Raw genomic sequence first — 144,179 nt, forward strand, 5'->3', positions numbered from 1 at the left:
TGTTGCATTCTCTCTCCTTTCTGCATGTTGTTATCTTATCTGCCATCATTATGGCTGCCAACAGCACTAAGCTTTGGATGGAAAACTCTCATGTGGGGACACAGTAACTTCCACTTGTTAGTGAGACTTCTGGAGTTGCTTACTTTGATGAACCAAAGCACTTCTCTTGGCTTATGTGTTTCTTCTAGGGAACAGCTTAAAGAAATAACTAGCCAGGCTGGTAGTTCAGGAGAGAGAGAAACTGGACCTTTACTGTTACCAAAAAATGCCTAGTATTTGTTTTGACCAACAATGAATAGTTTTCTCTGTGGACACAAGTCCTTTATAAAATGAAAGCTATAAAAACAACAACAAAAAAATGATCTTTAAGCAACAAGAAGCATGCACAAATGGTGTTAATTTTAACCTGGTTAGGTTTTTTTTTTCTTCCCCCATTACTGCATTGATCTCAACAGCTGTAGGTACTTAAACTCTCTTTCCGGAATCCTCACACTGTACATGATGCACAAGAGAAGAAGTAGGGACAATTATTACCAGTTTTTCACAGAGCCCGGGGAGCCACTCAGGAGGCTAGACATTCTTCTTTCTGCCACATTACCTTCGCACTCACCAATTGCAACCACTTCTCATAAAATAGCACAGTAATAATCATTAAGAAAAATGGAATTTTTATATATAAGAACAAAGAGAAAAGAAATGGTAAGAGAAAGAAGGGAAAGAAAGTTAAGCATGTCTTTTTAAGTGAAGGGTGTCTCAAATGATATATAATGAAAGGTCTTTGTGGATTTGATTGGGTGTGTGTGAGCATTTATAGCACCTGTGCCTGTGGGGAGGCCCCACCAGCAGCCAAATGGTAATACTGGTGTGTAATTAGAGAGCACTTAACTACATTCAGCCATGGTTTGTTTCTCTGATAATTTCCACTTTCATTGTTCAAGAGGCTGTGGACACTGTAGAAGCTGAGGTTCAAGTACCTGCAGCTGTTGAGATAAATGAATGTTGTAGCTGATTTTAAAAGTTTCCAGTAGGAATGCTGCTCAAGAGGAAAGTTTGATGCAAGTACAATTAAAATATTCTACTTACCTTTTCAAAACCATAACATCCTAAAACCATAAATGAATCATTCTTTATTCCTCCTCTTCATTTCACAAGCTGGCTGAGTTCCTTTTCTCCCCACCCAGTCGACCTGGTCCTCCTTGCGTGCTATTAAATTCTCAGTGTGGGAAAAGCTACTTTGATTTTCTATTCAGCTCCACAGACATAGCCCTTATATTGTCTGCACTTGTGATATACAACAGATTCAGACATTTTAAAATATGTTAACCTGTTTATATGAAAAAATAAAAATGGTTCAAAAGGACAAATTCTTGCTAAATCTAAACAAATCAGCTTATATTTTCTTGCATTTCTCTCCAACCAAAGCCTCTGAGTACATTATTTATTTGTGTGTAAGTCTCTTAAAGTTTGGAGCATTAGAAAACAGAAAGGTAACAAAGAACAAAAATTAATGTAATTCCATTTTCAGCACAATGGAATGTATCTTGTCTTCTGTTTTCTAAAGATACTTTGTTTCACCAACAAAAATAAAGGGTTTATTTAGAAACAATGCTGCTTGATTAATTATTATTACTGATTTCATCTTCCTGTATTTTACAAATAGCCTATTCAAAACAATATAAAAATTAAGAACCTTTATTAAATTATCACAATACGAAATGTAACTATATCCTCAAATTTTTAGTAGTTTTAGCAAGCACTTATTTGTTTCAAGCTATGGGTTACATTTCTAAATTGGTCACTAGCAGCCTGCTTACGTTTGGCTGCAGTGTATACTTTTTCTCTTCCTTTGTGTGTGTGTATGCATGTATTTAGAGAGACAGATGATGTGGATAGATAGGGAGATAGATACAGATGATAGAAAGAACAATAATAAAGTAAATGGGGTAAAATATCAATAGGTAAATCTGGGTAAAGGTGAACTATTTTTAGTTTTGCATTTTTTTAAGTCCAAATTATTTCCAAATAAGAAGTTTTAGAACATTCATGAGGTTATTTATACACAACCAAGAGTCCAACCTCAACCTCTGCCCCTTGCTCTTTCTCTCCACACATATCCTGAGCTCCACTCAAACCAAATTATATGTAATTTCGTCAAAAAAAAGTACCCTCTAGTCTACCTGGGAAACTGTAACACACTATTCAAAACAACACCTGAGGTCATCTCCCCTGAAAAGCCTTCCCTGAAAAGATCTCTGCATGCAAATTAAGTACTTTCTTCACTGAAAGAAACTGTATTTTGTGTGACCTTAGGCATATTACTTAACTTCTGTGTGGCTCCGTTTATTTATTTATAATGTAAAGATGACAGCACCCATTCATAGGGGTATTGTAAAGATTAAAGGGTAACTCATGTATAGTTCTTAAAACTGCCTGAGGAATAGTAGGTGCTCCATGATGCTAGTTATTATAGTGGTGCAGTTGGTGGGATGATGATAAGTATTACAGTATCAGAAAAGTAGGAGTAGGAGGCATCCTGGTTTAGAAACTCACTATTTTCAGAGGAATGAATGGATGATGAGGGAGCACATTATTATAATATTGCAGGGAAGAAGTGATGAAGGAGTCATCCACAGGGCGACAAGGAGGAGGGAAGGAGACAGTGAATTTGAAAAGCCTTCATGAAGATCTGTATCCAGTGGTAATCCCTTGACTGTGGGGTGAGGGAAGGGATAAGAGCTATTATGTCATCATCTTAGCATGTTCAAAAAGCTGTATTTTAGGCAGTATTTCTGGGATATGGTAGCACTGTGGCCACTGGTACTATCCCCATCAGGCAATATGGATCAGCCTCTGCCTTCAAATACCTTCTCGGTGTTTTATGCAAAACGTTTGTTTAAAAGTTTACTATTTATATACATGAAGTGTATGTATACATATATACACTTCATATATATAAAATATTTATATAATAAAATTTTCAATGAGTCATATAAGCAAGGGTGGGGCAAGAAAAACAAAAAGGAAATTATAACAGCCTAAGCTTCATTATTTTTAATATTAATTTGCTCATAATCTAATATGGCTTTGTATAGAAAAAGAAAAAGTGATATGATCCTGGCTGAAAAGCTGGTTTAATCAGACAAGTGAACTGATTTTCCATATTAACATTATAAATAAATAAATAAATGCAAGGATACAACTATATTGCCTCTTAATAGTATTTTATTTAAAAGTTCACAATTAGAGCACTTGTAGTAACAAAAGTTTTAAAGTGACACAGGCTGTCCTGCAGGGAAGACTTCACTTCCATGCAGAAGGAATGGGGACCTTGGACTTCACATGTGTGACTTTCCTAGAATAGGGCAGGACTCACCAGATCAACAGAATCCATAACCTGAAGGGCATGTGTAACTCCCGGTGACTCCAAAGTTGACAGGGGTGGGGAAGATGCAGTGGGGGGCAGATGGCGTGAATCTGAAGACTTCAGTTGGCTCAGGTTAAAATCCAAAGGAAAACAAGAACAAAACTCCCTCAGCGGTATCTACCACCTGCTGACACACCCTAAAACACACAACTGCAAGCCAGTGTCCTTTAAGGAAACCTGTACTTTAAAGACCTCTGCCACTTCTCAAATTCCATACTGTGGAAGAGAATAATGATACCCCTGGGTGAGCCAGATAAGGGAGAGTAATCATCAACAAGACAAACTCCATGATGGAAGGCTTCATAAATTAAATCCGTATTTCATTTCAACAAATGTGCATAGTATTCTGCCTTGTTAAAGTGTCCTGAGTGTGGCAGATGCTATTCATGAACAATGAAAATGGTGTCTTCAATGTCTATATAGCAAGAGTTCAGAAGATAGAGCAGCAGCTTTTTCTATCTTGATCATCATTAATCAGCACCATAAAATGTTAGCTGCAAATAAGCATGTGGGAAAGCTTAGGCCACCGAAAAAAAAGGCATAAGTAAATAGATGAATTCTCATGAAGAACAAGTTACTAAGGAAGGAATCTTTAAGTTTTTAAAAAGTGACAATTTAATTGTGAAAGAAAAGAATCTTAGGACCTAACTAAGTAAATGAAAATAACATTTGGTATCAATATTTGTCTCTGGCAAAGAAAGTTAGGAATCAGTTCCTTCAGATAAACATGTCTTCGGTTGATCTAGGAAGGGAGCTGGGCATCTACTTCTCTAGGCCACTTTTCCAGCACTGTACTGCCTGTAGTGGAAAAGACTCTTGGAGTCCACATCGCGGGATTTCTGCACAGCTTCGGCAAAAACCTTGGTCACCTGAAAATGTAAGGGTAGGAATCTTAGCAACCCACATGATAGGAAAGTGAATGCTTAATAATAGGAGTACAACATTACAGTTTCTGCTTCCAAATTCCAAAAGGGCATGGGATAAAGATACAAAAATCTTTATGTCAGGGGCCTTTCTCCTGCATCTCAGACCTCACTATGAGTAAGCTTATCCCCATGCCACACTGGCCAGCATGGGAGTTAAAACTGACTCAAGGGTAAAAATATGATGGGCAGGAAGTTCATGAGTCTCAAAGAAGACTTCTTCTCCCTGCGATAAATGGGGTGGGTCATAACTGAACAAGCCTCACGCAATCATTTTCTATGAACTGGACAAGGGTTTGCACTATATCTGCATCTTCAATTATCATTAATGTGCTGGTGTTATGGTGAGTTTCATTTAGATACCAGTGGAATAAAAGTTTCTATCTTTATTCCATGCCCCACCACACTTTTTATTTAAGGGATAATTATATGGGTAATGAGAGAAAGAGTCATGGCTACCCGGGGCTTCTGGTTATCTCAGTGGCTTGGTTACCAACTGTCTCGGCCATGACCTACCATCACAGCACCATGACTTTAGGTTTTATTTGGAAATTCTCCTACATTTGACTGTTATAAAAGGGGAGAAGAGAGATGTTCATATATGGATGAATGCTTATAAGAGAGCTACAGAAATAAAAACCCTCATGCAACCTAAGTTTGAGGAAAAGAACATACCTGGAAATTAGTGAGGAGAGCAATTCCACTGTCAACTGCTGTTCTCCGAATCACATAATTATCATGGACAAACTTAGTGTTGTTATTGGGGAGATTAATCACCAGGTCAATGCTGCCGTCTCTAATCAATCTGGAAGAATAAACAATATAAGTAAAAACTTGAAGGTGACAATATATATTTTAAAATAAGTTTTTAAAATACCGACATAAATTACTCTCTTGGCCATTCAAGTCAATGCCATATGGACTTGACTGTCACCTGCCCTCTATGCCTACATAGATGTTCAAATTACATTCATCAGGGGATTATAATTTTTTATTGTGTTCTTGAAAGAATTCTGGCAAAAGTCTAACAGAAAGTTTGTTTCCTATTTAAAAAGCTATCTATCCATAGTAAGAATTAGTAATGTGGTAGATATTTATTTACTTCAAGGAGGTATTCCTGCAGCACTGAAGGCCACTTCAGCCCCTCACTCCCACTCCCAGGCTAACCTTACCTCACTGCCTGCTTCCCAGTGCCTCTTGGCTGATGGTATGATAATTCAAGTCACCTAATTTTTTAATTAAACCATTCCATATTCTGTTGCTGGGCTGTTACACACACTGGGAGACATTTAAATGTCAAAAGCATGAAGTGGTGCTAATTATTGTTTTACAAAGCCCTAAGCAAGGGGCAATACCATCATCAGAAGTCTACTTAGGCCTGAACAATTTGCCCTTCTTTTATTAACTTACAATGATTTATAAGTTACCTTCTAAAGAGCCCTAACAAATATTATATTGCATAGTATTTTTATGACTTGGCCATTCAGTAGGCTATAATCTCCTGGTACATCTGAGGATTATCCCCTATGTACCTATGCAACATAGTTCTGTAAGCGTTGATGCAGTGGTATTCCTGAAGGCTCACACAGCATGCTGAAATAATAATGTCTTACAAAATCTAGTGATGCTACATGCAGCCTAAGGCATAATAACCAATGATCAAAGAACAGCGAATTAGGTAATTCAATGGATAAGATTATCATAGCACTTACCATAGATGCCTGCACATAGCAAGGGCTCAATAAGGGGACTGATTCACTGACACACAACCTCAGGGAAATACAGCTGGTCAGTCTTATACTTGAATATGCATATATGCACAATAGAAGTTTGATGTAAAGTATAAAGCATTGCATTACATTCTTCATGCCCATGACTTCATCAGTGAGATTCTGGCATCCATCAAGAAAAGAACCCTTACCAGAAATATTTTGAAAGATGCTACGTTTCACCATGTACACATATGGAATTACATGTAATATAATCATAGCAAAATTCATGAGAATGAAACTTTATTGTCATCTACAAATTTACTCATTTTAAATTGGCTAAGAGGACTTTGAAAAAACTTGCAATAAAGTGTTCATATCATGTCATACTAGTTCCCAAAGTTCACCCCCTATCTATTTTGTTGTCTCAAAAAATTCTGCCCAGTTCTTACTTTCTGATGGATGAAAGGCTGGGATTCTGTCCTTCCTGAGACGGCCATGCCACTGGAGTGGCAGGGACATTGTTGGCATTGAGCCAGTCTGACGTGGCTTCCGTGGCAAAGAGCTGCGTTTAAAATGGAAAAGTCAGTTATTCTATCACAGGGAAGGCTCTCATGGAGCAGAGAAGCCTACTTGGACACACATGTCATTTAAAACAGGAAGCAGAACAAATTGGTGAATACGAGAAGCAGTAAGATGTCATGAATAGAGATCTGGACTCATGGTCCAGAGTCATGGGAGCTTTACATTTTTAAAATACTTGCAGTGAAGAAAAATTTAATAACCTCAGTTGTAATTGCTTTGTAGAGGAAAAATACAAAGAAATATTCATGGCTGGAAATCCACTGTTATCAGATCAACAAAGCCCCATGACCACTGGCCCACCCTGAGCCTTGGGAGTCACTTTGTTTTACACATCCAGGCCTTGTGGGCAGGTATTAATGACAAAGAAGTTTTTCCTGTAATAGTAATAGCTGGAAACTATAACTATGTATGGAAACAAGAAAAAGAAAAACAGAAGATACATGGAAGTATGTTGAAATTTTGTCCCAATTCTGTGTAAGCTAAACTTTATAAGTTTTTAGCTGGCAAGTTCTATTGAGTTCATGGTAATTTTGTTAAAACTGAAAATTAGTCCTCTAATTGTTTTATTCCATCAATGTTTTGAAACTATTAAGTTAGTTATACCTTTCAGATTGAAAGGACATATTTTGAGCTATTTCATTCTCTCAGATTTTTTAATATTCTCTTTTGTGGGTAGATTTCAATGCTGACAGAGAACAACTTGGAAAAAAATTAATATCACGTACCTTGAAACCTTCATTGTGTAATTGTTCAGCCACACCAAGGAATTTTGGACGGAATGATTGCTGAAATTGAAAGAAATTAACAAAATTCACTTTGTAGATACACATGCTCTTTATTTGGTTATACAAAATAGGTCATTCTCTCACGCCACCATAAGACATAATGCCACATGTTAATGGGAGCTTTGTATTCCAAGACAAGTCTTATCTTTTAACCTCCTGTAATGATTATGAATTCTTATTTTCCAGTATAAAAGAAATTCCATCCACATTTCTCTCTGCTATCTTAACCTTTCTCCTTACCTTCAAATTCTGCACTCTCTATTTAACCCATTTAGGTTCTATCTGTAGGTTTAGGGCCATCCCAGTTCTGCACAGACACTTTCCCTGCTCAGGGAGGATTTATAGACACCAGGAGCTCAACACAAAGTCAGCCTTTCTGGATATGGTCCGTTCTATTGCTGTATTCTGACTGTGCACCGCCCTTCAGTAACTAGGCCCTGTCCTAGGAGCACATGCACAGCTCTCTGCAACAAGTCAATCATTTGGAACTTGGTTTTGCATTTATTCTAAAGCAAAGAGTAAAAGGAATGGGCTCTGGAATCACTAAACTACATGTCAAATGCTGACTTTCTCATTCATTCATAGTGTGTGCTTAGAAAAGTTAATGTCTTTGAGCCTCTGTTTATTTATTTTTAAAACAGCATGAGGATAATAGTGTATCTGATTCTTGGGGACTCCATGATTAACTGTGTGACCTTGAGCAACTTACCTAACCCCTCTGTGATGCCCTTGCCTCACCTATTAAATGGGAGTAGTAACAGGATCCACTTCAAGGACTATTGTGAGAATCCAAAGAGCCGATTTGGAAGCAAGCACTATGGAAGTGTTAGTACAGTAACTTAGCAGTTACTTGCCCACTAAGAGATATGACATAATAATTGTTATTATTAAAATAATTGCTCATTCAACCTCCCAGACACTGGATTCCTGCACCCCAGTTCCAACCTTGGGTTCCTCTAAGGGTTGTCATACAACACAAACCAACTTCCTCCTCACGTATATTTCCAGATAGGCTTCCCTAATGTTCCATCTCACTGTTTAGATATTTTCTTAGAGCCCATCATTGTGACCTTTGTAAAGCCTCAACTGGAACTAGTTTCTAGGTCCTGCATTCCCTAAACTCCTTCCCATTGCCATCAGGGTTCCCCAGTTCTGAATACACTTCCTCCCTGTGACCAAAAGCCAGTATTTGCAAGACAGTGGTTAAGGTGAAAGAAAGCAAAGCTAAGTAGCTTACCCAAAGATTAACCCCTGACCCTGACCTCACTAACCTGGGTGTCTAAGTAACTGAACTAAACAGAATATGAAAATCATAGAAAATTAAAAATATATCCATTTGGCTTTAAGTGAGAACATTTTGACTGTTTTCCCTCATAAAAGCTTTGTAAACAGCTGATATAATCTGATTACTTTAGTAAATGTTTTGTAATCTATTTAGTTATGGTTGAAAAAAATCATGGATATGATGTTATCTCATATTTCAGAAAAACTAAGAATTGTGATAATGAAACACATCAAGATTCTTGTACAATTTTGATAATGTTCAACTCATAAAACCTCCTACTATTTACTTGCAGAGGCTTTCTCAGAACAGATCTAAATTCTAGGAAAAGACCCCAAAGAGTATGTTCACATATAAATTTATTTCAGATTCTGGCCCTCTCAATCCCAGAATGCAATTTTATGAGAGGGAAGTATTGGTGAATAGAAAAGATAAATGCAACTGGATGAATCTCAGCTAAGGCAGGCTCAGGGGTTATTCATGACAATATTCTAGAACATGAACTGCAATCATGCCCAGATAGTAGCTTTCCATTCCCACTTAGGACCAAACAGGAAGAAATGGGCTTAAATGCAAGAAACTCAGGGCTGGACATAAAAAGCAAAATAAGTAAATATAAAATCAGAGAGTAATTCAGTGACTTTAAGGCAATTTAATGAGGTATGTGGCAGTCTCTTTAAGAACAGGTTAGGAAGAACAGGGCAATTGTTTGTTCAATGATTGTTCAAGTTTGATTCTGCTTAGGAAGCAAGGGACTGAATTAGATGGCATTTTGTTTTCTACATGTTTTAAGATTCCTTGGTCTACAAAAAAATATACATGAAATATTCAATGAACTTCCAAATTCTGTCACATCCACCTAATATGTAACAGTGCATTGTGACCTTCTGTTAAACCTAGAACGGACAGGTGAGCACCAAAGCACATTAGAAGACTCAACATAAAGGTATCCAACAATACTTATGGATAAATTGATACATTAATCATGTACTGAATGAAATATTCTCAATTTTTTAAATTTTCCCCTAGCAAAAAACACCGATAATATATGGCCATGTGATAACAATGATCAACCGGTTTTCTAAAATATCATTTCATAAGTACAGTAGTTTGCAAAATGTGGTCCCCTGGGGAATCTGCATCACCTGGGAATTTGTTCAAAATATGAAAATTTGAGTCCCACCCCAGCTCTATGGAGCCAGGGATTCTGGGAATGGACGCCAGCAATCTGTATTAGCAAACCTTCTGGGTGACTCTGATGCACACTTAAGTTTAGGAATAGGAAGGAATAGGGAAGAGAAGGGCCATCCTTCCTCATTTTGCAATTTAAGGTGAAGATGCATTAACCTTGGCCAAAGTCACAATGAAAAATGTTGAGGGAGGAGTACTAGAATGTAATTTTTTTTCTTTGCCATTTTAAAGTAAAGTAAGTCAGTAAGTCCTCTAAGACCTGCAGACACCAGTCAGAACCTCATTATGGAGCTGCTGCAGTGCTGTCCCCCAGGTGGAAAAGATAACTATCCTACACGACAGTATTGGCAGTTCCCAACCAGGGAACCACTCTGCCTTCTGGTCTGGGGTGTTGGCTTTCATAGCCACATTATAAACTTCTGTCAAACGTGTATTGAACACTTGTGACACATAAAACATCCTCTCTACAAAAGGAAATTACAGCTGTCAGCTTGCATCTGAGTAGCCCCAGATTTAATAGCCAATTGAAAATACCTGGGTAAGAAACCATTTGTTACTAAAGGTGAAAAGTACAAGCTGATGTATTTCCTGGAAAATATTTATAAGAAAGAAAGTCCTTTAAAAATGAATATACATATATTCAGGTTATATATATATATATATGTACATATATATATATATATATGTCTTCCAATTATCATTTTCACATGACTCTAACTTCTGGCTGCAGAACAGAAAGCCACATTAACCTTGTGCGATGCCTGCGGACTCCACAGGGAAGTCAGGATTGACAACTCCATGGTTGTTCCTAATGATTCCGTATTGAAAATAAAAGGTTATTCATGTCACTTGGAGTTGTCTTTTTCAAATAAAATGCTTGCTTTGTGTTTCTGAGCAAAGCTGAGGCGCAGATGTCAGGATGGCCTCGCCACTCCACAAACATCACTGAATAGCCCAATCAGAGGGGAAGAAACAGCAAGTGCTCTTGATCTACTCCAGAGTAAATAATTTTTTGTTAAGGGTGTTCCAGAAAACTTCACAACAAGGCAGACTGTCTTCTCAGAGCAACTAAAAATAAGTCCTGATGGGATGAAAGGAGGCTGGAAATATTGTAAGAAAATCAAAGATGATTTTGTTGCCATATAAATGTGCACTATGGTTTTCCTATATTAGGATCTATGCCTACGGAAAACATCTTGGAAGAGACAGGATGCACGTCATAGTTAAGATGACAAGGATCCTTTGACAAAATCTAAATCTTGGTTTTTTGTTTCCAAAGTCCTATTTACACAAAATTAATGGTATGACTATTTCAAAGTTCCCAGGTAATTTGACCCATAGGATTCAACTTTGGGAGAACAGAAACAGAGGATCTGTGTGTGAAAAGGAGTAGGGTGGGAAAGAGAAGAGAAATAAAAAGTTAGGAAAACAGCAGTATAGTGAATGATTGTGTGTGCGTACACACACACACACATGAAATCTGTTTACCAAATGTTGAAAAGTAGCTGATACTTGCTAGTAATAACTTACTATTAAAATATGTGTTAAACTACTAACAATAAGAAAAAAATGTTGCCTGGCTCAGTCACTTGTCCCTCTCCTGGGAAAAATTTCTCCTTTTCCCCCATTTTCTCTTGCAGCCTATTGTGAAAAATTAGTGAGTTAAGGTATCTTCTATTGAATCTTTCTAATCATAGCAGACAGATGGGGAGATGAAGAGAAATGAAGACCTTTACCTCCAGTAAACAGCATAGATAGTGACCATCCTCCCCATTTACACATAAAGGGGTAATAAAGCAAATTATTGCAACAGTGCCAGCTACCACGCTCTTCTGTGAGTCTACACATCAGGCTAGATGAATGTTTATCTTACGATTCAAAACACAATTTGGTTGTTCTTTCTTGGAACTTCAATACATAACTAACTGGCTTCCCTTGTATTTGCTGGCCCTAAACCATTTACGTATTAGCAATACCATTTTAGGTTCTTTTCAGTTCTGACTTTATATATTCGAATGAGTTTATATGACTTCTTCTGACAAATGGAACCATGTTAAATGAAATAATTTTAAAAAGGCACAATGTATCCTGAAATAGGGAACCCTAATTACCCTATCCACAGCTGCTTACAAATCTTGGGTAAAAAGTTGAGATTAAATTTGGTTCCATCCTAGCTAAGAAGATGCACAAAGAGTTTTATAGATATTAACTCTCTAGTTAGTATACTCTTCATATTGTTCAGTTAAAATTATACTAAATCTTTTTAAAAATCACTATGAATAGAAATCTTCCATGTTGTAATGGAGAGACTCTGCACATTAACTGTTGATGATAGCAGCTCTTCCTTGCCTCCCATGTAAAGTAGGTCAGAAAATGAGTCCTGTCTCTGGAGGCTTAGAGTCCTGCTGATCAACTTTACAACCACTGCAGATATTAAATACAACTTTATTAAATATTTCTTTAAATATACTTTTTAAACTTTGTAATGAAAACACACATATTTAAATCCCTAATGATATGCATTCACGCATGCACAGGGAAAAAGTTCTTTGCGATAACTCTATAGTTGCTAGAACCCTGATTTCTTTAAAGAAGAATATATTGAAAATTGAAAGGTAGAATTTCAATGGACAGAACCTCATGGCTTTAAAAAAACGTATTTTTCCCTACAAAACCCTTTTTTTTTTCTACAAAGCAAAAATTCTGTTCACTGATGCCAAAGTCACACAAATACTTCACAGGGATCAAATTAATTTTTGCTTCACATTTCCCTGCAGCACTGGAACCAAACAAGGCACAATTTTATACATCACTGCCTTCCTAAACTGGTATTTTAAAATGTTAGCAATAATATGATTAGTTGTGAAGATGAGATCTAAGGGCATGGTCTCCTCTGAATGCCCCCAGGTCTCACATTAAACTTTAAGCCATAACTGGAAGTTGGGCAAATATTCTTCTGCTTGTGACTTTATAATACTTAATACCCATTTATAGCACGATGAGTCTTTCATATGGCGTGATGCGTCTCTAAACTGCCATTAAGCTTCGCAATTGCAAGTCATCTTGTTAGCCTCTGCTCTGACTGTGCGCCATCGCCCTTCTGGTACCTTTATAAAGCAAAATCCCAAGTTGCTCTTTGCAGAAAGTTCTCCAAGGCCACTACCCATCCAGTCCCCAGAGTCTAATTTGCTGATATTAAGATACCCTAATGAGATGGCATCTATAATAATCACCCACTGGTTTTAGAATACCTGGTACTGTTTTAATTATATTTTTATTGATTTTTATGTAACCACGCAGGGTGTGAGCTTATTAAAAGTACAGCAGGGGTGATGTAAAAGATCATCTATTGTTTTTTTAGGATCTGAGAATTTTACTAATCTCAAATGAAAGTGAATGACCAGTTGGGAAGCATCTAGTCTCTTTCAGGAAACTTAGAAAAAGAACAGTTTGTACATTCCTACAATAATTTTCTCAAGCAGTAATAGAAGTTTCCTGACTACCATTTTGCCCTAAGATTTACATTTAACTTGCAATAATAAACCAATAGTGCCCTTTCATTGTATAAAGACATTCACTTAGAATTATTTCACCCTACTTTGACCAAATAATAATATTTCAAGAACCTCCACAGTATGTGCTATGTTGACTTCCTTGAACACATTAAGTTACTGCCTCTAAAGAGCTTTTAATTAATTGCAGAGTGTCAGGTTGAGAAAATTTTTCAAGTAATTCCTATGTCTTCTTCAACTCTGAATCTCTAATTTTTGGACACAACCCCTAACTTACGGTGGTTTGACTTTTCTTTTCTTTACAAAAATGGTGCAAAAGCAATAATTCAGTAGAAACCATACTTCAAATTTTGAATTTGGGTCTTTTCATAGGCTACCCATATGTGGTCCAATACTCTCTCAATATGCTGGGCTGGAGCCCAAGCCCAGCTCCCAGTCAGCCATGCAATCATGCATGTAAACAACCAATTCTGTACACATACAATCATTCTGCTTTTCACTTTCAGTACAGTACTCAGTAAAGTACATGAGATACTCAACACTTTGTTATAAAATAGGCTTTGTATTAGATGATTTTGCCTGACTGTAGGTTAATGTAAGAACACATTTAAGATAAGCTAGGCCAAGCTATGCTATTTGGTAGGCTAGGTATACTAAATGCATTTTTGACTTATTGATATTTTCAACTCAGGATGATATTTATTGGGAACCCCATCATAAGTCAAGGGAGATCTGTAGCAGAAACTTGAAATGTGAATGAATGAATGAATGAATGTAAGAAAAGAAGAAACAGAGGTGAGGAGGAGATAATATGGCTTCAGTTTGGGGATATGTTGAGTCTGAGACATTCAGGTAGAGGTATCCAGCAGATTGTTGGATCCATGGAATGGCTGAGAATGAAAATTTAAAGGTGATAATTATAGATAGGAGAGTGGATACTGCAGACAGATGAGCCGGCAAAGGGGAAAGTCAAGAAGTAGAGACAGACATAGAGAGAGAGAAAGGAGAGATGAGCTAATCTTACGGAAAGCCTATGCTCAGGGGCTGAGGAAGAACTAAGAGCAAAACTGTAGAAAAGATGTAGCAAAGAATAAAAGAGAATCCTTTTTAAGGCACCTAAAACCCCCTTTCAGAACAAATGCCCATTCACTCAAGACTTTTGCTTTTTGTCATTTTTTTATTTATTCAGTTACTTGTATTGGCTGCTACGGTGGAAAAAGGCAAAAGTCAGAGAATATAGAGAACAATGTCCATTCTTTCTGTAAGTTGTGGTTTTCTTTAGTGGAATTTAGATCTCCCTTCTTCTACACCACGAACAAGATGCTTTCCCCTAGCCACTCCCAGCTCACATCCATGGGCATACACACAACCACATACTACTTACCTGGATTCCAATCAGGATACCTTTCTTTGGTAACTTAAATCCTGTGGAAAGCATCGCCTTTAGGAAAGCTGTATGAATGCCTTCACCAAAGCAAGCCACCTGTTTAAGGTAAATGAAAAAAGAAAAGAAAAGGAAGCAAATAATAGCTGACCACCTTTACCAACAAGCAAATACAAATGGAAAGCCCTTTACTCAGAGACTCCTTTACTAGATTTTTCCTGAGTTGCCCAAAGACCACACAATCTGAATCTAGGAATTAAAAGGCTGGCCAGGGAAGGTGTATCTTATGTTTTTTAATTAAGCATAATGAATGAATAAGCACTTCTTTCTCTATCCAACAACACTCCATGGAGCAACATCACTGGATTCTACTGTGAGTAATTTTGATACAAATAACAGCTTCTGGTCCATAATGTGGTGAGTTACCATATGTTAATATGACTTAATGTTTAAATAACAGTCCATGTCCTGTCTGCTATGCAGCAGTCCATGAATTCATGGGTCAGTAGCACAAATGCATTAACTGCTGATCAGTTGGTTATAAGTCATGGCATTCAGCTCAGGAGAAAGCCTTCTGAGAAATTCAATAAATGAATGAAAATCTCAAAGGAGCTTGTTCTTTTTTTATCATTTTCATAAAATGAACCATAATACCCTGCTACTAATCCTGAATACTGCAGCCATATGTAGGAAGCAATTTCAAATTACCAGATGATGGTAGGACATACAGAAGCTTCATGTAGGGTAATGTGCTACAACACAACTAAGACAAATGGCCACCATAACTATAGAATGAGTGGTATATTTGAGCATGATGGAAGTAGATTCTGCCATGCACATCATCATTTGGCACAGTTGCAGGGCTACCATTACAGTAAATAACACTGATGGCTAAATTCATTCTTTAGGCAAATGACTCCTTACTGTGAAAGGAAAGTTCTCATGACTATGAACTTCAGTCGACCACCAGCACATGCTGCTTTTCACTCCAGAGTGAATATTTTCTTTAACCAACTTAAGTAACATCAGCCTAAGTTAATGGGGCCCAAATTCTACTAAAAGGACCTGGACAATCCCATTATAGGTGCAGATACAACACATAAGAGATTTTAGTAGTTTTCTACAAAAAACTGGGGAGTAGTCAGATATTCAAATAAAGGTTAGCACTAACAACCCTGCCCCACTACTAGGAAAATAAAATGTCCCTTACCTAGATTAGGGGCGAAGGGTTCATTCAGTCTCACAACAAACCATCTCAACATTGATGTCTCTGTGAAGCCTGAGATCTCACTAAGCTAGAATTATTATTCTTATTTCAGTCATAAAATAACCTTGTAGCATCACACTTAGTGACACTTGGAAATATGGCTCTAATAATGGAAGAAGAATTATCTCTCTTTATACTTCTGAAATAGATACAACAAAGGGGGAGCTGAGTTTCTAATCCTTTCATATTTCAACAATTCCAATAATATATGTCTGGAGGCAGAATGGACCTAGGCACTGATAACAGATTTGCCACACTAGAGGAAACAGCATGGAGGAAAACATCTCTTCCTGATTTGAACCCCAGAATGACTGAAAACAGCCTTACTGAGTGACCAGGGGATGAAGAACAACCCAAAGAGCGCCTCCTCAAACAGCCAAGAAAAGCAATGTAGGTCACTTGTTTTAAATTAGATTTTCCCACCTATTAAATTAAAAGCAGCAGCAAAGGGGCTAAGAGAAGGCAATCATCTGTCCAAATACAAACAAGATAGCCATTTATTCCTCACTGCCTGCATTCCTGTCTCACTTGGCTTCTCATCACAGATCTTGCTCGTAACCAGGCAACCGCATCAAACATCACACATTTATTGCAATTAAATATTTTCCCCTTTCATGTTTTCCTTAATACCAAGAGGAAACAATGATGCCTCACAGTCTGATGTGCACTGATGAGACTCTGAAGGTTGTATCTAGTAAGTCTGTCAAGGGCTAGGTGATTCATAAAATGTCCTGACACTGACATGTAGGGAACTTTCTAGAATCTGACAGCTCTCTACAAGAAACACATTTTACATTCTTAAAGAAAATGTCAGCTTACATGAGGCCCAAAACAAGTGAAGAGGGACATCCAGTGGCCAGTCCCATTATAGTTTTTGATAATCCCCAGGAGGTTAAATTTGTTTTGAAAATGATTCTGGTATTTTGCATATACCCGCAGATTCTCTGATATTTAGGCCCATGATCTTTCTAATGCTGTGCATTCATTTTACCTATTTCTAGTAAAAATCCAATGATCTAAATATTGGCAAGAGGGGAAGGAGAGGTGCTGTTATAGAGAGACCTGAGAATCTTAGAATAAAAGATAGATGCAAAAGATATTTACTTGGACCTCTAGAGAAATACTTGAAAGATATTCTCTATGGATAATGTGGAAATGAATTAGGGATACATATATTGTATTGACATATTGAAGTTTCCATAAGTGGGAATTCAGACGGGTCCACAAAAATAAAAGATTTTTCTTTAGTTTGAAATTTGTAAGCCCTGTCACACTTACTCAGAGAAAGAAAGAAATTTGTGTCCCCCTTACCACTTACTAACTCTAATATATTCAGATCATAAAACCACAGATTTCAAAGTAGTTTTAATGGAAGTGTCCATGACTCATTAACTAGTTACCTCTCCAGTGGAGGCCATCTCACATCGTAGAATTGGGTCAGCATCCCTCAACCGGGGCCAGGAAAACATTGGAGCCTGTCAGAAATAACAGTGAGGAAAAATATGTGAGAGAAAAATAATAAAAGGAGTAAGAGAGGATAAATATATTTAGCGAATCATCCCTCACAGGATTCATTTAGGCTATGGTAAATCCATAAAAAATATCTTTGGTCCAAGCATCTGACTTGAAAAATAGCTTTAAAACTCTGTTCCAAGAATTTTGTGAGCTCTTGGCCAAAAGCTTGGGTTAAATAACCACAATTTCTGTAAATAGGGCCCCTGTGACCAGCCTAGGCCAGTGTTTCTAATCTGGCCTACAACATATTCTTACTGGAGAGATTTCAAACGAAGTCTGTTGGGCATTGGTCTCTGCAGAAACAGAGTTCAAACACATTTTTTTCTTGGTAGGCTTTTGAAACATTACTCTTCTTGTTTTGATCACTTGTACTTATAACAAGCTACCTTGCCAGAAATGGCTGTCTGTGGGCTGACTTCTGAGACATTCAACTGTTGTTGACACCTCTTAAAGAGCTTTGAAAATCATTCTGCATAGAGACACTTTTGCCCAGAACTTTTATATAAACTAGAAAATAGATAGGAGTGCTTTTCTTCATTTATGTTATCAGTGCAATTCACAAAGAACCAAATTCTCATCTCTTGCACAGATCCGTTTGCCTAGTCTAGACTCCTCCCCTTGATCCTGGCCCCTCCCAAGTTATCACAGGAACTCTAGCTTGGAGTTACTTCACTGGGTCATCTTATGCAATGTATTATATATTCCTCTCTCCAGTGTGTCTATACCATCATCTATTGATATCCACCCACCACACCAGAGTTATATTAAGATTGACTATGAATAAGTAATTTGAAAAAAATTAAGTCAAGATTCACATACAATGATAACTAGGAAAGAAGTAAACTGGAAAATGCAGTGCATTTTGAAAAATGAATGTCTACCCATCAATATTGTTTTTAGCTGTAAATTGTTTCATACACACACACACACACATATATATATATATGTGCATGCATATGGGTATATACTCCTGGGTCTATGAATAAAGAAACATGAATTTCAAATCATATAGAAAATCTCCAGTGGAAAGATATTTTTCAGAGCCTTCTATTTTTTGGTCTCAAACAAAAAAATCCTATTATATATATTCCCACTGAAAGCTTTAACAATTTATGTTGTGTCATAATTTCCAGGAATGAGATGCCACCCTTCCCCAACATAAAGAGTGGCATTCCATTGCAATGCACTGTAAAATCTAAGGCACCCTAATTATTAACTTAAGTAAGATTAATAAATATTTCTTTTTTGTTTATACTTCAACTTAAAGCTTCCATTGTAGAAGTCAGAAGTCAGTCTCACCTCTAACATAATTACTTGAGGTCACCAGAACACATAGGAATGGAAATATTTTGAAGGTATCCAAAATATGAAAATGTCACATAAATATATTATGCTGTATAAATTAATTTCATTGTCTGCTTCATCTAAAAAATTCAAATATATTTACGCAATATCTCACCAGTCCTCATGCCTGTCCAGTGAAATAGTTAAATAATTATAAATACTTTGTGTATAGGCATTACTGAGGTAGATAGAGGAGCACAATGGTTTTATTAGTAAGGTATTATTATAAATAAATAAATATATATATATATATATTAGACATTAGTGAACAAACCTTAAATTTTCCTGGTCACTCTTGATAAAAGTGCCATCAGTTTCATTACCCTCATGACACCACTATGAATAGCAACTGTTATCTCAACTTTTCAAGTGGAAAAATTGTGTCAGTGAAGAAAATAGGAACTAAGCAGAGATGGCTAAGGTACTAAGAATTTAACCAACACCACATGGTAACAGTGTTAGAAGATTCATGCTTTCCTGAAGTCTCAGCACAATTCAGAAGGGGCACAGTCAATCCTTATCCTAACAAAGCATGCCCAGAATTGCTGTTTACCAACTAAACTGACACCATCATGCATCAGCTGTACAAACATAGTTTCTAATTCACTCAGCTAGTGTTTGAAGTTATGTAATTCTAAATGATTTCTTAAACATTTTTGAAATGCACAGTTCACATAAAGTTGCCTCAAGTGCAACTGCACTGCATTATGCAAAAGAAACATCAGAAATCCCTAGTCCAGAACTTAAGTTGGATGGTTCATAAAATATTGAATTATTTTTTATGAAAAAGTGTTTTTGAATCTCCTTGGAACTTAAAAAATGAGGAAAAGTTTTGGAAATTGTACCTTAATTGCAACATAGTCAGCAGGAATTATGGGATGCTCCAGTGTTGGGAGAGGTTTCTCATCAATATTCTCTCCAATCATCACTTTGGTGGCCACATCAATGAAGTCTACTCCAAGTGTCTTGGAAACAAAGGGGAAGGATCGAGAGGCTCTCAGATTACACTCAATCACCTGGAGAGATAACAAAATTCAAAAGAAGAGAGAGGATGGTGAGAGCCAATGACAGCATATCAGTATTCTCCCCGCCATTTGGGTTCTAGCTGCTCTTGACTGGGGACCAGCTCTTGTTTTGCCAGCCTCTCCTTTTCTCTTCATTGCTTGCTCTTTGGCTAACTGGTTTCTTTTCACTCAGTATCTTTGAATTCTGACTTTCTTCCATCCATTTTCCACAATTCCATCCCTACATGCTGCTGACAAATTCATTTGAATGCAGACCTCAGATAGTACGACGTCCCTACTGAAAACCTCCACTGACTCATCAAGGTGAAGGCTAGTCCTTGAAGGGCTTCTATCCCCTTGCCTCAATATATCCCTCTTTGTCAACTTATACCACTTTCCTGGCCCCAATCTTTGCAAGTTTACCTGCCAGTATTTCCCTAGAAAAATGATCTTGCTAAACTCAATTAGTCACTGTCTCCTAAAATGTGTAGAATTTTTGCATAGATGTTCTATGTGTAATGTTCTCTCTACCTTCCTTTACTTGTCAAAATCCCAGCCAATCTTTAAAATCCAGATAAAAATACAAAATCTTCCTTGAAACCTTTTATGATCCACCCAAAACCAGGCATATCACCCTCAAATACCACGCACACATTTGCTTGCATGTGCTGACACACACATACACACACACATACACGTACACTAGAAAATACAGTCTCTCTGTTCTGTGACTCAAATTCCATTTTTTCGTACATTTCTTCTAGCAGCTATTATACTCTAACCTATAATATTATTACCTACAAATTCATCTTTTTCCCAGTCCTCATTAAACTGAAGAACAAAGAGAGCAGAAACTGGGCTTTATACATCCGTGTAGCCAACATGACTTTGCTGAGCAGGTGCTGAATCAATATTGGTTCCTGACTGGTTAACTTAACAGACTAAGTTAATTAAGACTAACCTAGCTGGTTTCACATTTTCAGTTTTTTTTGGCAAATAGTATCTAAGACAAATTTCTCTTCTGGGCAAGTTGTGAAGCAAAATTTGAGAGCATGTAATTTATAACTAATCTACACATTCAGATGACTTTATGATGGTCACTGTATCCATCTATACTATACTGGAGGAAGCAGACAGTGATCTTCTTTCTGGCAGAACAGAGGGGTTTACAAAGCTGTGACTGACACATCAGTACCACTAAGAGCCTGTGCTTTCAAACAAGGCAGGATTGTATGCTGTACAACATCCCACACTCAGACACACACAGCTGCCGGGGTCTCAGTTGCTCTGTGACTGTGTCCACGGAGAAGATTACCAGAGGGACACAAACTACCGTGACCTAGCACAGCGGTGGTGTCCTCTCAAGCACCTTGGCTTTTCTTACCAGGACATCATTTCCTTTGACAAGAAATTGGACGTTGAATGGGCCAGAGATGGCAAAAGCCTTTGCAATCTTTCGGGTAGCATCTTTCACCTAGATCAAAAAAATGTAAGTTGGTCAAAGGATGGTAGTACAGCATGGAGAATATAGTCAACGATTCTGTAACATCTTCCTACATTGATAGACAGTGACCACACTAGAGGGTGTGAAGATTTAATAATATGTGTAAAGGTTGAACCACTGTGTTGTATATTTGAAACCAACATAAGATTGTATATCAATGATACTTCAATTTAAAAAAAAAGACAATGATGTAGTGTTAAAGAGCTTACCATGGTTTTTAAAAAAGGTAAAGCACCTTAAATTTACATTTCTTTAATTTCTCTTTACTGAGCTACACCTTCACTAATAACAAGAGCAACAACAACAGCAATAATAGTAGAAGCCACTGTTTGGCTTCTGTTAACAGAATAATAATATATACTAAATAGTCACAACAAGATAGCAGGAAAAAGAACAAATAATTTCACAGAATTCTGTTTCTGCCAAATCCCCCTATCCACCTACAATTACACAACCTGGTTTTACTTTGAGGGCTAAACAGAATCCTTTCAGTGTAGTTGCTTCAGCACCAGAAACTACAGTCCAGACTCTGTCAATCTAATGACCTACCTGCTGAGAAGTGCAGGACCTGAAATTACATGGTACCGGAAAGAGACCAGAGGAAATCTCTCTTATGTGCTCTTCTGTTGCCCTGGAACTTAACAGGGTAGATATTATGGCCTAGGTGTTTCCTTGCAGGGAGGCTCTGCATGTCATATACAGGATTTTCCCATATCCAAACCAGAGCCAGAAGGTTCCCATGCAAAAAGGGAGCACTGACTACAGGAAGCAAGTGCCCCCCATTCATTACTCTTACTAGAGTGGTTCAGCAACTTAGTTACAAAACGAAGTCGAGTCCATGACACACTGAGCTCTGAGAGATTTGGAAAAATCTGAGCTTTTGAGGTCATTTATCCTGACATGAGAAACTGAAGCACTTTGGAAATCCAGGGATGTTGTTCTTTTATGCTGCTGGTGTTATAAAGCACCTTGCTACCTTCACATTCTAGAACAAGGTAAGGCCTTCAGCACCAGCCCAATGTACAGCTAGCCAGGTAGACCTGCCTACATTCTGATGGCAGGATTGCTGGAACAGCTCACTGAAAAGGCCAAGCCTGCCTTAAAATACCTGAGGACTAAAGGAACATCCACAAGAGGTATGTTGAGAGGGTAGTCTCTGAGAACACACCTAGCAATGCACATTGGGTACTGAGGCAGGATCATCACTCTTGGGAAGGTCTTTGAAACTGGTTCCAAAAGAGGGTTGAAGGAGACATAAGAGAGCGTGCTGGTTTGAGGCGAGGGAGGACAGTGAGAGCATCGGCTCCAAGGGCTCCCGCAGGACCGCTACGAACTCACTTCTAACAGGGAAACACTGCGTTACATGCTGCTCACCTGTCAGTGGCTCTCAGACATGAGGAGCACCTGTTGAAGTGGTTCACCAAATGTGGTCCCCAGACCAGAAGTAAGAGCATCACTTGCGCACTTGTTAAAAACCAAATTCTGGGGCCCTGCTCAGAACTACAGAATCAGAAACCGGGGATGGGGCCCAGCAATCTGTATTCAACAAGTTCCCAGGGGGCTGTGATGCACACTAACGTGAGAGGGCCACCACACTAGCTAGCACACAACTGCACAGGCTCCAAAAGGCAGCACAGGAAAATGTTATCTTTAAAATATGCAGCTGACTCAGAGCAAGAAAGTTTCCCTCGTAATTAAATTTTACCTGGGGCATATCTGACATTGCTACATAGTTGAAATTATTTTTATCTCTGTCTTTTCCCCTTCCACTTTTATTTATAAATGATGACCTTTTCAATGGCTCCTTGGCTGATGGTTTGAGTAGGCAGCATCAGAGTAGCGTCTCCCGAGTGGACACCTGCATCTTCCACGTGTTCAGAGATGGCGTGGGAGATAACCTGGCCAAAAGAAGATCAGGAAGAGTTGTCAGGTACCTACTTCAGTGAGGCTACTGCCTCACCACCCCCTTCATTCTAACAGATGCTTTGAGCTCTAACCAGGTCCTTCGCTCAGTCCCTGCTGAAAGGAGCAGAAATCAAACATTTCTTTCCAAGCCTCCCTGTGCAGTAACAGATCGCCCCAGGGGCAGCTGAGGGTGGCTGAGAGATTACGTCCCTCTTCCACTGATTCGAAGGGTTTTAAGTAATAGGAAACAAGGACAACTAAACCACCTCATATTGACTTTTAAGAACAGACAGGAAACTAAAGCATTTGGGAGGCACTGGGGATATCATTATTCTTTCCTTCCAGGTTAAGTTTTAGATACTAGAAAAGAAAAGATGGCAGAGGTGAATATCTAGCAAGGTAAATGTCATCACTTAAGTGGACCAGAAAGAAGACTTAAGATCTAAAGCTCAAGGGACCCTTAAATTGCAATCTGAGAGAGGAGGGAAGTGAGAGGAAAATGCTGGTGTCCTCTTTTAGAGGTAATGAAACTAAGGCAATAGAAGAACAAATAACCCAAGGACATGTGACCACTATGTGGCTGAGTCAGGATTTTGAACCCTTATCAGCCAGACTCCAAAGTTTACGGTCTCAATCACTATAACTTGAATGTTAATAATATGTGTGTCTGTGGGAAATGACAAAGCTGAGAGTTGGGGAGAATAATTGGATGACTGTAAAAGAAATAAATTACAGAGAAGATTTGTTAATCAGATTTATAGATGACTTAGAGCAGAGTGACAATTGAGTCTCAGTAATCCTGCTGTCACTTAGGAGCTCTGTGACCTGGGCAGGGTAGTTAACATAAGTACGTGGTTTCTGATAAGATGGGAGTAAGAATGATATCTGTCTCATAGAATGTTTGTAGGGATAAAATAGAACACATAATACAATGTCTGGCATGATATTTAGTGCATAATAAGCACTTACATTTTTTATAGTGTCTAGAAAGGGGGAGGTAATAGTTCCAATGAGTTCTGAAAAAATCATACTATATCTGAAGTACTATGTCCATTTCTGAGTGTGACTGTTTAAAATTATGTGAATAAGCTGGAATACTTCCAAAAGAAGGAGACCAGGATGATAAACAATGGATGATGCCTGAGAGCAGCTTAGGGCAAGAATATATTCTAGCAAGTTGGAGCCAAATCAGGCCCACAGACCAGCATTACTTTACCAGCACCATATCTGAAAAACAAGAATGTCTCTAAGCCAGTCTTGGATTCTCCACTTCCACATGGGTATGATCCCATTCATCCTATTTTATATCTCAGTCTCAAAAACTTACAATGTTGAAAGGGGAAAAGATTAAACATATGCTCTACAACTTTAGAGTCCAGGGGGGTCAGAGATGAAAGTTCTAGGGAGGCAGACTTTAATTTAAGAGAAGGAATATAAGAGATTCAAAAGAAGAAATAGATTGTGTGTGTGTGTGTGTGTGTGTGCATGTGTATAAAATCTTACAACTTTTCATATTCTGTATCACCAAATAGTTAAACAGAAAACAGCAGACCACTTTACAGGGGTGCTGTGAAGAAAATTCTCATCCTTGGTGAGTGGGGGGTTAAAACAAATGATTTCTAAGGATATTAAATTCAAAATTATATGATTCTGCGATAATAAGTCATCATTACTATATATATATATCTTTAAACAACCTTACATTCTGCTGTTAATCTTGAAGACAAAAAAAATGACATACAAAGAAGATTTAGTATCTGCAAAGTCGATGAAGGCCAGCTTTTTATCTTTCCTTATAGCAAATAAAGTGACATGGACTCCCCATGCATAACTTCCCATATTTCAAGATAAATCATAAATGCCTTATTAGTACAACTAGTAAACTAAAGGGAAGCCTTCTTCACATTTCCATTCCTCCCTAAAGTCAGAGGCATTCATTGTATTAGCAGTACAAGATGTGATATGGTGAGCCAATTTTATATTATTTCCCTTATCCACCTTTCTCTGTTTAGTTCTGTCTTTATTAACCCAATAAAAAGGGGGAGGCTGGGAAATCAAGAGAGAAGAAAAATAAGGGACTCAATTAGGAACATCAGAAAGAAAAGTATTGGATGTTTTTATAATACCCATTGAAACATAAAAGCAAACCCACAGACAAAAGAAAATGAGAGAGAAAATCTATTCAAAAAGAATGGTGAGTGCAGGATGATAATTAATTTTGAATATCATCAAAGAGATGTTCTAACAGTATGAAACACAGGCGGCACAATACCCATGACACGACTGAATTGTCAGTGAATTTGAAATTTTTTTTTGGCTGAGCAGCTTGTCCTCCATTATTAGATACCTGTTTGGTAGAAATCATGAACTCTCATCCGTGTTTTGTTTCAAAGTTACCAGGAAAAATCAATGCGATGGGAAGCAGGAGTAGGAGAAATGAAGATAAAGTACTTACTCTTCCATCTTTGCCGACAGCATCCATTTCTACTTCCCGGGCCCCCTCAATAAATTTCGTCAGCACCACTGGGTGTTCCTGTCGCCAAGGAAAACATGAGGGCAGAAGCTTTAGTGAAATTTGGTGTAGAGTGCCAAGTAAATCACGTACCTTAAGTAAATACCAGGGCAAAACTTGCAAAAAAGCCCTTAATGCTAAACGCACTACACAAACTCATTAGCCAGTCTGCTTTGTAAGAACAAAGTCATTCTCTGCTAACAGTGAGGCAGGGGGTCTTTCACTGAATGCTCAGTGAATTGAATACGAGCTGTGAAATTTCAAATATACAATTCTAGGTGAGTTAGATAACAGAGGAGGCTACGGAGAGGGCTCAATTGGGCATCTTTTTTCTGTGTGCAGAGTTATGAGCAGCTATTTCATTTATGATTGTATATTATCATTGGTTCCGGTTCTTTCTTTCTTCCCACACTTAGCTTTTCCAAGCACTACAATTTCCTAAATCAGTTCTCTATACGAGAACTGTGGAGGGACTTAGGAGAGTAGCATTTTGTTTCAGTTTTTCTAGGCCAAAGACGGAATCCTTTTCCTGGAATTGACGTGCCTGAAGCCACTTCTAAAGTGTGACGTTTGCAACTGCAAAATCAAACATTTTTCTTGATTGTTCTTAAAAGTTCCATCCTTTCTCTTTCAGGCTTCTTCTCTTTCCTGAAGTTCCCCCCCACATACAGCTCCTTCGTGACAGTGTGGTGGTGTCCTCCACATCCTGACCACTATTTGCTTTTTCCAGACTTAATGAAGAGCTCCATGGCTTAGGCATCTCCTTTTCTACATCCTGTCAGTGTGCTCCACTTGCGGTTTTCTTTGCAGATCCTGCTTTTACCTGTCTCCATGCTCCTCCTCCAAATGCACACTACCTTCTCACCTTAGCTTCCTCTTTCAAATCTCAACTGACCTTTCAAGGCCTGACTCAAATGCTGCCTCCCCCTGCTGTCTTCTCTGAACATCCTTTTTTTCTCTAACACAAACCCCTTTTGGCCACTATCATTAGTTCATTTCATGTATATGTGTTAAATTTAATTTATCTTATTCCTTTAACCGAACACTTTAAGTAGAATTGATTTTGTGAGAAATTGAAATAATCAGTGTTTTATGGCATAAATAAGCTTCACTCTTCTCCAAATTTATTTTAAATGAGGCAAATTTCCACACTTCCTTTTCTTCAAAGGCCTATGGGACATGCAACTGTTTATTAGTTGGAAAAAAAAAAGATTTCTTCCATCTCTGTTCCCTTTTTTTAAAGTACTGGACGTTTACTATGGCAGGCCTGGTAGAGCTTTGCTGTGACCTATGAGGGATTTTCTTTCTATATTATGATGATAATTGCATGACTTCAAAAAATGATAGAGGCTGGCAGCTGTCTTTGCTTCTCTAGACAAGCCTGAGACAGGCATTCTTGTTCAAGGGATTTCTTGAGGGACTTCAGAGAGCAGAATGGGGCAGCAGGAAAACCTGGTAAGTTTGTGGTCTCAGTGGAAAGCTGGATTCAGCCTTATCCCCCAGGGACCTCCAGGCCTTAAACTACAGCACAGAGTCAGTCCCTTCTGGAGGCACAGGTCATTCACCGTCCATGTTTTCAGGGTGATGGCACATCAAGGGAACTTGCCCCCAGGTTGGTGAGGCCCCCATTTGAGAATAGGTCTCCGGAGGTGTGCAGCTGGGAGGTGTCGCCCTCGGCCCCAGCAGTGAGGGGACAGGGGCTTCCACATTATAGGGCTCTGAGTGGGGCTCACCCCCATGACAGCATCTGCCATCCTGGCCAGCTGAACAAATCTATGAAATAGTTCTTACTATATTAGGAATAAAGTTTCTTAATAAATTTCGCTCTTTTGGCATTACACATTGCTGGCCTCCTTAAAACCCTTCCTTCCTCCGGTGTCCACAGACCGCCTCTCCACACTTCCTTCCCAGGCTCCTCCGCGGTTCCTTCTCTCCTCAGTCCGTAAGTGCTGGCATTCCTCTTGCCTCTGTGCCCTCTCTTTGGTGATTGCTTCTCAAAGCTTCAACTAAAATAATATGCTATTTATTTCTAATCTATATTTACATCTCTGTTTCTAGCTGTGATCTCGATCCTCAATTCCAAATCTATACTAACACAGTTTTCAAAGCATATCCCCTTGGATTCCAAATAGGCACCTCATATTCAAAAGATCAAAAATTAAATATATGATTTTCCCCTCCAAAATTTCTCCTTCTCCAGCATTCCCTATTTCAATAACCAGTGCTGACATCCATCTAGTTGTCCAAGGCAGAAACTCAGGAGTCATCCTTTATCGATACCCTTTTACCCTCCACCTCCCATCCATTCACTAATTGCCTGCAACACACATCCACAATATTTCTCAAATGCATGCACTTTGCTTCATCTTTTCTATCATTACTCTGATCCTAGGTACTGTCATCTCTGCCCTGAGCTAGAGCAACATCCCCCTAACTTCTTTCCATAAATTCTGTCTTGCCCCAGAATTCATTCTGTCTTACAGCAGTGATCTTTTTAAAACAGGAAATACAACGAAAATCCAAATTCATTATAATGACTGACAAGGCTTTCTCTATCTGCTCCCTGATTACTCTGTCTACATCTCCACCACCATTATAACAGACACTCCCTACCATGTTGGGTGTCCAGCCATATAGTGAACGCTTTATCAGTTCCTAGAAATTCCATCTATTTCTCAGATGAGGGTCTTTACACATGGTGTCCTGTCTTCCGACTCGCACACACAATGGAAAACTTTCATCCAATTAACTCCGAATCAACCATCTTAAATTAATTTCAAAGTCCCTTCTTTGGGTGCTGGACCCCAATACTGTTACGCTCTCTCTCAGTGCCATGTATTTGCTTATTGCAATGTTCATCATATTTGATACCAATTATTTGATATCTGATGTCCCTTGCAAAGAAGGTCCTCTGTGAGAGCAGAGACTATCTATGTTTTCATGAGTATAAGCCTGACCTTGAGAGCAATGACATTATATAGAAGGTGCTAAATGTGAATGAATATATACATAGATGAATGATGGATGGGGGCTGATTTTACTCTAGGTTCACTGAATTGAGTATCTTATTAATAGTGCATGGGTATACACTATTGAGCATATGAATTAAGTATCCCAGATTCTACTCTAGTTTGATGGGCAGACTTGAACCAGAAGGTATTCATTCAGTCAGGACATCTCTATTATAAAACTTTGGTGCAGGATGGGTTCTATCTATATGCTTGCAGAAAATTTTTTTTTTATTTTGTAAATATTCTACTAAGCAGAGGCCCTATGACAGCCAGTGGTCCAGGCAGAAGAGACTCATCACTCACATGAGACCAGGCAGGTCTAACTGCTGGTTTCTCCAAGAGGAGTGTGGCAGGCCCCCTGGCAGCAAATAAGGCAGATGTGAGTTCAGTCAGTGTCTGCTCCCAAGCACATTAATGAAAACTGGGCCACCGGAGACATTCCCTCCTCGGGTACCTGATTTTCATGCAAAAGTGAATTCAAAATCCACTTGGTTTTCTTTCTTTTATACTCATTGTCTTTTCCCACTCTTTATCCTCATCCACAGTCTTTGCCGTCCCAATGTCCTTGGGGAGCAGCCACCACACAAAGGGAGGCCCAGCCTCATGTGTGCAGCTACAACCCGTGTCTCTATTCTGGTGTGAAACACCTCTGATTTCACTCTCCAGCTCCCTCCAAATTCTACTTGCCTAACATCAAACTCTTTTCTATGAGTTGTGTGTGTGTGTTTTTTTTAAACATCAACGAGCTTTTGAAAGCTTTTAAAAGGAAAACATTACTTTCATCCTCTGCAGTACATGATCTGCAGATCAATAACCCCACTGGGTAAATCTTAAATGGATCACGCTGAGGTAATGCCAAAGGAGAAAGTAAAAGCTGGGGGCAGTGGAGGAAGGTGGTTGAGTTGCCACAAAATTATAAACATTTTTATTAGCTGACAAATGGAATGTACCAAAATGAAAAAAAAAATCAATAGGCGAGTGAGGGGATTTACCATTAAAGTTGCAGGACTGGCTAAAGCAAAGGCTTTCCAGGTGTGAGAATTAAAAATCAGGAAAGCCTTCACTGGTACATGATGAGCACAGTGGGGCCATCCCTGAGGCTGGGATCCCAGGGATAACTTGACCAGCATCTACTCCTGAACAGACAAGGATATGTATCCAGCCTGGCTCCGGGAGTCTAAAACTATATACATGTTGCATCAAATGCACACTGGTCTTTCTCTTCTCCCAGTAACCCTAAGGATCTAAATATAATTAAATGCATTTAAGTTTTCTCATTCCCATATATAGGAGACAAGTGAATAGAACAAAAAAGGAAAACCATCCTCACAATGTAGAGTGAAAAGAAAAAAACCCTATGAAGCTTGCAATTAACAGAAGGAAACAGAACTGTACCTGAGAGACTCTAGTGGCTTCCTCTAGGAACTTTTTCATCTCATCTTCAGAGAACACCACATTCATGGCAGACCCACTGGGAAAGGGGGGGAAAGCAAAACAAAACAAACATACGAAACAGGTCAGTTTCTTTTAGCACTTTGGAAGTATGGCACACTAGACTTGACTGCTTCTCAGAGCAATTCCAGGCAACCTGTGGTTCCAGTCTGAGCTGAGTAAGAAGATGCTTTTTTCTCAATTAAGACTTTACTCCATTGAATCACCAGGACAATCATCCAAACTAAGAAGTCACCAAAGTTGGGAATGAAACCTGTGATGCTGCCCCAGGAGGACCACAGTAGCTCCAGAGAATGAACTGCACCCAGGTTGATCCTTCCTGATTTCCTGTTTCAACTCTCTGCTGATTTCAGGTAATTCTTAAATCTTAACAAGAGGCATCCTAGGGCCTAGTTTTTCTAATCCTGTTTCTTTAGAGTTCATTACCAACAACTGATCTTTACCTGTGGGTGTGCTGCCAAAGCAGGTCATTCTACTCTCTCAAACAGGTTATGAAAGAATATTTTTTAGCATTTGCAAATACAACATACAGTATCTGACTGAAGTATTCAACTGTGCGATTAACAGAAGTAAAAATCACCAGGAGGAAACCAGTGAAATCAGTCAATTTACTCTGTATTTTAGGACATTTTCAAAGTAAGATGGAAAGGGAGGAAAGAATGAGGAAAAGAAAAGGGGAAGAAATAAGGAAGCGATTACTTTCCACTGCCTTTTAAAAAGTAGTATTTCTTTTTTACCTTTTCTACTCAATTATGTATTTCTGCATAAAGAGCTTTCAATTTCTTCATTTATTTAAGACAGGGAGGCTAAAGCAATAATGTTGATTGTTCACAGTATAGGAAACTGGGACAAGGATATAGACTGCAGAGATGGGGAACTGCAATAGTCAAAGCTGCTTTCTGCAATCCTTCGTTAAATGTCTGTGTTGTTTCAATTAACTTACATTAATACCTCAAAGAAATAGTATTATTAGACTGTGGTTTATGCAAAATGTCATTTAAATAAAAGGAAAGTTTTCCACCTCATTTGGAATTTTTCATTATTTTAAAGGATCCCATCTCAAATTCCATTTACACTTTCAAATTGTGCACAGCAAATCGTTTTTCTTTTGTTTGCTCCTGTTCAGTGAAGTAGTGCCTTGCATGTGGTAACATCTGAAGAGAGAAAGTGATAATTCACAACTTCTCTTTTGATGATGGAACTCAGTTTTAAAGTTAAATATAAAAGATGCTCACTGTTCATGTCCCTCACTATTATAATTCATCTATTAAAAAAATACCATCTCAAAAACTAAAAAATTCAAACCAGAGGAACGATCAGAAGGTGCTGACAATGGTCAAAAATAAGCTGTCATTTCTGGATATTAAAAAACAGATACTGGCAAGAGATAGCCCAAGTTTGTTTTGTTTTTGCTTTTCGGTTTTTTAATTGTTCTCTTCTATAATGTGAAACTACCCTCCCTCAGTTTGGCAAGGAGATGCCTAAGCCATGTGTGAGGAAAATGGAAGTTCCTATGGCCAGGATCCTCACTTTACCCTAAACTACTTGATGATGTAATTGGCCTACCGCTAGGCTATTGCTTCCACACCCTAAGCCCTAAGCTATTATTGACTGAGTCACTATATACGGAGCTGTGCCCAGTGCTCTTGGCAGAGGCAGAGGCGGATTGGGATTATGGACACGCAGTCTGCTGGATGTAGAAGTGATTCTAGTGCTTGACCTACTGCAGTGAGAACAAAGCTGGGTATAAACCCTTTAACCCCAAGAATGCTCCATTGTCATTTCCTGGTCTCACTGAATCTATAATGAACTTTCCAGGGGTGAAACCCTCAGGCAAGACACCATGCTTCTGAGATATAGGACTGTAGACTCAGATTTGCCACCCACTGAGGGAAAAGCATTGAGCTGAAGGACCGACCGTGCACAGGCCCTCAAGCTGGCTGTGTTGGTTTAAGGTTTGCTGATGGATTTACAAATTATTATACATCAAAGCCTAGTGCCATTAGCATACAGCTTGCTGTTCTGTATCCTCCTACTTTTAAATCATCGTTTTGGAAAACAATATATTACCTTAAAACATAGGATGGTCTCAACAAGCAGGGATAGCCCACAGACTTTGCAAATTCCAACGCCTCATTCTAATTAATAGAAACAACAACAAAAAATGCATGAATAGTTTGAAATATTCAATGAAAATGTAGCATGGTATCGCTAGAATAAGTGGTAACCCAACTCCTTTTATTCTTTCTCTCAAAAGATACCATTAAAATGTAAATTGGGCATTGAAATACATAAAACTCCTTGGTGCTAATTCTAAATATCAAACCTAGTTCAAAAACAGTTTGAACTTCTTTTCATTGTCTGAATCTTAATGAGGATACTCCTACCAATCTATAACCAGCATTTAACTGCAATCATGGAAATGCAGCAACTTTAAAGTAAATTCACTAAGCATTGTATATTCTATTCATCCTGTAGTTAACATGTACAGTAGTTAACATTCAGGTTACAACTCTTCAAAAGAAAACATTAAAAACAGATCCTTGTTTCTCCCCTTACCAAAGTGTTAACAGCTTTCCAGGGTGCCTGAGCCACGTTCAGCTCATCCAAGACTGCCGAGAAGATGGAGCGATCCTCAGCCCTGTCGATCTGCAGAGGGCTTGTGCCCATGATCTTGACACCATTCTTGTACAGAGGGACTGCCAGGTTGTTTGGAATCTGACCCCCAACCGATATTATGCAGCCACCACATGCCTGGAAAAAACATCTTCAATATCAGCCACTGGGGGTAACTTCATCACGAATGGACAACTGTGCCTCCATTTCCTTATTGAAAATGTTTAATCAGATTACAATATTTTCATTTTTCTCATCAATGAATAATGTTAAGTTATGCCACAAAGAGATAAATGACATCAGCTCTAACTTTCCAGGCCTACATGATTGTCATGTAAGATTTCCATATAGCTGAACATGAATGTGTTATGTTTGTATGTATGACAATCAGAAAAAGAAAATCAAGCCAATGAATATTTTCATTATATATTCTACACCATAAGCAATTATGTTTTGGACTACTGTTGTAACTACCTACATGGATACAGATCTCTTCTTCTAATATTCCCCTCACCTATTTCCCTCCATCCCAGCACTTCACATTTAGATTAGTCATCCTGCAAAACTGTTTCACCACGTCACTCCTACATTGAGTTCTCTGAGGTTCCCTTTACCTAAAGGATAAAGTGCAAGCTCATTAGCACCAAGGCAATGAAAACTTGCCAAGCTTGTCTATCATCACTCTGCTCAGACACAAGAATACTGCTCTACGCTCTGTCCCAACTATGCATTCCTACTAGCCAGCTTCCTGCGCCCTCCACCGTCCCCTGCCATTGCTTCTGTTCTTTTCTCCTGTCCCTTATCTGAACTATCTATCCCTAAACCAAAGTCCACTCCAAATCCTACCTCCCATTTTGACTCTTCTCTCTTTCACTGCTACTTTGGAACCTGACTACATTACCCAATACCTGATTTTTGTTCCAATTTCCTTACTGTTTGCCTTACAAGCAGTCCCTGAATCTTTAACCTTAATCTCCTATTATCAGTCAAAACATCAAGTTTAAAAAAAAAATCTCAAATTTTCTTGAGATCAGTGTTACAGCGGTGAGGGTGAGCCAGTGTAGGATGGTGAGAACTGGATTCGGGGTTACAAGTCCCTCCCACCTTGGTCCCCTCTGCTGAAACTCCCTCTGAGGGTCAGTCTTCTTGTCTATAAAATTAGGATAATAATACCTGTCTACTTCACAAGAGTGATACTATAGGTTCAATAAGAGAATAAACATTACAGGTCTTATCCATTATAAGTGTATAAATAAGACATTGTTATTGATATAAGAAAATATTACAGTGTCTGATAAGCCATTGATCTTGGCATAATTTGTGTTTGCCTCAATGACCTACTAATGAATATCAGAATTCCTGAAGTAATGGATATGTGCCAAATTATCTTATCATTGTTAAATACTTCTAGAAGAGATTATACTAATTTCTAATTACTTTTTAAAATGAGAGAAATTATGGTACTGCCTAAGCAAACACCCTGCAAGTGTTAACATGCACTGCAAATAGTATTGAAAATAATAATCCACACTTCTGTGTATTTATAAGTGTACTTAGCTTTTATCATTTTTATGTATGATACATATTTTTTCAAAACTTTTAGAATTATTCTTCTTACTATAATAATATTTTATTTGCTTATTAATTTAGTTTATTAGCAGTGTTAATATTTTAGAGGCTTAAAGACTAATTCCTCATTTAGGTGTATACAAAGTCTCATATATGAAAACTTTGAAATAATTTCTAAAATTAAGGGAGAAGTATCAACTTCTGAGCAAAAACTGGAGTCAATTGAGCTGAGCGGAAGCTCAAGCTGAATAAAAAGGTTGTAATTAATAAATATACCAATATTTTTCACAATAGCTCTATGGAATTGATTTTTATTTTTCAAGAAATTAACAACTTCAAAACATAGCATAACATAAACTGCCACTATTTGTTAAGGAGATCACTATTCACCCTATACTATCTGTTCTGACCTGACGATAGTGCTTTGTGGCAGTTATCACTCTCCACATCTTACCACTAAAGAAACTGGGGTTCAGTGAAGGTGAAGTGACATGTCCGTATTGTCATTCAGCAAAATACAGAGCCAGTACTTGAACTCAACTCTACATATTGTAAAACAGTTTGCCTAACTTTGCTAAATCATTGAATCTTAAGCTAACTCTATTTTTCTGGCTGATTTCCAAGATGGTTAATGTTAGAGAATACAAGACGAGTTATTCTAAACTATCCTTTTTGAAAAGGGGTAGATAGAAAAGCTTTTACTGCAAAACCCTGTTCTTATCATTGACCTCCAGAAATAAAGATCATCCCTGGGAAGACAAGTACGGCACAGGAATGCTTTAAAGTAATGGTGAGATGGTACAGTATAGGTTTGCCCACACAGCCAAAGAAATTCAGGAGACAAGAACATGTTTGTAGGGTGAAGTTAATATTGGACAGTTTTTTGGAAGAATTCTCTTCAACTGGCCCCAACTTTAAACACAGAATTTGTTAAGAATTTAGGAAAGAGAATCCACACAGGTAAATTATCATTACCATAATCATTGAAGCTTAAATCACTTCAAATTACTTAGTGAAATAAAATATTCTAAAATTTAGATTTGTTTTACACATTTCTAAATACTTTAGACCTAGAATAATAGGGTCCCAACCTTCCACTGATCTTACCTAAATATGCTTGTATCTTTTTTTACCTGGTTTGGTTTCCTATTTTTTAAACTCAGTATCACCAAGCTAAGGTAACACCAAAAAAGAATATTTCTGAGACAATAGTCAAGCTGCAATCACACCACAACTTTAGTTTTAGCAGTAAATAATTTTTTTAAATACTTCAAACTTATTTGAGAACATATAAATTTTGCTTAAATACTAATCACTTTGGTTGGTCTTTAGTTTTATGGAAAAATTAAATGCTATATCATAGACAGAATGTAATGTGAGAAAATTTGTCATACTAACAGATAGCATTTACTTTATTAAAAAACATCCCTGACTTTTGTAATTTCTTGTGTTATCTCCAATTTACTAAACTCCACAGTTTATATGTCTGCCAATGAGATCCACCATGGTTTATATTCTAGTAAAACATTTTTAAGTGTAGGCAGAACCTTAAGATTATATCTAACTACAACTAAACCAAATGCTAGGAATGATCTTCAATTCTAGTGGACAGTCATGCATTCCCTAGTGAGTTTTGCCTATCACCAATTAATGTCTAACACTCATTCATTCATTTAACTCAAGTTGTGTTACAGAGGATACATTGTCTATATATATACACATATAGTATTAGGTGTTAAAAATAGGATAATTAAATCATTAATCAGAGTTCACTTTTTATGGGGGAGGATCCAATAAATTATTCATTGCAAAAACAATAAAAACTATTTAAGCAGGACTCAAATGAGACAGAGATATCATAAGGTGTCAAGATATATTGACTGATAATTTTAGACTCAATATTTTTTAATGAAGATAACAAATAATTGATAAATGGGTCCTAAATGGAAACTAAGTATAGAAGAAAATTAATATTGTTTGTTTACATAACATGTCAAACCATGAGTCTCCAAAGAAAGGGGAAATGTGAAGATAAGATAGGATCTGTGTGATTAGTATTCATTATTGTAGCTTATAAAGATTATTGCATCTTTTATCCCCAAGAAATAGATCTAATAAAAGAGAAGCATAGTGCTACAACTTTTATACATAACGTAATAATTTTTAACTCATACACTTCAAGATAATTTGAGAACATCTTTTCCCTTACAAGGAATGTCCTAAGGAACAAAATTGTGAACTAGGCAAATTGTGATCTATCAAAGTCTTGTAGATGGCAGACATCAACTTCTCACTTTCTTGACCCTTTCCCACACTCGCACACCAAAAAAAAAAGTCAAAATGTAAATCTCTTCTCAGGAAGAAGAACTTATGAACATATAAAGAATAAATGACTTAAGCGGAAAGGATTGCTCTTTATAAAATAGAAAAAATGTCTGCACACATTTCCCTCTAAAATACTAAGAACAAGTGGGAAGGAGATGTCGGCACTCCCAGCATCCCCTCTTGCTCTACCTCTGATCAAGACTTCTTTCCAAAGCAACCTGCTTTACTCACAGGGCATGTTACTCTTCTGAATTCCCCTTAATGTTTTCTTCAGAGGCACTCCTTTGATGCCATGGAAACAGCCTTGATCCTAAAGTATACCAACAGACGTGGACCAGGAGACACATAGTAATTTCTATTATTTCATGTAGTTATGTAGCCTTTCTAAGTGACTCAAATGTATGCTTTTGAATAATTTTAGACATGCTTCTAATTTTCTGCAAATTTATGACCAAATGACTCAGTGCATTCAGCATCATCAGGGACATTCAAGGTCAGGTAAGGGCAGCCTTCTGGAGGTTGAGGCACATCTGTTATGAGAGAGAGAGGAGCCAGCAGAGCCTCCTATAGGGAGATACACAAACTCATAAAAGGAAACATAAACACATACATGTACATGTGCATATGAAATGTATATACATTATATAGCATTTCCTGTGGGACAGTCTGAAGAATATATCAATGGCATATTGTTTTTATGTTCCCCAAAATAACAGTTAAAGTTACCTTATGATATATAGCAGTACTATAAATGCCAATTAGCTTCAAAAAGGGCAATTTATTTCTATCATCATGAATTCGGTTATAGTACAAGGATCTCATTAATGTCCATGTGTAACTGCATCCGAACACAGTTGTAGAAGTTTTTAATCCTTTCTTAAACCATTTCATGGAGAAATAATTAATGATGTGTAAAATGCCCACTCCTATTGTTTGTAATGCTTGTCAATATTTTTAAAACAATTACATAATTTTTCATATGTATATGTCATGGGTCCCAGTCTTATTTTAATGTCTTGAAGACAGGGACCTGGTTTTATAGCACTCTGTCCTGCTGAAATTAGTATTTAAAAGGTACTTAAGAAATAACATGTAGGATGTATTTGTTGGGATCCCCACCTGTGCAACTAATATTAAGGAATGAATAAAGGAATATTAAGGAATCACCAGCAAAACCATATCAAGAAAGAGAACTAAAAATTGTGTAATGGTTCAGTTTCATCATATTAAAAGACTAGTAGGCCAAGCCTAAATCAACTATGATGGTACATCCATCCTGAATATGTCTGTTTTCTTTACAATAATAAAATCATCACATTTTTCTACCGTTATACTTTACATGTCACAATGTGATTTCAAATACAAATCTCATTACCTTCATAGCACCTGCACATAGCACAGTTTTGCATTCATACGATTCATTAACAAAAAAAGATGAAACACAGGGAATTTAAGTAACTTGCACAATATTAAATCTACATAAATGAATACATAAACTTGCACAAGTCAATGACTTCTCAAGTCAAAACTAGAATTGAGATACTGTGGCTCCAATTCAGTATTTTTTTTAAATAAGTGACCATATTTTATACCTAGTGATGATTCTCAGTGGTAGGGAGTTAACTGTAATAACATCAGAAAACATAACTACTGTATATCACTCTGATATTTTCCAGTAGTAATTTTTTTAATTATAAGATAATCTTGTTCACAGACTTACAGAAATGTATGACCATATGAATCCACAGTGAAAATATACTCAATAACATTGGAGTGGAGGTAGAGAAGCAACTGTAAGAGAAGGCTGTAATGGTACCAGAATCTTTCAGAATGGACTTGTCCATCTTAAATTGAAGACTAAAGGCTTCATCTGATAGCACAAAGAATTAACTGGTCCTTTGTGAACAACTGACTTCTCTCCTTTGGGAGCCATTCATCATTAAATTGCCAACAGTACATGAACTAGAGGAGGCTGCTTATTGCATGTCCAGATGACCAATTAAATCATTCTTCAAAATACTTATTGGGGCTGTCTTGAGCTAGTTAATATGTGTGTGGCACATGTTACCATGAAGAGACTTCAGTCTAGCTATGAGGCTTAGAAAAAAAAAATCATTCTATACCAGGGCCTCAAGAACCTAAGGCTGGTGTGATTCTTTTAGAGTTTCACTACAAAATTAGAAAATAGAAGACACTGGCAGCTCTTTATCCAAAGGGTAATTACAATATTAAATCTACATAAATGAATACATAAACATAAAGTGTGCCCTGCATAAATTTTCTTGTTTTTTTCTTTCCTTTTTCTTTTTTTTACCTCTTGATGATAGATGTCTAGGATTCTCTCCAAAGACAACTCTTCAAAGTATAGTTTGTCACACTCATCAAAGTCTGTGCTCACAGTCTCAGGGTTGCAATTCACCACCACTGTCTTCTTGCCAAGCTGACGCAATGTGCGGATACTGGAGACAGCACACCAATCAAATTCCACACTGCTGCCTGCAGAGACAATGAAATTGGGAAAAGGGTAAGAGAAGCATGAAGTTACAACACAAAGAGAGACAGAAATGTATTGCCGGTCTATCCAGAGTAAGGAAGCTAATGCCCTTTCAAGTCAATTTTTAAAACTCCAAACTATAAGTTTCAGATCCATTATGTACACTATAGTAATAGTAGGAAAAACAGGGACTAATTAAACAATGACATGTTGGCTTGTTTTATATGCTAAGTTCTGCAGTAGACAATCTTCCTATCTAAAACATTCAGAACCTCAAAGTTAATGAAAGATAATTTTAATGATGAAAAAATAATAATCCTTATTTAGTGAAGAGAAACTCAAATAAGCATATTGATCTCAGCACATAAAAACAGTTATAATAGTCATCAGAGCACCTGAGTTCTTGTTTCAGTTCTTCTACTCTGCTGTCTGAGGGCAAAACCCAGTGATCCCTGAGGTGCCCTGCAGTTCTGACATGGCTTGATTGATTGGAAAGTCCTGTCCTTTCCAAACATATTATTTTAAGTTTGGCAAAACCATCCCATGCAGAGTGAGTGACCTTCTAGGAAGTAATTTGAAGTATAATGGACTCCAAAAAAAAGTGTAAGAAATGCCTCAAAATATCAGCTCTACTGGGATGCCATAGAACTGAAAGTTCTGGGGTTTGTATTAATCCTTTGCATTAGGACTTTGTCTCCTAAAAATCCTTGTCAGAATGAAAAGTTTAACAGATACAGTAGCATAATAATTCTCACTATCAGTTAAGTATACACTTGATTATCAGCTCAGCTAGTCTTCACTGGCCCTGGGGTAATGCAGAATTGTTGCATAAATTAGGGAAAAATTTGAAGAGAAAGGAAGGAAGGTCTAGAGAGAATGTTAGGTCCTGATGCAGGTACAGGTGTTCAGGCCATTTAGACATAAGGTAACTAAGGTGGTAAAAACATCACCACTTTTGGGCCACTTCTAGACTTAGCCAAAGATGGCTAAACTAGCATACCCTGAAGCAATCAGTTAATCCTAAAAACCAAAGTGAACTATGCTTAAAGAAACAGAGTAAGACTACATATATTTAAATCACATATTTCATCATTCCATATTAGAACACCTTGCACAGACTAAGTGTTCAATACATTTGTTGAGAAATATGTCTATTTAAACATACACCTTATAACCATAATAGGTCTTGATTCATTATCAAATGTCTGATTTTAAGTGAGTTGGAGGGAAATGTAACAGTTTCTGGTGAGAATATTTTGATTAAATTATATAATGTTCTGCCTATGTGTCAATGAGAAAAGCTCTTTGCATTTGTCATTAACAGAAGTCCTATGTTAGGTCAGAGACTGTACCTACAAATGTAATTTCTGGCTGACATATAAAGTTCTTGAAAAATATAAGTATTTGTGAAAAATTATGCCAGTAGAGAAAAAGCCAAAGTGTAATTCATTCCCCAACCCCAGTGAGAGACTCAATTTAGTTCATGAGGACAAAAATGATACAGGGGAGACATGAGGAAATGGAAGGAAGTGGAGTTTGTGGTGCAGACCTACATTTGAGTCCGCTTACACTACCTAATAGCTGTATAAGTTTGGGACTTATCTCTCTGAACCTCGATTTCCTAATTCACAAAAAATTCATTATAACATCATCTAGTTTAGACAGTTCAGAATAAAGAATGGATAGGGATGAAAAGTACTATATAAACTACAAAGTCCTACATAAAGATGAGTTACCACTTTACCAATGTGATAGGGACCACAGCCCAGCACCATCATTCCATGGTCATCAAAATTGATATCATGCTCCTGAGGGCGGGAAGGAGGAAAAAGAGAAGATGTAGAAATCGTTACTTGTTATTCTTCCATCTAATTAAGCTATTTGTCCTGAATTTGGGTGTGTCTTTCTCATTCTCCCTCTTGTTGACATGCATTTTCTGAGAACCCACAAGTAGAAAGTGTTATACAAGCTCTACTTATTTGTAAAAAATAAGTTCAATATTTTGATTATTTGATTGGGAAAAGGGTAAGAGAGGCATGAAGTTACAACACAAAGAGAGGCAAAAATGTATTGCCGGTCTATCCAGAGTAAGGAAGCTAATGCCCTTCCAAGTCAATTTTTAAAACTCCAAACTATAAGTTTCAGATCCATTATGTACACTATAGTAATAGTAGGAAAAACAGGGACTAATTAAACACCAACATGCTGGCTTGTTTTATATGCTAAGTTCTGCAGTAGACAATCTTCCTATCTAAAACATTCAGAACCTCAAAGTTAATGAAAGGTAATTTTAATGATGAAAAAATAATAATCCTTATTTACTGAAGAGAAACTCAAATAAGCACATTGATCTCAGCACATAAAAACAGTTATAATAGTCATCAGAGCACCTGAGTTCTTGTTTCAGAACAGAGCATAATTGTTTGTGTAACCATTATCTTTATCATCTTTTCACTTGTTTGATTTCATCATCTAAAGGCAGTTCTTAAAAGACTGAGTATAGAAACATATCACATCTGACTCACATGTCATTTTTATTATTAAGGTCACTAGTTAACTGAAGACACAAATAAATATATATTTCCCCATGTGGATCATTTATTAAATCTAGAGCTTTCTACATACAGCAATTTGGCACTTCCTACCTGGCCATTGTAGGTAACATAGAGGTAGTTTGTTACTGATGGGTATTCTGCAGCCAGTGTATCAATCTGCAAGAGAAAATAAACAAACAAGCAAATAAATAAATAAGGATTTGACTCTGTTATTTTCAAGAATTATTGTATATTATTTTTTTGTGCTGAATTCCTATTCTTTTAATGCCCATTACTGGCAAATATGAAGACAATAAAAATGTATGTACCATCCAATTGTTTCCTGACTCTGAAAATAAGGCAGGAATGGGGTGGGGGGCAATGATACAATCTAAATTATCACTTGAGCAATAAATATTGACAGTACCCCAGAGCATCACCAGATTGTTACAGTGGTGCCTCTTATGGACATGAGAACGTGGTTATATTGTCAACTGGTTAGCAGGACCAGACAGCTGTCTAAAGCAGCTGCATACAAAATTAAAATCAGAGCAAAATGATCTCTATGTAACTATATCTTTGGTTTGCAAATTAATGCATAGGATTTAAATTACTGATGGCACTGAGAATGGGATGATATAAATGCCATAAAGCATGCGGAAAAGGGGAAGGGAACAAGATCTCATTGGACATATTTGGAAAAAGTAAATCAATTCAGCTCTCAAGGGCCAGGAGCTTAGCTTAGTGAGCAAGAATTCAGGGCCGACAGGGCAGGCTAATGTAAGGCAGGTGAGAAGGAAGAAAGATAATAATTGTTGAGTAGAAAATATTCAACATCAAGCCTGAGACCTAGGAGTATGCATGTGTTCCCTGGGCACATGGGGAAAAGTCAATGATTTTAAAGGACAAAAACCAGCTGGTGGTACTTTAAGCTAAGGAATCCCTTCTACTAAAGGCCAAAAAAAAAAATCACAATGGCACACCTATGAAAGTTCTTGTGGGATTGTCATGAATAGCAGATGAGCTCATTATGCCCAGCCCTATCACAATGAATACTAAATGAACCATAATGATGGGGCACTTAAAATAAAGTATTACCCTGTAAAAAGCGCCGAAAGAGATAACTATTCTTTTCAAGAGGTCAGCCACCATGCTAGGTATTTCAAATCCTCCCATTACACTAAGGATTTCTCTTATTACAAATATATTTGTAAATGAGTTAAAAAGTAGAGGAGAAATCATTCTGTTTTTTTTTTCATTTAGTCAAAGAAAATCATGTACCCACATTACCTGTACATCCTAGTGCCCTGTCATTTCTATTTTAAGCATAAATCAATCCTGTGCTGAATAAAACTGGTGATATCATGGCATCAATTGGACAAGTTGGAGTCACTTTCAAATTCCACCCTTTTTTACTGACAATGGTTTAATGAGTTGGTGCCTGTGTTTCCCCCTAAAAATGCAGGGGAGTATGGGAAACTCCTTTACCTGTTTAACCCAAGGGTGGATGTTTTTCTTTAACCTCAGCTCCCTTGTCTGAGCCTCAGTCAGCCCAAGGCATTTTGAAATCTGCTTGTCAGAGAATCCAATCTCCTTTGCTTTTTTCAGGGTTTCTTCTGTAATGGACTCACTAGGATATGATGAAAAAGATTCAAGTTTAGACCAAACACAGTAACAACCAGTGAACTTTCAATTTCAAAACCACCCAAAGCTCCTTATTTTCCATCTTGAACATGTTCAGATCTTCTGTCTTTTAAAAATACACACATAAATAACCCACTAAATCTTCTAACCTCTGTGAAGTCTTCTAATATTTTTCATGATGACTTTCTTAAACATGTGGTTTCCTACTTTCTCCCTGTGCACCCTCTTCTCTTTTTATTCCCAGAAAAATGGCTTCTGCATTTACTATCATAATGAATTTCTTCTTCCAAAAATAATCAGGGACCTTCCTCTTACTAAATCCAGGAGCTCTTTTTCAATTTTCACCTCCTTAACCTGTCAGCATATGACCTGTTTGATATTCCATTCTTTAAAGGTATCTTCCTCTTGCTTCCTACTTTATTACTTAAAATAACCATTTACTATTTTTTCCAAAGCTCTATCCTCTGCTACCTGCTTTAGTCTGACTACATTCTCTTCATCTCTAAATTCAGCCAACGTCATTGGCTCCAGTAGCATAGCTAGGCAATGATTTCCAAATTGGTAGACCCCCCTCCAATTTTGGCTTGTGCTCCAGATCTTTATATATATATATATATAAACTTTGAGAATGATTTTTACCTGGATATCCCAACATTGCATCAGACTAGATATACTCTCCATAAACAGCCTCCATTTATTGATATCACATATCCGTCAATAGTAAAGAGACAGTTGTGTTGTTTTATGATTTGTTTCCACTTACGTTAGATTTGTCTTCTCACTTCCCCTGTCCTCATTTCCATAGCACAGACTGCATTTGTATTATTTCTCTCGACTCTAATGTCTTTGAATGACTCATCCATGAAGAACTCTGTCTGCCCCACCCACACAATCTTAACTGACTCCTTTGCTTGGAGCTAGGGGCACAGTTGAAACCATAGTGTTTATTTAGCATATCACTATCACCTGATATTTTTAATGTTTCTCAGCTTTTATTCACCAGCCAGACTCTTCCTGTTAGACTCAAGTTCAACAAGGGCAAAGAATATATTTACCAAATCATTCCCAAAGTCTGGCACCCTGTCTGGCCCACAGAAAGCATCTGATATTTAGTAAATGAATGAAGGAAACTGTAACTCTACAGTTTTTCATTTTATATGAACAACAAAGAAATTACTGAAATCAGCTTATAACTAGAATTTAAAATGTATACAAAAATAATTTGTAAAGGGCCAAGGTACAGAAGATTAAAATACTACTGTAAAAGCATCTCTAACCACAATAAAATTCCATTATCATAGTTTAATAGCAATATAATGAAATTAAAATGTAACAGTATGTTGTCAGAAAATCTAATAATAAATAAAATATTTTCATTGAAATTCTGTTAATAGAATGTAGTTGAATTAAATCTACTTTATCCACTCTATTCTTCAATCTTCTCTATTTAGTATATCTAATAGCTATTTTCTCTGGCTTTTTGATACAAGTATTACTTGGGATTTTTGAAGCTACAGCTCATTCTAGACTATTTCTTTTCCTATGGCACCTAAATTCCCTTCTGTCAAATCAATTTCTTATTTCTTCCAATAAATTTCTTTTTTTTCTAATCCAGTTTTGACTTTTTATCTTTCCAAGTATTTAATAAGCATTCTCCCAGAGCAGCATATTTTCCTGTTAATTCTTGAACACAATCTGATTATTAAGTATTATTAGTCATTTCCTATGTGTGCCAAGCACTGTGCTACATGCTCAGGAACTATGCTGTCCGATACAGTAGCCACTAGCCACCTGTGACTATTTACACTTATATGTTAATTGATCAAATTTTTTTTTAATTAAAAATTTAGATCCACAGTTGCACTACCCACATTTCAAGGGCTCGATAGTCACAGATGGCTAGTGGCTGCTGTATTGGACAGGCTAGATTACAGAAAATTTTATCATTGCAGGAATGTCTGTTAGTTGCTCAAGAAGCAAAAGAGCAACATTTGAGACAATGGAATAATAGAGAGGGATTCAAAACATTTTATGGAGAGATAAGCTATGTGGTACACTATGAGGTCAGAGAAAAGAGAAAACAATGTGAGTGGTTGTAGCTGAGAAATATTACAGCAGTAGAGGGATGAGAACAGGGCCATGAAGAAAGTTCAACTCTATAGATGAAGGAGCTAACAGATGTGCTATAGGGAAGGGCAACTGCACTGGCAGTAATTTGAGGCAGCAATGGGCAGGACAGATGCAGGAAACATGCCGGGGATTTGTAGCTAGGAGGTTGGTAGGGAACTGTGGATGATGAAGGTTGGAGCAAAATTCACTGTCATTCTTTCATCAGTGCTTTAACACTTAGTGAACATGGGCTGTGTATCAGGCTCTGTTCTACCTATTTTAATGATAAAGAGGTAAAACATTGAATCTCTACATTCAAGGAGGCCAGAGTATATTAGGAGACAAACAGCCATATACGTGTCTGCATTGTGAGAGGTACTATGAAGAAAAATGTATACAAGAGGAGGTTGTGGCTCAGAGCAAGTGTTCCCAGCTTCCTCTGAGGAAGTGGAAAGGCTTTTCCCGAAAGGTGACTACTGAGCTTCTCATGACTTTTAAAACACCCAGATTTATTCAGTTTTGCTTACCTTCAGTTTTGTGGAAAAAAATAAAAATGAGACAAAAGGAGAAGAAGGATTCATTGCTGTCGTAATTTTTTTAGAAATATAATGTCCACTTTGGTGCCAAGACCATGTTCCTAAACCAGTTCCTCATTTGTTTATGTGCATTCACCCTCAAAATGGAAGTGCTTGACAAATAAGCTATTTTTCTAAATTAAAACTTCGCATCATGTTCTTTTTAAAGAAATATATTTCACCATGAGTTCTGCAGAAGATCTTAAATTATATTAATGCTTAGGTGGGGAAAGATTACACATTTTCTCTGTTATCAATAATGTTATTAGGAACATAGGCATGAAGCTCAAGGTGGAGAAACAGTGTACCTATAACATTGATCCAATTCTTCCCCACAGATTTTCTTTTCTAGAACACTTCCTCATCACTGTGAGATAGCAGTATAAGAGAAAAAGAAAAAGAATAAAGAGATCATCAATAAGATATTGCTTTGTTATTGCAAAAACTATATGAGGAAAATTCATATTATGTTAGCATACTGACAACCACTCTAACTAAAATGACTAAATCCTAACCCTGAACAACAGCAGTCCAGGCACACTTAAGAAACATGACTTGAAAAGAACCCCTGTGCCTGTAATTAAGACTATGGACTAGCATAAAGTCAAGTTATTCAAGCCCAGAGACAACCAACAGTAATGTATTTATCATTAGCTGTTTTGATCATGTTTTTCTATTTGTTGTTTTGTCTTGTTTTTGCTTTAAGTGATTTATTTTTATTTATTCTTATATGAAATATCAGTCAATCCTTCAAAGGTTGCTTGCTACATTGCATTTAAATGAAAATTATAAATGATGACATTAAACAAACAAAAAAACCATTTAGATTCCTCACATTTCTATTAGGGATGCAGTAAGTTTGCATGTGTTTTGTCCACATTTAGCAATGCAGTCATTTCTATTGCTGAAAAATGCTTAATTCCTCTTATTCTTTTCCACGAAGAGTCCAATAGAGCGTACATTTTCATTAAGTATACAAAGTCTTCCTTTTCCACCACCAAATAAAATTGGACTCTTCCAACGAATTTAAAAAAGAAAAGAAAATGGAAGACTGGGTGATAGAATAGGCCTTCTGCATAAAAAAGCAAAGTGAACTAACTTTGTGCTTAGTTCTGGTGCAAAAAATAGCTATTTGTCACTAGGATTAACTCAGTCATTACTGCTCCCCATAGTATCCCCACCCCAAAGAGTTTTCATTATCTAAACGGAATGCCCAAGAAGAGCAACAGTAACACAAAATAACGAATCATGAACGATAGAATTTCAGAATGGGGAAAGACAACCATTTCTCTCTAGGCACCCCCTCAGATCATACCAGGTGAGAATACGGAAAGAGATGCATCTGACAAAACCTGCAGAATGCATATTTTAAACTCACAAAATGATTCTCAGAATATTTTCTTGGTGAGTCAAAAACTGCTTTAGCTAGCCCACCAGCACAACATAATGTTTTTAAACAGCTTGCAAATTGGGGTGTATTAGTTGGAATGGCATTGGATACATTCATGCTCATCTAAACTTGAATGTAAATATTGGATGGGTATGTTCATATGAAGTTCAAAGTGACACATCTTCTATAGTAGTTCAATCATGAGCTCTCTGTTTATTCATTTCTACTCTTTAGGCATGGTTACTAAATAGTGAAGAGCCCTTTGCAAATCTCCTCACTGAGAAAAAAGATGTTGATTCTGACCCACTAGGACAATTACAAAGGTGCGGGTAAGTTAGATCCCCTCCCATGTTCAGTGCTGCCCTAATTCTATGGAGGACCTTTAACTCCAAGTCAGGGAGTAAGTTGCCTCTCTGTATTTCCCTCATTCCCTGTCCACTGCTTCTGCACAGCACAAAGCTGGATGCCACGTCATTACACACAGACAAAAATTGACTTTATTCCCTACTTGTTCTGATACAAAATTTTATTTGGAGTCCTATTGTAATAAAATACAAGAAGAGACAGTTTGAAGATGCAATTCATTAGCTTTGGGCCAGTGATTTAGATAAGGTTAAACCTCTTCAGAGTCAAATACAAGATGAATAATCTTAAGTGAACATAAAGCTCATTTAGCAATGTGGAGATTCAGATACCTGTTCCTCATCTTTATCTGCCTATATTGGGCTGCTCTCCATTTTGTCTGCTTTTAGCATTTCCATCAGAGTGAGATTTTTTTTTTTTAATTCAAGCTAGGTAAATGCTCATTTTAGGGATAGAGCTATATTTCTATTTTTCCAAAGGATAATGAAAACCTTAATTTGGAACAAACTCAAAACGGAATGATTACTAAAAGAAATACAAACACTGAATTTGTAATTCAAAGCTGCTTTTTGAAGCCTCAAAAGGTAATGCTCCATTTATATTATATTGTAAATCAAGGGAGCATTATACCAAACAAGAAATGTTATCAGCTGAATAGAGCATACGGTACTAAAGCACACAGTTTTATAATATGTATAATAAATAAATTGTCCTTCTGTTATTTGACATGTATTTGTGTGGACTAGTATGTTTATGTGTATCTTTACACCTTTGAACATGAACACATAAATGTATTCTTCAGAACTGTGTCCTCTATAATATGCACTATGCACAACTTTTCCTTCCCCTACTGATTTTCAGAGTTCAAGGGCAAACTCTTCAAAGGATACACTTTTATCATTGCATAATAGAATCTAAACAATAAAAAAAAGAAACACTAACTAGCTGTGATGCTGGCCTTTGCATAATCTTCAGTTTCTCTCTACGTAGCAACACAAAATGACAGTTTGGAATTGTAAAGGGGAGAAATGTCTTAAAATCAGACAATCAGGTTTTACACACTCTGCCATCATCTTTCAGTGGTCAGAGGGCATGGCTCAGCTTCTACAGCAGGAGGTCGCCCGCGTGTTTTCTGGTTTTATAAACAATACAAGCCCTTCTTTCCCTCTTAGACTTCCAGTGTAGATTTTGTTGTTGTTTAAAATTCTATCCCGTCATCTCTGCAACTTCCTCCATTCGCACTTAGTCTTCAATAATAAATGATAAAAGGAAATGGAATAAATTCCCCTTAATGAGGACATTTTCACTGGGCTTCGAGGGGCTGGGGAAATCTGTTAGCTGACTGGAGGAACGCCTGCAGCACCGCAATTACCCCGGCGTACTTCACACAGTCCTCTCTTCCACTTGACTGGCTTTTATCTGATCCACCAACTCACAAGTAATACTAAACAAATTTCCCTCCAGATTGCACGAGCTCTAATGTGAAAATGAGCGCTCCACTTGGCCTACAATTATGGGATGGGCTTGCAATTTTATTATTATCTTCTTTTTTAAAAATCCCCCAAAAGGCAGAAGCTGAGAGAAACACTAGACCTGATGCTCTGTAAGGACACCTGCTTTAATAAAAAGAGAGACCTGAGTAAGATATATGTTCTCTGCCCCGAGACCCGTCAGCAGCCTCTCCCCTGAGGTCTACAGAGCTTCACTGATTATTTTTGGCATTTTATGGATTCAAGACCATGCCAAGATTACAATAACGCAATCAGTGGAGAACTTATTTGTCATCTAATCTTTTCTTTCAAGGACACAGGTCGTTATCTCTTTCCTTAAGAGAAATGCAAAAGGCACAGCAGTAGACTTTAGAAAAGCAAAGGACAAAACTCAAGCAATTAGATAAATACTCCTATTTTCTCTTAATTTTTGAAAGCATCAAGCCTTGTTTCTGTACAGCAATGACGTCTTTGAAAAAATTGAAGAAAACCTCAATCTTTCTTTCATATATAGAACAAACAAAACCTACACCCAATGTTCATGTGAAAGCATGCCATCTTGAAACTTTTCCATTAGTATCTGGGTCCACTTAGCACTATCACACTAATGGCCCAATATTACTAATGTTCACTTTCAAGGGATGGCTCACTTAAAACTATATTATTACCTTAAAGACTAAAGACTATTAACAATAACAACAAAATCAAAGAGAAGAAAACCTTATGGAAAATTGATACAATAGATATTTTGAAGTAGACAATTTTAAATTTCTGAATCTTACGTTCATTTTTTACTAATCTTTAGTGATCCCAATAATCCAGAAATATTATGATATTACTTTCAATCTGGTAAGGCTACTTATACTCTACAGATTGTACTCTCACAATTATTTTCTACAAATACCCAGTGATCATAATGGAGAAATAACCTAACATTAGATTAGCTGTAATTTTTGATCCTGAATAAATTACACTTGGTATGTCAGGAATTCTTAAGTGAAAATGCCATGACTCTCTCTCTGCCCTTGATTTGGTAACAAAGAAAAAGAAGCGGAAGCCACCTTAACGCAGTACAAAGTCCTGCCCATCAGTGTGTGGGACAATGTCCTACTATGTTCAGAAAAGCACACTTCTGCTAATTAAATAGCTGTTACCTGGTCATATTGAACTAAAGGGCAAAGTCCATACTGTGGAATACTGCTTCTGTTATTTCTGATTAACAAATCTGCTTCTAATTTTAAATCCATTCAATGTACTCTTTCCCAAAAAGTAAGAGGACGTATTCAGTAAGCAAAATACTGGGATTTCCCATGAATATAGATTTGTTATATGTTCAGAATTTAAATTCAACAGATAAAAGGAAATACTATACAAGATCTTGGCAGAAAACTGAGCTTGAATGAGCATTCTTTGATGTTTTAAAATCTGTCTTTTCACAAATAAGTTGATTTGGAAGTCCTATATTTTAAAACCTCTCCAACTTTATTTAAAGTGAGGCATGTTTCCACAGAGTAGTTTTTCCAAGAGCACATATGTTGTCCCAAGCAACCAATGTATATATTTTATACAGCTTTCTTTGACGTCTAGAAACTACTTAGAATCTTATTAAAATATATTACCTAACTGAAGCCTGTCTACAGATAACTGCTGCACAGATTTTTTCTTGTTAAATGTAACATATGTAAGAATAATTTTTGACCTAATTTTTCTAGTTCTTGAATGAGAAAATGTAATCTTTTTCTAGAAAGGGGGAACATGAGAAGCCAGTCCTAGGAGGATATGGGAAAAGTCTAGAATTAAACTCCTGGTGTCATGTCACATTAGATCTGGGTTAACATGAGGCTTACTACTTACATGGAAATCAAAAATCTTTATCATTGAGAGTTTTCAGAAGAAGATATATAAATTCACATTAATATCCATGATAGCAAAAATTCTCATCTACTTCATACCTACTATAAACTCAAGAACAATTTAAGTAGCTCACTCTTAAAGCTGCTCTAGCACAGGATGGTCAATTAAATCGGCCCATTGGCTGAAGAGTAGGTGGTAGGGTAGGGCTTGGGACAGCACGCATGATGTCAGCGTGGTCATGGTGATACTGGTGTGCCGGACATTACATTATCACCACTGTATTTACACAAGCAAATGGTACCTAACTGCCTATTTCAACCTTATATAGGCAAATATCATCAACCAAATCAAGAGTCAGTATGTTAAGAAAAAAAATCTCATCATCGGATGAAATGAAAAATGTGTGAAGTGTTTAGCATAATTCCAAGAGGGTATTTAGTGCCTCGTAAATGCAAATGCCAAAGAAGGGGAAAGAAGGGGAGGAGCTGGCCCAAGAGGGGAGAAAGAGGAGGAGGAGGAGGAGAAGCAGGAGCAACTTACCCAGATTTGGCCCTAGCACTGCACTCTTTCCTGTCCTCTGCAGCATTCCTGCACCTGCACCTTACGGTGGTGAGGGCCACCATACTTGGTAGTCACTGCAAATTACAACTGATCTGGAGAGAAGGAACACCCCGGCATCTACTCCCCTGTCAGAAAGGCATGGCCACTGTCTTACAGTCCTCAGGATGGACACCATGCACGCCACCTCCAAAGGCTGACTCGGAGACTCTATGCCCCCACAGAGGCATCTCAGGTATGAAGCAGCAGGTGACAAAATTCTGGGGTCACTGAGTGGTTATTTAGCTTCTGTGATTATAGCTTTGGCAGACTATTTTGCCAAAATGGAATTTCCATTGTATACCTTAGGAGTTTTTTACTCACACCTACATGAACATGGAAGACAAAGCATTTGAATCTTATTTAAAGAAAAAATATGTATATATGTATGTATGCATGTATATGTACAGTCTTTTATCATAAACAGAAAATTTTTAAAAGAAAACCCTTATCCCAGCTCTCCAGACCCCTGAAAATTCTGTTTACTTCTTTTAAAGGCTTTCTCCCTGCCAGGCACCCCTGTTTTCCCTACAAAGAGTTCTAGAGAAGGGCACATCTCTTACAATATTTCTGCTCTAAGTGGGGTCAACAATTCAGGCACAAAAACGTGTAGCTCAAAACTTGACAGCTAAGAAGGAACGGATCTCCAGCTGTCCGATTTAAAAGTCATCTCTCTAAGAAGAAGCTTTTGAAAGGGTTAGTGACTAGGAAGGAAGGCAGAAGCCCTGGGCTAGATTCCTTGTTTTCCTCTGACTGGTGTGACACACACCTCAGTGTGACTCAGTTTCAATATCCACAAAAATAGCATAGTGATATTTTCCACCTATATTATAACAGAAATGTATTTTATGGGTGCAGCGAAATAGAGATCTCTGTGCTATAAATATTATAAGTATATGTATTTTTGCCTTAACCTTCTTTACTGGTTCATTACATCAGAGCCTTCTCTGCAATTGTGAATATTTATGAGTATTTCTCCCAAAATCTCTTCAGAAAATTTGCAATCTCAATAGTGTTTTTTATTAAAACTGGAAAAATTTTGGCTTGTTTTCAACAGAGAATAGAGATTTTATAATGTCCATATAATTATTACAATGTTTCTGGTTTATATAATCTCTATTCGACAATATAAAACAATTAAATGAATCCCCTTTTATTAGAAAATAGTTTATTCAAAGCCTTCCTAGCTAGTTAGTAGATGTATATAGTCACTTAAAAATATGGAAACCTAGAGATGTTGACTTATGTCTTCCAACACAGAGTGAGTTTATATCTTAGACTACATATTCTTCAATTAATAATTTTGTTGGTCATTTTGAGCAATGAGGAATTGTAATGCTATTTCCTACATTCCAATTTCCTTTCTTTGCCATGACAGAGAAATTCTGATTTTCACTTTCTACCAAGAATATTTCATTTGTTTAATGGGCATATCATCATATAAATATTACTGTTTACTCTATGCAAAGCACTGTATGCCAATCCCCAAGAAAACATATGATAAATAAATAAAGAATTGGACACCAGTCATATCTGTTTCAGAACTGACACTATACCTTAAGCATGATAAACTCTATTCTGTGTTTTGCACATATCAGCAAAAGCTCTTAAGAAAAGTTTATAGTAACAGTGTATGAAGACATGATGGTGTTTGGAATTGCCCTAATGGAATTTACAATTTAATTGGAGGATGTTACTAGCATACATGTAATAATTACAGAACAATGAAGTAAAACTGTGTGACTCCAACTATTATAAAAGTTGAGAAAATAGGAAGAAAATATTCACTTTAATTTCTGTTCATAGATTTAATTTCTTCATAGTAAGATTATTTTTTATGAGACATAGAAGAAATGCAACAAAATAAGAGGAAATAATTTGTCGCTTCCTGAGCAGGATTCATCCACTTACCACATTTGGTCCTTCTAGTCTGGCTCCTACTCCTCTCTCCCTAACATCATTTGGTGGGCTCACTCAATTCTCTCCTTCACTGCTCTCCCACAACTGTGCAATATTGTTGAAAGTGTCTTCCTATTTTGCTGATTTTGTTTTGAATTCCCTCTTCCCCTGGCTAGCATGACATTGCAATATACTGAAGGAAAGACACAGTCTTTGGATTCTAAAAGTCCTGAACTCAAATCAACATGCACTACCTCTGAAATCTTGAGAAGTTCACTTAAATGTTGTGAGCCATTGTTTATCTATAAAACATGTGGTAGAGATGCATACCCTCTAGGATCTCTTAAACTGAGATTTACATGAGATGGCCTATGTGAAGATCTTAGAGCTTTTGTTTTTAACCTCCATTAAATTGTTTTGGCTTTCTGTTTCTGCCTCTTGTTGATCCATTAAAAGCATCTTGTCTTATGTATAGTCATGTGTATCTATTTAATTTTCAAAAATAGATTACAAACCCATTGAAGTTTATGTTAATGACTAACAATTATTCACCAACAAATGGTATTGGACCTAGTATCATGCCTTGCACATGGTAGGTACCCAATACATATTAAAGACTAAAAAGATGAACAAATGCCATTTGGTCCAATAACAGCTTCTGATAAAGAGAAATGGCATCAAATAAATACATAACCCATCAAGCTGAGATCAGAGATACTGACATAGGGAAAATCTATTAATTCTTAACTATTAATTGATAAAAACATACAAATTATGAGTACATATTATTTTACATCAACTTACGATTTTGGAACTATTGAACATTTAAGAATACACAGAAAATATACAATATAATATTCATTTTGTGAATGACCTGAAGATCACCCTGAAAACATTTTAAGTAAAACTCATTTTGCCAATGCCAGAATCAAGTACTCTCTCACAAGTACTTTCAAAATGACAATTGTCATGTCAAAACCAGGAAAACACTAAATGATTAATTTATTGAGGTGTGTCTCAGAACATAATATAAAATTTTATATTATATCTGTTTCAATAAATTACTAGTTTAATAAGTCAATGGAGGCCTATCAAATCTATGACATTACCTAAAATACCTATCACATGGAACATAAAAACAAATTAAAAATAAGATGTATTTTTGGCATTTGTTCACAGAGCCAGGGAAATTCCCAGAGTAATACTTCTCTTTTACAGAGGAAAAATAACAATTTTATGTAGGCTCCAATTTTTAGTATTCTTAAAGAGGTTTATTAGGTAAGTGGGTTAGGGTATGAAGACTAAAACCATAGAATGGTAACATATAGTAACTGATAAAATTATTTTCCTTTAGAATTAATTACTTCACACATAATATATATTCATCTAAGCTTCATGGCTACCTAATAAGATAAGAAGGAAATATACATATATTTTTATCTAGGGTGAAACTGAAACAGGAATATAGTTTGTGAGTGGATAGGAAAGTCAAAGGACATAATCCATCGTCTGCAAATCAAATCTATCAATTCCATTAAAGAGTCCAACCATCTCCATTCGCAGTCTGCATTCAAAAGAATAAATACCCATATACTTAGATTATATGTGTATGTCCACAGACTGCAATGGGGGAAGCAATCAATAGCATCAAAAACCTATGTCACAGTAAAGTATCATAAAAATATAACATGCAATTTCCTGTTACATATAAGGAAATATATATATTTCTTTCCTTAAATTAGTTATCTATTTAATACACTTTAAAGCTAAAGTTGTTCATTGTTCATTTTCTATGAGAAAGTAAAATTTATTATTAGAAGGTAAAGTACTGACCCTTCTCTGTATTTCATCCAAGTTTTAACAACTTGTAGGTGATGCTTTTCCCCAAAAAACTTCAGTCAAATATAAGCACAAAGTGTTCTTGTCTGGTTTTGTCATGCCTCATGAGCAAGTTAAATAAAAAGTCAATAGAAACTAACATGTGTAGGAGAGGACATTTAAAGGGAGTGTTCCAGCTAAGGTGACACCTGCATTATTACATCTACCAGAAGTTTGTGGCTGCAGGGAAATGGCCAACTTTACTGAGCTCAATTTAGCACTTGAATGCCCAAGTGGAACTCTGCCAGGCTTGCCCTAGATTGTTTTCCTAAGCAATAGGCATACCTATGATTTTTCAGCACTCACCAATGGATGTAGTTTATCACACTGAACATAGTGATGTTCAGGTGAAAATTGGACCCTTCCAAAGCACATTTTACTCTTTGTTTTACTGCATTGACTGTAGTAGTAAGTGGCAGTGAAAGGGGAAGAGAATACTAATATAATCAAAATTAAAATAGTTTAAAAAATGAAGCCTTTACAATATTGGACATAAACAATTTCTGGATAATTTGTACAGTAACCCATAGTAAATTAAGTTCATATCAACAATGAATAGAGAAATGGATCCAAATTTTGGCCTCCTGTACTTAAATGGAATAAGCTATATCACAATGGTCATATCCCCTACTTTTGAAGATCTAAAATGGATGAAAACAGATTCCTTATAAACAGTCAACAATGTTGCCAACACAAATCGCAGCACTATGTGAAAAAGGAGTAAAGTGGATCATTCCAGGAAAATGGCCCAAACTAAATGAAATACAAAGGAAGAAGCAATTGTCATAAATGGCAGCAACCTTCCATTTGGTAAATTAACATGGTACAGCATTAATAGAAGCTGTCTTTAAACTAATCCTTTGAAGGAAAGATTCAAAACTTAATTAAACTTAGTTTTAGCCAGGTGAAAAGCAAAATTATGCAATTTACACAGGCAAAATTCTTGAGCTATATATCAACCAGAGATAGCTAAAGAATCCAAAAAATTAAAATATGGAAATTCAAAAAAATTTTTCAAGTTACAGGAAGAAGACAAACAGATGCTCCAAAAATGTGGTTAGTGTCACACATTTTTTTCTTGTTTGTGTTGTTGTTTAAGTATCATGATTGTCTTTCAAGCTAAAATTGCAAATCCAACATGATATTATAAATAAAAAATGTTTGGGGTGTAATGTCCTGAAATAGTTCTTGCTTACAAACAAGGCTTAGTGTAGTAGTTGACTTCCTTCCTTACTTACAGCAGAAGGTGTTCAGCCGAGAGATCCTTGTACCTGTGCTTGTCTGTTAATCACTAATATAGTGGAAACATTTATCATATGTGCTAGGTCTATGGTGATTGGACTATCATCTTTTATTGACTATTGTTACTATTGAGAAAGTGTCTATTATATGTAGTCTTATTTCTTCTAGATGTTATATAATTCACCTTTCCACATCCCTAAGCATACATATATATGCTTGGGTACACATATATGCATATATATGTGTGTGCATATATATATATGTTATGTGTATGTATACATATACACACACTTACATATAATGTAGGAGTTAAATATCACACATTGAAAGCTCTGGAGTCCTGCTCAGGTTTTATCTCAATTCTGTCATTTATTAGTTTGTGTTATCAAGGAAGTTGCTAAATATCTCAATGCCCCAGTTTACTACCTATAAAATCAGGATAATTACTGACTTCCTTAGGTTGTGGTAAGGATGAAATGAAATAATGTGCTTACAGCAGTACCTAATATGTAGTCAATAAGTCTGGCAATTATCTTACTTGGAAGCATTCAGAATTGTTTGACTGATTCAAAATTCAAGTCTCTGTATTAACAGATAAGTTCTAAATCCATCCTTTGTTACTTTAGGGAATCATCTATATCAGGAGAACCTAGCCGATGAACACATTTGACATGTTTATCTTTTTAATTTACAGCACTTTCACTTCTGCCCTCCAGGCCAGATATCTTTGCAGGACCACAACTGAATCTGCCTATGTACTAATGGAGGAAAGGATTACAGGTGAGATATTTGTAATTTTTTATGACAATAAGCATATTTTCCTTCTAGTGAATATTTATGAAAATGCTATCTAGGAAGAGTGTAATGTGTGAAAAAATCAGTGTTGGTAAGATGAGTGAGTGTGGGGAAAATATACTAAAATCTGGGTAGCTCAGTAGTGAAGGTCAATGGATAGAGCTTATGCAAATGTTGCAGTTTCATTAAAATTTCTCATAGATTTAACTTTTCTTAAACTTCTGGCAAAGTGATCTGGTAATGTGAAGTTAATAGATCGAACATCTAAATCCCAATGCATATGCATATGCATAACAGGCATTAGAATCTTATGTGATAAAAATTCATATCACATTGAGCAAAGAGAAACTTTTCAAAACCTAAAGAAGTCCACTGCAAAAATATGTTATCACTCTAGGTTGATTAATGCCACTACACCAGCTCATAAATTTGGAAAACTGCCTAGAACAGTCAACTTTCCTAGAATGCCCTTGGACAGCGATAAACAATTTAAGAGGAAAAAGAGAAAGTCAGTGAACTCAAGAGAGGAAGAGAAATCCGTTGCTGCAGCTGTCTGAATCATGGTTGTCACCTAAGCTGGTAAGAACGGATATCGCCCTGCAAATCTCCTGAGGCTGCCTTGGCTGTGCTCATGTATTGGAGATGGCAAACTGGGTCCAGGTGGGAACAAGGGCTCCAAGCTGGGATGCCTACTTGATCATTATCACGCTCATCTAACCCGTCTCATCACCGTGAAGAAGGCTGGGATTCATACACCATCCTCAGCATGATGCACGTTTATCTCTGCGCTTCCAGGCAAGGAATTTCTTACAATAATTTCCACTTTCTCATAGACATGAAAAACTTATCAGTGTCTACCATAATGCCAACCTTCTTACAATAATTGTTCTTGTTTTCTCTACTCCAGTTTGTGGACATTCACATATATGCTAAATACATGGGTATATTCCATTTGGGAGTCAAATTCTGGACTTCATTTCAGATGACTATATGTAAACACAAATCTGGCCATCGATTCAAGTGATATTCTCATCCTCTCCTAGGGAATGTATGCATTGGATTTTAGAAGAATTTTAGCATGATGAACAACTCTAGAGTGGGAATTTTTGTTCATTAGCATAATGGAGTGCTATTGATCTTTTGATAAGAATAGCATTGGTATCACTAGCTATCATCGCTTCCTTAAAAAAACAACAGGTCTGTTATTAAAACAAGTGAAAATGCATCATAAAGAAAATTAATAAATGATACTCTGCAAAACATCTATGCAATGCAAATTGTGATGCTGAAAATGGGTCTTAGATGACTTTGAAAATGTAACAAGTGAAAATGGATCTAAAATCACAAAATACTTTTCATTATAATAGCTAGCATTTTCATTTTCAGGGGGAGAGAGAAAACTTTCTTGTACTCATCGTGTACCAGGTGTTCTTTCCACTTATACAACTGAAGCTTCATGACAAAACTATAAAGTGGACATTAGCAGGAAGAACATGAGGCTAGAGAGGTGAGGGAGGTAACATGCCCACAATCCACCACAATGCACCCTGATCAATCCGATCAGCTCCAAAGCCAGACTCCTTCCAAGGCAGCAGGAGGAACCAGGTGGAAACCACGGGCTAGCATTCCACACTTTATCATCATCTCTTTGAAGTTTCTCCTTTTCTCCCATTGAGATCCCCATTGCCTATTTTGCCAGGGACCTGAAAAGTGCAAAGGGACCTGGCACAATTGGCATCAGAGATATGCTGAAGCTAGGGAACTTAGGGGTGATCTCAAATCACCCCAAGTAAATGACTACCTCCTGACCCACATCTGAAAGCCTGCCCTTCCAATACTGGGGCAGTTGAGTATTTGAAACAAAGTGAACCGTAAATAAATGCAAATGAAGAAGAACAACTGATCTTAACCTTTCTCCAAACTGGCGGTACATAATCCAGCCATCTAATGCCAACAGTTAATAGAGAGTGACTCTTATTATTAGAGCAGTATCTGCCTTGATGCTAAGTCTCCCTGGATATTTAGAGGCTGAGAAAAAGCAGATGTTATAATCCAGGCTAATGGTGAAGATACTCAAAATAAGACAAGAAAACTCAAGTCCTACACATTTATATTCCATCAGCTGAAATATCCTTTCTACTGCAGACCCTTCTGTGTCACAGAATGACTGAGACAGGTAGCTTCAGTGGCCATCTACTCTTATTTATCTGACACTTCTCAATGAAAGTCATTTTCGAACTGCTATGTGTGCATCTGTGACACTCAAAATAAAAAAATGAACTCAACAGTAAAGTATCACTCAGATAATAATGAGTTCAGATTTTAGATTTACTAACACCATGGATTCTCTTTTGAGTTCCTGAAACAAGAGATCATTATAATTTTTAGACTATTTAAAATTATTAAAAGCTTTATATAAAACATTTTAATGTAGATTATGAACAAAAGAAAATATCTCTATTTACAAATGTACTTATGCCAGAAAAATGGAGACTGAAAATGTCGAATTATCAGCAAATAAATGCAACAGAATGTAGAAGTCTGAAAGATATTATAAATGACCTGTAACAGTGAGTAGTTCTAATCCTCCAAGGACCTTTTTCACTATCAATATATACTTATTTCTGCTTAGTTAAAATCTCAACCTGCCTTCTGGTTGTAACAGACTATTCAATTAAAACACTGTATTTCTCCAAAAATCAGAACGTCTATCAAGTGGAAATTTAAATCACAATTACATGTGCTATTTTTCACCCCAGGTCTCTTCCACTTCTGCAGATGGCATACTGCAAGTTCCTAGCACCCTCCTGTGGTTTAATTGGAGTGGTTTCATAGGTATTTGAAATCAGTTGTCTGAAACTGAAAACAGTGGAACGGACTATAATTCAAAGTAGAAGTTCTGCTGGCATCATAAACCAAGAGAGGAAGCCCCAAGTCAGCAAATTTCTAAGATAAATGTATAGGCCTGATTCTTACTTGCCATCTACAGTTCATTTTATGTGATCACTAGAAAGGATGACTTAGAAGCAACTATAGCTAGTTTCATTTTTGGCAGATTGGAACGCCCAATTTTCAAAACCAAGCATTTGTTGTGGACAATTGTTGAACAGATGAAAAAGAACCTTGTTTTGCTCAAAAAGAAAAGCACATATTTTTATTGCTCAGTTTATGTGCATCTTGATTAGGTAAACCCAGTAACCAGATTATATGTTGCAGTTGATAAATCGTTGAGAAATCCAGGGTTGAGATCTTCCACCGTCTTCAACATTTTAAGTGATTAATTTCGAGAATCATTTACACCAACAAAATGTTTTCCCTCTGTAGGTATATGCCTAGTTTTGTAGGTGAGAGTTATTTCTAATGGTAGCGTATTGCAGAGTCCTTTTATGGGGAGAAGCTAAAAAGGATTACACTGTCTTCCTTAAATTGGTAATAAATGCTCCTCTTATCAGAGATCCACATATAAAACCTATCTGTGATTTTATAAGCCTGAGGTACCCCCAACAAATAGTCCTCCCATGAAAAAAAAATTTTTAAGTAGATTTTAAAGCACTTACATTATCAGAAAACTCTGAACATGAAATGAAACTTAAAAAATAATTGGCCATGAAGGAGATAAAAATGTAAATTAGTGAGAGGTAAAGAATCTATTAACAAGAATCTTGAATGTGGCTTATTTGTATGCTGAACTGGAAGTCACAATGTTAAAAATATCAGTAGAATGCAAAAGGAATGCATTTGCTCATCAATATACAGGAATGTGTAGGCTGATATTAAAAGACAAAAATAGACTCCAGAACTTGGAAAATTTACAGAAAACAAGAATATTATTTATTTGTTAATTAATAAAATTTAAATCTAGGTAATGTTTGTTAATTAAATAGCACAGTAATTCATAAATATAAACCAATTTTCATAAATTCAAAAGATCTAATAAAAAATTACTGTTTGAAGGCAATGGTAGGAGTAGAAAATAGTTTAAAATATTAGAGAATTTTCAAAAGGTAAACATCTAAAAACTGCTTTTTCTTCTGACTATGGCTACTGCTTTTCAACCTTGGAACTACTTACTTCGTTGAAACAGGATTTTGCCTAAATGCCTAAGGGTACGAGGAAGAAAAAAACTGCCCAGAAGATCTCCGAGTGAATCAGAGCAATACCACCTTACCTGTTGAGCCCTTTCAGTGTCTTTTCCATGTTTAAAATGTCTTGCATCTTATACAAAAACCACTTGTCGATGGATGTGAGAGTCATAATCTCATCAAGGGACATGTTGTCTTCCAAGGCCTGCCAAAAGGAGAAGGGGTACTTTCTTTGGCAAACATTTTATAAATGTCTTATTTGGTTGAAAACACACAGCAGCCATCCCTCTGCATATCATTCAGAGTGCCTGAGGTTATATACTGAGGATGAAACATGTATCATTGACATCCCTCCCAATAAACCTATAGATACTGCCAACTACATCTGAAAATGGCATAAAGAGGTGTCCTGAGTTAATCCGAGTAGTATGTACTCAGAAAAAATCCCCCTACCAGGCTCTGCTTTCCTGCTTTTCATATGACAGGTTACAATTATATCCTAAATTTGGTACATCTCTTTGGAATTAGAGAATCTGCTGGAGCTAGAGTTACGTCAAATTGGTTAAAAAAAAAAAAATCTAGTAGCCAAATAATGATCATTTAACATGTATTTTGGATAATTACCCTTTAATAATCAGCATATTTTTATCACCTCATTCCACACTCACACAAACCAGTGAGAATTTATGGATCAATTCAGCTTGGTATAATTTCTCCAGAATATTTCCTCATAGAGGACTTCAAACAAAAAATTATTTTGAACGAGTTACTGTGACTTTTGTGCTAAGACAGGCATTTTACAAAATCCTAATATAGTCCAAACAATGTAGTAGAAACTTCTGTTCTGATAGGCAGCTCAGTTCTTTCCTCAAGCCTACTTTAGCAATTTCTCAAAAGTAAAATCACAACTATGGGTCATTAAGCTAAGTAGAAAAGGCAAATGGAAAAAGAGATAAACTCCCAAAACTTTCATATTCAAAAGATATCCACTCTTATGCTTTACTATTTTTAGATTTATATTTATACTCGATGGAAAATAACAATCAAATAATATTCCAAAACACCATATTTTAGAATGGCACACTATATTTTTAAATCCCATTAAGAAATATATGTTGCTAATAACTCTGCTGTAATCTTTCAGGCCAGGGAGCCTAATTTTCTTAACTCATTTCTAGCTTCAGAGAGACAATGATTATAAGCGTTGAGAGACAGCAGAGCTTATATTTCTGTTGACTAGAATAACATAACATCTAATGGGAATACTCAAAGGCATTGTCATTTCATACGTCTGTTTATGTTTCTTTGTTTAATTCTCCCTGCAAGTATAGCCACGTGCTCAAGGAGTTAATATTCTGTCTTATTTTTCCAAATGATTAGTGGCACAATTAGCTGTTGGCCATCAACACTGCAGCGGCATGGAACCTTAACTTGTGACACTTCTGACAGACCAAAGGCAGTGTTCACACGATTACACACAGTGATCACCGTGCAATGGACCGAGGACCTAGAATCCCATAGTCATCTCACTGTGAAGCAGGACAGCCACAGTTACATTCATTTTCGAGCAGGAAGCAAGACCCTGCCGTTTCAGGTCTTCATCTTCAAGCACTGCAGCTTTGCCACGTCACACAGCTGTAAGGAAGTTCATAGTGACCCCCCAACAAGCGTGAGGTTACTCTAATCTTCCCCAAGTCAAAAATAATGCCCTGTATTTCCCCCAATCCAAAGAGGTGATGATCCAATCATCCTGAAAAAAGATGGCTACAAAAATGAGACCTCAGAGCAAGTTGCCCTTTTCTAACAGAATCATGAAAGCAAGTGAAGATTTACTCACTCCCTTCCTGCTTTTCCCCTTCAGCCCTCCACAATGCTTACTCTCTTTGTCAAAATCGCCAAGTCCCCGGTTGCTGTGGAAATGAGCAGTAATGATGACCTCTAACACACAGAAATCAGTTCCTTCTCCTGGCATTCTGGCAGACAGTAATTTATACCTCAGACCATGCACTTCTTGCTCAGACATAGGGTACTCTGTGCAAGACAGAATCCCCACACAGTCTCCCTGAATTCTCATCCTTTATAAGTCTGTTAGAAAAGAATGAGATATTGACTTGAGTTTTCCAGCCTCACTGGGAACTTGGAAATACCTCCCTTTTCCATCTGTCTCAAAGTGGTGGAAATATGATTCCTAGACGTAAGGAAAAAAATCCATTTACTGCCCTTTGTTGGGACAAAAATTTTATGTGTATATACATACACACATATGAATATGATAGATTGCTTTTTAAACAAAGGACTGAAATAGGAACAATAAAGAAGATGAAATAGCTTTCTAGAATGACCTTGCATCACTACCATTACCCCCTCCACCTCAGAAAGATATTAATTGTCTATCACCAGGAAACTCAACATTGAACAATGTCCATCAAAAATACTAATATCTCCCAGACGGTCAATAGAATACTCTGCATTTAGAAATCACAAAGGTGAGCAGAGTATACATTATGCAATGAAGGAAACATTCCCTCCTCTCCTGCCCATCTCTGCAGGATTCTCAATATATGGACATAACATATATGTTAGTGTGTTCAAAATCACTAACAGCATTGTTCTGTTGCTACAAAGGCAAATTACAAAGATTCCCTCTTAAAGACAGACAGAATTCATATTTACATCATCTCATCCCACATGCGTGCGCACACACACACACATAACATGGTCAGCAGGGCTTTATAGTTCCAGGGTGGTTTGATACTGTTAGAGGATTAATGCCTAAGCTTCCCTAAATGTCAAAATACCATTCAGGGATTTCTGACCAGATAGATCCCAGCTGCCCAAGTCACCTTTTATAAAATCAGATGAGCTCAAACTTCAAAACTCTAAGCATAGTAAATATGAAGGGAGATTAATAGGGCTTTTAATTTGCATAAAAGGGAACTAGTGGGTGGAAGTGAGAAATGTGGGGCTTTTGTTCTAAAAGTAAGACCAATAAAATAATTATATAGAAAGGCCTATAATCATGGAAGTTCTTTATAGTCTGTTACTGTTGTTGTTTAAACATAGAAAAAGAAGCAAATAAAGATTATTCTAAAGTCTTAGGTAGCATAAACTAAGTGATATAATTTTATGCATATTCTTTTTTAAAATACAATTTTATACATTTTCAAGGAACAAGTAATAACAAGCCAATATTATCAAATCTGCTTAAGAATACTGATTTTATATGTGTATATACTAAAAGAAGGGAACATTTTATCTGTGTGATCATCATTTAAAAATGCAATGTATCCTTAAACCCAGGCTTAAAGTCAAATAAAAAAGGGTAATTGTTCATTAATTATAGAATAATCTGATGAAATTGATGGAAGTCTCCAGTTTAATATTACCCAAGTAAATTAAAATTTTTCCAAAAATTCCCAAATTTAAGACCTCTTTGTGATTCAGTTTTATTTTGAAGTCCATCCAAGCTGACTATATTCTGGGGGAAAAAAAATAGCGGCCCCTTGTCACATTATTACCTTGGCAATGGCATAGATTCGGGTGCTGGATGGGTCAGCCAGCTCTTTGCTGAGATCTATGCTGGACGGCCATTCTTTGTTCATTGGGAGACGGGAAGTGAAACCATCTATTGAGGGGTGGCACATCCGTAAAGCCTTCTGGAAACTCTCCTCAAAGGTGCGACCAATAGCCATGACCTGTAATACACATTTAACAGCTCAGATGTAAACAAAGAGCTTAATTATTTTTAGTTTGCAACAGAACTAGACAGGGGATGGTTTTCCAAAAAGACTTAGAAGCAAAACGTATCAGAAGATTACTACTCAAATTTAAGTAGTGTTATTTTTCTTCCTCTCTCCTTTTCAGTATGATTTTGATGTAATGAGTCTTGAACATTATTGTTCAGTCTTCAACCACTTATGGAATTTAGCTTTATTTCTGACACTGATGTAGAAATCACCTGTACCTGCTCCGGACCACAGTATTAAAATAAGGAATCTGCAGCCACAACATATAGGGGTTTCCTTAATAAGATCTTGCTTTTATGCATATGTCCTTTAGAATAGAAGGCAAATGAAGAGAAACCAGACATATATTAACACAAAAATAGAACTATTTTAAATGAGTATCAGGCAGTATACAAGACAGGTTAGCTTTCTTTATAGCCAAGCATTAATATTAATAGAACCTTGAGAATCAAAACAAATACTGACAGATTCAGATTTTAAATGTAGGTGGAGACCAAATTCCCCATGACAAATTTAACATGTCTTTCCACAATCTTTACAGCTGATTGTACACTAATCAATTAGGAAAACCATATGGTGATTTAGTTTGGACAAGTTACAAGTCAGAACTAAACTTAAATTGACCTTGAAGCCTACTTAGTTATTTTCAGTGGATAAATACTGTCTTTGAATCTTTCCATGGAATAAGAGATTGCTATGCATTTTTAGTCTCCAATTTAAAATAATAACAGTCATAACACTGCCTTGAGTAAACTTCTGTGATTTCTCAAATAGACTGGAATTCCCATTAATGTCAGTTTAGTAAATTTCATGTCAATGGTGTGACAAGATACATATTCACAGATCACTAAAGCCAAACAGATAACCTTTTCACACTGCTCCAAATTTAATTAGTAAAAGTAAAAATTCTCAAGAGCAGGAATAAACAAAATGTTCATCCAATTCAGATATGCAATTTGTGAGACATACTGGTATTTGAAGAGTCAGACAATATGTTCATAGTTTTACTAGCCTAACCGTGGGAGAGACTGCCAGAAATAAGATATTTTATTACACTATCAAATTAAGAAAATATTTTTGAAATATTTAATAAAATTTGTAAGTATTATATATTTAAAAGATGGCCCTAAAGTAACTAATTCTATAAGTAGCTCATAAATTTTTATCATTTTTAAATTCACTGTACATAATGGTATGTGGAATACATTCAATAAAAGAGAAGTAAACATCATAATAAAGGAATGAATAACTGTCTTTGCTTAATATTCCACTGAGCTCTCGTCAGTTTAGAATTTTAGAGCTTGAAGGGCCATGAGAGACCTTCTAGTTCAACCCACTTCTTTTATAGGGTAAAATCACAATTTGCATGAATGGACTAAAGTTGAACTCTTAAGTTCAGTGGTCTTTTAGATATACCATGTTGTCTTTTATATAATTTTATTTTCTTGATTTTTTTTTTTAGAAAACACACTGTAAGTTAGTTATATATACACAAATATGTTTTTTCAAATGTGCAAAAATATTATTTATATCTATATATATATATGGCCTCATCTTTTGAGTAGGAGCTTTTAGAATCTATTAAATGGCCATGTAACAAATGCTTTATGTAAACTGTCAGAGAAATGTTGAAACACTAGGAAGGAAATGAAATTTCTATATATCCGCCAGTCAAGAACCCAGTATCCAGGCAACCTTAAGACTTTCAATCATGTTAAGGAATTGACAAAATAACTGAAAACAAGGAAGAAATAGAGGAATAAACCAAGGACCCACCTCTCCTACACTTTTCATAGAGCTACCAATTCGGCTGGATGTCCCATGGAAACGATCAAGATCCCAGCGAGGAATCTTGGTAACCATATAATCCAGGCTAGGTTCAAAGCAGGCTGATGTCTTCCCTGATACAACATTCTTGATTTCTGGAAGTGGGATTCCTAGGGCAATCTTTGCAGCAATGAATGCCAGTGGGTACCTACAAATGAGGAGACAATTTTTTTTTCTTTCAGCAATAAGTATTAAACATAGCCCAAAACATAAGTTTATCTCTCTTAGAAATTCTGGTATTATTCCACATTGTGGCATAAAATACACTACTTTCTAGTCTATGAAGATTTAATAGTCTTTTATAAAATAATGTGTCAGGATAAAGTGTAGAGGCATGAATCACAAAGAATTGACTCTCTATGCCTGACATGCAGCGCTACAATTCCCAACCTTCACCTCTTCAATCTAAAATCAATACCTTCCTTGATAAATAAAGTGCTCACTTGTGTACAACCTCCACTAAGATTAGAATCTGCCAAATGTTCTTTTGAAAAAATATATACATGTCTGCACCTAGAAGACGGTGGAGTTCGCTGGTTACCATGGTGTACATAATAGTCAGAAAATAGAGTCACTGCAAGTTGGAGTTTTTGCTCTGTCTCCAAATTATAACTTTGGGCTCCTTAAAAAACTAAGACTCTGGAGACTTGACTATCGTCCTCTGGAATGTCAGCTTTGGTAATTATATTTCAGAAAATCATTCAAAGCGCCATATGAGTCTTTTAGTACAACTCCCCCATCTAACAGATGAGGAAACTGACTGAGGCGTTAGCGATGTGCCCAAAGTCACACAGTCAGTAGTAGGACCTGGAGAATTCAGGCCCCCTGTCTCCTGCTTAGAGCAAGTCCTTTCACCACTCCAACAACACTGTGTAGCCACATTAAAAAAATACAATTTTTAAGGTAAATATTTTTCTCATTAAAATGCCATGCAATTTAAATGCCAGATGTTAAATATGTTAATAGAAACAAAAGATACTAATTAATTTTCCCACCAATTATGCTTCCTAGCAGTTGTTCAATGGATAGCAGATTTATTTACTTGGCTGCAACACTTACCTATAGAAAACCCTACAATGTTTAGATTTGTGGAGCTTTGTTAAAATAGAATAATGTGTATTAAATGCTTGATTCTAACAAACTGTATTATTTGTCTCCCATTCACTATAAACCTAAAGAAGCCAGTTAAGGACTAAAATTAAGGATCAGTTTGCACTTTTTAATGATATCTGCAAAGTGCAATTAAGAAGCAGAATTTCCACAGCTTGCTTTGACCACCCAGGTTTTGATTAGCTTATGATTAACCAGCAAGCAAAGCCAGCTAGCAATACCGTTTGCCTCAATCTGGCAGCAGCTCATTGATAACCATGTCCTTAGGGTCTTAAATGATTTGGAGCCAGCATACAGAAATGGTGGCTATAGTTTATAAATGCAGCACAGTCTTCCACTAGCTATCAATTTCCCAATTCTATCTGTGAAGAATCTGCAAACCCACGGTCAAGCAATCTAGTCTTACCCAGTGGCTTTTGAGGCCAGGGCAGAGCTTCGGGACAGTCGGGCATTCACTTCAATGATGCAGTACTCCATTGAGGTAGGATGAAGGGCGAATTGAATGTTGCATTCACCCACAATGCCCAAGTGACGAACGACATTGATTGAAGAACGTCTCAACATCTGGAACTCCGCATTGGAGAGGGTCTGGGCAGGGGCCACAACAACTGAATCACCTGTACATCCGAGCAACATTCATTATTTGGTGTGATATCTATATAACCAAGTTTAGTGACTTAATCTGTCTGTGCCATATAAGACACAGAACAGTCCCAGGGTTAGTTGGGAAAGGAATTATCTTAAGGTAATACATATAACACATGTCAGGTTTTATTCCTTCCGATTCTTGTTCTGCCTGTATTACTCTGGTGTACTACTTACAGAAACCCCTCTAACCTTTCCCAAGCTCATCTAGCTATCAAGGCTTCAGTCATTTACTTACAAGATTGACATTAACTTCTCCAATTTCCCTTCTCTTCATCTCAGATTATCTCTCTCCCAAGTTCTTCCTTCCATAAAGTATCATCTCCTCTTCACCCAAATATTCCTCTATTTCTTCCTTGTTCTCAGTTATTTTGTCAATTCCTTATCATTGAGAGTCTTAAGGTTGCCTGGATACTGGGTTCTTGACTGGCGGATATATAGAAATTTCATTTCCTTCCTAGTGTTTCAACATCTCTCTGACAGTTAACATAAAGCATCCACCTATTTTCTGTATCTCATCCCTTCCAATGTTGTCATTCCTTTCCAATCATGCACCATCCCTTCTGCCTACAAACATGCTAAGATCTCTACTGGCTCCAGAAGACCCTCTCCCAACATAGCCAGACAATCATAGGAACCATCTCCCTTATTCTTTATATGACTAAACTTGAAAGTTTACCAATTTTGCTTATTACACATTGCCATATAATTCCTTTCAATATGGCTCACATAACCAACTTTGCGTACACAGTGTCCTCTTGAACATCCAAAAAACCATATTATTAAATCCTCATTCTTGACCTTACATAGAATTTGATAAAGCCAAAACCAAAACTGTTTCACAAAATACTTTCTTGCATGAGTTTACAAGGTACTGTACCACCCTAGTTTTCTCCCTATCACCTCCTCCTCACCCTCTTCTTTTTCAACACTAATCCCTCCTCTTTCTCTGGCCCTATAAATCTTAATGTTTGACCCAATTCCCTCTCTTTCTATACATATGCTTTTCAATACTTAGCCTATACCTCAAGCATCAGTTATTTCCTTTAAACTAGTAACTTACAATAACTTTGTATCAACTTCTTTATTTCTAGCCCCTTTTCTTGAATTATAGCTCCACTTTCTCAACCCTCTTCTTGATAGTTTCACCCACACCTCAAATTTAGCATTTTTAAATCCTAATTCATCACCTTTCCCTTCCTGAGAAATTCATTTCATCTGTTTGTATTACTTGTGGCTCATTCACTTGATGACACCCTGGTCTGCTTAAGCCTTCTTAACCACACTCCTTATTTCTCAACATCAAGTCTTAGAGAGTTTACTTTTACTATGTACCTATATTTGACCTCTTCCTCAAATGAAATCAAGATATTAACACCTGCCTGACTTCATAGGCAGGTATTGTGAAGATCAAATTAAATGTGAGAGTATTTTCAACACAGCAAAATATTATATATATGTGAAACTTAACCACTAGTCTGTCAGCTAAGAACAGTGATTTAATGAAAAGAACTTAATAGAGACCGCTATGGGCCATCAGAGACACTACTATAATTCTTGAAGATTCTTTGCCTACCTGTATGAACACCCATGGCATCAACATTTTCCATGTTGCAGACAGTGACACAATTGTCATCAGCATCTCGGACCACTTCATATTCTATTTCTTTCCAGCCTGTCACTGACTTCTCCACCAGAATCTGGTTGGTCATAGCAAAGGCCTGAAAATTGGTGGCAAAACATATCAAAAAGAAAGGAAAGACACTGCTTTAAACATGGATATTTGGCAACATGCTGTGGCCTAAATCCTGGTCAGCAAGGAAGTCTCAAGCCTAGGTTCTATCCTCTTCTGTGTGCCAGAAGGCGCAATGTGTCAGAAAATCAGTGAGTACTAGGAATAGCATCCTGCAGTGAATATGCTTGATTTACATTATTGAGCACTTGCCATTCAAAGTGCTGATATGACATTAAATCAAACTAATTTAGGAAAAAGAGAAAATAATTGAGCAATCAGGCAGAGAGAAATGAAATTATTTCAGCAGCTAGGCTTCTGTGAAACCAGAAAATGTGATAAGTGCAAATAAATATGGAAAAATAAGTCTAAAGGCTTCGGCTTTCTCTAAAATAGCTGAGGGTGCTTTGTACAATGACACACAATAAAAGTCAGTGGATGTTGATGAGGAGAAGAAAGGAGATGATGATGGTTGTAAACAGTTAGCCAAGATGGCATGTGAAACTTGGGAATTAGAAGAAGTCATATGCAACTATTATTATGGTTAATCACTGCGTAAGTGCTTAAATACTCTGAGTCATATATCATGTATGCCTGATTAAACAGATATGAATTAGTATAATTATCATTTCATATTTACTGAGTACCCACCGGTGGGAGGAATACTGAACCTGCAATATGAAAGAGGCAGTCTCTGACCTCAGGACATTCGGTGGCTGAAAATCCAAGACAGAAACATCCCTTTGTCTCATAATATATTTGATTTACAATGGCAGTGAAAGGAAGAGAAAGCAGCTGGGGAAAGTAGTTTGAATTTTTTCAGATTATTAGCAGGCACTATAATGAAGTAATAACTCAATGTTAGTTTCCCTGCAATGTGTCTCAACGCTATTTTTTGAACCTCACTCAACAATACAGGCTCCAGCATGTGCAGTTGAAAATGTAATACCTTTGTCTCCACAGCTGTCTATGATGAGTGGTTAGGAAACTGTAGTCAGTGTTAACAATTTAATAATGATTCATATGTCATTAGGATTGACTGCTAACAGAAGAAATCTGGGAAACAAAGGGTATCAATTTTGGTAGCCTTCTGATGGAGCAGACGTGCTATTTGGATACAAGGACGATTGAGATCATCGTCACCTGTTACCTTTTTTTTCTCTCAAGTCTCAGATTTTACGCAAAAGACTAACTTTGGGACCTCGATGAGTTAGTGCAGCTTCGAATGGTGCTAAATATAATCTCAAGAAAATAAAGTGTAGCTTAGGATATAAAGATACATAATTATTCTCAAGGGAAAAGCTAGGTGTTTTTTTTTTTCAACAAAGAAAACCATCTAATGACTTATCAACTATTTTAGAGGAATATAAATAAATAAAAACTATCGCATTCTCAAATTGTCTTCATTGTAAACATTGTTAGACAATTTAATATCAGAATGGCTTTTTACTCAGTAAAATATATTTTTAATTGAGAAAAAATACACATTGCCACTATTGGCAGTAATAATGAGGTTGCTAATACCAAAAATACTAGGAACATCTAATATGCTTGAGGAAAAGAAAATTTATACCTCCATAAACTTATCTTTTCTTTAGATACATGATTCAGGGATTCAGAAGAGAAACAAGAAACATTTACGTTAGATATGTTTCCCTTTTTTATTAATTTATTATTAATATAATAACTTTATATTGTTTTATTTTGTTTTATTTGGGAAAATTAAGTGCAAGTTGTTGACATGTACGTTTGTCATTATAGTTATTTAAACATATCTAGTTGTATTTATCTGTTCTCAAAATTCTGTGTCAGTAATTCAAGGGACTTATTTTGTCTCACTCCAAAAAGTAAGTAGTGATAAAGCTATAGGCTCGGCTTGGCAGTTACTCAGCACTCTCCCCAAGAGCTCTCACAATAATTCTGTCACACTCACCTCCATGACTGCCATGTACATTACATGGGCCTCTTAGCTGCATATGTATTCATTAATTCAAGAAATGACTGTCAAGCCCCCAGCATTGCTAGGCATAAAGTTCTATTATGTGGGAATACAGCACAGGCAAAACTTCTGCTTTCATGAAACATATTTTCTGTGTTCATCTCTAATTTATTTCCTCAAGATTTCCCCTTTAATACTTAAGGAAAAGAGTATTCAGTAATATTTTAAAGTGATTTTTTACAGAAAATTGATTTTAAATACTTAAATCTCACTTTTGCTTATATATGCATGTGTGGGAGTTGGCAGATAGCTCATTCATTTACAATAGTAAGAGGTTTTACCATATACATTTTAAACACATAAATTTGAGTTAAAGCTAAACTACTCCATCTGTTTTGTTTCACTTTCTGGCTGTTATCCATGTCATATTATTTCAAAAAATAATGGGAAAAAGTGGACATTATATTCCTTTTTTTTATTATTAGCCACTAAGACACAATTTAGCATGATAGGTGTTTTGGAACAGATCTTGAAGCAAAGATAGAGTTGAATTGAATTCACATCACTGAAATCAATAGACAGACAACAAAGATGGACTTTAGAATGACCAGGAGTTTACCTGGGACCATCCGGGTTAACTCCAAGGTTCAGTGTAAATAATTGTGCTGCATTTCCCTTTGAAAGGTGTCATCTTTTGGACAACACGTTTAAAGAATATGACAGTGGTTTAACAAATGAGAGAAAAGGTTGTTCCTCATCCACACAACTTTCTCTAATTGAAAGGGTATATTGAGTCAGTTCTCTTGGTTCGTGAGAATTTGGCCTGTTAAAATACATACCTTTGTGCTGAGATCCAGTAAGGTCTCCTTATTGGGACAGATGCCTGACCCTAGCCCACCCAGGGCATAGGCAGAACGGATCATCACTGGGTAGCCAATAGTGTCTGCTGCCTTCAGGGCATCCTCAATCTGTCAACAAGAACAAGGACTAGCACTTTTCAAAGCTGACCACACTAGCAGAAAGGACTGCACCAAGAGAGTCTAGCAACTCAGGAAATCAGTTTATCTGGGGAGAATGACTATGGAAATGTTCTATTATTCTAACTACTTTTGCAAAATAAGTGTTGTTTTATAAATTTTAAGTAAAATTCTAGGGTTTTTCTAATATAGCATGAAGGTGCTTTTTATTCCTTTGTGGTTCATTTTATTTTGCAGTAAAAAAAATAAAACAATAGCCAAGCCAAAATAATTATCATTAATTTGAGAATGGGAGCCATATTGAATTTTTAAGTTCAGTTTAAAAGTCTTCATTTCTTAATGAAACAAGGTTTTCCAGTGCTGAAACTAACTTGGTGTTACTGCAATAAGCCATTAGGAATACTATATAGAAAGAAATTTTCCATTTTTCAAGTTCAGTCAGAGAGTAGTCCCAGAAGCTTGTTTTTTGGTTTTTTTTTAACTTGCAGAATACAACATATGGTGGTTATATTTTTCTGTCATGGAATATTATTACACTACCAATGGGAATGTAATTACACCTTTCCCATATGCCTGCTTCCCATCCCAAGGAAGCAAGGACATAATTAAATCTGGCAATGAAGGAATAAATGTACGGTAGGAGCTTTCCAAATGTTCAGCACAGCTATCCCGGGACTACTCCTGATTGACAGCTTTGCAACATGGTATGTACTTGATAGAATCCTTTTCTGAAACATACATAGGCCATTTTTAGTTGTCCTGGCAGTACTTGCTTTATCCTTAAATATTTGCCTATTTCTACAATGGGAAAGTTGCATCAAAACCCATCTCTACTTCACTGACTAAAGGCCTGAAATCAGGAATAAAGCCAGAACAGGAACAGATGTACACCAAACTGACTTTTTCCTGGCGCCTGGTAAAATGGCCTACCAACAGGCAAAGAATAAGATAGAAAGTGTTAACAGAAATGCATAACAATCTGTCCCCTTCAAACATCTCAACAGAGGTTTTTCAGTCATAAATATTACTGATTAGATCCAATGGCTTTTTTTCTAGATAATTTCATTTTAAAATGTTTATGCCATTCTAACAAGAAAAATGTAGTCCAATCGTTTCCCATTTGCAGGTCATTTGCACATACAAGATGTGTGACTGATCTCAGAAAGAAGGTAAAATGACTTAGTTATTGCAAGTTGATGTGGTTGTTTTAACTCAGAAGATTTTACATTCAGTGGCGTTTGAACCATTGATAAACCATTTCATCTCTTGGCTGTTTCCCTTTCCAAAAAGTAAAAAGTAATACCTATCTCTAACTTTTCAGCATTGCAGCAACTAATACAAATGTCTCTGAGGTAATAACACATTTCTGGAAGAAAATATATGCAAATATAGTAATTCAACTATTATTTTAGGCATGACAAATCATTCTCCCCAAAATGCAAGACAAATAGTGGCCTTGTTTCTCCAAAATAAAGGTTCTTTACCGATTCCACTGCAAAGCTTGGAGCAATCCTTTCATTAATCTCATTTAGTTTGTCTGAGAACAGCTGCCTGTCTTCTGTGGCCATAATGGATTCAACTGAGGTCCCCAGGACTTTCACGCCATACTCCTTGAGCACACCTCTCCTGAATAGTTCCACTCCTATAAAAGAACCAAATATAATCAGTTTTTAAAATTTCAAACTCTCAACATCTTTTTTAACAGATACCTGAATAAAATTTTTTTAATCTTAAAATTAACTCCAAGAAGTCACCTCAGTTCACAATAGAATTATACTTACAGTAAAAAAAACTTTTTCTAATAAAAATTCTGAAGACATTCTAACAAAATATTTTGTTGTTGTTCCTATTTCTTATATTACTGCCTTCTCCAAATGACTTTTATTATCCTCATTAATGAAAATCATGGAGTTACAGTGAGCCTGAAGGCATTAGTCTACTCCCTTTTCTCGTAGGGTTCATTCCTGTAATAAAATTCTCTTATTTAAATAATCCCAGTAATAGAGCCTCTATCTGAGTGAAAATCATCAAAATTGTTTGTGTTTCCACTCTTTGCTATCTAACTTTGACTAAGTCTTTTATATTTCATGTAAAAATTACATCACCAACTTCTTACCTCAACCAGCTAATGATATTCGCATTCATGGTTTAGTTCCAAAGGTCTGAAGCATTTTAAAGACAGAGTATTAGACTCAGGAGATCCATGGAGGAATGGTAGAAACCGATCTAGGTTATCATGAAAATACATGGAAAAGCCAAATGCTACAGAGCCAACATGTAAGAGCACAGAGTGCATAATCAATGCTAATTCTCATTTTCCATTCATAATAGTTTCTCAGATCCACTGGTAACAAAGAAAAGCAATATCCTGAGATGGTAGAGGGAGACCCAAAAAATCCTACATGGCCACCCCGAAACATTAAAGCAAAAGGTTTCTTTTTGTCCTTTAGCTGTTCTGTGAAATAAACCAGTAATATTCATCATAGGACATTTTCAGGTGTCTGCTATCTGCAACCTCACATAGTACAGGAAAGTTTCTACGGACACAAAGAGCACAACTGTTAGATGGATTAGTCAAACCAAAAATATTTTACATAAGTGCATGGGCCAAAACTCTGCAATTAAAAGAACTCACCACAGTTCAGAGCTGTCTGACCACCCATGCCTAGAATTAACCCATCAGGCCGTTCCGCCTTGATGACCTCCGTAACAAACTGAGGAGTGATGGGGAGGAAGTAGACAGTGTCTGCTTGCTTTAAGCCCACCTCATTGGTCTGCACCGATGCAATGTTTGGGTTCATCAGGACAGTTTTGACATTTTCTTCCTGAAAGAAAAAAAAAACACAGAATCTGAATACCTGGACTAAAGAAGAGAATGACCATATTCAAATGAATGGTGTTACTGGGTAACAAAGCTTTTAGGTTATTCTGAGGGCTGTAGAGTAATGGGACTAGTGAGTGGAAGTAAAAGAAGACAAACATTTGGTGAAAGGATGGCAGAAATTGCTTGAAAATAAAATTATCCAGAAAGAACTGACTGTCTCATGAGGGTCACTCTGAATTTCTTACCACTGGAGGTATTGAGCAAAGTTGGAGAAAAATCTAGAGAATTTAACTAGAATTCCAGAAATACTACTGCATTTTATACCTCAACATCTTAAGAGAATAAAATATTTTAAAAAGTAAATATGAGTAAAATAAAAAATGGCACGAGAGGCAACATCGAAGATGCTTCCCTTTCTAATGTTTGTCAGATAACAACATTGGGTGTACATTTAAAATGAAGGATAATGTATTCCTTTCTTGCTGGAAGTACTGAGCCTTTTGCTGGTTTCTATGTTATTTAAAAATTTTTCATACCTGCTCTAACAAAGAACATTATATAACTGTTTGTACAATTATATTAAAAGATGAACATATGGCAAAAAAAATAAAATAAAAATGTGTGTGTGTGTGTGTGTGTGTGTGTGTGGGTGTGTGTGTGTATGCATAAAGGTATTCATAGTGCTATCTCATTTCTGACATCTGGAGAGACTTCCAAAATAATTCCTCATGTAAGTGTCTAAGGATAATAGCTTTATAAACCAGGATGAGGGTGACACTTAGCAAAATAATTATTATGAAATATGGCTATATGTTTCTTACTATTTTACCTATCTAAAAAGAAAACAAAATATTCAGAGGAAAGCATAGAAATCATCCCTGAAAGCCCTATATAGCCTTGGGGAGGATCTGAATGAAAAATCAGATATATTTCATAGTACTTTAAATTCAATTAGTGCCTTACAATTTATGATGTACTTGATTAGTTTATTTGCTTTTTATATCAAGAGAAGAGAAATCTCCACCTTACAGATGAATAAATTGAGAGTCAATAGGCTAAATGACTTGCCAAAAATCTCACAGCTGATAAGTGGCAAAATTAGGACTCTAATCCAAATCTATGGTTTAAGTCCTATACCATTTCCTCAGTATAAGTCTTCTCTCAAGATTTTAAGGAATTGTTTTAAAAAGAGTATTATCAATAAGATATTGAACAGATACACACAGATAAGCAAATGTATTTAAAATATGGGTTGGAATTTAAACAACTGAGTCCAGACTGGGAACACATAATCAAGCAAGAGTATCTTGCTACTGAAGAAAAATACCAACAGACTTGAGTATATTTGTAAGTATTTTCCGGAATGTGCTTATACAATGAATATAACTATTTTTATAAATCAGATTGTATAGGAAAATATCACATAAATGCCTGTGAAGGGTGTCTATTCATTTTTAAATTTATAAATAATTTAAAACCATTTTAACAAATTTTACATCCTTTTCATAATTTAGTTCTGGCTACTTTACATGCACCATCTAATTATTTTTAAATATTTAGTTCATAAATTCATTTACATTAACCTCCTAATGAATTACAGTATTCTATCTAATAATTCCTATTCTTCAGTTAAAATACATAACTTCACCAAACATATGTAAAACACATTAAAAATACAAGCTACGAAAATATTAATATTTTATACAACTACCAAAGAGGATAAAAAATTATATGCTAGTTAAATGTATTTCTAAACCCTAAACACACTTAGATTGTGTTCTAGTCCATCTAAACCATTAGACATCCACTAATTATGAATATAGAGAGAAATTAAATCATAATACAATTAAGTAAAGCACACTTTGAAAATGAGAATGCACATGGGTGTACACCAATGCATGTATGGATAAAAGTATTAAAAAATAAATATAAATGGGAAGAAGTGTAATGTAATTGAGGGCTGTGTTCTACCTTTCTCAGCAGACATCTATCAGATGAAAATTTGCAGTAGAATACTGAATAAACCCAAAAGAAAAAGCAAAAATATTTGGCCAACTGTTTCCCCTGTCTGTCGTCCTGATCTCCTGCCTCCTTCCCTGTGTTGCGCTCTCTGAGCCAGGTCTCCGATGAGTGGCTTTATGCTGCAAGCCTGAGGCAAGGTCACAGAGAGCTCCCTTTGCCTCTGGTGGCCTGATGAGCACAAAAATGCAGACTACCCAGGGAAATGAGGACACCAAAGGGAGGTCAAGTTAGCTCTTACACAGAAATACCTTACATGGAGAGTGGCGTTTTTTCTAAAGATTTATTTTACTACGATAAAGAGTTGGGAAGATCTCAAAACACTCTGAAGTAACAAGAAAGGTATTCTTTCCCAAGTCGGTATCAAATCCTTTTTTCCACTTGAAAATCCAGCCACATCATTCTGATAGGTCATCCAGTCCAAGTCATAGATGAGGGAACGGAGTCCCCTATTGACAGGTAAAAACTTGTAAAGCTTGAACAAAAGGCACTGCTGCCTTTGCTCTCCTTACTGGATCTTCCCATTTCAACCACAGAGATGCCTGCAGAATCCCATGGTATGTCTGAAATACTTTAGAGCACCAAGGAACGTCCAAATTCTTCTTTCGTGTGAAAGACAAGTATAGTTTTAAAGTTCACTGCCTTAAAAGGAAGGAGCAACAACATTTATAAATGTGGCTTTATATGTTTTCAGTATAGGTAGGTGGTAATGTAGATAATTTTGCAGACCATTCTAACCTTTCTAATTTGCAGATGTGCACATTTGAGAAAGTTAAAAATCTCATCTGTGATCAAACTCCCTTTACATAAGAAATAGTTAAGGAAATTAATTTTAGTGACTTTGAAGAGGCAGTGCCATAAATCTAAATTATAAAATACTAATTAGACTCATTAAGGGAGTATATTAATTCTAGCAAAGATCTCTCACCTTCATGGCTTTTACAGCTTGTGATCCTGAGTAATCAAATTCACCTGCCTGACCAATGGACAGACCTCCGGATCCCAGGATAAGGACTTTGGAAACCTGTAATCAATAAAGAAACGGCATTACTTTTATTACTAACATGGGAACAATAAGGCATTTTCAAGAGGGGGGGAAGATAAACTGTATTATCTGGGTTTACATGGTGATTTAAAGTACAGTATTTTGGAAAAATATATGAGGAAAAAAAATTTAAACAACATCTCTTATTTCAAAGCATTTACCAAAGTTTGTGAAGTCTTTTCACTGAAGTAAAAAATTTGGGGAGGAGGTCTACATTTTATTTAAGCATATGTAAATATCTAAAAATAACTGCATACATACATATATATGCAAATATATACATCTCTGTGTAGTTATATATATTTTAGATAAGAATCTCTTTAAAACTTAATTGACTTGATATATTGTATTCAATATTCCATGGTTACTTCTGGACAAAGGATTCGCATAAACACAGAAGACAAGGGAACAGGGGTACACCTTCATATTTATATTTTGCCTTTACTTTACAGTTCAGTGCCCAAAAATACACAGAGAAAAGATAACCAAATTATTCACACTGTATATATGATTTCAAGCAAATAAAGATACTGCTTATTTTTTGAGCCACATTTTGCCAAGCCTTTCAGAGGAGAAAGATGCTCTTGATCACTGCAAAAGACAAAGATGTGGGAAATCTGGTTTGCTTCAACAAATATTTATTGGGTACCTACTGTATGCAAGGCACTTTGGAACCCCAAATTATATCCTTCCCCTCAGCATTAAAAAAAGAAAAGCATTTGAAGAAGGTGGATGATATTCTGAGAAAAACACTATACAGTTGTTGGCTTCCTTAGCTACCAAGAACCCAGTTTGATTCCACATGAATGACTCTATTATCTCCAATCTCTCCATCTTGGGAAAGGAAGCTATCATGGAAATCCTTAAAACAAACCATCTAATTCAACTTACCATTTCATGTAACCATATAAATCAATTATTTTTAATTATAAAGAATCAATATGTATATATACTTGAAAATACAGCCTTCTAAATTTTATATAATGATGGTGTGGGTATGTGTGTGACTTAACTATGAAGGAAAGGGATAGAAAACTAAATATTACCAGACACATTCAAATAAACAAGGGTTCAAGCCTTACAAATATATTAATTCTTATCCATTTGCTCTTCAGAGGTAAAATAACATTACTCTATTCATGATGTTGAATAACAATTCTTCTAGTTGAAACAAAAAAATTCTTTCATCTATAATGGTTCTATTAGTCTGAACTATATCTCATACATACATAGAACTATGGTTGATTAAGGAATATAAAGTGTATCCAATTCTACACTAAATTAAGCCCTATTCTTTATTATGTTAATTTATGACAAATATTCTAGAAAAAGTAAACTTTAAAAGATATGATTTTAAATCAAAACATGAAAATTCCAATGAACACCATCAAGAACAGACCAAATAATGAGATGCTAAAATAATGGGTAAAAACCAATATACCAATCATCTTTTATAGACAGTAAGATGGTTTACATCATTCATTTTAAAACCACTATCACATGATAAAATCCAAAATACATAAACCAAAAATAAATCCACATATACTGACCTCAACTCGAGAGGCAACTAAGGCTGGCTTTGGTAGAACCGATGTAATGGTGGTGCCTTTCCCCTTCTTTATTAGTGAGAAAAAGGAATCAAATAGGTACTAGAAAAAATATAACCACTAGTTAGAAGCTTCAAAACTCATAAAGGTTGCCAGATAAAATGCCACATGCCCAGTTAAATTTCAACAACTAAGTAACAAATAATTTCTTAGCATTAGCATTCATAGGCAATATTTGTTTTTTGGGGTTTTTGCCAAATCTGGCAAAATTAAATATTTACTATTATAAGAATCAGATCAAGTAAACACTTCTAACTACTCACATCAAATCCTATCAAAATTAAGTTTTCAGCAGACAATGTAATGCCTTCCAAGAATGTCAAGTTTTCAACTCCTTAATTATGAATTTCTTCAAAATAAAATTCAAGTTATGCAAAAAAAATTAAAACTATATTACTTATGTATCCTAAAGATAGAAATAACTCCATTTTCTAATTTCTATGAGCTCTAAAAACATCTCTAAAAATTATTATTAACTTTACCAATGAATTTGTTTCTGTTGTTTCACTAGATGTGACAAATTTCAACAGAGGTAATCATTTTGCAACTATTTGGCAGGAGGACCAAAAAAAGGTTTATGTGATACTGGATATTATGTATCCTAATTTCAATGTTCCTAATCTGATGGACTAAAAAGGCAAATAATTTAAAATTTTAATTAAAAAATATTTAGCATACACTATAAATAATAAATATAATAAATACAAATCATTAAGAATCATTTCCTACTAATATTAAAAGATGAACAAAATACAAATATATGAAAAGGCAATTCAGGGATGAGGAAGCTGAGTTTACAGAAGGAAAAATTCTTATTCTCCTCCTCGTTTTACCTACATGTCTTTTCCTGAGAGTGTCTGCTCTCAAACAGTGTCCATTACTATTGGAGACCCTAGGGTGTGGGAGAGGAAGAGTCACAGCCGATTTCCCAGACTTCTCTGTCACCACAAACTTTTATTTGGAAAGACGTGCTTCAACACTGAACCCAAAGTTCACACACACACGAATATATTTAAGTTAAAAAGAAAACTCTGCTAAGCATTTCTTATGATTCTTAAACTACCTAACACATATGTATGTGCATGCATGCCTTCTCCCCTACCTGACCTCCCTACACGACACCCCTACCCTTCTTTCTCCTGCTGCTGTTTATTCTGCCTTACTGGCTCCACCAGTTGCCATAGGGATTTTTGTGAAGTCACAGATGGGGGATTAAAATTTCATTTCAGAGAGCAAGAGGGAATTCATTTGCATAGTACAACAATTGTCAATTTCAGAACTAAATATATTAGAATGATAATGATTTGAATAAAAATAGCATCACCATTGGATTTCTTAAGGGCCTTCCTACTTCAAATTGAAAAAATGGTAGAAATTTCCTGTATGATATTCATGGGGAAATTTTAATACAATATGTATGTATCAAAGCACTCTTCTTGAATGTTCTGTACCAGGATCATCTAGGGTGATTATTTTTGTTTCCTGAGTTCTCATATAAATATATATAAATACTTTTAAAAATACTTTTTTTCTTAAGTCTGTAATGGGCCTCATCTTTCCGACATACCTCAGTGTCCGTTGGCCCCGGGCTGACCTCTGGGTGGAACTGCACACCGAAGAAGGGTTTGCTCTCATGCATAATCCCCTAAAGGGAAAATAAATGGGAAGAAATTCCTTCTGTACCAATGAATGTCAACCAGTGCTATGTATTATTCAGTGAATAATAATGTTCAAATAAAAAAACTGAGTTAAATGCTTAAGAACATAAAAAAAACAGTAATAATAAAAATAGGCCAACAGAGACTCAACCAAAAGTGATTCCCTTAATAAAAATAACTGGTTTAGTCTGTAGCCTTTGGGGCCCCTCTAGGCTCATTTCAGATTAACTCAAATAATCTTCTTATCACCAACTCCTCAACGACCTCTCCAAGAGTCTTTTAAAGGGCTACTTCACTACTCCGGGAACCCCAGAGACCCCATTTACTGGGCCTAAACAAATCTCCACCAATCATCCCTCAACAACGGGCATAAGACAGTCACTGATAAACCACTGGAGAGGGCCTTAACATGTCCACTGATGAGAGTCTAAGACAGAGAGAAATTACTTTTTAAAAAGCAGAGGGCTACAGGAAATAACCTATAAAAAGAGTTCTTACACACACACACACTCCCCCAAAAAGCCCACATAAACACAGGAAAGGCGTCTGTATAACAGCATGAAAAGCCCTGGGTTTCTTATGAACAACTGAACAAGTTTACTGAGAGTACTTACCTCATTTGTTTGATCATTCACGTTGAGAAAAAGTGGTTTCCAACCAGCAGGAAGGGCGTTGTCCAGGGCATAGCCATGATTCTGAGCAGTAATGAAAGCCTGTCTGTTTGTGATATTCAGAACAGGCTGATTCTGCCCTCTGGAGATGAAAGGAGAAAAAGAATAAGAAAAAGGAAAAGGAAAGGGAGAAATATAAATGCATTAGCTGCAAAACAGGGAACAAGAACAGCCTATTAAAATTTGAAACTTTCAAATGCTTAGTGAAATTTACTCTGTTAGAAAAGTCACAGATTGTTAATCCCAATCATTTTAGCAACAAAAATCAATTCAGGAAGCTTTGTTGTGTGTTAAATATCAGGTCTATTAAACTTCTATAATCAGTTTTAGAAAACAGGGAATTGTACTCATAACAAAAAGTTCAGAGTTGCTCACTAGCTTAATAGAGACAGACAAGTATCAGCGACTTTCTTTAAGGGAAAAAATTTTTAAGCCAGAGAGTTCTTGGAGGATAATAAAGAGGTGACTACTCCACTCTGAATCAGTTTGAATTATATTTTATGTGAAGGGTGGGCTGTGGGGAGAGCTCCATGTTGCATAAATTAACATCATTTGCATTAGGAAGTAAAGCCGAGAAGATCTGAAGATTTCTTAGTCCTTAAGGCATGCTAGAGTCTTAAAATGTTATCAATGCTCTGAAATCAAGCTTAACATCAGAACGATTTCCCTTGAAATATTATTTGGTTGAGTATTATAACCTCAATTTATGCCAAAAGAAGGAAAATAACTTTAAACTCTAGCAAAGTTATTGTTAGAGAAGGCTGCCTCGGAAAGATGCAATAAAAGCCATATTAGGTAGTCAGACAACTGTGAACCATGTAATAGCTAGGTTATCTATTTTCTGAATAAAATGTAAATTCTCCATGTCCTTTGGGTTTAGCTACTAACAGTATGTCAGAGCCAGTATGACCTGTAAATAGAAGCATAACTGCCTTACCGATTGGCCATGGCCATCTTGTAGGTTTTGGCACCAGCAGCCAATCCTGTTATTAAATTTCCTGTACTGATTCCAAACAGTGGCTCCTTGCGATCACTGTCCAAAACCTAAATCAAGGAGAATTTTTTGTAACCCAGAAACCCGATTCCAAAACATTACCTCTGAAGGAATAAAAACGAAGCATCCCTCTTCTTTCTTACTGAACTTGGTAAAGATAATAACAAATGAATTATTAAAAGACTATAAATAAGGACATGACTGAAAATTTGTAGCATTAGAATTCAATGAAATGTACCTAACATTCAGACTACACTAAATCCAATGGAATATTTCTTTATGAACTTGAAAGTCTTACAGGCCCCAAGGTCATGGTGACTGGTCTCTTCACAGTTGTACAGAAAGACCCATTTGGAGATTGGACTCCAGCTCTCCTGAGGACACAATCCCAGTTACTTTGCCTGAAGGAAAGCTCTTTTCCTTCTGGTATACTTTCTCCTCACTGGTTCCCCTATATAATACCTGTGCTGACATTCCTCAGAGGTCACAAACAGAAGTAGTAAAAAACATACCTGAATAAATAAAATACATGACAGCCTTTTCGGCAGTACAAAGCGGACTCCTCCCACCTTACACACAGATACCACTGCCCCCAGGTTCACCGCACCTTTTTGACATTCTGAATTAGTGGCTGTGCAAGAGCCGGGTTCCCAGGTCCTCCAGCAATTAAAAGCCCGTCATACTCCATCTTGGTGAAATCATGATTCCAAGGAACTAAATGTACTTCAGCTCCTCGCTGGGAAAAAACACAAAAAATGATCAATTTAATAACATCTTTTTTTGCTGAAATGTGATTTTGCCTAGACCTTCTCTTGACTAACCACTCACTAAAGGGGAAGGAAAAAATAGTACATGATTTAAATAAATAATGCTGAATCAAAAATTCTTTGGTGGCTCATTGTATTTTGTGTGATGTAAATGAAGTCAATGATCAATAGAAAGTGGAGGGGGAAAAAAACACCATTAAATATTTGATCCTGAAAAAATAGAGAATGCACTTTCCCATACTTCAGGAGATTTCAGAACCTAGAAGCTTCAGGACTGGGCACCCAAGAGTATAGGTCATCATCACTAGTTATGGGAGAAAGAGTTGCAAAAAAAAAAGAAGATAAATCCATTTTCTTCAAAATATAAGTTGGTCACCTCTCACTTTTTTCAATTTTGCTTTTTCTGTCTGACCAAATTTTAATCAGCTTTCTTTTCAAGGGTTTTCTCATATTATCTATAATATTTATATTCTGAGAGAAAAAATTAGAATTTTTCTTTACAGAAGTGGACAGGAAAATGTCTTTATGATTTCCCTAGACATGTTTCCTGAGACAAGGATTTAAGAGAAAGAAGTTTATTTTGGAGGGTTTCGAAGAAATATCAATAGAAAATGATGCTGTGGGGTACCCCAATAAATGGGGTTGCATTATCAATTACCATGGGCCAACAGAGCTTCAACCCACTGTGGAGCCCAGGGAGCCAGAAAAGAATATTCACCTTAAGGACAGCCTGGTTATAGGGCAAAGGAATTGGGATATTTATACACCAATCTTGCTAGTCATTGGTTGGGGCGGCTCCAGGGGTCATTAATTCTATGTATTTCTTGCCTGCCAGCATGTTCCTCCCAACCAGAGTGTCCTCAGGCAATGAGATGCAGCCGCTTACAATTGAAGGATGGGCAAAAGGCCTTAAAACAGTAAAACAAGAAGGAGAGATGGGTAGGGCATCGACAGCATCTGCTACGGGACTCCATGCAAACTTTTGTTAATGAAATTGACGAGAATTCGAAATCATGATTTCAATATTGCATGAGAAATCATGATATTCTCGCACAAAGAGAGGGTGAATTAAAGAATTCCTCTATACCCATGTTAATTTTATGTTATGCAAATATATCTATCTGTGTGTGTGTGCACACACACATGCATGTGTATGTGAGGAAGAGAAACTGAGACAGAAATAGAATGGGAGAGGAGGGAGAAGGAGAAATCCCAAGAAAACAATGTTTAAGAAAATATTGTAATAATAGTTACTCTCTCCTTAAGTATTTTTAAGGTTTAATATTAATTAGTTGTCTAAGAGTTGCTATAAAGCAATATGAAAGTTTGTACTGTGTCAGGCATGAGCCCTGCAAACATGCAGTACATAATAAATGTAGTTCAATTGAGGAGGTCTCTGAAGGACTCTAGCTTTTTGGTCACCCCTAAAACCCAAGAAAGAGAACATGGCATGTCTCAAAATGTCAATCAGTAAGTGATAAGAATAATCATCACTTTCTACTTTGTTTTTATGGCCTTTGAGGGTTTTTCGTTTAGACATAGGAATCTACATCTTTGATTTTTAACAGGGATAAATGTGTTATTTTGTCAATCAAAGCAGTTAAGAGAGTAGATCCTCTGACATCCTGAGAAAATGTACAAGCTTTCTCTGAAACAGATAAAGGAAATCAGTTAAACACTAACGATCAATATTACAAACCCTCATTCTTGAAATGGAACAAATTACTTACCTTTACTAGTAGGCGGATTACATTGTTTTTAATCCCACAGTCGACAGCCACCACTTTCGTGGGGTTTCCTTTGCCGTATACCTTGACATCCTGCCATTTTAAAAACCAGAGAATGAGAGGGAAATTCCTGCTGTGAGCTACACATCAATCTCATAAACACATCTGAGGATGCTTTGTGCTTTTATTGGTAACAGATTGATCGCTAACTACTAGGGAGTGACTGGCAGTTAACAATCAATTTGTAGGAAAAGCACAGCAAGGGCCACAACTGTATCAGTTTTTATGAGGAAAAAGTACTTTGCTGTTTTATGTAAAATGTTGATTACAGTAATAACAATGATCCCTAAGAAACTGGTTGCTTCCATAGTTAACGACCATCTTTCCCATGTTTTGCTCATTAACAACCAGTAACAATGGAATTTTCAAGTATTCTTGCCTGATTCAGCACTAGACAGATGTGGTAATAGATACATCATGCTTTAAATACCACTTGATCTTCAGCTTGCAATAAATGTTGGATGGAGTAGGGCTATTGTGCATCAGACTTATGCAGTGGGTCTAATGGATAAAATCAGTATGAGAGTCAGAGGACTTGCTAAGCTGGTGTAGACCACTGGTCCCTTTAGGTTACTATGCAATCATTTGCATTTAAAGGGTAGACTCTGTAAAAGAATCCCAAAGCATATCATAATCATTACCTACATCTTAAGTATTGCTTGGAGTCAGATCCATTTTCACAGGCATTTACCCAAGAAACAGTTCCCGAAAGTCATAAAAGGAGAAATAATAGAAATAGAAAGCCCAGAGGCCTGGGTGCCTTCTACAGATTCCATCTTGGAGAGTTAGCTAGCACATTGTGAATTCAGGATGATTTCAAAGTTTCCAAAGGTTTTAGATGAAAGTTGCAATCTGGATATTTGGAAGAGCATTTTACTTTAACTGAAATGTCTACCTCTCTGCAAAGTATATAGAATGTGAAGTCACAATCCTTAGACTGTACTTGAGAAAAAAATAGAAAAAGAGTTTATCATATTTTTCTCCCGCTGATTATTCTAGAGAAAAAATACCCCAATCCTTCCTTGATCTGAACAGATCACTGAACTGATCCATGAAGGCTACAGATAATCTCTCATCAGATAATTGAAAAAATACAGATTTATCCTTAACCTTATGCTCCTACTACAAAATAAAGCAATATTACCATCTAGTTGTAGCTGCATCAAATTGCAATTACAAGACAGTGAATCAGGTTACCAACTCTATCCAAACAAGACTCACAGAATACATGTAACCTGATATAAATATACAGTTTATCACAGATAAAATGAAATTATTTCATTGCACTGGCATTAAGAAACAGGACCAGCTTTCACCATTGCAATGTCTCCCTTGATTGATAAAAATACAGATAAGCTTCTTTCAGGGGTTCTCAAAACGGGCACATCAGATACTCTCCACACCAAATGACAGAAGTTGAAGGCAAGATCTCACAAATACCTGAATATATGAATTTGCATTAGGACTTGCCAAGATCAAAATATATGATGCAGTGTTTTCAACCTTATTTGACCATAGACTTTTTTAAGGTAAATTTCTCTAGGCCAGTGTTCTTCACATTTGGAAAATGTTAGACTAGAATCCTGAGGTAGTTCTCAATTATAAAATTCTATCATTCTAGAAGAAAAAGTAGCCCTCTCTCATCCTCTCATGCTGTGCGTCAAATGAAATCACTGCACAGGGAAATGTACAGAAAAAATACAGGGAAAATATTTCCATGTCATTTGAGTGGACAAATTTTAGAATTAAAAACAAGTGAATACTGCACATGGCATAATTAAATTCCAAATATACAATTACACATCTAATTTAAAATTCCCTTTCTTGAACAACTCGTATTTCTTATGCTTCAGTTTGATGTGAATGCATCTGTGCCCAATATGATATCAAGGCTCGGGACTGACTCCCAGAGATGCAAAACCCTCATCCCTCATTTCCATGTGACAGGAGTAGGAATACCAGACAATATCAACGTGTGTTTTCTCTGAGGCTGACATGCTACTAATCTGGCTATTTTTACCCTTTTAATAACACTTTTTTTTTAATGCCGTGGTACACCAAAGTTCTCAAAGCTGGGATTATTTTCATGAAATATTGTTCTGCATAGTCACTCTGATCTGTGCTAGATCATAGTATGAATCATCTCCCAGTGAACAGGTATCAGTAAGTGTAGGGAGAGCAGCCTTTCTAAAGACCTGCGGGAAAGTCTGTTGCCACAGGAAGCAGAGTGCTCCATACAACTAGGTCAGTTTTCTGGTGCATTCACCCACCATCTCATCATACATTTCACTGCTTCTGATCAGAAATCCTTGAATCTTCACTTTGCAAATGTAGAAGATAGAGGGCATAAAACTATGTAAACATATTTGAACATTATTACATGATATTATGACTATAATAGCTGATCATTGTTATTTCTATATGCAGTATGAGATGATGCTTAAAGGTAGGCTCTGGAGCAAACCTTTCCAGGTATAATTGTGGCTGCCATTCACCCTGAGAAAGGGATTTAATTTCTCTATATCTCAGGTTCTATTTTAGTGAAATGAGATACTAATAATACCTATCCCCAAAAAGCGCTCTGAGGATTGAATAAGTAAATCAGTATAAAATGTTGAGAAGAATGCCTGGTACATACTAGGTACTCAGTACATCTCATCTATTATTATTTTCATTAATAAAACTAAAAATAGTTATTAATAATAATGATAATTTTATATAAATAATGGAGATAATAAAACCATCAGAAACATTGACTGAAGAATCCAGTTTTGAAGGGGAAAAAAGAATCTGTAACATCTGTGCCACCAGCTCTGACTACCATTTACTGGCTTTGTTATTCCTTTATTCATTCATTCAATATTTATTGAGCACCTATGATGTACGCTGTGACTGAGCATGCGCTGTGGTAAGTGCTGGGGATTCAGATAAGTAAACCATGGCTCTTCTACTCAAAGAGCTAACCATACAGAAGTGAGAAAGACAATTCTTCCAAGGAGTTAAACACAAATATTTTTTAAGTTATAAAGCTATTTATAAAATGACAGTGAATACAAAGGTCGGGCAGGCCAGGGAAGGCTTCACAGAGGAACAATGAGCTGACCCTCCAAGCGAACTTCTCAGAGGCAAGAAGGGGAGGGAGAGAATGTGGAGGGGGCTCCCAGGCAAGGAACTGAATATGCAAACATTCTGACCCTGCCAGATGCAGGTCAAGGAGCAAATACCTGCACAGGGAGGCTTAGGGGAGCTTTTCAAATTCATATAGTAGGATCCTAGAAATGGAGTTTCCTGGAAGCTTTTCTGTTCAAACTACACCAAAACAGCAGGCAAAATACAATGTGGTTAACCACACAGATTCTGGAATCACTGAAGTTCAAGTTGAAACTAGCTCTATAAATATTTACTTGTTAAGCTCAGTTTCCTCAATTGCGAAATGAAGTTTTTATGCAATTAACTGAGCATTTAAAACAGGCTAGTTATTATATTTTCTTCTGAGATAAGAGCTGCTTTGAATGGACCATAATAATCATGAGCTGTTTTAGACAAGACACTGTATGTTTGTTGTTCCTAGGAATAGAATGTCGTGGAGAGCAAATCAATTTGAAATAAAACTTTGTGTCCACAAACACTTTTTTCTAATCCTTTCTCCCCAAGGACCTTTGTAGAAATAGCATTCACTTTCTACTTGTAAAAAACCGAGTTCCTCTGAAAGACTCTTTGTTGCCCCACTGGTGATGCAAGACAAGTTTGTAGCCATCGCTCCTCTAGTAAAAATGAACTCAAAGATGGAGCCAGCCAATAGCAATGACTTCAGAAAGATTTCAAGAGACCTGAATAGTCCACATTTGAAACATAATGTTATCTAATTACATACTCCAAGGGAAAAAAAACTCTGTTTTATTTCCCATTTTATGTACTAAAAACAGAAACCTACCCTTTAAATTTCAAAGTGCACCAAGAACTTTTCTTTAAAAAAATTTTCTCAGTGATATTTTGTACTCATCTCAAACTCCTCTTGAAATCCTCACCGTGCTCACTCAAACTAGTTGAAAGCCCTCCCTGAGAAAATAAGGTGATCTGTTACCTGGTCACAACCAGCACCTCCTTCTCCCATCTGTCAAGCTACCTTGCTGACTCTTTTCTCGCTGTTACTGCTCAGTTCACATTCTCTGAGTTTTATCCTGATTAGCTACAATAACCTCCTAATTAATTGCTGTTGTACCTGGTCTACTTTGCTCCAAAATGGCACAGAATAAGTTTTCAGTAGTTTCCAGTCTTGTTGATTCAGCCAGCGATACTAAGCCCCCTAGATGTAGCCCCAGCCCATCTCCACTCATCTTTAGCCAAATTTGTGAACCAATGTGTGAACCCTTCAGTTCAGCCATACTGCACTGTGCATAACTCTAGGAACACACCATGCTGGTCCATACATCTCCACCTCTCAAGGCATGCCACTTTTTCTGCCTGAAATGGAGTGCTCCTAGTTCTCCATCTACCTACCTGCCCTTTATGTCTCAGAACAAGCCTAACTTCTCTGCAGTTTTCCTTAATCTAACCATCTTGCCCGATGCTACCCTGTGCAACTTCTTGTGGCACCCTGAGCCCATTCCGAGGACAGCATTTGCCACAGGATCCTACTCTGGGGTGATTACTAGTCTGCCTGCCACACCAGGCTCTACAGTCCCCAAGGACAGAAACTGTAGCCCAGGAGGCTCACAACTGCATTTAAAGACATCCAGTCAAAACCAACAGACATCTTCCTAAGATGTATTGTATACCTTCTTGCAAATATACACTAAACATAAATCACTTTAGGGTGACGCCATCACCGGTATAACAGCTAATTTTTGAACTGAGCTATGATACAGTAACTCTTGGGTGTGTGAAGGAATACTTTTCCGGTACAAAATGACCCCAGTCTCTGATTACTATGTCTGATTTCTATACACTTCTTGGATCTCTGGCTGGCTATAAGCTCTGACTCCTGATCATCACTATGCCTATCTTTGGCAATTCAATAGCCTCTTTATCTGACATTGTTAAAGTCTTGAACTGAGGAACCAGAAAAGGAAAAAAAAAAAAAGTTAAAGTAACAGTAAACAGTCTCTAAATCAGGGCATGAATGTTTCCCTTTAAGTGAAACTATTAACTTTGAAGGCATCAATGTGTAATACATATTTTAGCTGCTCTGAGACCCTTTTTTCTCCTCAATTCTGGTACTTCTAGAAGATGATCTCTGCCTAAAAGAAGATTTTTATATTTCAAGAAAGGAAAGTCTAAAGAGAATAAAATAAAACTATAAAATATGAAGGAAAATCCCTCACCTTGGTTGAAATCTCAGCAATCAAATTCTGCTTATTTGGATCCACGAAATCCACAGACTGACCTTCAAATTCAATCTTCCCAAGCATGGTACCCTATCAAATTAAAAATTTTGACAGTCAAAAGTGAGCAACAATAAAGGTGCTGATAGGATAAATTCACAGGGACTTAAACAGCTGCTCCAAGATTTAGATGTCTTTATAACTCTTCATAACCACCAGCAGAAGATCTTCATCTTCTCAAGCTGGAAAGATGAAATAAATTTGCACAGTACATTTTGGGAAATACAGTTTGTTCTTTTAGGGTTGAGAGAGCCACTTCAGAGAAGCAAAGTCAAAAGGCATATGAATTCAGGTCTTTAGCTTCCAGGTTTTTGCAAATGGGACAATTTAGGGTATCTATTCTTTAGTGCATATGACCTAAAGATATTTCATGGGAGACATGGCCAAAACAATCTGTTCAGAAGAAAATAAGAAATCTAAAAATTGCATAAAATTGAAAGAAATGGGAATTTATTATATTATGGTAGTAAAATTAATTCTTTAAAAAATGTGAAATGCTGTGTCATTAATTTTGAGAAGAAACATTGGAAATATTCACTGTTTTAGATATGCAGATGTCCAGGTGTCCCTAAAGACCTGAATTTTAAAGAATGGCTAGCCCTCTGTGAAGTTTTCACAAATTAGCCTTGTTAGTCTGAACATGGCAAATGTTTTTTTATTATTAGCTATGTTTTGAGATTTACTTGTTTGTTAGTAAGTCTAGTTTGATCTATTTAGAAAAATGGCACATTACATATATCGATCAAGACTTTATTTGGGGGAAAAAAGTCAAAATAGTTCATTGATTTGCCTTCTCCAAGAATATGATTTCACTGAAGCAAATACACAGAAGGAAGCTCTTGTGTCCTTTTGAAATGTATTCCATAGGGGAAGAAGTCTCACTTGGGAATGAGCGAGGTGAGAAAGAACCAGCATGTCTTTTAACCTTGACAGTTAGTTCAGTGCATTTACCGAAACCAGAGTGCTACCTCACAGTCTGGGAAAATAACTAAAAACCACCTTTCACTTCCACACTGGATTATTAAATCTCACGGTGGTCTCTACTTACTTTTAAAATCCAAGCCACAGAATCCCTTGACTACCTTCTTAGATCCCTAGTTCTGAAATTTGGTTCTGAGTTCTCATCCCCTTTTTCTTAAAGGATTTTGAATGAAATTCAATCTTACTTTTCAACCTAAAGTTAAAAGAATTGAAAACTATAATACACATTTTTAATATGAACCAGCATCCCTCATAATCAAATATAATGAGCAATACTACTCTTTCATCTGTGATATTCAGCCAAATTTTGAAAAGGTAGTTGCCTCTGACCAGAAGAAGTTCATCTTAAACCAACATGTCACATGAAGAATGCAGTATGATCTTATAAAGCAATTTCTAAATTATTGGCCCTGACTATATTCTATTCTACCTGCCACTTCTGAAGCCCAACTTGAATTTCTCAATTATATTCTGTCCCATTCTGGTAAACTTACCATTAATTTATTGCTCACACAAGATCACTGGGCTAAGAAGACATAAAAATTTACTTGAGATACATAATCTTACTAACATCTCTTCTCAGGAAAGTCATGGACAAGGGAATAAAATCAGAAGTAGAGTAGGAGGATTACATAAACTCTCACTGTCTTCCTTCTGATCATAGGTATGTGGCCATGGCCTTATTTTCAAAGCTGTTCTTTCTTTCTATTCACAGAGATCCTGTGTCAACATATGTTCTAACAAGGAATCTAGAACAGATTTTCTAGAATAATCTAGTTCACTCAAAAATTGTGTCATTTATTTACTTTTTCTTTTTTACATAATATAGTTCATTGAGAAAACTTCAGTGTCATTGGGGGAAGTTAGTTAACATTAGTGAGGTTAAGTTTCTTTCTGGTCTGAGATATAAAAGTTTCATGTAGAAAAAAAATAACGTATGCTTATAATAAATAAGAAGAAGCAAGCAGATGGTGATGAAATAGTCTCAAAGGAAGGGTCGGATGTTTCAGCAACCAGATATGAAAGCATAAGATAAATTTACCTTTTATCACTTTGGTCACTGGTACAAAGAAAAACTATGTAATTGAGGAAACACACGGAGCTTGTTTGGAACACTCATGAAATATAACTCACTGATTCCATGAACAACTCCTCCAAGAGGACTAAACAAATAACAGCACCACTGCAACACACTTCCTGGTTTGAAGTTTTCAATGTGTTGGTGCCTAGTTTAGGCAAATTTGTTGTGAGGAGTTACCTTCTCCCCTGGTTTCACTAGCCCTGTCACATGAGCTGAATTATAAAGGTCCTTATTTGTTGGGATGGTGAACACATAGTGGGCACTCATTAAACTGCTGCCATGTAAATTAGGCTCAAATCTATTCAACAACAAACATCCCAGTCAAGTATTCAGTCTTGAAAATTACATCAGAAATAGTAAAACAATGTGACAGAGACCCAAATGGCAGAAATTGGCAAGATTCGTTCTTTTACATACTAACAGATTCCTTGGACACTGTGAATAGATATGGCCAAAGATGGTGATCATACCTTATCCCGAATGATCTTAGTCAGCATTCTTGTATCCACTCCACAAATTGCAGGGACCTATAAGAAAAAAATTGTAGTGACAGTAAAACTGGAGGAAATTAGATCCAACATATTGTTTTCAAGTTACAAACTTAGCATCATCTATCTTCTTGAGCAGTAAATAATTTCCCTGCTCCTTCTTTTATTTGACCCAGGGTGACTGGGTTGTCAGAGCACAGTAAATTGCTGCTGCTCCAGTTGGGAACAGGGCTCCTAATACCCATGTCCTTCCTCAGAATAAAAAATGAGAAATTCTGAACATCAATCTTCACTACAGCTTTGCTGCTTTTAAAACAGGATGTTAAATAAGTAATACTTATACATATGATACATAATAATTTGTGAACTTCATATGCAGTGTTATGCAAATAATAAGCAAATCCATGTTTTGAGCTAAATGTTCCTGACACATAGTAGGTACTCAGCAGATTTTCTGAAGGCCCTTGTTAAGTAGTCACACTGTAATGAAATGAAATTATTTCATCCTATTAGTAAACCAGATAAACCACCATTTGTTTAATTAATTTATTTTTTACCAGGTTGGATAGAGAGAGATGGAGTATAATGAAAGAGTAACTACTTAAGAGTCAGCAAAATAGGTTCTAATTTCTTTTCTTTCACCAATCATCTGAGTGGATTTTGAACAAGGTGTTTTTCTTCACCTGCACATAGAGGAAGGTGAACGGGTTATTATCTTAGACCCTCTTGTACTCTACGTGTATGTGATCATGGAAAAAGATTCACAGCACATTTTAAAAACAAACTAACAAGCCATGAATTAAGCTTATACTTAAGCTATTAGTTCTGACACAGAGCAGCTATAAAATCGGGTGCCTAAATAACACAAAGGAAACATTAAAAGGGTGGGATCGTCTCCTTACAAAAATGAGCTGTCTAGGTAGTGGAGGTAAATTCAGATAAAAGCTGAGAAGAAAGCAGTAATGAGCCAGGAGATGATACAGGTGCCTTCTTCTCCCTTTAAAAATTCAGAAAAAGGGAGACCCAGAAACCAAGCTCAAGATTTTTCATTTGTCAAAAAAAGGCAACAGTTAGCCCCAGTAGGTAGCCACTCATCAGAGAGGTAGAGATTTCTTAGAACAATACTCTGTCATTACAGGTCCATCAGCAATTCAACAAAAAGCAGCTACAGCAAAACTGGAGATGAAGCTAAATATAGCAGGTCCATTAACTTCGAATACATCTGACATTCAAACCAGGAGAATATTTTATTTGATTAGAAAACAATGCTTAAAGTAAAAAACGTATAAGATAAGGTTTGTAACCTTTTTCATTTATTACCTCAAATGACATTATGTCTAATTACATTTCAGAGTCATAATATTTAAGCCAAAAAGAGAAAGAAAAAAGACGTTAATAGCAATCTGTTTTAACTCACAAGAATTCAAGATGGTGTGATATTATTACATAATATCTGCACATCACACAGCTGATTAACATAAATCTGGCACTAGAACCCATGACACAAGTTTTGTATCATGATCCTGGTTAAAAGGAGTGGAAGAGGTTAAGTTGCTGAAGAAAATAGAAAATTCAAAAATGTTCTCTAACCCCTTTGCCCAAAGAAAAATACTACCAAGCATGTGTGAGCGCCACCTAGTGGACTAAACTAAAAATACGTGGACCTCAATGTTTAGAGAAGAATGACTCCAGACAGCTCCACCAGTACTAATGGAACGAATCACTCTCTGAAATATTAAGATTCCAAAATGCATTATCTGCTGATCTGATTGGCCTTTTTCAATTAAATACATCTTCTCAATTCCCACAGACCCCACCAATTATCCTTAGGTGATGCTGAGGATAGTATTTCTCACCTTTTCTTCCTGTAGCCACTGCCCTAGACTCTTGGTGGCCAGCCAGTGGTGGTAGTCATCACTATAATTCAGGACCAGCAAACCTGCAACCTAGAAAGGAAGGCAGTTGTTTTAAAGGGGTTGGGAGGGGTTGTCACAAAATATTATCCAAATCGTGTGGCTTGTCTTAAGAGTCGATTTGCATGGTTTAAAAAAAAAACTTTATTATACCCATTTCAGGAGCATTAACATTCTGGAGATTTGAAGGGAAAAAAATGATCAACAATTTTCATCTTAAAATATATCATTGTTACCTGAATTATTATGTTGGGGAACAGTCTTACTGGGTTTGCCAAATAATGTGACTAAGCTAGGTCTACCTTCTCAGCACCCTGTACTTTTCCTCCACACCCTGTATCAACAGTCTAATTAATAACTATTTACTGAATATACAGGAAGATTAAAATAAGTTTTGCAACTTACATTTCAAGGAGACTGAGAAGTCTGGGAAAAATTGTGAGAAACAGAATTAAACTAAATGATCAGTCCAATTCAGTCAAAAATAGAATGACAAAAGCAAAGGAAAACATAGAGTGATGAATCTAGAATATACATATTTTAATTGTTCCTAAGCTCTATATTCCTTAGATATTATCCAAATTTATCTTGCTTAGGAAAGCTTAATGTGTTTACTCTTACACTGGCATATAAACTTTTACCCATCCCCTAAAGTGGGTAAGATTAAGAGGCAAATAGTTGCTAAAGAGTTGATTATCAACGACCTTTTAAAAGGTGATTCACCAATTCTTGCAGCATAATTGTCATTTAGACTTAAAACAGCATCTTTCCAAATGAAGCCACATTTCATCCAAGGCACTAAGAATGAATCCAAAGTGCCCTGAGAAATGAAACTCAAAATAATGTCAGGTTAAAGAGTATTCACATATACCAAGGAGTAAGGTTGACAACATGAATTCAGTGGCTTGTAGCACCGTAGTGAAGAGAAACTCTTGTCCATCCTAGATTTGTAAAAATAAATCAACCACATCTCCCCAAACTGAGACTTTTTAAATAGTCATCACTGGTACTACCTTAATTCCATCAGACTCCAAAAACTTGCTAAGTCCCAGTTCATCCAGTGCAGTCGTGTCAGGAGCTCCACCATTCCCAACAATGGGATTGGCCATGGTGAGAATCTGTCCCTTGTAGGCAGGGTCGGTAAGAGCTTCTGGGTACCTGGGTAAAATGCCCAACAATTACCAACAAAACATACAACTACAAAACTACCATCTACGTACATACTCTTAATTATTGAACCCTTGAAAATTAGAGAATGTGAGATTAAAATCCTACAAGACTGTCTCTAGATTTTAGCAAACCTAGAGAAATTTTATGATAGAATGTGGAATATAGCCCATGATATGACTGAAATATAAAGAAAAACTGAATCTTAAGTACTAAGGCATATTCTCATGTAATATCCATTGCTTCAATTTTTTAATTCCTTAAAAAATTCCTTTATAGGGTCTTAGTTTTTAAAATACTGTTTAATACTTCAGTTCACAGATACCCTGGAGATTCCCCTAGCCTCCAGACATGAGTGAATCCAAACTGATACTTACTATTGAGGACTTGCCCACTTCACCAAAATATGAACTGTCAAAACTTGAAAAGTTTTTTTTTTTAACATCTTTCAAGATACTGAAGTCTAACTGATTATGTCAGTGGTGGCTGTATGGCTGTACATTTTATTACAATTCATTGACCGTTTAAAATGACTGAGTTAATTTCTATGAAAGAATTACTCAACAAAGGTGATTTCTGAAACATTTTCATTTTAGAAAGAGGTAAGTTTGAGAGTACATATCAGCTCAGGAAAAACAAACAATCCCACAAACGCTGACAGCAAGCATTTCTGACTTCAAACTTGAAAGACTCCAAATAACTGTTTTAAAGTACAGCTATTCCACACACTGGCATACACTGCAATTGAGGTTTTTTCCTTCCTCTTACATTTTCACTTTCTAGAGAAAATGTCGAGCCAAATCTTTCTTGTGGACCACTAGTGACAGTGAATTCAGATGCTGAGGGGGACAGAGTCAACAGCCTTGAACCAATGAAGTTCAGCTCAGGCAGTAGTCAACATAAATTCTTCAGCCCCATCTAGACAAACTCCTTCCAGAACTACCTTCGTCAACAGAATGTTTAGTCTTCAGCTCAGCAACCCCTAAGGTGACCGGAGTACTGTGATTTTCATCCACACATCCATCAGCTAATTTCTCAGACGCTTCTCACCTGACAGGAACTGATAATTTTTTAACCCAGGCTTACACGCGATATTAATGCATTTCTTGAAGATGAAAAACAAAATAACCCTCTTAATTATCAACCATCCTACTGAGTGAGCCCCACAATGAATGAAAGCAGTATTTCTCAATGGGAAATAGGGTCTGAGGACTCATTGTATTAACGAATGCCTTTTTCTACATCAAAAAGCATCTTTAATTAATTTAATTTTACTTCCCTTTATTCTTTCTCTCCATTAGAGAACTGGTCGTTGCCTTTAAACATATGCTTAACAATACTCTCTCCAGTAAATGAGTTAATGAAGAAAATACAGCTTGTCCTAGAAAACTGCAGTGTTAGAAGCAAATTAATCCATCAGGTCCTGTTTGACTTTTGTGATGTGGCAAGATTTATTACCCACAATCTATCACAGAGAAGAAAACTCTAGTGCCCTCCATCATTCTGATCTATATTAAACAGTTGTTTGCTGGCAGGTATATTAACACAGCTAGTAATTAGTGCTGTCTAAAAGCTTAAGTAATTGCCTGGTGAAGCAAAACTTTGCAAACAGCATTCATACACTGTAATTTAATGTTCTTACCAGTAGGACTATTTTAAAAACCATATAATATTCTTCCTTTCAAACAGTGAGCCAAGAATTTAGAGAATAATGTTCATTAATAAAAAATGGAAGTTTAGTCAGTCAATATCTTCAATATCAGTTAACCCAATGTCTCCTTGTCTCTATAAGACTAACTGAAGTTCCCTAAAGAATTTATCACATATTTTACAGAAGTTCAGTCCATTGAATCTCTAATGGGAACTTCTTGAAACCTTCTAATCATATGTTTTTAAAGACTCATAGTATTTTTTTAATCCCCAGCTGTAAATTACTATCTAATCCAGCCCCCTCGCTTTTTATATGTGGAAACTAGCATTCATAAAGTTTAAGTGATTCTGTTTTCTCAATATCACATAATCAATAATCATTAGAATTTAGACCAGAACTTCAGCCTCTTGGTTCTCAGGTGAACAAATATTTGTTGACAAGTTAAGAACAGCTAGAGGATTCCCACAGCAATTCTAACCTTTGTTGCTGTACATCTATTACATTTTTAAATACTAAGTTGGGTCTCAATTGACAAATATTGGAAATATCAGGTCTTGGGAGATAATGCATGTGCTCTCCCACTGCTAACTTTAAGACAATAAGTTAATCTGTTATTTCACTTTTCTTATTAGGGTGCAAAAGATCTACAGAGTTGATTCTTAACTTCACTGATGGAATGGCACTAGGCTTCCATCTGTCTCCCTGCTTCCACCTTAATCAGATCCATACCTGCCCTTGCAGTAGCCACTTGGTAATCTCACGTAACTTGTGTCTTTGCACTTGCACCTTAAGTTTCTAGAATTAATTTTGTAATTTTTTTTTTTTCCCAGGGGAACACCACTGTCCATGTTCCTCTTTCAGCTACCTCAGGAGGGAGGAGTGCCTATGCCTATATTTGGGGATGGCTGGTAGGCTATGCACAGGCACGGTGCAACCACAGGACAATATGTAGTCAGATTATGATGTGGTTTCGCCATCTCCCCATGAGCAAGATCATCCAGCTATTCCTTTACATAAGGGAAGAATAAAACCTTAAAAGAGAAGAATTACTCACCCTCCCAGGCCAGTGTTAAAAACCACTTCACCAGCAACAGAGGATGGATGGCCAAAGGAGTAACCTTTCATCTTAGTTCCATCTTCCAGGACAATGTGTGCTGTCTGTGCCTAAAGAAACATTCACAAATCTTAGCAGAATACAAAATACGAGGCACAACTGGGTGAAAAAAATCCAAAGGCACAATATACAAACTTATGAAATAAAAGCGCAGTGTATTGATGGAACCTTACCGCCTAGATCTGGAGTTGCTCTCCTGTTACTTGTCAGTTTTCTTCAAACGTACGGCTTTTGTCATGGCAGGTGTTTTATTTTGTTTTGCTTGAAAGAGGAACTGAAGCATGTCAGTACCATAGCTAGTCTAAGTCTATTTGTAGACTTACTGACAATCTTGGAATACTTCAATTTAGCTGAAATGCTCTGTGTCTATCTTTTCCCCCTTAATATCCCTCAGCTTTGCTCAAGTATAGCTTTAAGGGAAGTTCATGACTTTGCGAAAACATTGTGAATTGTCCCGTACAGCTCATCATCACTCGGAGGCTTAGAGCTAGAAGGAATCTTCAAGGTCATCTATCAGATGTGTCCCACAGAGCTCTATTGCTTGACAGAGGTGTCCCAAGGGCTGTCCCCTCCACAAAGGCTCTATGGTCACACAGAAGCCAAAACTTTATCACTCTATTAATACTGACACAAAGGAAGCACTACGGAAAATCTAAATATATATTTATTTTGTTTTTTAGTAGAGTTCATTATATCCATGTCTGGTTTTCTCTTTAGACTACAAGGCATTCTGAATTTCATGACATCACCACACTGATCTTTGAACCAGCTCCTATAAAGTTCTTGACTAAGAAGAGGGACAATTAGAGAGCCTTATCTAAGAAGCACTCATCACCATTTCTCAAAAACACTCTAAATTCTATTGTTGAAACAATTTAGGTCTAACTCCCAATTTACGTAAAATTCAGGGAAGAGAGAAATGTATTAAACCACACTTTGGGGGGCAAAATATAGACTCAGTACAAAACTACAGGACAAAATAAAGTGGAACATGGTTTAAAAAATAAACTATAAAGAAAATCATCTCTGTGATAACTGAGGAAATTTAAATAATACGTTGATTTTTCTTATATCTGGTATAATTTTTTGAAGCTTGAAGATGATATTTGCTTATATTTTTAAGAGCTCTTATTTGTTAAAGATATACACTGAAATACTTAAGGGTAAAATTATATGATATCTGAGATTCACCTCAAAATAATGGGTAGGAATGTGAATGAAGCAAATTTGGCCATGAGTTGAAATTGTTGAAGTAAAGGAGATCATTTGCTTTTCTCTCTACAGGGTTAAATGCAGCCATTAAAGACAGAAACACACTGATTCTGTTTTCCTTCCCTTACACTTTTAGGACTGGACCCATAGTCCAGTCTAATCTTCTTGTATCCTGACATCCAATCCACTCCTACCACACACACACACACACACCTTGGTATACAGTAAAAACTCTTTAAGTGATTTCTAGACCTCTGTTTCTATGTCCTTCCAGCTTTATAACATTCACTTGACTTAAAGCAGAAAAACCTCATTACTTTCTACAGTAATTCCCTCGGTAGAAATATGATGCCTCTTTTGGTATAAAGTACACACATTTTTTTTTAACATTGGACTGATTGCTCTTCAATGTAATGTAATGTTTGATTCTCTTTCCACCATGTGCCTAATATTGTTTATGTGTAAGTATGTCTACACATTACCTTATATTTACTATTTCTTACTAAAACTCATAGGTTTCAGATACTCCTTTCAACCGGTAAGCTCTTTTTCTTTTAATCAGAGATACAGTGCATGAATTTCAAGTTGTATTTCAGAGAAAGACTGGACAAAGTGCTGTACTGCATATTTTATATGAATTTGTTTCTTTGAGTGTGTATGTATATGTCCATGGGCAGTAAGCCAAAAGAACTTTGTTTTTTACTTAGTTCATCAAATAATCTTTGAAGTAAAGTTTTGCTTATGTATAGCCTTGGAACCAGCGTTCAAGATCTCAGGTTTGACATTTTAATTTTAAATAATTATGACTTATCTTCTCAGTCACTAAACTAAAAAAGCTTTTAGAATTACTCAGCACAAAGGAAACCACAATAAGTAATTAATGTTATATGAATGATAACAAGACTATCCTGGCAGAAGTCAGCTTACCATACAAGTTCTAAATTCTGCTTCTGTATCTAGAAATTACCTTTATATGTCACTTCTTCTGATAACATGATTTTCTTATTTTATATTTTATTGGAATTTGTCAATGATTATTTATAAGTCAAGAGAGAAACTGATGATTTTAGGAAGTAAGAGTGATAATGTTCAGTGTATTTCTTAAGATTATTATAAGCTAATCAAATGTCTGTGGTGATGGTTCTCAGTGGGGGTATGTTTATTGGAAAATTTCCCTAGAAACATATTTCTGACATGTTTCACTAGACAAAACCCTTTGGTCCAAGAAATGGAAATTCACTGTCAAAAAATATTTTCTACTGAAAATGTTATTTTCTGTACTTGAGGAAGTCAGGTGTAACCTACATGCTTTCACAAAATGGAAGGAAGGAAGGAAGCATAAATAGCATGTAAGTTTGATAGAACCTAAAATAACTGCACTTAGTTGGCAAAGCTTGGATGTGAACTGAAAATTTCAATTGTTTTCTATATACCAATTTATCTATCCTATTCTGAGCAATATCTGCCTAAAATATCACCTCTGTTTATATTTTTCTTTTACTTTTCTCTATCCTCTTCTCATTTAAGAATTGCAAAGTGTCTGACCTATGGGTTAAACACCATCTGATTATTTTAAAGAAAGGTAAAAATTAACATAAGCAAACACAACTCTTGTTAGCCTGTTCTTACAATTCTATTTGGTATTTTTCTTCTTCTCTCCACGGGACTAGTTTTCTACTTTGCTTTCAGTCTCTTAAAGAGGTATTTGAGGAGACATTTACTGTTGCCTGAAATAGTCCCTGAGATTGTGTTCAATATGTGTTTTTGTTCCTTTAATTTTATTTTTTGTTCTTTTTGGCAGTTTTTATAGATCTTCCAATCCTCTTTCCCACTACACATTATATTGTAGCAAGGCTTCTGTTTATTGCCTATAGTACTCTTTATATTCCACTTCACTACATTGGTCTCTGATGAGTTTAAAATGATGCATGCCAATTGACTTATCTATGAATTGATGGAGAAACTCCGAACAAAGAGCCATTATTTGGAATCCCCTCTTCTAGCCAACAGTTCCCCAAATGCTATTTCACTCCAGTGAGTCCAAAAGAAATCACCTTGTTACCATGGTAAGATATTTTAGTAGCCTCAGTCCTAGCAGAAAGATGTTCATAGTCTAGGAATCAGACTATATCATTAAGTGATGACTTAAGTGCCTCTGCAAGAGCACTTTGGTATTTTGAATTCTTAAAGTACAAAGAAAACCTTCATGAAGAGAGGTCAGTGCACTTGTAAAATAAAGAAAAGTAACCAAAGGATATATAAATATGAGTTCTACAAAATAAATGACCTCTCTTATGACATGACATAAAAATGTATATGCCGTGAGTCAAGTCACGACATCACTGAGCTTCTACCATGTGACAAATCCTGTGTTAGTCTCTGGACATAACAAGGGTAAGGATAAATATCACCAGTCCTCCCACTTAACAAAAGGTCCGGCTATGTGTGTGAAGAGTAAAAAAGAGGAAACCTTAAGAAGACTACCACTGAAGCAGCCAGAAATAGAAAGATAAATAAAATAGCATTCTTTCCTTCAGAAGATTTGTCTTTAATAAAAGGACTCACCCCTTCTTTTCCATTTATGCTTTAAGTAAAAAAATTAAAATTTTAAGAAAGAAACTCAACAAATTTTAAACATAAAGTCCAAGATTTAAAGACTCCTCCACATCTACTCAAATGTCAACCATCTTCTTAGTGAGACCTACCTTCACCTCCTATTTAAAATTACAGTGTGCCCTTCAGCACTTTATCTCCTTAGTCTACTCTTTCTTCACAGCAGTTACTGTCTTCTGACATATCAGCCAGTCTCTTATTTATTATCTGTATTATCCCACTAGAAAGTGAACTTCATGAGGGCAGAGTATTGGGTCTTCTTGGTTCACTGACGTGCCTCCAAGCCCAACACCAGGGCCTGGCACAGAGTAGACAATCATTTATTTTTTGTTAGATGAATAAAGAATCATAGGATGTCAATCTGAAGAAAATTACATTTAAAATACCGAAAAGCATTATTAAACATTTTGTTATTAGTTTGTTCCAGGTATTAATTTAAGAATAAGTAAACACCTGTTTTGAGTTGCCTTTTCAATATGTTTAACAAATAAAGACTTTCTATAACATTTTAAGTGTAGTCTCATAATATGGAGATATGGTGGAGAAGAGATAGGAGTAACACTGAGGGAGAAAGGAGAGAAGGGAAGGAAAGGTCAGTGGATGGTTACACAAGGGTCTGCGTTTTGAGTATGCTGTTTATGAGTGTTCAAATACACATCGTGCAGGTAAGACAAATATACTAATCCAAAACAAAAATTTATATCAGTTTACTAGGCATTTCACATGGAAGAGGCTGACAGTGCTTAAATTACATAACAGTTCCCTTCCCTATTTCACTTTGCAGGTACAGGTAAAGAATCCTTCCATATTTTAGAATCTTACCCAGTGTATTCTAAAATAGGGGATGGGAAGAGAATCCTATATTCTTCTTTTTAGTTTTAGAATAATGTGTACAAAGGAATCTTGAAGCAAAACTGTTTTACATTTCTCCTGTTATTCTCATGTATTAAAAATATGATCTTGCCATGGCAAATTTAAGTGAAAGGTCAAAGTTAAATTTGAAGGGTTTAAAAGTTATTTTGAGCACTGACAGCTACTTTTTAATCACCAAAATCAGTCGAACAAATATGTATTATTATTCACTTTGCTCAATTCAAAATTTGAGTCTAACTTGTGACTGCTTGTCTCTTAGTGAATCATTATAAAGCACACAGTCAAGCAGCAAATTCAAAGGCAAGTTTAACCTGACCCCTGCTTAGCGGAACTAAGGGTTTGTTTGGCTTGTTCTCCGTAGATATGAAGAACAACTGTTGTCCTTCCAAAAAATGAGATCTTACTACTTCCAAAGAGCTATACTCAGATGGCTACTTTCCTCTTCCTTTTCTCCTTGACATGGGATAAATAGTCTCAATTGTTTCCACATGTCCTTATACCTTTTCATTGTACTTTTCCTCCTCTGGGTCTTTAACTAAATATTTAACTTTTCATAGTAAAACCTTCATGTAAATTAAATTGCACATGTGACAGGATCCACTTAGTGGCTTAATTTTAACTGAGTACCCATTTTCATTATGGTATAATTTTTATCACTAAATGCACATAAAGGCATAAGAACATTCTTCAAATCTCAAGATCATAGACAATAAAAAATTTAATTTCTAATTCATTATCTGATTTTTAATTTAAGTGCCTCAAAGTCCAAGGACTAGTTAGATGTCATTGCTACCTTTTATTTATGGTGACATGAACAGATCGACAATAAAATTCTGAAATATAGCAAAGAAGTTTCTGGTACTAGTCTTCAGCTTAGCAATTAAAAGCTGCTCTTATTAATCAAATACATGTCAATCCTTTTTATCCATTCTGTGTTTTTTATCAACACAAGAGGGAGTATAAGTGAGTATGGGCTAGGAAGAGAAATCTTGACCATCTCTTCCACCTTTTGCCATTTGTCTCTCTCTTCCTTTCCCATAACCTGCCTGGTGACATACAGATTTCACTAGATTTTGGTGTTTGTTAGATTGCTTAGTTTGGGTTGGGTTTATACTCTTGATCAGTCGTGTACTAAAACATCGATGCTGCAGGTGCCTATGGACTCTCCATCACCAAACCAAGCCCGGAAGAGCCACCAGGCAGAATGACTCAGGTGTGCCCAAGTTCTTTCCCTCATTCCTTCCTTCTCTTCTTTCCACCTATCAAATTCTACTGCTTGTAAACCCAGGCTTGATCTTCTTTGTATATTAACCCAAATAAGCAATGAAGGACTAGTCCCTTCCAAAGTTAAGGTTAAACAAAACTTGGCATTTGCCATTTACTGCCCTACATTACAAACCCATGACTAATTTCTCCAATAATTTATCCAACAAAATTAAGGCAACACCAGATGGGAACACAGTATCACCCCACACGTAACACGGTGTCTAGCACATAGTAGGTGATTGGGGAAACCATTTTACACCTCTCTGAAATCATACTTTGGCCTGTGAAATTGATTTTCAGGGACTTGGGAAGGCCATTTAACCACTGTTCTGCAATGAAGCAGTAATAGGAGTGACTGGCAACTTTGGAAAATGGAACTGAGCAAGACCGGCTCAGCCCCTCATAACTTTCTTTTCAAAGAAACCTGTTCTCTGTTGTGCATGAAGCAGGAGAGGTGCATTTGTGAGTTAATACATTTGACTCAGGGAATCTGAGTTCTAAGAAATTCATTTGGTTACAGCTAGGCCCTGTTTTCCAAACAGCTTTAACAGTAATAAAGCTGATATTCAGATCTCTATCTTTTTGAAAACTGTCTTATTTCTCAGCTGACTCTAGATACAGGTCAGGGCACTTATTTCTCAATTAACTCTAAATGTAGGAGAAGATGTGATTGATTATCACCCCTAAAAATCCCACCAGTAGTAAAAACCTAGCAAATATTAATTGGCGAATGAATGAATGAGTGAATGAATGACTATCAGGTAGCAAAAATGCTATGCAATTCTGCTTTTGTTTCTCTGGGACAAAACTGACTTGCAAATTGCACTTCTGCTTTGCACCAGTCATATTTTAACTATCCCGCTTTGACACTGCTCACAAAGGTGAGAAGCAATGGGTAATGTACAGCTCTTTTAATTCTATGTGATTTACTTTCTGAGATGCTAGTAAGAGAACAAAGAACACCTTCCTTAATAGTATTTTCTCTTCCATATTCCACTAACTAAAGATGTAAGTGGGTAGAGCGATTCCATTTTATAAGGTCATTACATCATAATTAGGCTTTATTCACACTTTACTAAAATTACTTTAGTCAGATAATCTACTAACTCTTTAGCAGAGTATTGCTAAATGACTAAAAAATTCAGTAAAAGAGAAGCTACAACAGCAAAAAAATAAGCACTCTCTTCCACACCCATCTTCCCCATTACTTCTTTTAATACTGTAAATATTAAATTTTTATTCATTCATTTCATAATTGATATAATGTTTACTTGTAACCACATTTTAAATTATCAATTCATCTTATTTTCTAAAACATAGATTTCTAATTCAATATTTTTCTAGAAGTGTGTAGTCTTACAAATATTTCAAATCCAAAGATATTAAGTCTAATAAGATGTTAGAGTTTCACTGTCTCTTCCTTTGGCATCTTTTCCCAATATCTCTTGGGAGTTACAACTTTCAAATCACATCTGGTCCTACAGTCTAAGCAATACAGTTACTTAAATAATTATTCTAATTAAAAATAATTCCACTGTTGATGGGAATGCAAAATGGTGCAGTCACTGTGGAAAACAGTCTGGAGATTCCTCAAAAAAAATTAAAACTGGAACTACAATATGATCCAGCAATCCTACTTTTGGGTATTTATCCAAAGAATTGAAATCAATATCTCAAAAAGATATTAGCACTCCACTGTTCTTTACAGTACTATTCACAATAACCATGATATGGACATAACCTAACTGTCCATCAGTGGATGAATGGATAAAACATTGTGGTATGCACATGCAATGGAATATTACTCAGCCTTGAAAAGGGAAGGAATCCTGCCATATATGGCAACATGAATCAACCTTGAGGACATTGTGCTAAGGGAAATAAGCTGGTAACAGAAGGACAAATACTGCATGATTCCACTTATATGAAGTATCTAAAATAGTAAAAGTCACAGAATCAGAGAGAAGAACTGTAGTTGCCAGGGTCTGGGAAAAGGGGAATATGGGGAGTTGCTAATCAATAAAGTCTGAGTTGTTCAAAACGAAAAAGTTCTAGTGATCTTCCATGAAACATCATCTCTGCAGTTAGCAAGACTATATTTTACACTTAAAAATTTGTTAAGAGGGTGGATCTCATGTTAAGTGTTCCTACAGCAGTAAAATAATAAAATAGTTCCACCTCATCACATAGTATCTAATAATTCATAGTGACTATTAATAACTCATAGTCACCTATCAGTTCTAGAATTAACCACTTTACATCAGATTTTTGTCACCAGCCAAGAGAAAACCCCCATTATCGCTTACTACTTCCTAATTATTTCCCCTCCCTCCAAACTCTACCCACTTCTACCCATCCTATGCAGTGCAGTTAGGTCTATATTTCTTAAATCTTTATTGACTGACACCAATCTTTAAATTTTCCAGTAAACATTCAAAGTTCCCTCATCTAACCTATTCTCTATATGTAATCCCTTAGACTCCTTACCTCCCTACATCAGCCCTTTGTGTTCCTCTTTGCTGGTTTACCCTCTCATATCCTTCCTAGTCCTACTCATAATATGCCTTCATAGACAGAGAACTCAGCACAATTGTCTTATGTTCTCACCTGCATTCAGTGTGTCCCGTGTGTGTGTTACCTTGCATTTTAATTGGTTAAGTTATTCTTCTGCCCTGCTAGATTGTGGCTTCTGGAACAGAAAGCCCAATGCTACAGTCAACTTTGTACCCCCACAGAAATAGTCCACTGCTATTCACACAGTAAAGTGGTCACTACATACTTGGTGAATGCATAGAAATATGAATCATTGTATGATGTTAGAATGTTGTTCACACGCAGACACTGTGGTGTTTCAAAACAACTCTTTGATGCCCACTGGCTACATTTTGTTTTTTTTACTAATTGTTACCTTTTCCTCTTGAAAGTAAAGACAGGTATTCCACATAGGTAGAGTTCATGCTACCTTTCATGGAAGATGAAAGTACAGGATGAATTGGAACTGGGTAGCAGCTATTGCCCAGCAAGTGTCCCTAGTTTCCATTTCAACAGGTGTCATAGAGCCAATGTCTCAGAAAAAGAGACTAAAAGATGATTTCTCATCTTCATTCTTTAGGTTTTATAATGAATTATTTATATTATTAATTTGAATAATTATCATGTAACAAATCTAATACTCCAATACTGGGGAAAAGGAATAAAACTAGATTTAGTATACATAGTCCAATCATTCTCTTTTCTTTCTTTACTTTTCACTCAAAATGATTGCCAAATTTTACTGTTTGTCAGCAGCGAATTATTTTTTTTAATTCACTGATGCAGTCTCATTCATTACATTTCTATACCAAATTGCCAAATAGTTTACAATGAATAATTAGCCCATTTTTATCCCCCTCTAAAAAAACTTAGGCTGCTGAACTTTTATTGTTATTGTTGCTGAAGTTTATATATAGTGCTGGTACATACCTGGCACTCAACAAATATTTGTATAATTACTCTTGAGGATAGTAACTAAAGAAAACATATATACTTCAATTTTTCTCTAGTTTGAGTCCATATGTTAAAGCATTTCCTATTTTGCTTTGTTTTAATTCTGGAATAATCCTTATATTTGCAAAAATTAAGTATCAACATTTCTTAAGCATGCCTTATGGAAGTAGATTAATTTGTCACTGTCCTCTTTCTTCCCTCCGGCATTGCTTTAATCAGACCCTATTAAACCATAAACCAGATTGTCTATATAGTTATCTATGCTTATTAGTCTATATGCAGTTGCACAAATAAATTGTGTATACAGATTTGAACAGTAAGTTTCTAATGTTCTGGAAAAGGTGTCTTAATTCAAATAGAATTATGAAGCTATGTTGGAACAATATGATTTGGGGAGCACATTGCCCTCACTGAGAACTCCACCCAGATTGCCTCCTTAAGACATCATTAATAATAGTTAACATGAATGTGCAGGACACTATTTCTAAAGCTATCAATGGATTTCTCATCTAATCCTCATAGAAAACAATGAGGTGGGTAATTTTTAAGATTTCCATTTTACAGTTGAGCTACCTGAGGCTTAGAGATGTCAAGGTCATTCCATTTGTAAATGGAGGAGCAGTGGTTTCTGACCCTGATGGGTGTGACTTGGAATTCACAACCCACCACAACTGTATCATTTTCCTTCTCATGGAGCCAACTTGTAGAAAATTTCAGCCTAAATTGAGTTACATATAACCCCTTTTTATTTTTCTAAGCTTATTTCTATTTCTGATGTACAATTTTTAAAAAAGGAAATAAAAAGCAATTCAGTTCAATTATTGAACCCTACTTGAATTTATTTATAAGAACTTTAATTCAAAACTGCCATGGGTAAGCTGCGAAATACCCAAGTCAACCAAGAATTACCTCTCTATAAGTCTGTAAATTCTCAAAGTGGAAACACAAGGGCCTGGAATCAGTGTGAAAAGTTCTCAAAACCTGTTGGTTTTCCTCAGATTCCTGGCTCTTGTGTTTTCAAGCTCTCAAGACTGTTGGGCCCACACACACCATAGATATGAAGACGCACCTCTCAGTTCCCTACCAGAAAGAATCTGCAGCCCTGCTGCAGGGAGTGAGACCAACAGACTCACCAGCTGTCAATCACGTCAGGGTCTACCTCAGCCGCAGAGAGCTGCCTTGTCACATGCCCTCCCTGGAGTGTCCTTTGCCCACACTAGTGACAGGACCAGGAAGGAACATAAAGGCCCAGGCCCAAGGCAGGGAATTCTAATGGGCAAGCGCTTTCTATCAGGTTGGCCTAGGCTTTGTCAAACCTGCAACCGTTTCCCTCTTCTCTGCCCATCCTGTTTCCTAAACCTTCCCTCCGCAGAAGCTGATCTATATTAAGTATCTGGCTCCCTAAACACTATCTCAGTGTCCACTTCTAGAGAACCTATGAAGGACACTTAAGCTAAATGAGTCTGGATAAGAATCCATAAGACATTAGCAAGTCCCAAGAAATGAAGTTCTGCTATTTATGGAGGTTCTCATTGAGAAATTAAATGCATGTAGAACACTGCAGGACACCTGAATGGTTTCCTTTCTTCATGGATCCCTGAAAAGGAAGAATTAGTCCAGACTTTGTGAACTTGACACAGCACCTAAAGGTCAATCAAGATCAAAGCTGATGGTACCCCCTAGTTGTTAATCATTCAGGAGTGGACATTCACTTTTGGGGGGCCACTAAGCAGAAGTTCAGCATACAACTGCCTAAAATAAAATTCACACATACACACACATAGATGTCTACTATACCTTCTAAAAATCTCTTAATTGTGACCTTGAACCAATGTTTAAACTGTATCTGCAATTAATAGCATTATCTCCATCTCTTCAAAATTAAGTTTCTCCCACCCATGTAATTAGGTCTACAAAACATACAAACAAGACACTACCCCTCCTAAAATAATAGGCAAAGAGTTTGTAACCAATATGGATAACAAGGAAAATGGGTATAAACAACTTGTTTATACAAATAAGTTTTATTCTTTTTAGCCTAGACCATACAGATATTGTGGATCTGGGAGCCAGTAGATTATAAAATACATAATTGTAATTGTGTTTCCAGATCTAGAGGGTTAAAGACTGAAATTAGTAACCTCCATGTCCTAGTAATACTAAATATTACTTTGTCTGCAAATTTATAGGAGGAACATCCATAGGACTTTAGTTTTTCCACACAATATTTAAGTGGACTAAAATGGAATTTTCCTGTGTATATGTTATTGCCATTTTTTATCTTTCATATTACAATTTTATTTTTCCCTAAATTAAACTAAACTACATTAATTTCTAAATGATCACTCTTCTTATATTACTTTTAAAATGGACATTTTAATAAACCGAACTATCTTTGGATGTTGTACTTTTAATATTTGTAAAAACTGGATCATCTTTCATAATTCATCATTTTTTATGAAAATATATTTTTATGAGGGGGGATTGTATATAAGCAGAAATTCCAATAAATTCTCTACTTATTTGTTGGTTTATCTGATCTGGGTATTGATACTGTTGTTTCTACCAAATCATAAAGTGTCTTATATTTTTAAAATCTCAAAAATGTTATGAAAGCAGATGCGATATTTTTCTTAGCCATCGCATCTTTTTAGGGCTTTTAATGTTTTTCCTTACAATTAAAATTCATTATAAACCTACAGTTATGGATATATTTTCATCTCTTAGTGAGGATTGATTAGCTTTATGGAACCACAAATAAATTACCAGAATTTCATATTCCAAACTCCGTTTGAAGTAAAGTTTAAGAGGATAGGTGTTTCAAAGCATTTTCCAGAAGAACAGCGCAACCACCATTAATGGGAGTCACACAGCTAAATTCTCCTTCAAAAAGCTTTGAAAATGTATCCTTTGTTCTATGCTCAACTGATTTAGAGAGCTTAGGCTTAGGAAATAACAGCCAAAATTTAGACATAATTTATAATTTAACCTAAGAAAGTTTTGAAATATCCTGATGCTTATTATCGTTATTAGTCTTTTCCTTTACATTCAGTATTATGCTATAAAAATCATCCACTTGCTGTTCATTTATTGTTATACATCCCAGCATCATTCTGGGCTAACTTTGAGGATATTGATTCTTTACTTCGAACTAGTTCTCTCTGGATCTTTTAATTCAAGGCACTGGAAACAAGTCACAATGAGACTTTTCTTGCAGTCTAAAATTGCTTATGATGAACACCTGTCACATTAGATTTTTGCATATGCAACGCTTATATGACTATATGAGAAAGACACAAATTGAAAATTGGAAGACAGCATGTTTCGTTACAGTGCATGACAATACTTGGTTGAGGAAATACATCAACTATAAACAGTTTTTCCCTTAAATATACTATTTATAAAATTCCTATATAAAGAATGGCCATATAAAGAATCCTTACTGATTCTTTGATTTAAATAATCTGTTCTCAAAATGAAACCAAAAAAAGAAAAAGCTCTAATTTATACTGAGGTAAAATGCAATATATAAGTGGGTTTATTTCTTTTGAGTAAGAAATAAAATGACAGCAGGAAAAACAATTTAGAGCATTCTGAAGCCAGGTTCAAAAACAGCTATGGCTTCAGAGATAGAAGCACAGTAACAAAATGCCAAGTTAAAAAGATCCATGTAGTGTTTGGGCCCAGTTAAAATTCTAACCAGACTGGCCACATTGCATATTTCACTTGGTGCACAAAAGCAGACATTCTTGTGTCCTTGTATTAAGTCCAGCACTTACACATCTGTGAAAGAGGAAGAACAGCATTGTTTCTTCCTGAAGCCTTAACATGAGCTCTGGCATGCCCGTTACTTAAGAGACAGTGTGAGAATTCACCAGTGAAATGTTCTGGGATGTAAAGCCTCCAGCTAATTTAACAGTAAGTTCCATAAAAGATTTGACTATAAAACATTATAGCTGCAATAATCCCCTTAAGCTAGTAGTGGAAATGACAATGATTTACTCTGGGAATCTGTATTCCTGTTAAACCATTTATCTACATAAATTATCTGCATATCAGAAAAACTGGAAGCCCCATGTGTTTATTTCCATTTTTTATCAAGGCCTAAGGCTATATAACATATTTTATTTCTGGCTTACCTGTTGTTTCTTAGCTATTAGTTCATATCAGTACTCATCCTTTCATGAAATAAATCAATCTGACCAAGCTTTGAAAAGTATGAAGCTTAAAGCCAGAATTTTTTTTTAGTTTACTATTGCATAGATAATATAGTGAAAGTTAAAATCTTGAAGCGTTCTTCTTGGTAAATGAAATCTTGTTCTTTATTCTTGGGGTTATACTATCAAGATATGGGTACTTTTAAAATTCAGAATTACAACACAATTTCTATGTCTAGAATATTTAATGAGACTTCTCTGCAGTTACAGTGCCTAACACTTCAGGATTTCAAAGTACTATAACAGCAGTAATCAATTAAGCCTTACAACATGCTAAGTTAATAGCCTTACAACATCCTAAGTTAATAATAAGTCGTCTGCCTTTGGTTAAACATAAGACAATCTGGGGGGAGGGGTAGAATCAAGAGGTGAATTTACTTGAATATTTCTATGTTCTGGACATTTATAAACAAATGAGTCATATTCATAAGTAATTTTACTCTAGTTATGTTTCTCATTATAAATAAAATAGAGCATTTAGAAAAATTCCATTACAAATTAAGTTCATAAAGTGTGGGTTTATTAATAAGCACTTAATGAGCATCTGCTACATGGTAAATTGTTCTGAATCTGGAAGGGATTTCTAATATCCTAATTTTTACTTACATTTACATTTAGCCCTACATTATAGAAAAAACTTACTCAGTAAAATTCTTACTGTACAGCAACCCTATTGCTTCATTTGTAAGAACTTGACATGAGCCAATATTCTACCTATGAAACTTAAAAATTCAATATATGACATTTATTAAGTTGGAAAAAAAATAGAAGAGAGGAGCCTTGAAAATATTTTCATGAGGTGAAACTCATTTAAACCAGATGAAAAGAATCAAGTGTAAGCCAGAGATCATGAGCCTTGAGCAGTCCAAGACCAAGCTTGACCCTGGCCCATGTAGCTTTCTTCAATCAACCCTCGGTCACTGTAAAGACCCAGGAAGTACTGGTCACATCAAGGATGCTCAGTCTCATATACCAAACTCCTGAAGCCTTGACATGAGCTCTGGCATGCCCGTTACTTAAGAGACAGTGAAAACTCTACTACACCCGAACCTTTGGTGCAAGTTGGAAATATGAAGAATGCCTAATAAACATGTGAGAGTAGAGGAATGTTTTCTATTTCCACAGCAGTAGAACCTAAATTCACTTCTGTGCCATCAGTTAGTCTAGCTAAGTGAGGTCAAACAGAAATTCGAGGAGCCGTCAGCAGGAGAGGAGCTGGAGGCCCAGACTACTACCACCAGTTCCTCAGGCATTTCCACAGCCAGAATTCTTCGCTGCGTCCCCAGGCTGGGGCCAGGGTGAAACCGTGAGGATGTCCAGGGCCCGACATCAAGGGAGGTACACACTGCCCTGCTAGTGACTGACGCTGCCTCCAGGGGTGAACCTTAGGTGTCACCCCACCCCACACCCATCTAGGTCCTGGTTGACTACAGCCTTTTCTCAACACTTTTGTGGCAAGAAACTCAAAATGGGAAGATACTGTTGATGACAAACAAATGAGTCTATACCTTAGAAAGGAGGGACATCAAAGGGGGATTACATAAACAAAAATGTTCAAAAGAGAGGCCTTTTCCCAATAAAAGAAATATTGTCCACCAAAAACAGTAAGGTGGTCAATCATCCAATCTAAGTCTGAAACTGCTCATTTGGGATTGGAACATAACTTACTATTTAAAACTCTGGATTATCATGGATGAAATTCAGCCCTAAAGCATTCCCCTATGTAGTCTAATACAATGGTTATTTTTGATAGTGTGTGATAACCCTATCCCCACCCCCACCTCTAATATGTACAAAGAGGCACCAATATAATAATAAACTCTGCTTCCTGTGAATGTCGTTAAAGTTACTTCAATATAACTCAATGATTCTAATTGTAGAAGTTTTTGGAGTTGCAATTTCTAATCAAACAACAATAGCTCCTCAAGACTGAACTAAATAGATACTTCTATGTTGGAATCAGAATATGAAATCTTACAAAATGAAAAGTATTCAAAGGGAATAATGACTATAGCTCCATCGTAACTGAAGTACCAGAGAGAAGGACAACTGGACTGTTAGGTTCCTGGCTTAATTGTAATACAGGCCACCGTTTTTAAAAATGAGTGGATTAATGTTCGAAGCAGTACTTGTTGAACCTTTTTCTATTCATAAGGAACTTAACCTTTTCGATTGAATACCTTTGATTTCCAAATTCATTTGCAAGTAAAGTAAAAAATCTATGTAGTCTTAGTAACTTTCCAAGACTTGTGAACTCAGAATTTCTAAATAAAAATAATTTATTGAAGTCAGAGACTATCCATTTATTATCCATTTATTTCACCTTACTATTCTCTGGGTATACTCCCTGAGTAGAAGTTTCACATTTATTTGTTATATAATTAATTAATCAATGAAACAAAACATTAAGATGTACATCCTGAATTTTGAAATCGGATTCACCATAGTGAGAAAAATATCATTTGCTTCACAGTCAATGAGTCTAATTCATTACAAGCCATATCCTCCTAGAGATAGGTTTAATATTAAGGCAAAGGTAAAAAAAAATCATTATAAATGTTTGAGAATTTTCATCAGACATCTTGTCATTATAATAATTTGAAGTCCATGAAAAACATGGAGAAACTCTGATCTAACCCTCCACAAAGTCCTTCTACTAAAATGAACAGAATGTCTTTTTAAGTATCCTATCCCCTTTTTGCTTTTAAAATATTACATGGATTTTAAGCATTGATTATGTTTGTTTGTCACACAATCCTTTGAGTAAATCAAGAATCATTTCCACACTACAGATGACACAATTTTGGTTCAGAGAGGATATCATGCTTGACCAAGTTCAGAGCATTAATAAATGCATAAGAGGGCTTAGAATCCATTATCTTTTTATTCCTCATCCAGCCTCTATACAATTACAACTGGCTGAACATAATAATGAGGACTAAACATTTTTAGTACTAATAGGAAAAGATTTTGGTCTCTAAAACTTCATGGATTTTGATCATGTATAACCTTGATATCAAATTCCTTAAAACATACACCTTGAAATTCTTTCCTCTTCCCTGTAAGTGAAGTACATCTGTGTCTATTGGCAAGGTGCACTCTATAAATATTAGCCACAAACAAATACACAAAGAAGGGCCACACAAAAGCATAAATGTGTCACTGCTGTCGTGAAACCCACTCTGTCACCTAGAGGAGAGGAAAAGTGACCTTCCACGGCGGTAAAAGGCAGCCAGTTTACAGGGCAGTGCCTACAGGGCAGATCCCAGGGTGTCTTCTACCATCTATCCCCTGTCTGTAGCAGCTATAATGCTGCTAACCTAGTGACACTTCTCACGGCCCTCCACTGACCATTATGTAACTACATACTAATGAGTGTTACTGTAAAATATGAGGCCCATCTAAAAAAGAGTAAATTTGAATATATCTTTCTAAGAGAATTGACTTTTAAAAGTGAAGGAAGCAAAAGAGTAGGTTGAGAACTATTTCAAAATAAGTGAATAAGAACACAAGTCCCCTTGGACCACCGTACAAAATTTCAATTCACGATAGTGAAGTTCAAGAACTTCTATTTTTCATGGCTGGCATTCCTCCAAAACTCTGGCCAGTAATGACTGAGTGTGAATAATAGCTTTTACAGCATGAAATGATGGCTTATTCCCTCTACAGATTTGTCATTCTTAGCTGCGAACTTTGGCAGACCCTTAAAACAGACCTGCCACCATGAGCTAGAAGAACTACTTTCACAGGAGTCTGTCCACATAATTAAATTCTTCTGTCGTCCTGACAGTTGTAGTTGCAGGTGTATAGAGAGCACTTATGATCATGGAGAGCTGGCTTCTCATTTCCGTCCCATCTATGCTATTTTAAGCAGTTACTCAGTTTCTCTGTTTCTAGAGTCTGATGGAGACACACCTATCCTGACCCACCTATTTTTGTGAGAAGAGAAAGATATTACAAGAGACAAAACTTTTAAGACTTAGATGATACATCTAACTCCAAATGATATTATTTTTATTACTATTTATTCCCTCTGAAGTGATGTATGAACAGCCTTGAGATATTAGTAACACTAAATGGTAAGTAAATATTCACTCTCATAGTTTATATCTAGTCATTGCATCTTTGATGATGGTTTAGAACATGTACCTTTTCTGGGCTCTCTGTTACAGTAAAACTGAATCCAAAAAAAATGGTTGTTCCTTAATTTTAAAAGGATGTTTCATATACTTCCTCCTGAGATCTTAGCTAGTTCCCTCTCCCTCACACTCAGCCTCCCTCTCTCTCTCCCTCCCTCCCTCCCTCCTCACCTGCTGTCCCTTTCTGTGTCCTTTCCTGTCTTGCCTTTTACTCCTAGCCCTTTCCCACTCCTGCCAGCAGAGGCCGCAAGGATCTGTGGGCATTGCTTAGCCCTGCAGATACCGCTCAGGGCTAAAATCACACTGAATCCTGACTTGAGCAACATACACAGTAGAAACTGTGGAAGCATTTGGAGGATTCTTAGTAAGCACTCAAAGTATAAGGAGAACACGCAAAGCCACTAGAACCTATCTTTGTATCAACACATAGAGGTTGTTAAGGTTTTTTCCTACTTAACTTTTTATAGCTCTTACTACTAAAGAAGCAATATATTAAAAGCTACTGTGATTGCTTAAACTTTATATTCACTAAAGATGATTTTTATTGGCAAAGCTCCCATGGATTAATTTAGACTTCTCTGGTAATAAATGTCTTCATAAAGTCATAGGAAGGAACAGAAGTTCCTACTAGAATCTCATAATTCAATGGTTGAGGACACAGGAAGAGTACTTAATGCTCCCTTCCTAGACCTGCTCCTCAGAGATACTCTCAGAAAGAGAATTGTTACTGTTAATTGCCTCAGTGTCTTAATCTTCAAAATAAATATAATAAATTCAGCCTTCTAAAAAAGGGGCTAAGAATAAAAAGGGAAAAGCAAAGGCAGTGTCTGCATTATGATCTCCAAAAACCAGAAGTATATAGACATCTTCCTTCCAAAATTTTTCCCAAAAATTACACTTCAGAAGGGAAAACTACAGTGAACCAACACAGAATCAGAGCTTAACACACTAGCTATTGTGATGCGGCTCATGAACATATAAGCACCTCCATGTTTGAATCCAAATCTGTGAGAAATAGTGTCTGGGCACAGACAGAGCCCTGATAGCCTTTAAAAATATTTGTTTTCTGACAAGTACCAAATGATTTCACTCGTCTGTGGAGTATAACAACAAAGCAAAAACTGAAGGAACAAAACAGCCGCAGACCCACAGAACCCAAGAATGGACTAGCCGTTACCAAAGGGGAGGGGTGGAGGAGGGTGGGGGATAAAGGAGGGAGAAGGGGATTAAGGGTTATTATGATTGGTGCACATAATATGGGGGGGGCACGAGGAAGGCAGTACAGCACAGAAAAGACAAGTAGTGACCCTACAGCATCTTACTATGCTGATGACAATGACTGTAATGGGGTATGTGGTGGGGACTTGATAATAGGGGGGAATGTAGTAACCACAATGTTGCTCATGTGAAACCTGAGCATAAGATTGTATATCAATGATACCTTAATAAATAATAATAATAAATAAATAAATAATATAAATATTTTTTTCTAAACAGAACACTTACATTTTACATGTTCACAAGAATCGTGACCCTTCTTTACATTGGATGCAAATTGCCATAATTTTACTCAGAGCAGCTGAAAGTGAGCATTGGTTAAATCAGTAGTTTCTACAGTAAAGTAACTATTAATAAATTACCACTACGGAACTATGCTTGAGTCTGTATTTGTTTTACAATGATGCCTTTGCTTCATGCTTAGCTACACCCCATGTGATTTTATCAGAGACTATGAATACGGGAATATTACCTTGGCAGAAAGGAATCTGATGCCGGGTCTTGAAAATTCCCACTGACGGTGTGCAGTCACCTTGGTGAAGCCAAAACCAGTCTTCAGGGTCTTCACCACTTTGCAAGCTGTCAAAATCCTCGTCATTTTGAAGATGTTGATTTGTGTCTAAAATTAAATGGAATTATATATCTTTATAGGAATTTTGTTATAAGATTGTTTAATTAACTTGAAAGAAAGGTGAGGGGTGCAGTCTGGTGTTGGAGACCGCACAGCAATCTTTGAATTTCCATTCATTCTGTCATTAAATGTCTTCAGTCATTGCTCCTCCTTCTCTTAACCCCTCCCCCTGAGGTAATGTCCAGAGATGTTCCACGGACGTGGAATGCAAATTGCAACACATCAAACACAACCTTCTCTTGCTGAGATAATGCTAGTGTTGGAGAAAACCAGTCATCCCTCAAAGGAATTGCTTATGCAGCTGAATAGAAGGACCTAGACACAATGGATAACCTTAGGAATCTCACTTACCTAAAGAGTAGCAACTTTATAATAATGCTAAGGATCAAAGGCTTTTACTTGTGTTAGATGTTGTAATCTAATTTGCCTCAGAAGAGATTCTTTACTCCCAGAGAAACCTGAAGACCGCTATTTTCTGCTTTGAAAAAGATTATGGGAACCATGTATAGTAAAAAGAACATCAGAATAAACTTTTCTCCACAAATACAGAGTAAAACTATCTGCATTGTTTTTTAAGTTAATAAAGTAGTATATAAATTCTTATTATTGCACTGTTCTGTGACCCAAATTTTAAAGCAATCAGTTATATTTAAGTAAACATGCAACTGGAGCAAAGTAGCCTCAAACCTTGAACATCTGTGATCCAACCTGAGTTGAAGTTATTCACCTAGTCCTTCAATCCCACATTTAATCAGGCAGCTAAAGGCTCTTACTGACTGGTGGGAGCACTGACTCAATGTGTCTGTGTACATCAGGAAGCGCTGTAGCATTATGCTTTGATACATTTGCAAAGAAGGCCAAAAAAATAAACGTTTCCCATATGGAAAAGATCACATAGAATGGCATACAAATTGTAAACTTCACTGATATTATGCTAAATGCTAGAGTTGGGGGGTATGGGTGATGATAGGTTTGCTTTCAATTTTCTGTCTTACTTGATGTATTCATGTATAAACATTCTCAGAAGCCAAACTACATCACAACTCCTGGTGACAGCAAACAGCGAAAACAGTCTCAATCTAATGTACATAAGTAACTAATAAAGTAAGTAATGCTATGGTAATATGCCCAAACACAGTGAGAAAATAAACCACAAATAGATAGATCAACTCTCTTGTGCATGTCCAGTAAAATTTAAGTATGGGATTATGCTGAACCATGTTATCCTGAGTGATGCGTAAGAGTACGCCAAGTAGATAGAAGGGCAAAAAACAGAAGGGGTGGCATTGAGCAACAGTGGAGACACATGAAATCAAATCACATATTAATTTTTTTTAATTGAAAAAGTCTGCTAAGGCTGAGATGTAGGGTACAGGGTGGGGAAGTGAACAGAAACCATAACATTGAATGCTTTGGGTGCCTAAAAATGGTTGTCCTTTATGAATAGTGATCTTTGTAGTTGTGGGAGTGTTTTGAACAAAGATGAGATTTGTGTGAAAGAAAGATCATGGAAAATGAATCAGAGGAGGACTAAATTGGCAGGATAGAAATTCCCAACTTAAGAGAACAAAGAACTTAGAAACAGTACTTACTGGCTTAGTCCAATTCTAGGTTAGGCCTTGGTTTCATCCCTTGTCTAAATACATATACATAAAATATATAGTGAGACTTGTACTTCCCTTAGTAGGAAAATACACAGGCTTATTATGGGGAATTTTTAAGATGCAAAATAGATTTAAATCAGTCATACACAGTCCCATTACCCAGGCAATGAGCATTGCAGTATATTCCTCCCTTCTTTCCCTGTGCTTTGATTAAATACAACAATCGGAGTACTGAGGAGTCCAGAGCTTGAACCAGGAAGAGGCTTCAAGTCAGGTAAGTGGCTTCATAACCATTTATAACAGTTGACCAAAAAGCATGATGAACTAAATATTGTTTTCCAGAGCAATGTCAACAACTTGGGATATAATCCCAGGACTATATAACCTAAAGAAAAATGTAGGCCTGAGAGTTGTAATGGCCTTTCATTTTTGTCTGTAAAAGGTCCTACAGATAGGCTATGGCCCATGTTTTTAGTCACCAGAATGAAAACGGAAGGGGCAGAAGACTTGAAAAATTTGATTAACTATTCTGAATTAGAGAGAGAACATTCATCCATCATGATTCCACAGTGATCTTGGAAATTGGGAAAGCCAATAAAGAAAATGTTAGTTTCAGATTTGAGGTTCAAGACAGACTGTAATATGCAACCAAACCGAAAAAAAAATTACCTTATTGAGGGCATTTACATTAGGATAAATCAAAGGGGTGAGTTGATAAGAGTTGATAGGTAGCAAACATTAGAGCCAGACTGAAAATTTTAGTGGAGATATTACACTTTTATGAAAGACTTTTTTTCAAAGCATTTCAAAAGAAAGGGTTTTTCAGGTTGGAATGATTTTTCTTCTCTGATGGCATTTACATGGTCCTCCCCTCACATAATCTGTCTGCATTCTACTAAGCAGGGTGACAGGCATGAACGCCTGTACACGCAGACCGCTGGGGAATCTGTGCATTTAAAACACAGGTCATCAACGGTGCTGTAGTTTGATAAGCCACTTACTCAAGGAAGCAAAATGTTTGATATAAATTTAGCCTTTCTTTTCTATTAACACATTTATCATAGTTACCACTGCTTATAGCACTGGGCTATTTTCCTCTGTATAATCCATGTAAAATATTAATAATTATTTAAACTAAGCATTTCTCACTTTTGATAGAGTAACATTCTAGTAACTTTTTAATCTAATGCTGAGAAATTATTTTATTTCTTCTATAAATTGGAAAACGCCTTGAATATGTATGTGTGTATGTGTGTGTGTGCACGCACATAAACAGAGAGGTTAAATAATATATATGAATATGTGTGGACAGAGAAAGAGACAAGAAGAAAAAGTATCCTTAACTAGTATAATTATTTATCATTTCTTAAAGAAATTTGTAAAATACAGAAAAATACATAATGGCCCACCCTCAAACATACCAGTTAATATTTTAGTGTACTACTTATAGCATTTATTTTTGTGCACAGGATATAGTTTTGAAAACTGTGATCCATTTGCATTAAACTTTTGTGATGTAATATATTAAAAGTATGTTCAATTTATGACATGTTCTTTTAAAACCTTAACTGAGATGGCTATAAAATATTACATTTTCATTGTTTCTATTGTTGCTACAACGCATATCGGTTTGCCACTTTTGATTAATATTGCCACATTTCTCTCCAGAGAGAGTATACCCATCTACATACTAATTGCAATATATGAGTGTCCGTCCCTTTGAATACATCTTCACCAACATCAGGTGTTCTCTTTTATTTGCTTATTTGAGCACAGAAAATGGTATTTGTTTTCATTTCAATTTTAAATTACAGTGTGGTCAAACACCATATTCTTTTTTTAGTACTATTTCTTCTTTGCCAGATCTTTTTGATCTCATTAATATATTCATATGAATATATTCATGTTAATTAATTAATATTAATGATCCATAAAACCTCTTAAAGGGAAAAATAAAGCAACACTTACTGTCAGCGTGTACTAGTATTTGTACTAATTTCAAGAATCCTCTTCATTTGGATGATTCATTGCCATAAGCAAGGGGAAACCTGCTACCAATAAGGAAAAATGAGACCACATCATCCTGGAGAATAAAGACTTCAAGTTGGGAAATAAAGAGAAAATAGTGGTGTTAATAATTCCTTCTTAAAAGGTACAGAATCTGCCAACTGCTCTCTTGAAATATGTCTTGTGAGGCAATGAAAAGGCTATGAAAGGATGCATATATCAAAAAATCTTTAATGTAACAAGCATGGGAGAGGTGCTTCTGGACAAAAATATTGAATGAATGAATGAATTCCTGTGCACTGAGTCCTGCCTGGTCAATCATGCTTATTTAAACAGAAACACATAAAATTATGTCAGATGAACATAAAAGGAAATTAAGATGTTTGGGACTAATAAAAGAGAACTGTCAATTAAGAAGTGTACAAAAGGCTATCTTGAAGAGAGAAATTTAAAGCAAGAAGCCAGGTACATCTGAAGAGCAAATAAATTCAGAGTAAAAATAGAAGGAACAACCCCCAAGAGAAAAAGTTCTGTTTTGTGTTTGAGCAGAGATGCACGAAAACAGAATATAAAAGGCACAAATGATTATTGTGGCTAAATTCTGATTTTTATTAGCTTAATATAACAAGAGCCACTGTCACAAGTGAGGATATGGAGAAAAAGGGGTACTGTTTGAAGGAAAGTGGTATGGATTTATACCCACATAAAAGGCATATACTTTCTCCCATCTCAGAAACTAGGACGAACTGGTCGAAGAATTCCTTCAATAAAGTTTGGCCAGGAAGAAATTTTACCAATAATGACAACCAATAGATATTAGGTTGTGAGATAATGGGGTTTTTAAATAACCAGATACCTCTGGAAATCCAACAAGTAAGACATATTCATTAAGACCCAACTGGCATTTTGAGGGATAGAAAGTGAGGAGCCAATTTTCATGGAGGATGAAATGAAATTTCATCACTGTGCTTATCAATCTAATGTTTGATAACATAAAGGTTGAAATGACACAAAGGAAGGTGAAAAATGAAGCTGGTAAAGAGACCTTGTAAAAATGGTTTCACACATTAAAATCCAAGGCACACATGATTTATATCCTAGGATAATAAAAAAGCTATCATTTATAAGACCCCATTTGAAAATGCCTTAAAGAGAACAGGTTAGTCAGTACAAGTGGCATGTATCTATAAAGAATAAATCCTATCATACTAATTTCTTCCTGAAAAAAATGAGACACTACTCTTAGACTAAGTAAAAATATCAGATGAAATCTACTTTAAATCAAGAGTATGGACTGTATATTCTAGATCATTATTAGGTGAATGTGGATGAATGTAAGAGGACATTATGAATCAGCCAGTGGGCAGACCAGGCTTTTTATGCATTTGTGGGATGAGAAGAACAGAGTGGACAATGCCCCCTAACAGTGAATCAGAATTCACAGTGACCTTGGCAAACTGAAGACATGATCAAACACACACAGAGTAAAGTGCAAACAAACTGAGGTCAAGTGTAAGTCCATAAAGAGGAAGGAAAACAGGCTGCAAACACAAGTTGTGGAGGTCCGATTACATGGAAATCAGCCAAGAAGCCTATGTAACGGTCATAAAGTACAACAAGCTGCCTAACTTAGTCATAGACAAATGTTATTATTAAAGCCATAGATAGAAAGCAGAATTTAGAGTGAAACTTAAGAGAAGACACTCAAAGTTCTCTAGAAAGTTGAATATTGAGTAACTTCAAATACTAAAAATGGAATTTCGACCATGAAATGAGTATTAAATTCAAAATCATGTCATGTAGGATTGTTCATCAAAATCTTTCAATCTTCCTGAAAATCCAAAGAAAAGGAAATTCTTAGGTAACAAATAATAAAAATCCTACAATAGAAACTACAACACTGAAATTTATAAGCATAGTATATAAGCATATATCTATATAGAAAGAGATGGATACACCACTTGCTTTTATGCCCGTGGTACAAATAGGTATTCAAATAAATCAGTTTTAATGGCTCCCATGATTATGAGTATGATCCTGCCTGAAAGTTGAGGCACTTGCCATTTGTTGATGACCTACTGAGTGCCAGCCCCTGAGCTAGGTACTTGGCATGCCTTATTCGCTAATATTAAAAGCACTCTGTACTGAATATAACTAATATTATCCCTGTTTCACAGATCAAGATGGTGAGTGAGCCCCAGAGTTAAGCAGCTTGCCCAAGATGACAAAGCTGGTAAGTTGCAGAGCCAAGATCAGAACTCAGCTCTTAGCCAATGTCCACCCTCTCTCCAGCACATGAATTACATCTGGGAAAAAACAGAGGCAGTAAGCATGAAATGACTTAGTAAGAGTGGGCTGGATAAGATTCATTTTCATAGGAAGAATATATGATTGCAGAGGAAGCAATGGTCAAAAATGCTGTGACACAGAATACTAAATACCTGAAAATGAGTAAAACGTAACTTCAGTAAAAAAATCAAGTAATGAGAGAGATGAAAACATGAAAACTTCTCTGGTTTATTATTATGTTTAAAATTAAAATACCATAAGAAATGAATAAGGTAATATAGAAATAAAACTACATTTTTTTCCAGTAAACTACCTAGTAAGACTAATTGGCCTGGGAGTCACACTTCAAGCTGGCTAACTGATTTGGCTGGACTAACTAAAATAGCAAAGGATATTTTATATTTTTCTATCTTACATTCTATTGCTTGAATTTACTTTATTCTAGAATCTTGATAATTTAATAGTATTGAATTTTCATGATTGTTCATAAGTAAAGTCTAGAACTGCTAATAGAATAACCAATTCAGGAAGTATTTGTTGAGTACATTCTATGCTGAGTAATTTCTACTTTCAGATGTTGTATATCAGGAAACAGGATTGTTTTCTGTTGAAAGATACTTTGTGTGAAATTGAAAAACTTTTTAATGTATTCCCTAATCTCTCATCAAACACAAAAAATAAAAAAGTATGTGCATAGATAATTTGATAAAGTTGAAAGGAATCTTTAAAACCATCTTTTCCACTTCCTTTATTTTATAGAAAAAAGAAACAGGTATCTAAATGAACCAAAATAATCTCATTATTTTGGGGTTATTTAATACTAGAAATCTAATAGAAATCACTGTAGAAACATAAATTCTGAACAATTACTACATTTCAAATAATTTTATAGATTTCAAAATTCAAAATTTTATATCTTAAATAGAAATAATTTTGTAAATTTTGTAACAATGAGTGAAAGAAATGAGCCATCATATAAGTCAAATTCCACATTTGATTTTGCCTAAGCATTTTCTTAAAATTTTGCCTAAACATGCCTACAATATAAACTTCACAAAAGAGAATGAATAAATCATTAGGCAACTGTCATTTTAAAGAGTAAAATGTTTCTAAGAAAAAGTTTCAAAATTTAATTTATCATCAGTCTTTTTTGCACAATGATTATCACTGCAGTAAAATCATCTTCTAATGTGCTGAACAGAACAAACAGCTCTGATGGTCTTGTTTTCTTAACTTTCACTGAGAGTAAACACAAATGATTTTGCAAGACTCTAAAGAGCAACCCTGGCCATGAGGAGGGCTTATCTATGGTAATCCAGGTCATGTGCTAGGAGAGTAATGGACCCTCCTTAAATTAAACATATTTGAGGATCACAAAGAAGCAAGTTGTGCAACGTGTCTTGAAGTCACCGACATCGTGAAGTAAGAGGCAGCAGGTTACACTGGAATGACGTAGAAGACTTTTTTTAATAACTATAAACAGGTCAACCATGTACATACCTACTCCACTCCCTTTTATAGTACATTTGTTATATTAAATCTGATTTCTTTCATAGCCTCCTATTTTCAGGGGAACTTAGTCCAGGAAAACATATTCTGTCCTTTAAACAATCACACCACTACTCTCACAAAACAAAAAGTTCCATGTTCTTAAAATATGACTGCAAATTCCCATGAATGAACCATACAGCTATTTATTCCTCTAGATTTGGAGATTTCTGAGTTAAGTCATTGGAAGCCTGGGTGGTATTTTTATTTTATTAGCATTAAATTTTTTTGGAGAAAAGTTATGCTGTCAAGGGGGGGAAAAAAAACAAGGAGATGGAGAAGGGGAAGAAGAGGAAGAAAAAGAAAATGAAGCCAAGATCCTAATCCATGAATTCTACAAATGGCTAACAGTCCAAAGTGCCTACTTGGATATTAACTCCTGATACTCCCTTAGGTGTTGAAGAATTGAATGATTTATTCTAGTACTCTTCATTTGATGTCATTTATTTTTAACCTCTGCTTAATCTCATCAAGATCATCCTCAGCAGATAGGAAGAGGAAAATATGTAATGTTGCTAATTTAACTGAGATTGGAGAAATGATCATGTCAAGTGAACATTGCTTAAAACTTTGTGGACTGAAAAAGCTAATGATTGAGTGTTAAAAAGTTGAGAACTCTGTCAAGGTTTCAAAGATTAGTTTTTAAAAGTTAACTGACTCTTAGAAGTTGACGTCAAACAGTAATAACAAAAATCCTACAAAAAGAATGATTAGACATATAAAAAATAAGACAAAATGAAAAAAATGAAGTTGTGCAATAGAAGAAGTATCAGTACTGTGTTAGTGATGCTGGATGGTACACCAATATGTAACTTGGAAAAAAAAGGGTTGTCAGGTTAGATAAAATTTATAATAAAAATAGTGACTGCACCTCTCAAATTATTAAAGACCCTGACTCAAAAAGTCTTGTGTCCATAAAAGTCTATTTCTACACCATTAACTAAGAGGATTAATTAGTACTTGATTAATTAATCAATATTCCTTACTGTAACAAAACAGAAATAGATACAGAGTTTTCAGGGACACAGGTTAGCTATAAAACATTGCTACTCTAAACACAAACCAACGATTCCCTCAAAAATATATCTACTTCTCCAAATTCGCAATAGGCAGAATTGCACATTCTCTAGATTAATTTATTGCATGATAAACCTTTACACAAAAGGCCTTTTATTAGGACATACTTTTTTTCTTATTTTTCAATTTCTAGAAATTTGAAAGACCCAAAACCTAATGGAAATTACTGAAACCTTCAACTAAAGATTTTTCTGGAGTGTAGATTAATTTCCCCATTCACAGGCACCTATGATCTAATGATCATTCTGTGAACACTATATGAAAAGAATTGCTATCCACTAGACTATATAACTTTTACTTTCACTTTTAACATACAGGGTAAGAAAAACAGGGAATTTCTTTTTTGTGAAAGTGTTCCAATACTTATCTTGATGATACTTAAAAGCAAATTGAAATATCACAGTGAACTGAGAAACCAGAACTCAAATATGAGAATAAACTTTTTTAATAACCCAAAATTAAAGTCCTGAATCTTCTGCATGTTTTGCGAATTGTCTTTGCTGCTAACTCGCTGCTCAGAGGCCAGAATGAACTCCAATGAAAATCACTCTTTTAAAGAGGAAGTGCTTTTTTACAATAATGTTTACATCTAAATAAAAGTTGTTTATCATATTAACTGACAAAAAAAATCAGCAAATGTGCCCGTTGAGTGCCATCCTTTTGTTCTGTTGCTTTCAGTCCATGGGGTTTATATGCAGAAGTTTTGGCTCAGCTTCCAGACAGACACAATGATGTAGGGCAAGGATGGTAACAGGCCAAGGTGCCTCTTGATCACTGAAGGTAAGACATACAGCTATTTCACAATGCTACTATAAGAAATCAAGGCCCAGTCCTGTGCAAATCTAAAACTTAAAAAATTAACACTGAAGGTCAAGCCTGACTCCTGGCAGACTAGAGCCATTCAATAGGAGGGTCCATTTCTACTGGGATGATTTTTCATCATACTTCAGCTTTGGTTGTGAGCTAGCATCCAGCGTTTTAGCACTCCCCAGCTCTCACTACTTCTCTTCTCTTCTCTTCTCTTCTTCAGCCTGCACACAAATCACCAGAGAAAATTATAACGTTATAGAAGGAGAACAGGGAACAAGAACAGGGAGAAGTCAAAGGAGTGACGTGCGATTATAAAACAATACATTTGAAATATGTAAATGAATCTTACAGTGGCCTGACACAATGACAACAGTGTCAAAGATCACACAACTTCTGTCTACTGAAATTTTCTCTTCATAAATGGAGTTGATAAAGAAAATTATGGGAAATAATTGATAATAAGATTGTGAATCATTTAGCCAACATAATATGATGCAATAGTTTACCTGATGAAGAAATTTGAGGCAGAATGTTTGTCAGATTAATTTTATCAATCTTTCTATATCCTGTTAACCCTTCAAAGTCATGTGAAATCATACTTTCCTTATGACCTTTATGTATATCTTGTCTGTACCATTGTTAAGTTTTTATTTTATACACTGTATGTTTTTATTTTATACACTGATGCTTTCCTGATTAAAATCATTAAACAGCTCTACACTATTGACTACAGTGCAAAGCTAAAAGTATATATATATATACTTTTCCACAGATTTAGGATCTTTATGCCTCATTCATGTTGTGTGATCCTAAATTAATTTCCTCATTATCTATTTTCTATCAAGAAATTGGAAATAGTATAAACTGTGATCTCTCATAGGCCATAAGTTATAATTAATTTTTAATTCCTTTCTTCAACATATATTGAAGGCTTTTTAATGGGCCAACACGGTACTAAATCGTAAAATAGAAATATGACTTGAACACAGATTTGACCTCCAAAAGCCTTTCAGGTTCATTCTTAAAAAGAGACATGACATTCATTTTCTATTCTCAAGATTGACTGGTAAAGAATAATAAAAAGAACTGAAAGCCTAGGAAACTCAAACCCACAAGACACAAGCATAACAGGCCAAATCAATACCCCTCTCTCGCAACAATCCCAGGATGAAATGTGATCACCTGTTAATGCTCTTTACAAAGTAAAAAGCCTTCATGTCATCTTTCATATCCCAAAGGAGTTGACTCACATCCCAGGAGCCACTTCAGACCCAACAGCTTCTCAAGAGAACAAAAATAATCACACTTTCACACCAGGCAATTTTGGCTTTATGGTCTAGTGGTCAACATTGAACAGATTAATAAGTAAAATTATAAATGCCCACTGCATGTGTGACTCCAAAGACAAGGTATAAACCACGAACTCTCACATTAATTTCCTTAAAAAAAAAATGTTTTCTGAAAACACATGAAAGATGGAGTTCATGATAAAATGCATTGAATGAATTTACCTGAATATCGAATGCTATAAACACATACAGCCTAATATAAAAAACAGCAAGCTTTAAAATAAATAAAACACTGATCACCTGTGAAATTATAAATCTATAGCTAATATTGCACCATTAGGAATACCAAAATATAATTATAAGAATCAGAGAGAGAAAAGTAAAGGCTCAGACCAAAGTTACATTAAAGGTACAAGGGTTTAAAACAAGAATAATAAAATTTCTCAAGAACTCCTCGTCAGAACCCAGTGAATTACTCAGCTCACCACCATCCCTTCTTTTCCAATTCTTGAATACGAGCAGCTAAGAAAAGATGAACCACATCAACACCAAAGCAAACAGGGTTTTGACTATTAAAGCTTATACACAGGAGGGCTGGAAATGGGATTGCCATGTCCAGGCCAAGTGAGCAATCCCCTTTTTGAAGGAGATTAATGTTTTTCTTCAGGCTTGAAAACCCTGTGCTATATCTGGGAATATAACTCCTACTCCTCCACGACCTTGATACGGGGTTTCCATATACCCGAGAAAACTCCGTCTTTTCTTCCAGACCTAAGATAAGACACTTCTCCTTATCTCCTCCAAAGAAAAGACATGGCTCCAAAGTCCAGGAGACAGGTTATATTCTAATACAAACAGGATTAGAGGCATTGCCAGAACACCTGACTTAGAATTAGAACTAGGGGGGAAAAATGTACTAGACACTTCAATTTTTTTAAAATTCTCCAAATTAACACATTTCCTCAGAAAATACATGTCCTAAATATCTTGATAAATTTCAAGATGAAATAAGACAATCATTCTTTTATACCCTAAATATATTATACTTCAAAATGTCATACCACACCTTGAATTAATCAGCAGAAATAGGCTCCAAATTTTATTTCTAATTTTATTTCAAACCTAATGTAATGTTCACTTCATGGGATATCTACACACTCAAACTATCATAAGGAAAAATCCTAATTAAAGCCCGGTGAAAATAATTTATGGATTTAAAATATTTTGAATACTTTTACTTAGAAATATTATATGTATGAATGACAAAGAAAGAGTTAAAGAAAATGTTATTAAAAATGTTTCCCTAGAAAGGCTCAAAGCATCCTTAGTAATATTCCTTTGATATGTTAAAGTCTTGGCAATCAGCAGTTAGAATTTTTAATATTAAATATCTAAATCGTTCTTCAAATGAAGATTAAAAACATAGCTGTGTGCTTTGACTTTTATACAAGTCAACTAGAAACCCTCAAATGAAGCTTTGATATGAATTCATTCTTTCCCAGAGGCTGGGATATTTAACCTTTGTCTACATCGTTTTCTCATAAGGAAATTGAGAAAGATTAATGATCATGGAAAAAGAGTTCTTGGCCTAATGCGTCTAGTCAAATTTTCTATGTGCAAAAAAGGAACATTTACAGTAATACATTACAGAAGGAAGTTTCCAGTTTTACAAACCTACTGATGTAGATTTATGCCCAGTATATTTTCTGTAACTACTAACAAGTATGCAACATGCTAAACTAGTTAAAAAGTCAAGGGGAAATTCTATCCCTGGCTTTATCATAAACTCATTTTATCTTTAGCCTATCAATTAACCTTTCTTCATCCCTGTTTCTCTAAAAACTGGGCAAGTAAATGCCATGTACATGGCAGGTTGTGTAAGAGTTAATGAGAGAACATCTGTCAAACTCTATGACCTCAGAATAGAGCACCAAGGGACACCAAGCTGAGTAACATTAAATCCCTATGTTGACAGCCTCATTAGAACTGCTAAGAGGTAAGTGTGTGGGGTGGGGGAGGGGGATGAGTGTTTCCTGATCCTCCAATTTTGTAGTCAAATTTATTCATCATTTATCTATTCATTCATTTATTCATTCAATAATTTGGGTATGTTCTACTGTATAGGAGATACAGCATTAGGCAATGATGAAACAGTGACATGGCTCCAGACCTCATGATACCTCATAAAAGATGCTTAACAAAATGATGAATCAGGGCTTTCAGTGTATTAGGACAGCTTAGTAACCAATCACACAATATTTGATTAGAAATTATATTAGAATGTATAATTATAACTCTGCAGGAAAAAAAAAGATATTTAGCAAGAAAATAATAGCGGGTAATGAAATTTAGATTGGATACTTAGGGACAATTTCTCTGAGAAAGTGACATTTAAGCTGAGATGTGATTGATATGCATTAATTAAACAGGTAATGTGGAAGAAAAGCATTCCAAGCAGTGGGAACACCATGCATGAGGCTTTGAGTCAGAAACGGATGATACTTTCCAGGAACTGATTGGTAGGATAAGGGAATGGTGAACAAGGAAGGAATATGACCAGGAGAGATCTAAGAGACAGTCAGACCCCAGATTCTGTAGGAATCATTAGGATACAGATTTGTAATTAATAGTACAATAGGAAGCCCTTGAAGGATCTTAACATGGTGTGTCTTCTTGGGCTGCTAAAATAAATACTATAGACAAGGCAGCTTAAACAGCAAACATTTATTTCTCACAGTTCTGGAGGCTGGGAATGCTAAGATCAGGGTGCCAACATCACTGCATTCTGGTGAGAGCTCTCTTCCTAGTTTCCTCACATTGCAGTTGAGAGAAAGAGAGAGAAGCAGCAAGATCTCTCCTGCCTCTTCTTCTAAGGGCACTAATCCTATCATAAGAGCTTTACTGTCATGACCTAACTACTTCCCAAAGGACCTCCAAACACCAGCACTTGGGAGGTTAGAGTTTCAATAAATGAATTAGGGGTGAGGGGACATAAAATAAACTTTTAAAATATATTATAAAAAGATCAATCTGATTGCTATTTAGAGAACTCATTGCATATGAAGTAAGTCCATGTAAGAAGCTGTGACAGATGTGTTTTGGTGGCTTGCCCAAACCCCCTTTACCAGGCCAGCATCCCCGCCTCCCAGCCGCTGTGATGAGTGGCTGCTCATCAGTCACACCTGACACCTTTTCCAGAGAATTACTCTGGGTGATGAGTGTTTCCTTGCTGTGTTACAGGGGCTTGAAGAGTGTTTCCTTGCTCCACTATAGGGTCGTAAAAGGTCAAATGCCTACTCCAGAGCCCTCCCTTGTGGATCAGGCCAAGGCTAGAATTTACTTGAGATCACATATTTAATTGTATTTAAGTGTTAGAGAGAGAAGTCAATTTAAGGGAATCAAAGGGTGAATGGGACATAAAGAAGTGGAGACAACGTGGGAAGAAACACAATTAAGTAAAATAGTAGAAGCTGGATGAGGATGTGGACTAGGAATGGTTTTATTTGCTGAGATTTTTTTTTTAAGATGGAAGGTTGACCATTAAATATGACCAGGGAATATTTGATGAAAGGGAGGGGTATATTTGCATGAAAGAAAGAGTATAACCAAAAAGTGAAGACATTGAGAAAGAGACTCAAGATGAAATCTAGAGAGCCTGAAGAAGGATTGGTTTGTAAATAAGAGAGGCGACAGCTCCACCCTTGTGACAGGAGGGCAGTAGGAGTAGATGTATGAAGTATCCCTTCTCTTGCAGAAAGTTTATTGATTTGATAGTACAAAAATGAGAGCATGGTTTGTTGGCATTTCTGCTTTATAATGAGGCAGGATATATAGTTTTAAACTGAGTAGGGGAAGATTTAAAATAATTTCTGTGAAAAGTAGGATCATGCTGTCATTAGAGAACCACAGCAGAGAGCCAGTAGTATTGGATTCCCATTTAAGATTGGTAATCATGAACGTATAGTGGATACCAGAACATCCATGTATGTGGCTCTCTCCATCCACATTCAGATACATGGGGATAGGCATAGAGATGGAGGATTGTTCAAAGGTTTGAGTTTTGCCAGGCCAGTTAGAAACAAAAGTCTAGAAGTTGAGGATGTCTGCAAAGGAGTGATTATAAAGTTGACAAGAAAATATGCTCAAGAAACTGCTGACAGTGGGAATATTTGAGTATAGTCGGGGGAGGAGGAATAGGGATGTTTGAATTTTGGAGGTGGTGCAGTTTCTGGGAGAGAGAGGTCTGAACGTGGCTACAGGAGTTGGTGGCTGAAGTTGAAGTTGAGACATAGGAGTGGGATGGTTTAACTAAAATTGATCTGCATCAGACCACTTGGCTCATGTAACTCTGGTACTCTGTGGTCATCCAGCATTTACCAAATAACATGAATTCTCTCTACAAAAATAAAACCATCAGTACCTTCCAAAGCAACTGGGTGAGCAAATCATACTAAGTGAAACATAAATATTTTCCTGTTTTTTTCCCCTTTGGGAATACCTACAACTCCACGTCTCAAAAATATTGGTTTTAAATACAGCTCTAAGAACTTTTTCTTGTTGTTTTTCAGGGGTTAATAGTACTAATGTGGCCTTGGACTTCTCTAAGTCAGCATAACTGATCAATCAGCATTTCACTGATTGCTTAATTCCCCTTCTCTACATAAGAGGGGGAGAAAGCCCTTGCAAAATGTGTTTGTTCTGTTTGTTATTCTGGACAAAGCCGATAACGAGTTGCAGCTGCTGTACAGAGTGTACTGCTTGCTGAGGGCCATTGCTTTAACTTATAGATAGAAGAGGAGCAGCCAGAGATGTGCCTCAGGCTGGAGCTGTTGCTGTAAATAGGACAGCACTCGGCAGCTATGGGTATATGTGTTTCATTATCCAACAATTTCTTCTGCGAGGACAGTTTGACTGGCCAGGCAAAAGACTCACAAAGAGAGATTTTTAAATATCACAAGTCAGCTGAAAGAGTTCTTCTGTTTTCTGGCCTGAGGAATTCACTTCTGTCAGTCTCAATAAAGATGCTTGTAATAGGAGGTGCTACAAATTCTGAAGGTGTGTGTCCCCTTAGACACAGTGCACCCCTGATGATTAGAATCGTGGGGCTATGCCTCAGGCCTCACAGTTTCTAATACTAAAACTACTTGCAGGTCCAGCCATGATTCATGAACTGAGTTTTGTTCTTCTTTTCCTGTGTAACTAATGACTATGAGGTCAACTCTTTGCCCTTGACCAGTAAATAGGTGTTTAAACTGAGCTAACGAAGGAAATAGCATCAGTTGCCCATTATTTGTGGTATCTTTTTCTATTTTATCTTAGATTATTAAGTAAGACATATGGAAAACAACAGTAGTCAAGATTATAAAGTTTAGCCAAAAACAGAGACAGGTATCTGGAATGGAGGGATAAATAGCTAGCAGGCTTTTTAATGCTTTGTTAGAAAAGGTTACCAAATTAGCCGTTTACTCAGTGAGCTTGAGGAAGTTTTAACTCCTAACCTGTTTCCTCATATATATACATATATATATATATATATATATATATATATATATATATATATATAAAATTCTTATATCTCTCATAAGAATATCTGCTATGGGGGATTGTTGAGAGGATTTAAATGGAGTAAGTTGTGTAAAATGTGTGGCTTTGGTGGGTAAAGGAAACTCTCACAGTGTGAGTGTAAACTGACCTAGTCCCTTTGTAGCACAATTTGCCATTATACAGTAAAATGTGCATACCCAGCAGCAATTATACTTCTCACTATGCAACTTAGAGAAATACTAAAACATGTACAAAATTTAGATAGATAGGTAGACAGATAGATAGATGGATGGATATTCACTGCAGCAGAAATGAACCCATGCGAATAATATTTAAATGTGTGACTGTTCTTTTCCCTTTAGAAATTCTTTTTACTGACCTTCAGCACATACACACTCCATTTGCTGGGGGATAGTTTAGGATCATTACAACAAGAATACAGGGAGAAAGAAAAAGTTAATATTTATCCTCTGGCATTCTAATGGTATTTTGCAGTAAGACAATAGTCTTTAAAAACAGGATGTATTTTAAGATCCTTAAAGTCCTATTAACTTATGAGAGTTAGCCTAGAGATTCAAATTACTTAGCATTCTTTCATCTTGCAAAGAGGCCAAACTTCCTATTATAATCACTGGGCATTGAAGTAGAAAGAGGAAATAGCACAGGAGAGGTAGACGGGCCAAAGCCTCCCACTTCTAAGCTAAAGGGCAGTAGGGGAAAGATGGAAACAGAGGAAACCAGGAGGTCAGATCAGAATCCCGTTTCCCTCTCCTGCCCGGGCCCCTCACCCAGGACCACACTCCAGGCAAGTAAAAGAGTCATGGGGCAGAAATGGCAGGAGCAGCGAGCAGGACAGCAGGCGTGTAAACCAGAGACAGAGCTTGTGGCCTTCTGGGCCTGGAAACTGGGGGCCCAGAATCATCCACATCCTCACTGTGGCAACACAGAGGTTCCGAGAGTACCCGAGGAATTAGGAAGCCTGGGGTCGAGATGAAAAGGTCACTGCGGGCAGATCATTTCAGGCAAGGGATAAATAGCTAAAGCCCCCATCACTCCAAAGAGCAGATGAGACATTACACCACAACACGGACCAGCACAGAGTGCAGACCACGTCAGCCCCTTTGCAGATATCGGCAAGGATCCAGGAGACACTTGCATCAGTCCAGGTACTCTTCCTTTCTCCACCTTCAAATCATGTGAACTGAACAACCAGATGCCATCTTGAAGAGGAACAGGGTGAGCATAGGGAACTTGGGAACACTGAGCATCCACATAGGTCAGCCAAGCAGAGGCAAAGTTACCCAAAAGGAGTGTTTGAACTGCAGCATTGGACTCAAGACAATGTTTACCAGACTGAACAAAAGCTTAATTTTTAGTACATGAAATGGATCAAATCAGTTATGAAATAAATGAATAAGCTACATTTTCTTGGCACAGTTGAGCCTTCTGTGTGTAATTCCAAACCTTGCTCAAAATAATCAATGGTAATATGGCTAAACAAAGCACAGTATGCTAATTCTGCAGAATACTTTGCACCAGATTAAAAGGTTAAAGAAGTAGATCTCTATAGATGAAGAATAAGAGCAACCGCTGACACAGCATTTACTTGACCTATCAGCTCTGGCCCAGGCACTTCACTGTGTCCGTGCTTCCCATTTCACCCTCCAAAGATCCTGAGGCAAGTTCTTTGCTATTCTCACTTTACATGTATGGGGACTAAGGCACAAAAGGTAAGCTGTCTTTACAAGGTTTCCCTACTAACTGGTGATGAGGCCTAGATAGAAAGATCTCCAAGGCACACTGGTGAATGACAAAGCAACTTACAAAAAATACATACAGTACAACATTAATAAAACACACGTGCACAAATGAACATGATAAAATTTCTATCTATAGAGGACTGGAAAAAGTCTAAAAGAATGCTACCAAATTGGTAATAATATTCTCCCCACTTGCAGCAGGAAGAGTTTTTCCATAAGGAAGAATGTTGTCAAAGGTTTTAGCCTTATCCATAATGGTTTAATTTTCCACGTTGGCAATACCACGTACTACTCATGTTGCTAAAATTGATAATGTATATGATACAGAAAATGGTGGCCTGAAAATATGATGATAATTTTTTTCCTGCTTTTTCTGCAATATACTTCTGCTAGAGAAAACTGTAAGAAAATGCAAGCATATGTTGAAAGTTAATAAACTGCATACTGTTCATCTTAGCATTCCCACTGGATGCCAAGAGACTGATTTTTAATCATGCAATAGTAATTAAATAGAGATCAAATGGCATTCTCTCAAGAACACTAACACAAACAAGAATAGTTACTTGAGACAAGATTATTTCTACTAAAAAATAAAAAAGGAAGTTATTGAAATACAATGCATATCTTTACCTAAATGAATAAGGATATCTCATTTTAACATACAGAATAAGTTTAGCCACTATAAAATTATGTTTTCCTGATTTTTTGCAAAGACCAATTGAACTCAGCTTTATTGTATAATCTGTAATATACAAAGGTAGACCGTTTCAAATGTGGCAACATTATATACATATATGCATAAACATGGGAAGAAATAAGGATATAGGCTTTATTATAATAGGAAATGTGAGCCCTTGTAAAGTTTACAATGGCCTTTAAAACTTGAATAGCATATTGGGACAATACAGGAACCCTGAAAATGGCACCTTATTAAGTTGGAAGATAATTTCATTACATAATTATACAGTCTCTATTCTTATTTCAAATCCTGCCAGAAATGAACAAATACAGCTACCATAGAAAAGATCATGAATTATGCTGCCTTCCCCAAGGCCAGGAGGTCAAAGCACCTGTGTTCTCTGGGAAGCGAACCCTTTGCTACTGAATTGTTCTCGCAGCCTGAAAAGAGTAGTAGCCCTGGAGAATGTGTGGAAGAGGAAACGGTACGTGTTTTGTTGGATAAAAGACAGCTTTAGCCTCTGTGCAAGGCCAGATTAAGCACAAGTATATCATCTCTCAGCAGTATCCGATGAATCACATCACCACTGACCTGAAAGAATCACTGCTGTCATAATTTTCATATAAAGTGCCACACTGCTCAGGGAAATGTGGAAGGTACTACAAACTGATGGGCTAAGACATCCACCTCAGAATCAGGGCAGCACATGTGGTTAAGAGTACTGTTGAATAGCAGTTGCATATTGCTGCTGTAACAGCCAGAGAATGCTCGGGTATGTCGGTACTCAGTACCCCTGAGGGCTGTTTTGGCAGGTGTTATGTTATATTATTTATGTGGGGCAGGCCCACCGCTGGAGGAGAGTGGCTGCTACATGCTAGAGTCAACTCACCATCTTGTACATAAAGTCTCTACTAACCCCCTGCCAACAACTCCAACCAGACTGAATTAGACAAAATTGTCATTTCTTCCCGAATATGCAGCAAACGTAAAAGAAAGCAAACAAAAATGTTCCCTTGGAAAGAATTTTACAAACAATTGCTTTTTTTCCCCTTCCCTTATCTCTAGCCCTTCTCACCACTCATTGGCTTGAACATTAGCCCCTTAGCAATGTACTGTAACTGAACCTGGTGGTGATTTGAGGAAATAGAAATCCATAACTGAAAATTCATCTTTAGATAATATATGATATACCTCTGCAGCTTATCAGTATTTCAAAGTACAAAAGTTTAAGAAATTCCTATTAAAATGCATCTGGTATCATTATGGAAGAGAACAGTAAACTTTATATCTTTCTGGCTTTCTGGTCTGTTCATGAATATGATATAAATTCATCACAGACTTTCAACTGGTGATCTTTCTACCACGTGAAACAGTGAAATCACCTGTTAATGCTACATGGGCTTTTTCTCTTCATGTTTATTTATCTTGTACTATTTAACTTTAGTTTTAGAAGTAATCTAAAAATTATTGTAAGTTTCCATCTAATGATTAATTCTATGTTCTTCCGCCCTTACTCTCACCCCCCTCATTATGGATATAAGATCTATCAGGCAAATCAAATTCTTCTCTACACAGGTGTTATGACAACAGGTACCTACATTTGGTATCTGTAGTTCCAGCATTCTTTGAAGACCCACTGGCTCATTTTGAATTGCTAGTCTACTGGGCTTATATCTATAGCACCGCCTAAACATTATGTAATCAGAATTTTACTTTTAATTATCTAGAAAAAACTTTGAGATTATTAGAAACTGGAGAGCTGATTTTCTTTCAGATTTAAAAATTGTATGTACTTTTAAAATTGTTTACACATAAAATACTTTTGTAGGAAATTAATTTCCATATAGTGTACTCAGGTTGGATTTAGCTTAATGTGGGTGTGACAAGTCTGAAATGGACATGAACTGCAAACATCAGGATAATGTCAACTTAAAAATTTCAGGTAAGAAGGTACACGCCTGGGTCTGAATCCCAACTTTGTCATTTACTAGGTGAGTGAATCTAAACATAATCTTTCTAAATCTGTTTCTTCATCTAAAAAATGAAAAATGATAACACCTGTCTCAATGCACCCATTTTATAAATGGTCTATGCAATTATAAATGGGCAGCAATCTGATTTGGGGAGCCAGTTTTAAGCTGCAGACAAATAGCACTTCATCCAATAATAAGGAAGTTTCAGTGTCATCAAATCATGGAGAAGGTACAAGCGAGGAGACACTGAAGGTTGTTTTTTTAAAGTGCATGCAGAAAGTGGTAGAGCTGGGGCAATATTTTTGAAATATTAACGTACATTTGTTTCTCCAGGAGTTCCTCCTGTTTCCTGCCCTACCCACTGAATCAAACTGCATTCCTTACTTCCAGGAGAGTATGAATACAGCAGAGAATCAAAATGTTATTCCTCAGCTTTGATATTCAAATCTGGCTTTTTCACAGCCAATAGCTGAGACAACAGGCTGAAAAGGAAGGCTTTCAGGTATTGTTGCGAGAAAACCGACTTGTGGGTTCCAATGAGCCAGAGCTTAAGTGGTTCAGCGTAGCAGTTAGAATATAAAACTTGGAGCAGTGATAAAACATGAGGTTTCTTCCAACATTAAAAAGTAAACAAAACCTTTATTGGGAGGTGAGTGGTGGTGGGAGGAAGGAGATGAGCCAGGTGAGGCTGGGTATGTTGTAGCTTGCTGACATGGCCGCATGCCTGCCCTGCTTATACCTACTGACCCACCCACTATGAATAAAACCCCAGAAGAGAAGAGCAAGTAAAACACCCAGAGAGGTAGGCAAATGCTTTGTTTCTCAAAGCATAGCCAGGGAACACTGCACGCTCTTAGGAAATTCCTGATTCAGCATGGCACCGAAGCAGCATGGCACAAGGGTCAGCACAATGGCTGGGAGAGGCTCTAGAGAGATGAGCCACAGGAAGCCTCCTTAAGCTCCACGGAGTCCACTCTCTGCCCAGAGAGCAGCCCTGAGTTCTCGAGCATCCTGTAAGGAAAATCAGGGAAGTGCTCAGAGGGGGCATGGGATGTAGTCTGGACCACTAAACCGGAGGCTTATCCAGGCCCAAAAATATTAGCACCAGAGGCTGCACATGAGGCCCATGGCTAGAGGAGACCTGCTCTACCTGAGTGGAAGCCAGCCAGGACCAAAGGGAACCCAGGAAACAAGACGCTCTCCCCCAATGCCGGGATGACCTATAAGCCACACAGCAGCTTACATCGCTGTTAAAGATAATCAAAGAAGGGCCAGAAAGATAACTGCAGGATTTGACTGAATAAACCACAAGTAATTGGACTAAACTGAAGTGGCAAGAGTAACAGTTTTCAGCCAACTGAGCAAACAGAGGCTTGAGCTAGGTTAGTGTCAGTAATAGAAAAATAAACATTTATTTTGGTTACACCTGAGTTACAACTGTAATTTTTAAATGTTCTTTAAAGCATAAGACCATAATGTCTTATCAGTTACATACTTCCATATAAAGCAGGTTCACGGAGACCTCTTGGAAACTTGCTGCCTATTCCCTCTAAGACACTTCCAAGTGAGCAAAAGCTTGTGATCAATGCTGAACAAAAGCTTGTGATCAATGCTATGTACTGAAGCCAATAACTGCCACAGGGGAACAATCCTAGAAATGTACAAATCTGACCCACAGCGATATATATTAATGGCTCTTGGTAATTGTTACAAGAGTGGACCGTCATTTATCTTTCCATAATGAGTTTGCATGAAGCAGAAGAAAGATGAAGTGAGTCTGCAGGGTTTCTCCTCCTTCCAAGGTGCCCTTCATCCCTTGCCCAGCACAAGTGAAGGGAAAGAGCTGGAGGGAGCCGCACACCCAGCAGGCACTGCAGGGCTGGCCTGACCGTGCACCATGCAGCATGCGCCTCTGTAGGCAGCCCCTCACAAGCAGCCCTTTTGCCTTTGAAACATTGTGTATTTGCCCCACAGGATATGCCAGTGCTTCTTTTTAAAAAGCTGTGTGGCAGCAGCAGCCAAGTGCAAACTCATCAGAACGTGTGGCACAAATATCTGCCGTGGCTTTATCACTCACATTACACTCGGACTGATCAAGGAGCGGCCAAAAGAGGGCAGCTAAGGACACTGGCTTGATTCTACAGGTCACTGTCTGATTAACCCAGGCACCCAGAGTTCTAGCCATTGGTTTTCCTGTTTCCCCCATGGCTTTACTTTGAAGAGAGAGAGGAACAAAGGATCATTTTTGATTACTCTGAAATGAATTTGTTCCCATGGCATTTACTAATAATCATTTGATGGATACCCCTTGGTTGGTCACTGTCTGGTACATGATCCTCAGATGCATGATCCTCTGGTGCATTATTACAGAAACTGATACAGAGACCATCCAAGAAATCCCTAAATTGCAAAGCTAAGAAGTATACAAAATTAATCTTTTCCAAAAAATAGGTGAATTCCCATTGTTTTAAAAAGCCAGATATATAATCTGTTACCACTGCTTCCAGCCCTATGAATCTAGACACGTACAGCTTCACCTGGTGGGTGGATGTCGTAGGAATCTCATCCTCTGTACAGGTTGTACTGAAAACACAGACTATGGAGCCCCGCTGGCTGGTTCAGTCCTGGCTCCACTGCTCACTAAGTGTGTGGACCTTGGGAAAAGAGACTACTGACCTTTTTGTGCCTCTGTTTACCATCTGCGTAAGTGGAATAACGACGCTGCCCATCATAGGGTGGTAGTGAGAATTAAATGAGTGATTTATAGAGAGATTGCTTACAACAGTATCTAGCATATAAGAAGGACCACGGAAGGGTTAGCTACTATTTGTCATTGTCATTGTTATTATTCTTGCAGTCTTGAGACACTCTGCTCATGAGAAATTTTCAGTTTTCCAAACATCTGACCTAAATATAAGCCTTCAGAAAACCAGAAACCCTTTTCACCCTGAGGGTCTTCATTGAGTCTGCACGACTGCACTGACTTGAGATA

General features: G+C 36.4%; 1 protein-coding gene across 1 annotated transcript; it reads right to left on the reverse strand.

The window, feature by feature from the left end:
* Positions 1–3,204: 3,204 nt before the first annotated feature.
* Positions 3,205–120,716, reverse strand: CPS1 (carbamoyl-phosphate synthase 1). The gene is made up of 38 exons (XM_036926789.2): positions 120,449–120,716; positions 100,833–100,942; positions 97,974–98,118; positions 96,904–96,993; positions 95,030–95,086; positions 92,438–92,530; positions 87,057–87,146; positions 85,167–85,295; positions 84,503–84,609; positions 83,509–83,647; positions 82,804–82,881; positions 81,180–81,278; positions 79,513–79,608; positions 76,377–76,566; positions 75,226–75,383; positions 73,604–73,732; positions 70,670–70,814; positions 68,855–69,065; positions 67,288–67,486; positions 65,284–65,460; positions 61,852–61,970; positions 43,336–43,477; positions 41,959–42,024; positions 41,058–41,121; positions 39,134–39,315; positions 32,869–33,063; positions 32,380–32,447; positions 30,253–30,328; positions 25,790–25,867; positions 23,220–23,327; positions 21,310–21,399; positions 19,767–19,937; positions 17,463–17,537; positions 14,796–14,894; positions 7,367–7,426; positions 6,509–6,621; positions 5,023–5,152; positions 3,205–4,293 (listed from the first exon to the last, which is right to left on the reverse strand). The coding sequence occupies exons 1-38, from the start codon at positions 120,572–120,574 to the stop codon at positions 4,195–4,197; spliced, it is 4,503 nt and encodes a 1,500-aa protein (XP_036782684.2). The 5' UTR covers positions 120,575–120,716; the 3' UTR covers positions 3,205–4,194.
* Positions 120,717–144,179: the final 23,463 nt, after the last annotated feature.

This window comes from Manis pentadactyla, chromosome 6, assembly GCF_030020395.1.
Source record: "Manis pentadactyla isolate mManPen7 chromosome 6, mManPen7.hap1, whole genome shotgun sequence".
NCBI classification, from domain to species: domain Eukaryota; kingdom Metazoa; phylum Chordata; class Mammalia; order Pholidota; family Manidae; genus Manis; species Manis pentadactyla.

What these genes read in the sequence shown, in the direction of transcription:
- CPS1 (XM_036926789.2), bottom strand. Translation starts at nt 120,574, where the DNA reads ATGACGAGGATTTTGACAGCTTGCAAAGTGGTGAAGACCCTGAAGACT. An exon ending in CGGGGCCAACGGACACTGAG is followed by an intron (nt 81,279 to 82,803) that starts GTATGTCGGAAA and finishes TATTTTTTCTAG; the next exon opens with TACCTATTTGATTCCTTTTT. An exon ending in AGCCTTTCATCCATCAGAAA is followed by an intron (nt 5,153 to 6,508) that starts GTAAGAACTGGG and finishes TTATTCTTCCAG; the next exon opens with ATTGATTAGAGACGGCAGCA.